Source organism: Corvus moneduloides, chromosome 5 (genome assembly GCF_009650955.1).
Source record: "Corvus moneduloides isolate bCorMon1 chromosome 5, bCorMon1.pri, whole genome shotgun sequence".
Lineage (NCBI taxonomy): Eukaryota > Metazoa > Chordata > Aves > Passeriformes > Corvidae > Corvus > Corvus moneduloides.
In genome coordinates, this window is record NC_045480.1 from 58,337,649 (window position 1) to 58,481,827 (window position 144,179).

At 38.2% G+C, this 144,179-nt stretch overlaps 1 protein-coding gene across 1 annotated transcript; it reads left to right on the forward strand.

Moving 5' to 3' along the window:
• Positions 1 to 43,231: 43,231 nt before the first annotated feature.
• HHIP (hedgehog interacting protein) lies at positions 43,232 to 118,687 on the forward strand. Its single transcript, XM_032109191.1, has 13 exons — positions 43,232 to 43,522; positions 50,411 to 50,606; positions 57,701 to 57,857; positions 58,674 to 58,875; positions 92,582 to 92,733; positions 93,172 to 93,345; positions 94,224 to 94,367; positions 95,259 to 95,380; positions 97,432 to 97,555; positions 97,923 to 98,053; positions 98,648 to 98,729; positions 108,938 to 109,086; positions 111,433 to 118,687. The coding sequence occupies exons 1-13, from the start codon at positions 43,256 to 43,258 to the stop codon at positions 111,624 to 111,626; spliced, it is 2,094 nt and encodes a 697-aa protein (XP_031965082.1). The 5' UTR covers positions 43,232 to 43,255; the 3' UTR covers positions 111,627 to 118,687.
• The last annotated feature ends 25,492 nt before the right edge of the window (positions 118,688 to 144,179 follow it).

Genomic DNA, 144,179 nt, shown 5'->3' on the forward strand with positions numbered 1-144,179 from the left:
GAGACAGTGAAAAGAAGCTAAAATTACAATGCAGCAGACTCAAATTCCAATCCTAACTTTATACCTGATTTGCTAGATGGTCCTTGTTTCTTGGCTCCCTCTTTCACTACTTGTTTAGAGTTCTGTACCATGCCTTAAACAAAGAACATCAATTCAACTAGCTTTTCATCTTTTCTACTGTGCCCAAGGACTGCATCCCAAGTCACATAGTGTAAACAGGCCACAGAAATGAGTGGTACAAGCTACAAAGTGAGGCAGCAGTCCCTGGAGGAGATTGGTACTGCCACAATTGATCTATTGCCTGAAGGCAAGGAAATTTCTCAAAGGGAAGCTGCTAGAGGAAGAACCATCAAGGTGAGGTAATTCCATAGGACTGATTAAGCCAGTGGAAAGAGTGCTGCACTCAATGTATTTCTCCATATATTCATCAAATTCCACAAACATAGACTTCTCCGGGTTAGGTAATGTCTATTCAAGCCAATGGTTCTCAGCCATTTCAGATGTGCAACATACTTCAAATAAGCTTAAAATGCTAAGGCATCGTTACCCTAATTTAACAGTCTTCTATCAGAAAGAATCTTATGTAAAAGCAATGTCCTCTCTAGTTTTCAGAAAGACTGTAGAAAAAAGCTACAAAACCACACATGAAGTTAATGGCTTTATGTCTGACGATCTTCTCCATCTGAAAGATTATTTTCATAGTAGTGACTCAGAAACATTCCCAAAAAATCCGCAGTTTCTTCTGCATGAAGATCTCCCAGCAGCTTCTGCTATTTGTTTCTCAGCATTTTAGTAACTTCTTTTCTTGATTATATTTTTCCAGTTAAAATCAGTATTGACACTAGAAGTGTGAAGATGAACATTTTAATGTTTCCAGAGACAACGTTCTTCATTAAGTATTATTTAATTTCTCTCTTAAATACTCTCCTGAAAAAAAGATTTAACTAAACAAAATTTGAAGATAGGTAATGATCTGTTGATGTAAGTGCACAAAGAAAGACAAAGAAATTTTGTATTTCAATTGCTGTTGTCCTCATGAAGGAGAAAATATTGGTCCTACAATCCATTAGGAGGTTTCAGAAAAGCTGAATGTTAGGAGGCCTTTTAAATTATTGTTTAATTCCACAGTGATAAAATAAGCAATTTTTAAATGTGAGAGAAGTTTTAGGGGGAAAAAAAAAGATAAATTCAACAATTACCTCTACATGCTGCTCCTGTAAATGTCTATAGTTTTAATAAATTTCGATTGACAAAAATTTTCATTATACCAACCACAATAAGAGTATTTTTGGAAGAACTTCAATGGCCTCACAGAAGCTGAAGTCGGGGTGGAGGTGATGCTAGGTGTTTGGGAGGGAAAAACAAGATTCCATTGCACTTGAGCATGACCTAGTGGTGGGTTCGTTGAGTGGCATTTATGGTAGAAACAGAAAAGGCAACTTGTCTGCTCAGGGCAATTAATGTGTGTGCAGCAGCTCATTGAGGATTGGATAAAGGGAAAAAAGAGTGGCCAGGAATGAGGTATGTAGATGAAAAGACCCACACTACCACACAAATGGGCCAGTTGGGACCCATGTGCCTGGTACTTGGACCAACCAAATGCACTTGCTCAAGCAGATTTGCACGGAGGATCAAAATCTGTAAACTTTCTCATTCTTTCCAAAGTATTTAGTATAAAGCCTATTTAAACTATATAAAAGCTTAATGGGATAGAAAAATAGAATTAGTAGCTCACAGTTAATATCATCATTAAACCAGAGGTTGATATTTTTATTATTCTGTATTTAAATTTGGATTCCAGTTAGACAGCAAGTGAAAACTTTGCTAGTAAAATAAATGGTAAAAGAGCATATAATCTCTATTGTTTACATGTTCAAATCATATCTATAGTTTGTCCAGGAACACTGTATACTTGTTCTTTATACTTACAAAATAGTTTCCTCAAAGTCAGCCAAAGAGTTATTTAACTTGAGTATCCTGGCTAAAATATCTGGTAAATGAAGCAACTGACATCTGTGCCTATTCAAGAGTTATTGATGCTACTTATATAATAAAAATTTAATGTGATTGCCTTCAACTTGAAAAATACTAGTTTGCCTTAGCCATGAAATATCCCACCATAATATACTCTACACATTCAAGGCAATAAAATGCAAAGCTGTTTGACCTATACCAGTCAAACCAAAATGGTAAATGAAATTATGTATTATGTTTTCATTACCAATTTTTAGCTAAATCCCTTGAAATGTAAAACAAACTCATGTTACTGAAGCTGAAACAACTTTAATACTGCTGTGTCAACAGAATCTGAATGCTTGTTGATGATGACTGACAGATAAAGATAAATATATATAAAATGTTGTAACCCCCATCCTCTTTATCCATGTCCTATGACATCAAACAGGCTTTTGCACCTCTCCCTGTTAGTGGTCAAAACACTTATGGCTTCCAATCATTAAAAAAATTACTTACATGTGCATTACTTTGAGCTACTTAATCACTCTTGCTACTCCTTGACAGTCATTCAACCACAAAACATTCACCTTGCTATCCAGATCTGATCCACACTGAAGATGAAAGTCTTGGCTCTGATCTACACTTTCATTCATTCTGCTGTCTTCTCCCTTAATAAATCAAGAGGACTCAAAAAAAAAGGTACAAATTTAACAGTTCAGTTACACTTGTCTATGTTTCAGCAAGATACAGCTTGCCCTCATGCTGACCCTTAGTTTGGAAACTCAAAAGCAAAGGGACGAGGTGTGCAATTCTGCTTGTAAATCATTAAAGCCAGGACCTATTACTTAGACTGTGAGATCAGATTTTAGTCTCAAAATTTTCTTTCAGGCTGCCAAAAAACACTTCACATGAAAGCAGAAAATATACAATTTTAGTGATTGGTATATTCCTTTCTGAGTAAACGTGTCACTTTAAGAAGAACAGAACACATTGGGAGTGAGTAAATGTATTCCAAAAAGAATTAAAATAACATTGTCTTTGGTCCTGATTCCTGAATGGGACATATTGAAAAGTCCAGTGGAAAAAAGTCAGGGACTATGTCATCTCCTGTTTAACTAATGAAAAATTATTCTTAGTTGAGATAATTCTTCATAACACCACCCTACAGAGTTCATAAGTCAAATTTATATGCAGCCTTTTTGGATGAGCAAACTGCACAAGGCTACTTACTGTACACAGGCTGCAAATAACGTCAACCAAGGGAAAGGCAAGCCTACTGCACAAAGCCACATAGGAAAGAGGAGAAGCCTCCACAACTTCCTGTTGTGGAGCTGCCTGTGGGGTGGAAAGCACATGGAACTAAGCCTCTTGCCACCCACACACTCAAATTTTACTGGAACCAGGTACAGTATCTTGTATGATTTCCTTCTGTGTCAGTGCTTCAGTAACTTTCCTGCACAGGCCTGCATGCATAAAGGACCTACTCTGTTAATTTGCTTAGGGGAGGAAGAGAAAGAGAGGAACGTTTTGTGGTAAGGAATAATGCCTTCCTTTCCCTTACCTCCCTCCCTCCTTCCCCAGCTATCATTTTGTTTTAGTTGGATTTGTTATAATGAAATGGCCAATATTCTCCTGCACAGAACATCCACAGCTATGTAATTGTCAGGCGTCTTCAGGTTTCATGTGAACAGAACTAGGTAGAACCACTAAATCCATCTCAGAAAAGTAACCCCTGGATCACTGTAGTGACAGACCAATATTTTCATAATCCAAATGATATCTAGTCATTACATAACAGTTTCTAAGAGGGAGACACCTACACCTGTGTTACTCATATAGCCCTCCAAATTTTTGCACAGCACCTCCAGATTTTAAAGCACACATTCACTTGGTCTTCGATCCCACACGTAATTTGCAGCTGGTGGCAGGAATTAAAGCCCACACTGTGCTTTTGCTTGTGCTGGACCGCCCACATCTGCAGCAAGGCCCAGCCTTTCAACACCTTTTCCACATTTCTTACTAGAAGACAGACAAGTTCTTCTGCAGTAGAACTAAATAACAGCAAAAGAACCCCAGTGTCCACACAAAATTGAAGAGTTGTCTGCACTACACAAATAAGAAGAGCACATCAAACCCAGCTGACTTGTTCTGTAGAACCCTCACCGCTGAGACTCGAGCAAGTGCTTAGCTAGGCAACTGTGGATGGATTTTTGCTGCAAAAGGACAGTAGGCAAGGAAAGAGGATGAGAAGAAAGCAACCACAAATGGGCAAAGAACTCTGAATCATGAATGAGAAAACACTGATCTTGGCAGTCTTACAAAAGTAATATTTTCACTAGAATGAACTGTTCTCAAACAATTTCTCCAATATGTTAGATACAAACAAGTTCTACTTCAGAATTAGGCATGCATGTCTTCCTTTCCACCTCTTTTTTTTTAGTTCCAAACCCAAATTTATTGTGACCAAAAGTTCTCAAAAAAAACACCCGTCTCTGTTTGCATTCTGTGTTTCTCTCTCATGGTATACCACAGCAGTGATGCAGTATGAGATCTCATTCCAGAACAGTATTTCCCTTTCTCTATCCTTCTCTTTCAATAGTCCCTTGCCATAGAGAAACTACCAGCATTTAGTGAGTTTCTATGGCAGTAGGACTCAGTTTTGGAAATGAATGAGTTTTTCTTCGTCTCTCACAGATACTAGTAAGTCAAATACTAATGCTTTGACAAACTCATAGTAACCAATAACACGTTATGGATTAGTTAAACCACAAGTGAAACCTAACTGCCTGTGGGAGGAAATGTGGCAATTGTTAAACAGCGTCTGGCTTCAGACACACTTTAAGTTTAGACAAGCAGCAAAGTAAAGAACCAAAATTAACTGAAACTTGAAAGGGGATGCAGAGAGGCAAATCAAACCTGGAGCTTGGTCACAATTAACCCCCCTGCTTTTTTAGGTACAATTTAATAGCTGCATATGATGAACATCACTACTTGGCAGGCTGATGAAATCCAAATCAGCGGTTTTCTAAAGGGATGAAGTTGAACACATTTTCACAGGGAAACCGAAAATGGCCTTCTAATTCCAAAAGCACTGCATTAGGGGACTTACTTTGGCGTTGATTCAGATGAGACGCCTGAAACTAGAACTTGTGCTTGTGAGGGCATCCTGGAGAGATAGATTTTGTGTTTGAAAATTATGTACTATTTCTTCATTGCCTTGGGAAGACAGTGGCATTAGCAGAAAACAGCTTCCTGTTGGATGTCATCAGTGTGGATTCTCATTACGTCTTGGGGTACGGGCAGGACTTCCCCATCTGCTTTGGCTACATTTAACTGGAGTTGCATTAAGTTTGAAACTGTAAACCGTAAAATGTAAAAATCCTTACTATGTGTAAGCTTTCTACAATGTTTTTAAAATGGTTTAAATCCTGTACCTGAAAAGACTCTAAATATCAGCATTATCTCATTGAAAACTTGCACCCTTCTGAGATCACACAGAATCATCTGAATTAGTTTCCTGATTTAGAGATTTCTGAGCTTCTATTGTCTTCTTCTTCCATAAAGATCTTTTCCTGAAAATTAAATTGATAATGTCCTAAAAAGTATGACAAGAAATTGACTATGCCCCATTATAGTAAACTGGCTGCCAAAAGCCTCTTTTCAGTGGATATATCCTATTTATTACTTGAAAAAAGTAGAAATTAGAGAAAAGTCTTAAAACATCTGTTGAAAGAAGACAATATTTCTAGAAATATTTTAGCACAGTGTTGTGAACTCTTGGTTTTTATTGCAACTTCAGTTCAGCTCTCCCCCTATCTATCTCCATATCAATATTATTTTTCACATGACATAAAAACTTGTGTGTGATGTTTTTGCAAGAAAAGGACATGTCTCAGATGTGGGAAGTTCATAGATTTAAGCCCCAATCATGTAAATGATCTGGATCAAGAAAATTTACTCCAAAATATTCTGTGAAGTAATGATGAGACTTCGCGTTTTAACAATAGCCTGTCACATCATTGGTGTAAAGTAAATTTTTGAAGTTTTAAGAGATTTGAAGAAAAAAAATTTGGAAATAAATGGCTATTAGAAAATCAGATGAGAATGGGACCAATGAGCTACCATACATACACAATTTGAGTGGGGTTGTTTGGTTTTTTACAGGTGTAAGTCTTTTAAACATATTTATCTGAACACTGTAAGGAAATAAAACCTGGCAGAGGGACGCTTTTGTGGCAGCACTTCAGGACTGTGAGATTAACTACAAGGAGTAAAATGTCAGGGAAAGAAAGGAGTACACAGTATGAAAATAGGACTTTAGATAGAGATACCTACTTGTCTGCGAGAGAATTTCCATTGTCCCTATCACCACATGATTCTCAATTGTGGAAATCTCAGAGGTAAAAACTGACGATGGAAGTCTTGCCTGCTGTGCCTCTGAGATGGTGCTACACCTCCCACAGAACTAACTACCATTTGAGATGATGAGCTCTTTCCATGGACTAATGATGAAATGATTGAATGTCCTAACTGAAAATCACTATTGTCAGATCCACAAAGTATGGGTTCTGAGCATTTTGGCTGGAGTCTCCCGGTGTTGTACGACAGCAATCTACCACATAGTTTCCTGGCTAGGTAATAGCAAAACAAGTGGCAGCGATGTAGCATTTTGCATTGCTGAACAATAAACACGGGATGGAAAGTATGTCCTAAGTTCAGAAAGGAGCTTTGTTGTCTAGCTTCCATAGTAGGTTTAAGACAGCAATCTCACTGGAAATTTTGGAACAATTATAGAGTCAGCATCACTATGTACAAGAAGAGCATGTGAAGAGCGTGAGTAAATTTCATTAACTAGAAAAATTCACACAAAAACCTGCAGACTCAAGAAGATAACTTATTTGTCATGTAAAGCTAATTCATCACTTTCTGACATTTCATATGCAAATTCTCTGACATTACAAGTCCACTCAAGCAGTATCTCTAATTAAAATTATATTTGTCTATGTATGAAGTAAAATACACTGCACAGTGTATTTGTAGTAACAAAAGTGAGCAGATAACACCTAAAGACCATAAGGAAATAAATGTCTCACTGGGTGAGGGAAAGGTCCACCCAGCCCACTGTTCTGTTTTCAACAGTGACAGTGGCTGATGGGATTTTGGGAGAGTAGCCAAGGACCTTGTCTACAGGTACCTATTTTTAAGGCCTTGTTTTAATGACACTGCCAATATTGCATGCTGTTGATACCCATGATAATTTATTAGCTATCAGGAGGTTTGAAAGAAACCATACACCATTATAAAACACAGACTCTTTTGCAATACAAAGCAAAAGGAATTCTTTAGATGATTCCACTGAAAATTAGCGTGAGTAAAAATTAGCCTTCCAAATATAAATACAAAAAACTACACCCAAAATTGATCTGATAACAAATATTTGAAAAGCACCTACGATAAAATACCACAAATAGTTTGATAAATTCTGAGTCATACAGATATATTTAATTTATGAATTAATAAATCAAAATGTTGATTTCAATCAGTATTTGAACACTGTTCATCAGCATTTTAGATGTTGCTTCCATTTTACAAGTGCTGCTAAAATACAATGGAATTTCAGATGCTCTCCACATTGACTTAACTTATCTGTTACGGAAATCAACAGGGAATTCTTCTGAATGTCCCATTTATGAGAGAACAATTTCACCAGCCCATCCTTGTCTCCAAAAGTCAGAGTTCCAATGCAGTAGCTTGCTGTTGTGATTTAAGTATTTCCATAAAACCAAATGTCGTATTTTTCTGACAGTAGAATATGTAGTGAAAATTGAAAACATGTTATAAACAGACTGAATTACTGTATAATTAGGATTTCCAAGAAGGCAGATTGCAGGCTAGTCAGCATTTTAAAGATGCAGAAATAATAAATAATGGGAATGTTCATGTAGTCACTTCCCAATAAATACAAGTCTGCTAACACAGCTCCAACCGACATGGATCCAATATTTAATGACTTTTCTAAATCAATATGTCTTAGTCTGTGATTTCATCCGTTCTATCAAAAACCAGTGAAATATGAAAATAGTCTATCCAGGTGAAGTTTTGAAATACAATTAAATGAACAGAATACTGTGAAGCTCCCACAGTACAGTGTCACAAGTACAGGTGGCTAAGCATGGAGGTATAGAATATTATTCAAAAAATTCTCTTTACATATCAGTATAAACCCTCTGCTTTTATGTTCTACATCAGTAAATGAGGAATTTTCTACATGTTCTACAATCAGTTGCATGAGGAAGTATGCTTACAGCTTTTTACCGGCTAAGCGCATAGTTCAATGCCTTAGAAAGCCTCGAGCAGCCTAGAGAGGTAGCGCAGGCAATCCAGCATTTCAGTAGCTCTAAAAGCAGCAAAATGGTAGTTGCAAATCTAATACCACCAGCAGAAGCAAAGAGGGAGAAATATAGCTCCCGGCTTGCCTAATTCCCGCAATTACAGCTTTGAAAAAGAAACAGACAACAAGAGATGTTCTCAGAAAGAGTTGCAAAGCCAAGGAGGGCGGATCCCCCCTTGGTCCTTTCTTTTATTCGGAGGAGGGGAAAGGGGAGGACTGGGGGTGGACCCGGGGTGACCGGCCAATCAGACACTGCTAAAGAGTTTGAGTTACGTTTGGTTTTGCCCGCACTGGGAACAAAGGGGTTCAGAGCACATGGCCGAGGCAAGTGTCTTGGGGAGGGGAAGGGGAAGCTCAGAACAGGCAGCAACAATTGCATTTTTCCTGGTCTAATCACACAGGTCCAAACTCAGGGAGCTCAGCTGAATTAGAAGCCTGGAGCTGAAACATACTATGTGCTACATGGTGCAATGCACAGAAATGCTTCAGGCTTCCTCAACATTTCTTGGGTTGCACTCTTTCCCCAAGAATCTTTGTCTACCTCAATGACAGTTTTCACTCAGCTGAAGGCGATATTTTAATATTTTCTAGATCTACATCTGACTAGTCTCACTGTCTTTTTTTTGGCAATCAACTAGGATCCTCCTTAAGAAGCTGGTAACAAAAGGATTCATAGAATCATGGAATCATTTAGGCTGGAAAACTCCTCTAAGATCCTTGAGTCCAAATGTTAAAACCATTGAATTAAGTTTTATTTTTAAGTCTACATTTTAATACATTAAAGTTCTAGTGGAACTGTAGGAATGGCTTGTAAACTGACTTCCAGTTTTAGGTGGGGTAGGTAGCAGAGCTTGTCCTCATACCTTAGCTGGGTTTATCTGGACAACAGCCAGTCAGTGCAGTGCAAATAGACAGGAGCTTAACTTATTGCTGATATAAACTACCAAATAATGTTTTGTCACTAGAATAAAAAGTGACATGCAGGGTAGTCCAGGGATGAACTGACTGAAAATTCCAAAAACGAATGACTTGCTTGAAAACGCTCTGAACATAAACCCTGTAACAAATTTTAAATCACTCTAGTATAATTATAACTCTTTTTTCCCAAACATAAGTTTATGCACAAGAATAAATAATTACCAGTTCTCATGCTCTTACACATTAAAAGTAGATAGGAATTATGGTTGTTATTTCATTTTAACTGATGGGGCTGATGTTGTACTTACAAGTAATTTGAACATACCACTATGTGTATCACTTTGCTTTTAAAATACAGAAAGAAATGAAAAGCATGGTTAATAGCTTAATCCTGCTATTTTATTAAGGCCATGAAATATCTCAAAAATTATGACTGCAAGCTGTTGTAACAGTAGGTTGTAAAATGCCTGTCATCTCAGCATACTCTTTACCATGCATCTCAGGAGATGCGTTATTCTCACAATAATAGCAGTACAACCTCCTTATATTACACCTTCCTCCAGAGCAACGTCTGATGGAGTGCAATTGTGATTTCTTTCTGTGAGGTGATTTGGAATTAGGTAGTGCTGTACTTGAATGGGAAGCCACTAGAGTAAACAGGAAGGTTTGCATCAAAATGTTCCTGCACTGAATGTATTAATCAGAGAATTCAAGGGAGTTTTATAATTCAAACTCCTAAACCGGGCCATGTCTGTCTCTTAGGGATGTTGTAAAGCTGGCCACCCCTGTATATCTATTTGTCTCTCACAAGTAAGGACCAACTTGTCACTTTGTAGGCCTAGATCCTTAACAATTACCACTCTTCACACCCAGGACCATTACCATGTTGACCAGGATTGTACCTGTTCCAGCAGCCTGTTCCTAGGACCATTCTTACTGTGTCTGGCACTTCAAGAGGTATTTCATCAAACAATATTTATTATGCAGTTATTTCAGATATGTATGTGGCAACACATAAATACAACTAATTGCCTTTGTTTCTTCCAACTATATTTCTTCTTACTTCTTGAACTACTAAATCCCTTTACTAGTTAATAGGAGTAATCATGTACAGAATCTGGTTTTTACTTGGTGACCATGTGGGAGACAGATCAAAAATGTAAGCAAAAATTGCACTTTGCGAGCAAGCAAATGTGCAGGTGCACATTGGCATTAAAAATAGCTTTGTGCAAAATATGACAAAGAACATAGTGGAAAAACACAGCATCCAGCCAGAGCCAAGAAACACTGAAAGTACTCTGAAATACCTACATTAAGCACTTCTACATGGAACACCATTTAAATATTTCACACGTTTTTGGAAAGGGGTTGGTGGACAAAGGAAAAATACTCGAACTGTGAACAGTCAAATAACAGTAAGAATGCTGTCATGAACTGTGATAGACTTTTGAAAGATGAGCGAGGGAAGGAAGAAGAAACTACAGTAAGTCCACATTGCAAGCTGAAAGCAGCTTAGATGCAGTATTTTCTCTTGCTACTGAGCAACGAAGAACAAGAATTTCTGCATCCTCTGGACCTTTCTGAGGACCAGAACAAGATCCAAGCACCTGAACTGAGAGCTTTTCCTCATTTCCATGCATTCTTTCAAGTTTCCTGCTACATTACTGCTTTGTGAGCAGTAAAGACAAGAGAAAACCTTGTTTCATCTCCTTGACATGACAAAAAACCAATACAAAATGCATATATGAGCAGTTAAAGATATTCAGATCTACCAAATTGTGTTGACACAAGGAAACAAAATGCAAAGTTTCATTTAAAAAAATACTTTCCTATTAACATTCAATGCTTTCACAATTTGCTTCTAGGAACAACAGTATGTAGCAGCAACCAAAGAACCATTATTTCACAGTGATAAACTGATAAAAAAGTTGGAACAATTTATTACGCCTATCTCCAAGATGTTTAGTCAGAGTGATATCATACTTTTAATAACACTTTTCCAATCCCCAATTATTCATTACAAAGGCATCCAACAGAGATTAACATCACACTCCGTATCAACTGATAATCTAAAGATTGCCTGACAGTGATTGGCTCAGATTTCAAAACTCTACTTTATAGAGGACATTAAACATACTGAGATTTTATTTTTTCCCTACAAGATAATTATTCGTAGAGTGTCTCCTTTACCAACACAAGGAAACAGATGAAGAGTGTCATGCATGTTGGTAAATATTAACGTTGGTAAATATTAATGTATTTAAGTTACTAATAGTATTTGTCTCTCCAGAAGTGCTTCATTATGAAAAAATTACTAAAGTTTGGTGTAGTGAAACCCCGCACCTTCTAATACCACGTGCCCTGGCAATTTTTCAGAAATATTTTAAAGTAATTTTCTGTGTCTTCAAAGAATCAGTTGTCACTGATGAATTAATTCAATATGCCAAATTAAGTGTTGGTTTTTAATGTAAAATTTATTTCAACTGTAATCTGGATGTCTTTTTAGCTGCCAAATATATAACAAAGTGATAAATAGAGCGTCCTAAGAGATTTATTTCAATTAAGCTTGGCTTCAGGGTGGTCCTCATTTCAGTCAAAACTAGAAAATTGATCTATGATTTCCAAAGCAAAAGTCACACCAAGTTGCAAAAAAATAATTCATTCTAACATTTTACAGAGTTTCATTGATGTGCGTTCATGGTATGTTCCATATTTTATTAATTGTTTATGTATTTTAGTACTGTATTTCCAACAGCCTATAAAAAACCTTTAAATGTGGCTCTAAGAAATAGGAAAGCTGACATATCCCTTAATTTTTTTTCTGAAATAGATGCTTTCACGGATACCTCTTATAAGTAAATATTAATTTTTTTTTAAAACCCAGCTCTTATAGAATACTATAAAACATTGAAACATTAATGCATTAAATATAATGAGAATAAACCACCAACACCTTTTACAGTTAAGTATCACCAGACAAAGAATAAAAATAGGGACTCAAACTAGAAAATTTAAGACATCAGAATACAGGAAATATGGTTTAATGTTTAAATGAAAATGAAAATCACAAGACTTTTCCTGCTTATCTTAAAATGAAGTGTTACATTTCATTTAAATGCTTTTGAGCAAACGTGATGGGTTTCGCATGTTGTCATGTTTCTAAACATCTTATTTGCTTCATATTTGTCATAGAGACAGATACCGAAAGTTATCCTCTCCCCACTTCCATTACAATATTTACACGTTTGTCGAATGTTTCCTCTCACCAGAGAACATCAATACAATAAAAATTACATTTGATTGGCCTCTCCTTTCACAACCACATTGCAAATATGGTGGTAACAGTCAAGACATCCTAATACTTCTTCTCTACTAACACTTCTTATGTCAAGTAAACATATTTAATAATCTCAGCCACTACATTTGCAAATGAGTGAAATGAGTGTCACTTGTCACCTGAAAACATTTGGTGCAGTAAATCCATCTTAAAATATAAATTTGCCCTTTCTTAGGGACTAGTCAAGTAACTTCTTCCAAAATGGAGAAGAGTAACTGGCCACTGGATTTCTTCCATGTTTTGGTACATATAGCATGTGTTGCTGAAGTCTACTCTTCATTTACTCGGGCAGGTCTCCATACATATTTTATTTCAATATTTGAAGTGTGTAAACTTCAGTTTGAGTTCAGAAGTTGTACGTGCTTTTGGGCCAACTTGTCTAATGTGAATTAAAATTGTTGAGCACCTTCAGAAAACCATTCCCTCATAGACAGCTCCAAAATACCAGCAGATATAAAGAGGATAAGACAATACCATACAAAATTAAAATTCACACAAAGAGCCATTCCTCTGGCTATATAACACCGGTTAATAGAAAATCATAGAAAATACTCAGCAGAGTTGCAAAATTATGTTCAAAGACATACACATGCATATATTGTGTATGTACATACTTATTTTGGACATAAAATATATTTTCTTTTTATTTGCCAAAGAAAGCATCTCTGGCTATTAATTTATATTCAAATCTTTGTCTTTATTATTCTGCTTCCTTTAGATGATTGTATTGTATTTGGACAACTGTATTGTAGAAGGTTTGACAATATAATCGAAGTTAAGGTGATTAAAATCTTTTTCTTTTTATTTTCTCCTTTTTTCAGTGCTTTTAGATTAAACTTGTTGAAGTTAGCACCATGTTGCAAACTGGAAACACCTGGGTACAAATGCTCCTATTTGAACTAAAGACTAAAACTGTATGATCACAATTGGATAATTCCGGTGCTGAATGTCCTCATTTGCAGAAACAACAGATTTAATTCCAACCTGTCGTCCACAAAAGAATACGCTGGATTTCAAAGAAATCATGTGCCTTGTATTTAAATGCCAATGCTTCAGAAACTCAAGTTTTCAGAGACATGACTAAAACAGAATTACAGCATTTACTGATGTCAAAAACATCATACTGTCAGTTTATATCTTGCCACAGTTTGTAGAGCAGTAACCCCATTTGTTTATAGCCAAATAAACATTTATCTTAATTTTTGTCCATAGAAATAGTGTCTCAAACTATATTAAATAGTGTGGTTTGTCACATAATACTCTTTCTGAAAGCAAGTATTAAAAGTTTAATATTCACGCTAAGATAGCATTCCTAGTGAAATGAAGGAAACAGAAATTTTAAGTCATTTTCTCTTACTCCAATTTACCTAAAAAATGTAACATGAAGATTTAGAGTAAATTATTAAAAAATCCTGGATGTTGCAATGCTATTGCCTTAGCAAGTGTCTTACTGAAAATAATCAAGCCTTCTAGTCATGAATAGGGAAACAGGCTTCAAGATGTATTACTTGCTTAAACTGTATTATTACTGTTTGACACGACTATACCTCAAGCTCCTGAAAACTGGAGACACATTGTCCCATCATCTACACTGGTAATTAGTAATTGCATGGCTTTATAAAAAATAATTTCCATCAGTTCAATTTCAGTCAAAGGAAACAAGAATTACTTTTCCAGATAAAAATTAAAACAGTACCAGTGTATCCTATGATGTAAACAGAGAAGCTCCAGGCAAATCCTAAAGAATGGAAGACATTAAATTCATGTTTCAAAACTAATTCCAAAAAAAGTAAGCCCTTTACAGTTCTTAGCTCCCATCTTGGAGCACAGCTTAAAGGGACTGAAATAAATTTTCCTAGTCTATCTGGGAGAACTATCATACCTAAAATAAAACTCAAAAAATTTTTCACACCTTACTCCCAAATAAATCAGATGGGAAATTCTATACATCAGGCAGCAAAAAACCCAAACATACTACAAATAGCTGCAATGGAGGAGAGCAACATTCTTTAGGTACTTTCACTGAGCATGCCACAAACATTGGTCAAGCACGTTACCTTCACTCTACAAGTGTTTCTGTTCCAACTTTTGACAGGGATGAGCTAGTCATGAATAGCAGTAGTGAGCTTTCTTCTTACTTCAGTTCCTACCAGTGTTGCTGCCCTGCGTGTGCTGACATACACAGCTGGCACATTTATAAGGTCACCTCATCCAGCCCTTGTCCATTCGGAAGTGCTTTTTGCCTTTCACTTATCCTCTGTCATGAGTAGATTGAAGCAATAGGATTTCTCCTAATTAGTAAGGAAATTTATTCTATAAGCTCCTCGAAAGCATTTTATTTTTCCCTTGATATGTTCATCTTTCATGTATTCTACTTGTGAGCAGAGCTGTGAACAGTCTCTCTTCTCCCTAGCCTTTCTTTACATCTGTACAATGTACAGTTCCTATGTCCCTCCCTGTCAACCTTTGGTTCCAGCTATTCATTCCCTGTAGTAATTCCATATGAACTGCATGGATTAGATAGTGAGCTCTGAGAGGAAACAACCAGATCTCTGGTGTATATGGCTCATTCTCCTAAGAGGTTTCTTGAAATGGACTTCCAACAAACTCCTAAGAACATCCTCCACACAAAGCACAGATAAGATGACCAAAATTAAGGTCTGTAAAGGAGTGTGTTGAATAGCAATGACAGCAAAATGAGGTTAGTCTCTTCATAGCCAAATAAGCCACTTTTCTGGTTATTCCAGGTCACAAATATCATGTAGGAGAGCCAAATATTTAGGGCCAGATGGTCCAGTTAATTCCACCCTTCATGGCAATCATTAGAAAGGCTGAGGACTTCAAAGGGTGTCACAGGAGCTTATGCTACTTGGCCAAAAGCTACAGGACACAATACTCTGGAAAGGAATAGATAGGAGAGCCTGATTGGAATGAAGTAACTGCCTTGAACCAGAACTTTGCAGCACTGTGTAAAGCCCACTGTGACGACCAGAATTCAGAAATGAGAATCCTCATCCCACAGAATTGAAGCCTGCCTAAGAAAATGATTCAGGATATAGATCTGAGTGTTTCCCATGTTTTATATGCCTTCTCTCAGGTAAGAGCAGAAATATCTGTAAAACAAAATAGGTGTAGGTAACCACAAAGTTTGGCCTATGTTATATAATCCAAACACATTTAGGTTAACAAATCACGACAGCTTCCTCAGCATGACCATTGTGTCTTCCCATTCTTCTCCAGAAAATAGGTGTTTAGCAGCTTACTGTAAGTCATAGAATCTTGGGTTGGGTTACAAGGGACATAATCACAGAATCAGTCAGATTGGAAAAGACCTCTGAGAACATCAGGTTCATCAAGTGCTGTGAACAATAGTCTTGGTGGATGATATTTTCACATGTTTAGGATAAGCCACAGAAGTTGTTGTCTAGTAAAATGTGCCTAAGAAATAATACTGCTATTCATAACATACTTTTGCTACTTGAGAGCAGATAAATAGAGTAGCAGAATAGGCAGAAATGTCTACTGCCTGGAGAGCACAAAAAAAGATGTCAGCTATTAGAGAACTGTCCTTGTCTCAAGCATATCTCGAGGCTGGGCTGGAACAGATTCTACACAGATCCCAGAAACTTGACCCAGGTATGCAAAATAGAGGTTGGTATTACAGATGGTAATTATATTCATACCATATGTCCACTGTCATCTGGTGAAAGCACAGCTGGGATTAATGGAGTTTTCTAATATTTATTCAAGTTCTGCTACTTGTCGGTACCATCCCCAAAACATTGCCTTTCCTCAAAATTCTTGTGTGGTCAGTTTTCAGTTTTTCAAATCCCCAAGGCACTTGATTTGTTCCTCTTATTATTTGCTAGCCTTTTTAATTCTCCAAGTATCCTACAGGCCATGAATTGGTCAATGGACTATTAGGCTGCGCAGTTAAAGAATCCAGTGGACCAAGGGCAACACTCATCAAAGACTTGGATGGAGGTGGCCAAAGGCATCACAGAACTGAGGGTGGGCCTGTTCCACAACTAAGCCTTGCATAGCCTCAGTCTGCTTAGTAATTCTTTTTAATTCATGCCTCCCCCATGGGGTGAGAAAGCTGGAGTAGGTGGCCTGCTGGTCCTCTGCCAAGCTTGTTTCCCCAGCTCCTACAAATGCCCAGACTTAACTAAGGGAAAACATACTGGCCAACTTACCAAGCCCTCTTTCCCCTGCACAGTTCACCCACTGACGCTTCCTGTCCCATAAGCTCTAACATCAGTTTACTGCTCTTGTGTACAGTCTCACATCAGTCTCACTACCCCACTTGCCCCTTGCATCGTCCCCCGCATGTCCCTGATAAATCTGCTGCTATTTCCCAGTGTATCCCCTCTCTCCTAACACATGCCTTCTGTGCCTCTGCTCCAACTGTCTGCTAACCCAAAGGCCTGGATGAGCATGAGGGAATAATGGCTTTTATACTATAAAGTGGGCAAGCCTTGTTCCCAGTTTCAGAGCCATGGTTCTGATCTTCTTGGGTGGGCTAGTCATGACCCTGTCTTGACAAGAATTAAGGACTTTCCACATGGGTTGGGCAATATTTAGGCACACGGCATGAGGGAAATGAATCAAAACAGGGATGGGTGGAGGACAGAAGGCTAAGTTGGCAGGGGAGAGTCATATGAATGTGAGAAAAGCAACTTAGAAGGCCAGAGGACTTTGTGAATCTAATTCTGGAAGGCTATCTGAATTAGATGAATACTGCATCCTTGGGAAGTGGGATTAAGGTCAAGAGGAGAAAAAAAGTCAGATGATTTGGACAGCAAGGCTTAGCTACTGGCCTTCACCTAACTAGCTAAATGAAAGAGAGGATCCTAATATTAATGTCAATAATCTTTTCCAGGAAAACAAATTACTCACCCAGCTATACTGAAAATACAGTATTGAAAAAAAAATACATACCTTATTTTTTCAAACATTGCTGTAGCCTCGTCTCTTTACTGCCCTCTCCAAGGTTCCTGGAAATTTGATGGTTAGAAGCAAGTTGCAATTTTCTGGGATAAATAAATACTATAATCTCCTTATATCCATGAAGCTATATTCAATGTAGAAATTAACTATCTGTGATACCGTTTATATTGCATTCATCTCAACAAGTACTTCTATTATGACCAAGGAACTAACTTTAAAGCAAGTATCAATGAAAAACAAAATTAAGCATTTGCATCAGAAATCAGATTTTAAGAGAATTACAGCATGTATTTGACCAGGACACAGTAGTAACACTGCATAATTTTTGTGATCATTAGTAACCAAACAAAATAAACTTTTAAATATTTTTTTTTCAAACAGCAAGCCATGCTACATTCCAAATTAATGAGATGTTTTCTTAATACATTAAGTTTCAAATAACTATATTTAATAATTTCACTGGTCTGTGGATATTCAGTGAAGATTTTTCTTCCTTGGTAAGCTTGTCACTACTATTTTTCTTTCAGCCATTCAAGTTGACTCATGTTCAAACAGAAAATTGAGCCATCTTACATTAAAAACATCATAGTTTTTCTATGGACTCAGAACAGGGACTAGGCCCACAGAGGAGAAATATTCCCTCCTCACTCCATGATGCAGTGTATAAACTTCAAAATGGAGTTTTCGGCTTCCTACAACACTTCCACTGATTATGCCATACCCATTTACAACTTGTTAGTTCATTTTTTATTTCTCCATCCTCTGTAGACCATGCTGTTGATCACAACTCAAGCACAGTTTCACAGCTAGTTTCTTTCACAATCCACGGCCACGTTGCCACCAAAAGGGAAAGTTCTCCCAATTTCATTAAGCCCTGGGCTCCTCTTTTGTGCCAGCACTGGATTGCTTGGATCAGATGGATTGACTCTATTCAGCTGAAGACTATAAAAATTAATTAATTAGTTTTCAGGCAGATCAGCTTTTTGATCTAAGCAATTACACAGCTGCATGAATGTTGGTGCCACCAGAAGAAAGGCATTATAACCCATTGCCTGGAGTGGAAAAGTGGTGGGACAGTAGCAGAATAGACTTAAACTGGTTTACACCAACTGTGAAACTGCAGCCCCGAACTCACACAGAACTTTGCTGAACATACTGATTGCCATCTTCAACAGCACAGCACTTTGAATATTAATAATCAATTAAATAGTTGTTGATGTGACACTGTTAATATGTACAAACAAGAAATTAACATATCACATTATCAAGCACTGAATCACCTGTTTATTAAAATGCATACTATTCTACATTATCTTTGCCTTGGGATCTTACTGAAAAAGGGAACTTTTAGATAAATTTTTGTCCCTCATCTACTTCTTTCTGCTTCATAAACATTAACATTTATAACTTGCTATTAAACCTTATCTAACAAAAATGCCTGCATTGCCATTTCATCACACAATGAAAACGTTAAATTAATTTTATCCTCATTTTATGTCAAGTCCCTTAAAAGTATTTGCTACTGTTACTATACACATACCATTACATCTTTTTGAAAAAAATTGAGATATATAGTTTTGATCAGTCCAGCAATAATTAATATATTAACGTACAAGTTTCAACTACTTCCTCACTGTTCATATGCTTTGTTTTATTTGTTTCTGTAAATTTTAGCCCCATTGAAGGTCCTGACAGGTGAATCTAAATGGGTATTGCATCTGTGGAACAAGAGAGACATATCAAGTAATGTAACTGCCTAGGACACATAGCACTGATTTTCTAGAAATGTACTATTCATATCTGTTGAAACAATTTTGTTTCTAAAAGAAAAAAAGTAGGTACCAACTCCCTTCTTTATCCCTTTCTTCTTAACTATATGATGCTCAACATCGGATTGCACCAGTTTGAGGCAGTCAATAATTTTAAGTCAGCCTTGCAAAATGCTGTTGCAGAGCTCTGCTGAAAAATCAGTGTAAGTTTTCTCAAGGAATTATAAAGACTATTTTCAGATATTATAAGCTTCTTGGGAGAAGTTTGTCCCAATATACTGATGAGATTTAGAAATCACCAGCTTCTTCCCTCAAATATCACATTCCTAGCCATTCCAGCAAGAACTTCATCTTGCTTGTTTCTCCCATGGACCCTCTAGACTAAACTACCTAAAAATAACTAAAATCACAGAATACTTTACTACAACTGATATACTTCTACTCTACCTAGTTTTTGAACAAACCCCTAGAACCCACACTGTTACCAACATACTGCAATCAGAAATTTAAAAAAAAGCCAAGCAATAAACCCCCCAAAAACAACCAGAAAATAGTCAGAAACATCAGGTTTTCTGGCTGTAGTTTTTCCATTTCACCTTTAAATGCCAGAAGTCATTTGTCACTTCTACTGGATTACCTCATAGATGTTCAAAGCCCGCCAAGTGCTTTTCACTATTATTTCCATCAACCTTTCAGTGTGATGACTAATCTGCTGCAGAACCACATGATGTAACACAATGGTTAAAAATAGCAAGGAATATATTTGCTTTCTTTTATTGCCAGTCATTTCCGGAGTTCTTCATGCATTCATGTAACTTTCTGTCCTTATAAAACAAAAATTTAAGCAGCTTTCTGTCCTTCAGTAACACTTCCACATCAGTCTGTTTGCTCACACTATATTTTATATATATATGTACACATACATTTATTAATGCATATGTGTAATTATACACATCAAAAATGTATATATTGAGACTATGACTTTAAGCAATGAAAATCTAGAAAACACTGGAGTAAGTGTTGTTGGTAAAACCCCACTTAAAAAGCTAAGAGTGACAGAGGCCTTACAAAAATCTCAGAAAAAAATGAATAATTCTACCTTTGAATGAGTATTTGAAATGTCTGTAATAAGTAGGGCTTGGGGCCATGCATGATAAGGGCAAAGCAATGTATTTAATAGCTGCTCATTAAGTGCATCCTGCGTGAGGTAGGAATTCTGTGGAAAAATAGTGTAATCTCATAATTAAATGTAAACACATGAGGAGGGACCAAGTTTACTCCATCAAAACCTCCCAGGCTTTTTCTCGTTCCTTATCCCTTACTGAAGTTCTGTTATCCCCACTGTCCACGCCTCTCTTGTTCTTGTCCCAATTGCTTCCGTTGATTTATATATGTTTGCCTTTTCCCGGCCTACATTCCACCAAGGCAACTCCTCCTCTGTGTTTCCATGGGGGTACAAAGCAGCAAAAAGAAAAAGAGACTGCCTGATTTGTTTCAAAGACTGGACCTAGATCCAGTCCAGTTTCAAACGGTGCAGGAATACACGTGTACAAAGCAAGAGTTCAAGGTTGTTATATCTAAAGAAGAACACAGCTGACAACTTGATTTTGACATAGATGGAACTCTGGAACTCCAGTAATGTGCAATCCCATGAGTCTGCCCATGGCAGCAAAGTCATGCCTTAGGATGTGTTTGTCTCTTCCAAGCATTGTTGAACAAAAAGTTGGAGGTCGTGTAATTAAACATGGTGAATATACAAAAGCTCAAATCAAGCTGCACAGGTCATGCTAATATATTAAGTCCTATGATTTGACTTCTGGACTTGAGAAGTCCAACAGTGTTCTTTTAATACAGCTTGTGTGTGTATGTGTCTGTGTTTGTACACAATTTATTTTACAATAAAATAAAATTTGATCAATGCTCTTGATCTAGAGGAGCTGTGATTCACTTTTCACACTGCTTTACACTACTTTGATTTCAGCATAGTTATTTCTGATGCATATTAATCTGCCAGTAAAGTATTAGTTCTTTTCATACCTGTGAGTACCCCGACACATAAATCAAGTTTTATACATGCAGTCATGTAGGTACAGGTACCTGCACACTCAAACATTAAAACAAAGAGAGTGTACAAAGCAATTTATGTCTTCTACATTATGTGTATGGCCATGTCTGACTGCATTTGTTCTACTGTGTTTTCGGGAAGATTATCTTACTAAGCTCCTGTTCAAGCTTGCTGCCAGAAAATTTCAGTTTAGCACTAAACTGAAAGCTAAAATAAGGCAATAAACTAAACTTACCCCTTACTCCCAGAGGGGGTCCAACAAAAAAAGAACATAAAAGCTGCTTGTTCATCTGTGGCAGTCCTCTTTTAAAGCTATTGTATGACTGCCTCTATTTCAATGACACATGCTGCTTGTCAGAAGGTGATAGTCTCTGTCATATTTATTAAAAGGCGTTTTGGTACTAAGCAGTCTTAAGTAGCCAACTAAAGACTGTGACATAAATCATGTATGGCATTATAAGACACAAAAAATGGTTCTCAAAGTAGTTAGCAATGAGTGACCCTACTACACAATATTTTTAGCAATACAAAATGATCAGAAACATATTGTCTTACAGGGCTTACAGAAGCTTCAAAACTTTTGAATGTCAAAAGCCATCATTCTCAGCAGTTGAATTCGATTTTGCCTCTCTCTGGTAACTGAAAAGGTATAGAATCCTGCAAGCTAGAAGCTTTCTGATAGGTATACCTTTTCAGAGACTCATGAGAATTGTTTTATCTAACAGTTTCTGCATCTCATTAACTCTGTTTTTTAAAGTGTTCCTGATTGCTGATCAAAATATGCAATAAATCATACTTTTAGCAGTAGTTACTTACTATACCTTTTCTGAACGTAATCTTCTAATGCATCATTTTTTACACAGCAATAGCATAACATTTAAGGGTGGTATGCCACTGCTAATTTACATTACAGAAAGGACTGTACAAAAGACTGGAGTGCAGAGATGTCCAAGCTCACTTTAAGCCACCTACAAGAAGACATCCTGCTGCTTGGCCATGGCCAAACATATCATCTTATTTAACCTGGAAAACCTGCATGTTTCCCCAGCAAGATTTCTGCCAGTGGTTAAACTTGCTTATTTATACAGGTATTTGGGTACTTCTACATTGTGCTAGATGTGCAGGTTTCATTTTTGCATCTCTGGTCCTGCCTGAATTTAACAAGACTTCTTGACTTGGCAGCACTTGCCATGTTGCTGCTACTATAAACTTGAAAAGTGTATTTATATTTCCCTCGGAGACAGCTAGTATGAAATCCTGATATCACCCTAGCATGTGATCCTGATCACATACACAATTAAGGTTTATAAACACACTAAGCACTACCTTTCCCTTACTATACCTAACACCAGTGCATTATTGGGTTATTGCCAATAAAATTGGGGCAGGTATCACAATACTTTGCCTTTGGACAGTAAAATACAAGGAAATACAAAATTTCAAGGAATAAAATACAATTCAAATATTTTATGAGGCAAAGTATTAAATGTGATTGTCTTTATAAGAAAGGTGAACAATTGCTTTGTAAAGAAAGGAAAAGTTGGGTTTGGCTGGGTAAGAAAATGGCAGGAGAAGAAGAGACCCTGTAGAAGTTACTGCAGGCCTTGAAATTAAGATAAACCACCAGAATCAAATGGCTGTGAGATCAGTGCTGCTTGTTTCTCTCTACAAGGAGATAGACAGAAATGCTCAACACATATTCAGGTACAGAGATATCAGGTCTCCAAATTCCACAGAGAGAAAATTGATGGGTCTAAGGGAAAAAAAGACATGAAAGTCTAATGTACTGGCTGTACTACCTAACAGTTTTCATGTTAAATTCCATTTCTTATTCCTAAGGACTCCATTACCATTAAACTAAATAGCTCAATTTCTGCAAAGCAATGAGAAGCACCATCCTATCAATAACCTATTTTGTGGGTAAGAACTTGGAATTCAAACCTGGATGAGAAATTACTTTGAATGATTGCTGCTGACAATTGTTTTGCTTCATGCTATTTCTTGACATTGTATCTGGGTGGTAAATAGTTCCTTTCCTCTGAAATTCTGAAATCTCAAAAATATTTCTTCCCCACATTAGAATTAACCCCAGAAGTTTCTAAGTTTTCCCACATAAAAGCAGGGAAGACAGAGTCCAGAACAGCCAAAAGGTGTCAGTTTTCAGAGTCTTTATTTTCATGTCAGAGCAGGGACTTGAAACTCAGCTTTCTGGAACCCAATCCCAGTGCTCCCTTTATTTTTCGTATTTTTCATTCATTTTTTTCTTTCTTCTTCATTCCTAGTTAAAGTGTTCATGAAGTAGCATTTTCAGGGAAAAAAAATACATTACCCCTCCTTAACAGCTTTTGTAGAAGGAGAGAGGAAAAATAGCCAGGCATTTTTCTCACTCTTACTGCAAAAAGCAAAGCCAGGTATGTGAAGGAACACAATAATTTGCTCGATGAAAATATATTTGTTTATAGCAAATTGAGAATATTAATCTAGTCAGTTATAAGGTGTAAGGATGCAAACCATTCTGTTGAATAAAATATTAAAATAAATCAACATACTATTAACAACTATTCCAAATATTCCAGATTAAATTGGAAGTGAAGAGATCAGGCTAACATTATTAGCCAAAGAATTTTCACCACTCACATGAATTTAAATTATTTAAGCCAGTTTCAACATTTGAAGAACTTTCCTGCTCTCAAGGGAGATATTAAACATATACGTCAGTAATTCACAGATTGCTGCTGCTGCTAGTCACCAGAATCTGGCTTTAATTCCATCCAGTTAAAATCTCTCTTCAAATTAAGAGTGTTTAATTCACTAAAAACATATCAAAATCGAACAGAAACTAAATAAACTTACTAATGATAGACAATTTTAAATGATACTTTTCCTTTAGGACCTGAGAAAGGGAGGTGCCTGATTATCTGAATTATCTGGAGAGTGAGCTGTGATCTAATTTACATGGCAGTAATGAGCACACAGCTTTCTAATTACTTCCTGAACCGTTTGCACACTGAGCTGACTGAACCTGGAGTCCAGAGAGCAAAGAATATGACACTATAGGGAAAAGGAATAGTCCAAGCCAAAGGAGGTTACAATAAATATCTGGATGCAATTTGCATGGGTGTGAGGAAAAAAACCTGGGTCATACTGTGGCAAAGAGTTCAGTAGTTTTTGTTTCCCACCCTTCATACATTTTAGGGCTACTATTCCCAGAAGAAACAGAGGATAAGGTAGTGATCTTGACAATTCAGCCTGCCTTAGGCAGGGCTCTTGTTTGTTGCCTCTTCTTGAATGACAGTATGGTTTCAGAACGGCCAGCAGAAGATGTTAGATTGTTAATTTGTCCTTTCATTCTTCCCAGCCATTAATCAGATAGGCAGGGGCTTGCTCTTCTGTTCCTGTACCATTCCTCAACAAACCTGGCTTTCAAAGATAGCTTTCAGAGCAGTCACCAGCCTGGGAAGGCATTAACAAATCATTTAAGTGCTACCTGGCTACTTGAGGAAAGAGGGGCTTTATACTCAAGATCTAACACATTCTCCGCAGATACTGAAGCTGACCACACTATGAATTGCCAAAGAGTTTTCAAGGAATTCAAAGTGGTTGCATTGCTATGTTAGAATTCATTTACAGTTGTATTTATTGAACAGCAGGGTAAGTCATTCCTTTTTGATTTCTTCCCTAAAATGAGACCAAGTGTCAGCTAGGCTTTAGCTTGTCTGACAACTTTTATTTCATGCAGACTGTCAGATACACATGTTAAAAACTCCCAGTGACAACTCTGATTCCCCCAAAAAGGTTGGGATTTTTTCTAGGAAGTCCTGTTCTACAGGTGAATGTGAAACTTTCTGTGATGTTAGGCAAATAATGCTGTCTCTAGGAGTCTTCTAAACCTGTGTGTGGTTACATACTTCAATTTAATGGATTTAACCCCATTTCTCTAAAAGACCCAATAAAGTAGCTCCATTAGACACTTCTGCCTGTGTTAAAAAATTCTTACAGCTGCTTCACTGAGGTCAATCATCCTTCTTTGAAGAAAGGACTTAAAATTTGGCAGGATCCTTTTCGCTGTCACTATGCAGTCTCACCCTGTGCAGACATGTTCTAAACTTCTGAGAAAAATCAGGAGTTTGCACATGCTCGATGAAAGCTTGCTAGAGGGTATCAAGCAACATTCTTTACAGAGCCTGTTTTCACATTTTGTCTTCCAGACTGAACAGAGCTTTTCCTTGCAACAGCTCCTTATGGCTGCCAGAAACAATTATGGCACTGGGCACTGGAACAGAAAAGAGGCAAACAGTCTTCCTGTGTTCTCAATGTTCTTCTTGTTATACACACAGCTCAGAAAAAGAATCACTTGGGTTGGAAGACAGAGTGCTCATAAAAAAGTGAGTGAAAAGTGTATGGGGAGACTTGACAGGAGAAAAGAAGAAGGGGCAAACTGCTGGGAAAAGTGTGGAAAAATATTAATTAGTACTTCTAATTCCAGCTTCGTACTACTAAGTACAACTACTTCCCACAAGAACCTGGAACAGGACACACAGTTCTCAATTTTTAAGATTCCGCTGCTGTAGGTATCCTGTTGGATAAGTCACTGCTGAACTGTATGAGTCTTCTCCACGCTGTGGTCAACCCACAAAGGAGATGACAGCTTATGGCTGCTGCCAAATACTTCATTTGAAGACACGCAAAAGCCTCTGCTACAGGTCAGTAAAATCTCCATTTAATATGAAGATTTCAGCCTGTGTAGCTCCACCCAAGAACAATTCTGTTTTTCAGGAAGGTCTTATTTCCTTTACTACATTCCACCTTGTCAGATAGGATGGTACATTAAAATCTAGATTAAATATAACACATGCTACAAAGTCTTATTCAAAGTTTAAAAAAAATCAGCATTAAGTTGACCTGTACAATCTTTAAATGCTTCCTGTGTGCATAAGGATTCTACTTTTTTTTTTAACACGAATATATTTGGGATCCCTGCTTCATTCAATAGTCAGGAAGTACAGTGTTTAGGCAACAATTAAGGCCTAGGCTTTGAATAAGGACATTGTCATTAGACTTCTGCCTCATTTCCTCCAAAAGGTAGACAATACCCTGGAATGAAGCAAAATCAAAGATTGGTCTTCTCTTCTGACTGTCTCTGTTAAAGTCTCTGTTGAGATGAATAAGAGGAGATCCTGAGGGAAGGAACAGCACTCTAGTCCTTCAGGGAGCAGACTATGTCAGGAGAAAGGTGAGGGAAGAGAGAGCAAGGTCTCACTCATGCAGTGGAAGACTGCTCTGTTGGAACTGTTCTGCCTCTGAAGTCTGCCAGAAGACCTCAATTCTTACAACAGTGACATAAGTCAAGAAGATCTCTGCTTTTCACACTTCAAGCTCTATAAGCATCTCAAAACGATATGAGCAATCGGGCCTAAGGTCTCCTGCATTCTGAGGAACAGACATTCTTGACAAAAGAGGATTTGGTCTCAGTCTTTCAGGTACACAGCTATTTCTGTGGTGTCATAGAAAGGAGCTCATTTCACAAAATAAACTATTTCTTGCTTGCAGGAAAATCATTCAGTGTAGGAGCAATTGCATAGAAAATCTCACATGGAAATTAGTTACTCAAAGCAGGGTTTGGCTAGAGGTCACTAACAAAGCAAAAGGGGAAAACATTGATTATGCAACCACAAAGCTATGCTGTGTTGTCAGCTCAACTGAGATATTTAACTGGAGCAACACAGCTCCATAGACAGATAGACAGGCTTGCCTGAACGACAGACACTGTGCCCTCTGGGACAAAACACCCTACTGGCTAGTAACATAAAGGATTCCTGCATTAATTAAAATAAACTTGTTACCCAGAATTTGCTGATGTTCCTGTAAATAACAGGTGCATGCTAGGAACTAGGATGTAGGGCTACAGGAACCCAAAAGGGTTGAAACATCCCCAGCTTCCAAGTCAGTTCAGAAGTAGCCAGGAGAAGAGTATGTTTAGTCGGGAAGCAGATGAATCCTTAACTCTTTACCCTCCATGATAATCTGTTGCACCAGAACATAAAACTACGTTTTATTTACACCTTGAATAACTGTGGAGATATAGAATGGATTTCAACTCTGTCTCTTTCAGACAGCTGCAATTACATGTCATTTCCTCACAGAATTTAACCTGAAAAACACAACCAGCAACTGATTTAGTAACCTACATGACTCAGACAGGAGAAAATACTGTAAAGAGTCCTGAATTCCCAGAATATTAAACTTATGAAGGACTGTCTTCATGTCTGAGGATCAGATTCTTAAGGTCCAGTCTGCGTAAATGTTGCTTACATAGGTCTTGACTCAACAGAGGGACCACAAACGTTGTATACCATGGAGCCACTCAACATAATCTGGAGAATATTTCCTTCAGTGTAGCTGCAAAATACCATAAATAGGCATTCCCTCTGCTTCCTTACAAAGAGCAAAATCTCAGACTTGGCTCAGTAAGACATCTGCTTCACTTGGAGGAGAGAATCCCCTTCATTTCTTTCCTACAACCATGACTATGTAACAGAACCAATACTTTAAAAAAAAGACGAGTCTACATTGTACTCATTTTCTCTGACTTCATTATCTGCAAAAAAAGATTACAACAGTATGAGGGAGTAAATTTCACTTCCTATATGCCCTCAAGGAAAAGTTAATGCACAGCAAGGAAGGGGACAGAATAACATGGAAATCAGAGGGCTGTTAAAACCACTCTTGGCCCTACTTGACCCCAACGATTCATGGCTTAGAAGCTAAGGAAAGTTTTTTCCTTTTCTATCAAGTGGCTATCGACTTGAATAGGTCAACTTGTCTTGAAAATTGTTTAGGTATATGCATTATAGTAATAAGGGATATACATGCATGGTTCACTCTGATACTGAGAAAATTGATTGCCCACTGCAATTGGTAAGACTGGAGATTGAGTGCCCACAGCTACTCAAAGTACAGTGTTGCCTGTTACTGTCTCTAAATAGCTATAAAAATTAATAATTCACATGTCAAAATAACACTCCTGTAACAAACCTGGACTGTGCAATCTAGTCTCAGATAAAATGTTCCTTTGGTTTTTAATAAAGAAAACATTTTCATCTATTTTATTTTTCTCTTCCTTCAGGCAACAGTTGAAAACAACTAGCATATAAAACATTTCTTGCTCTTCGTTCTTTATGTGCACACACCATGGACACAGTGAAGATATTAACCAGTATTGGTGCCAGTAGAGACCCTTGAGAGACACCACTCATTGCTGGTGCCCATTTGGACACCGAGCCATTGACTGACTCTTATCTGCCTAATAGTCCTTCCATCAAATCAGTGTCTCTCACAATTTAGAGGCAAGAATGTTGCAAAAGTCCAGAGAGATGACACCAAAAGCTCTTCCCTTGTTCACTGATGCAGTTAATCCACCCTTGAAGGCTGCAGGATCAGTCATGCACAATAGGCCCTTGGTGAATATTTGACCTTGGTGAAGCCATGCTGGCCATCCCTAATCTAATTTCTGTAAAATGTTGCACACCTTCTTGATGTTTTAGTTAAGGATATGCTTCTGTCATTTTGATTTAACAAAACTCATGGTACTCAGATGTGTGATACCATTTTCTAGCATAAGACTTCCAGGAAATGTGGCTTTTAAGCAGAAAAATATCCCAGCAACAAAGGTTATGCTATCTAATTGTTTACTGTGAATAATGTGAGCAACTACAAAGGATTCATTGGTTTTCAGCAAGCAGCAGACTGTTATAACACACACCACCCAATCATAATCTTTGGGAGCCAATGAGGGGTGACTAGGATTTTGGAAATGCTGAAAAAGCTACTAAAATGATCTTTTATTTTGGAAATTGAGTCCTTGCACATATTGCAATTGAAAAGCTTGTGATTCTTTTACAGGACTGTTACTCCAGCAATGCCAGTGACTGACTATATTCTGCCTGTGGTTGTGATTTCATTAAATCAGGGTAACAACGCTGAGAATAAATTTCTGTTAGAAAACATGAATACAAATAGAAAAATCTAGACCAAAACTTTGTATCACAGTGTGATGCAAAAATTTTGACAAACCACTCTTCAATGGGTAACTATGACCTAAATTCCTCTAGTTGAATACTTTCTGCAAGCCAAACAAGGAAGAATTTACCAGTATGAAATATATCCCTTTTCAAACCCATTGGCTTCCTAGGACTTCATTGTCTTATCCATAAAGTTCTGCACCCTCTTGAAATTGCTTTAATTAATAGTGTGTGTCTGGTACCTAGTAAACTGGTTCTGCTGCCATTTCCACTGCTCCTGTTTCTTCCATCGTATGTAAAAGAATTATCACTGCTTGTTCTTGGTTCTGTGCTACTTTTTCTGGTTTTCAACCATCTCCAAATACTTGTTGCAAGTCTTTATTGCCTCTGGTTCACTGTCTTTTCATACATCATGTGTAGTTTCCACATCTTATTTAGGTATTTATTTCTTTCACTAGCCTCTCTTATTCTCCAGTGCCTTATCCTCCATTTCTTTCTCTATGAACTAAAGACATGAACCCTGCAACTGTTCACTAAATATACTTAATAACTATAACTATGTTTTGCCTCACTTAAACTTTATCTCATTTTAAGTATGCTGTTACATAGTCTTCTACAATATGTCTGACTGTAACCCTCAAGTAAAATTCAGTTTCACTAATGAATAGTTACCCATAAGTAACGAGGGGTTTTGTTGCTGTTCCTGTCAGATGCTTCAATTCAGTTATTTATTTTCTCTGAAAGTTGGCATATGTCTAAATTATGTCTTCAGCTATTGTCTTCCCTTCCACTTTTCTGTCATCATCAGTCATCTCCCAAACGAAAGACAACATTAGGGAAGGCAAAGGAAAACCAAGAGGGGTGTAGGATAGTGCAGTAAAGTGAACAGGGCAGAAACAGATGGGAAACATCAGACTGAAAGATATGGGAAGAAAATTGAGGCAGATGTGAAGACTAAAGGAAGACAGAGTGAATCCGTGTGAAAAAGAGAGCTGAGCATGAAAGGAGAAAAGAAGGCAAAGGAAAGAAAGACTTGGGGAAAACAGTATAGCCATAGATAGCATAAAGATTAGACAATAAGAAAGAACAGGCAAAGAGACAGAAAACAAAGGAGATTAATCAAGACCAAAAAAAAAAGGCCCCGGGGAGATGATCTGTATCAGAAATAAGGGGTGTTTTAACCAAAATTGGAGATGCCTGGTATAATGGAGAACACTACAGACCAGAGTAGGACAATAAACAGAATAAATATTTTAGAATAAATGAGCACAGAGTGACTAGAGCAGTTGTGCTGCTGTACATTCTAAACAAGGAAGAGGTAAGAACATTAATCTGGTGTTTCTCTGCAATTGAAAAGGAAAGCAGGATGCTGAAAGGAATTAGTATAAAGCTAAGATTGGATATTATAGTGGGTTTTTTGCTATATGCTCTTGATACTGCTATGTGCTACAGTATATTGAAAAAGGATAATAAAACCACAGAGCTCTGCTGTCATCACACAACGATACATGGTAACAGTAAATGTACATTTTACATTGGGGTATATTGCTCCTGATTGCTTATTTCAGCCTTTTGCAAAGCTGTATTCTTCCCCATTCTTGCTCAACATTTTAAATATTTTTAATGGAGATGGAATACACATCAAAAGATGTGATATTATTGTTTTATGAGGCACTGGTTAGACCTCATGCTTAGTTGGGCTCATTTTGCTACAAAAAGGCTGTTATTGTACAACATAATGGAGTACATGGGATCAGTTCAGCTTTTGAGATAATTTCTTATGAGAAATTGCATGTTGGCAGATGCACTGATTTCAAGTGAGGCACCCATCTGCATCTGAAGGTACAGGATACTCCAACAAAAAGAAACCTGCAAAGTAACCAAATGAAATCCTTTAAAATGATATTGTCAATTTGACAAAATATTCTTGGTTCTTAGGGTGTTTTCAATGCACAGTGCTTGGTTATTGCCATCATGCTCATCTTGCCTAAGGAAAAAAGACAGAGTGACTTGACAGAGGGCACTTGGCAGATGCAAGGCCTGAAATAATACCATGAATTGGTAACATCAGCTTTGCTGAAGTGGATATTAAAAATTTAACTAGCTGCTACTGTGCCAGGCCTTAAGCACAGTTTTCCTGTCAGTTTGTCTATTAATTTATCAATCTAACAAGGCAAAATTACAGTGGCCTAGTTCTTTTAGAGACAGGTGGTAGCTCCCACTTGTAGCATCCTCTTCGAAGACTGTTTTGAAAGGACAACTAGCCGCTCTAGACAAGTGGCTGTGCTGGGGAAAAGGAATGTCTAGTGCCAATCTCCTTTTCTGGGTGGACATGGCACAACAGTTGGGCTTCAAGCATGGTTACATATCTGAGCAATAGGTAACGTGTGCTTGTGAGGGCAGTGCATGCCCTTACAGGCATTTTCTAGCTCCTCCTTGGCAAATGCAGCAGGCCAGATGGAACTGTTCCTTGGGCTGCCAGTCGGACCACCCTTGTTTGTACCAAACAGGATTTTAAAAAACCCAAGGGGATGGAAAAAGTCTGAAAATTAGCAACTAAAAATAAACAGGAAATGAAGGCAGAACTGTTTCACTTGAAGTGCCATAAGTAAATGAAACAGAGTTCTCCAGCTGGAATTATCAAAATTATGAATTTAAGTAAAAACACTGTGAATAGTGAAAATAATGCCAGGACAGAAAGGAAAGGAGAGCTATATTTGAACAAAAATACTAAACAAACACAGCTACAACAATGCTATCACCAGAACCACACCTGGATATCTTCAATGTGAGGTAAAGGAATGTGTGCAGAAGTATGGCATTTTGAAGGTCTGAAACATGTTAACTTTAGCAAGTTTCCTGTAACCTCCTTTGGAATTCCTTGTTTGTCACAGCATATTCTGTTGCTTGAAATTTTTTTTCCTTTAAGTAAGAGCTTTGAAATATTAACATTCAGGCCAAGTACATAATGGAAGCTTATATTCTATGACTTGTAAGCATGAGCAATTAGATAGGAGAAAGTTACTGCATAATAACAACACGAATACTACAGCAGCTATCCAGCATCAGCTAAGATTTAACACAGATTTTTTTCCAGATGAAGGCTAGACACTGTCAGTCTGTGCAGACACATCACATTAGACATTATTTAATGGAAATATAATGCCAAATAGAAATAGCACCACCTACAATTTGATAGTACTGTTTGAAGCTCAACAAATCAGAAGACTCTCTCAAAAAATACAAGGCACAGTCCTCTGTTGCCAAGATAAAACCTAGATGATCTACACATGACCTTCTCCTTCTGTAGGTTTTGGTACTGCAAAGAGCTATGAAATTGCTTTCTGACTATTCTATTTAACAGTCACACCAACAAAACACAACACAGAAAGCAAAACATAAACAGGTATTATTTACACAATAATGTGTAAATAATCTATGCCAATATTGAGATACTGAGTAAAATACTTCAATATGCAAATCCTTTTGGTATTTCAATCATCTGAGACCTTAAGACACTAAAGGCTGTGGTTTATAATTTTGGAGTTTTACACAAATGCAGGCACTGGAGCACTTTCATCATCTAAACAGTTCCCCCAGAAATTTAAACACAGTGAAGGACAATCAAGCCTTATCAGATAGCTTATTAAGTAGGGCTTGCTGGGATACTTGAACTGTTAACCAAAACAACACAAGCACCCTGTGTTTGTGCAGCAGGCGAGGAGCCTTGAAAAGTCTTGCTCTTCTGCAAGGTGAATTCCACTGAGTAACACTCAGTTCTGGGGGGAGACAGGGAGCTGGGGAGGGAAACAACATCAAAACAACAACAAAAAAGAGATGCTCCTTTCCTGCAGGACACAGGGAATGCAAAGCATGCAGAACATCAAACCATAGAAGAATCACTTCAGAATTCTTTGGATTTGGAGCACTCTCCCTACAGTTAAGGCCAGCTACACAGTCAGAATCTCAGGTGTTTCCATACCATCTCTAAGTCAGCACTTTTCAAGGTGGCTGTCTCTGAAGCGTCACCAAAGGAAGGACCTCTTGGTGGTTGTGCTTGTCTACCAAACCTCTTAAGCTAACAGGTGAAACAGAATGAGGTTTCTTTGTTATTATTCTTTTTTTTATTGGTACAAGTGTAATTTGAAAAGGATACTGTGTTTTTCTGGTTCACTCTGCCTTATGAGCACCAACAGTATTTCTACATTTGGAATTTAAAGTAATAGGTAGAAGACTAATTCAGTACAACAGAGGCTGGCTAACAAAGAGTACATCAAAAGACCATTTAAGAGGGTGGAAGGAAATTGCATCCTGCTTTAGTTGGCAGGTCACCTTCCTTTCTTTTGCTACCAAACTGCCACTACACTTTAATATCCTAAAGTGATAATGCACAAGATGAAGCACAAAACATTTTATTTCTGTTTTCTGGGTATATTTTTTTGCACCTCAAAGAAAATAACATGGAAGGGTCTTTACATAAAGACCCTGGGGCAGATTTGAAGTTAGAAATTATTCAAACTGAAATCAACAGAGACATGATAGTTACAAACAGCTGATGGGCCTCCTCTTCTCTGTTACAGCTGGGACTTGAACGTGGCTATAAAAGGATCATAGAAAGTCCCAGCACAGAATTTCCATGCCTCAGACATCAAAGACAAAAATCTGACTCTGCTACAGGTTTTAATGAAGCTTTTTCTTCTTTAATTCTTAGAGCACGGACACTTCAAAAGCTAAGAATTTTTTGAATTTTCAGTAACTTAGGAATTTTCAATCTCATAGAGAGTAATGGCCTATGTTTTCCTTTCAAAAATTTAAGATTTACATTAAGACCTAAACAACTAATAAGTAAATGAATCAATCTATTAATTTAACATTTTCTTAAAAAAAGAATTAAATCTTTATTAATATATTTAGAACTATTCATAAGACAAAACCAGGAAATCACCATTTAGAATATTATCTATAGCTCAGAGTTCACACCAGAGTTCAGCAAGTCTCAATTACTGCCCAGAGATGTTTAATTTAATAATAGAAGGAAGCGTGCATTTTTTCCATATACAATAGTACCCTAATAAATGTTCCTTCTACAATCTCCATATTTCCTTGGTTTACTTAAAATTTACTCTAATGTTACTCTACAGACTACTATAATATGAATTAAATGGCAAAATCAAATGCAGATTGCAACATGCAGGGCAACATACAAATACATTTAAAATACAAAGGGAAAATTAATTTCCAACAGGCTTAAACAGAAGACCAGAGTTATATTGAACTAACTTACATAATAAAGATTTTTAAAATAATTTTTTGAGCTTTCTGTTTCAGTATGTGTCTTATTCCTGTACTATCAATGAAGTACATAAATTTCCAAAGGCAGGTGATTCAGACACTGTTTCACCTGTGACACCATGTGAAAATAAAACTAATTTTGATGCACATTGTACCAAAATGTCAATATAGGTCCTGCAAATAGTGTTCTGTAGCAATACTCACATTTTTCAGTGTCAGCTAAAGTGTTTAATGAAAACTAATTACCCATTCTCAGTATGAAGCATCGATGGAGTTGGCGGTGGAATCACACTTGGGTTGCAGCACTCCTCACCATCTCAGCCAAAATCCACACAGCCAAGGGTGTTGGCTACCTGCAAAGCAGTGATTTCATCATTTCCAATTGTCTCCTTTCTACAGATATGTAAACAAATCAGAGCATCAACCAATACGGCTCTTTGGAAACGTGCATTTCTACAAACAAAGCAAATTGAAGAAATTGCATCTTCACAGTATTTTACATTTTATTTTGAAAATGTAAAACTGTAACCACGAAAAAGAAGGAATCTTTATCATTCATTTGAACAGGAATGTTTGAATCTTCATGTGCTTCTGACATATATTGATAAAACAGATCCTTAGTTCTTTTCCATCAGGACAATAATAAATATTCCAAAATGCTTATAAATATGCAGACACATAAAGCATTAAACCTGTATGACAAAGCACAAGATCTCTCAATTTTGGTTGCTGTATGTTGAAACAGTTTCTCAAAGCCCTTGATACCAATGAAAAATGCATGTTTATCACGTGTAATAATCTAATAACACAAACTGCAGTGTTCTCTTCTATTTTGTGGGTTGCCATACACAACGACTGTATCTTACATGCCAAATGAGGCAATTAAACATTATTCTCATTTAAACTCTACAGAAAGTTACAGAGCAGCCTGGCTAAATAATTTTCTGGGAAGAGCTTAGGTTTGGGAGTGGAAGAAAAATTTCCTATTGTAAACAGTACTTAGCACTTAAGAGGTGCTTTGCATTTCCACAAGGCTCCTCAAACAAGTATGTAAGGACTGTGAGCATTGTACAAGTAAGGTCACTGAAATGGGCATCTTTCTCTAAAAAAGATTATAAAATAAATGTTTTCTCAAGTAAGAATCAGAATACACTGCAATGGTTTCTGTTTCAGAGGTAACCAAAACCCATGGCTTCCTCAATTGCTCAAAGGTTAAGTGGTACATGAAGCACTTTTATTGTCCTATCAATGCATGACTGCAAATATTCCATATTAATGTAACATTAATGAATATAAAAATCAACATAAGTATGTTAGTAAACAAATACTGTATAGGTAGCTAGCTAACATCTATGTACTCACAAGAAATAAAGTATCAGCTGAAGTTCATGTCCAGGAGAGAAGGATCTCCACATAAGGGAAGAATCAAGAGAGGACAAGGGATAATGACTTTAAACTGACAGAGGATAGGTTTAGGTTGGATATGTGATAGAAATTCTTTACTGTGAGGGTGGTGAGGCACTGGAACAGGTTGGTTAGAGAAGCTGTGAATGCCCCATCCCTGGAAGTGCTCAAGGCCAGGTTGGACAGGGCTCTGAGCAATCTGGTCTGGTGGGAGGTGTCCCTGCCTATGGCAGGGAGTTTGGAACTAGATGATCTTCAATTCTCTCCCAACCCAAACTATTCCATGATTCTGTGATATGAAAATCAGGGGAACATATTGAATGGGCTCTGGATCAAGCCACAATGGAGAGGATAAAGCATATGTGAAGGAACCTTGATTTCATTACTCACTTTTCCTTCTCTATTTTCTCACTAATTGTTGTTCTTCTTTTTCTTTCATATTTTTCAGTCCTAGTCTCATTTTATTATTATTCATAAATCTCAATGTTCTTCAAATAAAAGATATTTACCTAATTCTACCCATCAGTGAGTGAATTGCTGCCTGCTTTGAGAAAGGATATAAAAAAACCTCATAAACCCATTTAAATCATACACCTTTTCAGAATTCTCTCATGCTACTGGGTGGATCTCAAGATACAGTGTGGAATCCTATTCCAGAAATCTCTAAATCAAGGATCAGTAAGAAAGAAGCACAAGACTGCATCCCCATCAAGTTATTTTTCTAGAGGTGTCCTATTTATGTCCTACATGACTCCCTCCTTGTAGGAAAGCAGAAAGATAAATGACTCATAATTACTATGTTATCTGCTTGAAATTACATTTTTAACATCTTGTTAAAATCAGTATTAAAACTTTAAAACTCTGTCTCCTATCCAAAAATACTGGAAAATTCAGAATTATTACTTGTCCACTCAGCTCTGTCAAAGCAATTTGATTGTGCAGACTTCCAGACTAGTTCACTGATTTCTTGGTACAACAGCACTCTCAGGGAACATACAGCTGTCACTTAGATGTGTTTCCCAAAGTTTTATCTATACAGATTACCTCCTCCTGAGACATGCAAGTGCCCCTGGTGTTAAAGTTCAAACCCTTTGGAAAGCCATGCTTGGTGGAGCGATACACAAGCCTCCCAGAAGAACTGAACGTTTGGTGTGAGGTTCTATAAAAAAAACACAGGTCCACAGAGAACAACCCACACAATCCCTCTGCTCCTTCAAGCTGCCAGAGGCACAGCAATCGAATGTCCTCAGAGCCTTCCTCCCTTACATATATTCAGATAAGTTTATCATAAACAGTTCCACAGAAGTAAAGTGCTACCATCTCAGACTCTGTATTAGAAAAAAAAAAAAAAATGACTGCTGGAACAAATAATTCCCTCATGAACATCCAGCTGACCCCTCAGTTTCCAAAAAATGTTGAGTGGCAGTAGAAACTCATCTGAGTCCCACTGATACTTGACTGATTTGCCAGCAAAATTCAACAACTCGTCCAAGACATAGATATTGTCCCGCAAACAATGTATTTCCATATTAAAAATGACTAAGTATCATTATTCCACTGGATGGGTCTCAAAAAACTGATCCCTCATGAAAGTCAACACTTAATATCTGAGTGGTGACCTATACCTACTAATCTTGTCCCAAACATAGAAAGTAGTCTGTAACTTTGCATCGTCCCTGGAATGCTATGATTCTGTTTTATAATTTAGGCCCTATTATAAAAAGTTATATGGGGAGCAGGAAAAGTGAAAAAGCTGGAATAGTGACCACTTTAAATCATGTTTTTGCCCAAATTAAAACCGAATCTCTACAGTAAGGGTTAAGTGCAGTCTGTTTACCTCATTCAGACAACATGTAGTCTGCAGTGACCATTCCTTGGGAAATTAGGGATTCCCTCACATCTGTAACAAATTACATGGAGCAGTACAGCTCATCCTTAAAGTTCATTTGATAGTGATTGTAATACATGCCTTAAGGTTAGGATGGAGTGCTTAACTCAATCACTTGATTATATGCAGAATTTCAAATGCTGCAGAAGCCAGGCTGCATATGGAAGTTCTGGGATTGAGGACAACTCACCTGGAAATCAAGGCTGTTATTGTTCATATCCTACCACAGGCAGACCACATTCATAGGGAGAATACTACTTTCTAATGGAGAAAGAAACATGCAATAGACTAGAAGGAGTTTTCTATTAGAGCTGTCCAGGAACAGATGGTTCCAGCATCTGCTATTGTGTCTCCTTATCCTGAGTAATTTATTTGTTTTTAAAAATATGGTTTGGCCTTAAGTTCAGTCAAAGTTCATCTGGCATCCACATCAGTTTACATCTTTATCCAAGGATCTTCTTTCTTCATGCATCTTACAGTCAAATGAAAGAAATTATTCACACACTGCCACCTGTGTGTGAACCCACCACCTACTTAGATGTGTTTCTCACCAAAGTTAATGGACTCTTCATCTCAAGGTTTGGAAGAATTTACACAGTCCAATCTGTCTTTGAAGACCACATTCCTGGCAGAATAGTCTCAGGCTGAAGAACGAGGCAGTCCCAAAATCTGATGGTTTGACAGTACTCTGTGTGGATGAAGCAGCTTTATGGCCACATCCTAAGTTACTGGCCAAGCGAGTGCCGACATTCCATTTTAATTACTATGAACCTGAGCATGGTTTTTTTAGTTAAAGGTTCACTATTGTACATAATCTAAGACCCATATGCTTGAAATTTGCTGTGCATCACAGGAGTATGAGAGGGGCAAGCAGGCCAAACTGAGTGAGGCACAGCAATCGAATCGAAACTGAGTGACTTCCCAAAGAACACCCTCTGTAAGCATTAGCTTTTCACAAAATCACCTGCTTCTTCCAGCTTTTTCTTTACCTAACTGGGACTCAGGCTACAGCTTTAATCCTCTCCCGACTGATCTCATCCGGTCAGGATTTAGGCTGGTAACACAATGTTCCCAATGCCCCTTCAGGGAAACAAGATGAAAAAAGTAAAGAAAAGAGAGGTTAAAATTTGTAACCACAGATCAGTGGAGGCTGGACAGTCACTTGTAAAAGATGGCCTGATGTAGGTATGACACTGCACAGAAGTGGACACAAGCCTGCAGAGCTCATGTGTGATGCCAGAAATGTGAGGCAGCGTCCAGCACCACTCGGAATCGTTTAACACGGCAGAACAGCTGATTTGGGGCAGGCTGTTGCACGGGGCTGAGGATGAGTGTCAGGTACACCACTGCTTTCCCCCATGCACCAGGGCCCTGAGTAGCTGTGAGAACAATGTAAGAAAGAGCAATTGTAATAGAGCTGAACTCCCTACTTTCCAAAAGATAAATTACGGTACTGAACTAGAGACATCTTTCTGAAAGCTGCATCACACATATGAATTGGACACGTGCTGTTCCAGAAAAACATGTGACAGTGGTTGCTGACTCCACTGTTATTTTCCACCTGTGAGAGGAAAGTTTTTTTACCATTTGCAAAGTAGCCTCAAGCTAATGTAGCATATATGCCCGACATGCAGCAATGCTGTACACAGTGCCTTAGCGTGTATTATACAAAGCTTCTATGAAGAATTTCCCCAAGCTTCCATATCATATAGGAATTGACTCACAATGATCTATGGAACAAAGAGAAATGCACATGCACCGCATCAACACAGGGAAAACCTGTGGAATCCTGTCTGACATCCCAGTCACTGGGCAGCTCAGAGCAGAGTCTCATGACCATTTACTTTTAACACTGTCAGGGTAAAATCTCCATCCCCACACTCAGCAGGCTACAAAGAATACTAGGCACAAATATTTAAGTCCATTATTTAGTTCTGGCATGTACAATATCACTTATTCAGAAAGACCTTTATTCCTTTGGTAAGTATTACAAGCATTTCAGAGTTCCCCTGTTGACATATTATGCAGATTGTTCCTACAGCACGTTATGGATACTTCAAACACTGGAGCAAGGCACAGCATACACGTGGCTTGTAAACTGCAGTACAGAGTGGGATTACCACAGTCCCTGGCAGGAAAGAAAGATTTTTCCCACAGCAGCTTCCTTTGTCTCTTTGTAACACACATAAATAGAGACCCGCTGTTGAGGTGAATTACAGCAGGTAGTGAAAGTATGCAGACTATAGGCAAGAGGGCCTCTTGAGTCTTCATTCCCTCACAAAATGGTTTGCTTTATCTGCCTCCTAGTTAGACCAGCCCTCATGGCAAAACTGAACACATGTAATTGAAGGTTTGTGTTAGCAGCTGACATGATGTGCTAAAACAATCTGCAGGTCTTAATCCCTGATGAGCCAATCAAGTGGAGTTAACATCAGTCCAATACTGCTTTTGTACACAGACGGGAATCAGGGTTTTTTGAAGTCTTGTGTAGAGAGGAGACGCATTAGTTTACAGACTCAAATGGTCCAGGTGGCTTCAGCTGGGTTAGAAGATTTCTAAGAGCCATGGGGAAATCTGCGGTAAAGGCATACCCTAAAAATCTTTCTGTGACTGTCTGGGCACCTATTATAGCCTAACTGTCTGGGCACCTTGTTATATCCTAACAAGTCCTGTTCATTCAACCTTCTTCAAGTCTTGCTTATACATCTTTACATCACCCCATCACAATAGAGCTTGAAGTTTTGAGCACTTTATATTATATACAAGGTCAACAGGACATTCCACAGAATCTCTGGGAAATGTCTCCATCATAGATCCATGTAAAATTTCTGTGTAAGAGGCAGATCTTCACAAACTGTCAGTTCTTTCTTAGTTTGGCAGGTTGATCTAAAGCCCATTTCGGGACATTTTTCTCTATCTAATTAATACACCTCTGTCATAGGTTAGCAACCAAACCACAACACTCAAACTCATCTCCTCTGAGAACTGATACAGGTATTTATGCCAACACAGGGGAAGAGACATACAGACCTCCTAATCTGTCCTTAGGCCACTACAGTTCTGCCAGTGTAACCCCCTGTGAGAGGTCTGCTTGGGAATAAAAGAGACTTTATTCTGATACTGTGATTCTGCTGTATACCAGAATCACTTTTATTTCAGAATAATCTGCACAATACCACAGAGTAATGAAAAGGGCATAGCTGTCGTCGTAGAGCTGCACTGCCACAGTTCTGCTGTGTCAGGTTGCTCATGGAACAAGTTTGTGTATTGCAAAGCAGTACTCTTCTCTAAAACTACAAAGCAACGATGCTGTATCTCAGGAACACACCTTTATTTCACTCACCAACATGAGTGATGAGGCCCAAGCTGTACCACAGGCCTTCCTTATTCATGTGGATGTGGCTCGAGCCTTGGCTGGGAAAATCTTCAGTCAAATGAGTGAGTGGCAAGACAACGGGTAGTCTTGAGTTAAGGAACAACTTGCCTTCAAAAATACACTTGAAGGGAGAGGGAATAATCTTTGTGTCTACTCAATAATTCATCTGATGTGCTATTTATTGATGCCAAACTCCAATTTAGTTCAGTGTGGCTGTTTAAGAGGTCACGTGTAAATATGAAGAGACTCACTTTGCTTGGTGAAAAATGGGAACAGGGCCTAGTTGGTCCAGCGACACCAGTGCACATGAGGAACTTAATGCAATACTTTCCCTTTCTCCCTCCTAAAAATGGTCTTTGGGTACCAGCCAATTTTCCCTCTATTTCTGCGATGAGCAGCCAGTGCCTGGTAAACACACCTCTGACTTTACTTATCCAGCTGTCCTTTGCCTCCAAGTTGGTGGCTGTAGCTGCACCCACACCTCAGCCACCTCTGAGGGCTTACCCTGGGCTAGGATTCTCTGGGCTTCCACCTTTTTTCTCCATTTCACCCCTGTTGGCCTTTCCCTTTCTGGATGGCTCCTGGCCTCACAGGTGCTTTCTTGCCACCAGGTACTTGGATCTTCCTGCTCCTCCCAACACAGGTCTCCCGTTCTCGGCACACCAGGAGGATGTTCATCCCTCCACATGCCGCTCCCTCACACCTTTAGGAATGGCCGCCGCGCCACCATCGCCAACAGGTTGTACTTTGGTCATCGCGCTCACACACACCAAGGGTCTGCCAGCCCGCGGCACCTTCGGGGTCAGCCACGGTGCCGAAGTCCCGCTGGAAAAAGCCACCGCGAGCTGAGGGCAGCTCCCACCGTCGACGCCCGCCCCGCGCTTGGCCCCACACCTCTGGAGCCTTCCGTGGCGCTTGGGGATGAGCTGTGGGAGCAATGGGCGGACACGGGCGAGCAGACTCCGAGCCGAATGCTGAGGGAGCCCTTCCTCGGACGCCTCGGCCGTCGGGGTCGCAGGACCCACCTACGGCGCTCGCCGCGATCCCACCGGCTCCCGCCGAGACAGGGGAGGGGGAAGGCGCCCGCCCCCTCCCTCTCTCCCTCCCTCTCTCCGTCGGCCCTCCGGGAGGCCTGGCTCCCGCTCCCCAGGGGGGAAGGGGGCAGCCGGACCCCCTGGCGGGGGATCTCCTCGGGGCGGGGCGCGCCGCCGGCCCCGCCGCCGCTCCCTCCCGCCGGGCGCGGCCCCCGCGCCGCTCCCGCTTCCCGGCGGGCCCCCGCGGGCGGCACGCGCGGCCGGTGGATGCCGCCGGGTGACGTGCAGGGCGCGCGGTGGCAGCACCTCCCCGCGCGCCGCTTAAAAAGAAGAAGAAAAGAGGGAGCGAAACATGAGAGCCCGGGCGAGCCGCAGCCGCCGCCGGCAGCAGCAGCGGAGGGGGCATTGCCCGGCCCGGCCGCGGCCGCAGTCCCGCCGCGGGGACACCCTTCCTATGGGACGACAAGTGAAGGGCTGCTGCCGACGCCCGCTGCCCGGCCCGCCCCGAGCCTCGGCGCCTCGGCGCGGCAGCGGCAGCTGCTAAAACCTGTGCCGCTCGCACAACTTCGCCGGCTTCGAGCATCCTCCCGCCGGGGCTCGGGGGCTCGGTGCCCCCGTTCCTGCCTCTTCGCGTCCGTCTTTCTGGAAGAAGCGGGGGTGGCCGAAGTGCTGTTCCTCCGTCGGCTCTTTAACCGCTACTGTTATTATTCTCCTCCAGACTTTCCCCTTTTGGGGGAGGGAGGTGGTTTCCTGATCTGAAGTGCAAAGAAAAGTCAGTGGGATTCCCCTCCTTCCTTCTCCCCCCACCCACCCCCCCACCCCCGATTTGGGTGCATTCACACGCTCCCTCAGGCATGATGCTCAAGATGCTGCCGTTTAAGCTGCTGCTGGTGGCCGTGGTTCTGTGCTTCTTCGAGGGGGATGCCAAGTTTGGGGAGAGCGGCGCCCGGAGGAGAAGGTGCCTCAACGGGACCCCGCCGCGGCGGCTGAAGAAGCGGGACCGGCGGGTGCTGTCCCCGGAGGCCCCGGGCGGCGGGGAGGCGATGTGCCGCGGCCTCTACCCCCGCCTGTCCTGCTGCTCCCGCTCCGAGGTGCAGGGGCTGCCGCACGCCGAGGCCAAGGTAGGCACCACCTGGGGCTGCGCCGGGATTTGGGGGAGGTTTTTGGTGGTGTGGGTTTTTTTTTTTTATTTTTGCGCCGAGCAGCGCACCGGCCGCGAACCTGCCGCGTTCCCACGCGGGTGGGGGCGATGCCGCGGCGGGGGGCGGCGGCTCCTGCCCGGGGGGCGAGGGCGCGGCGGGAGCGCGATCCTGGTGCGGGTCTGGCGCTGCCTCGGGAGGCGCGGGGAGCCGGCGCAGGTCCGCGCCCGGAGGGGACGCGGGCGCCCCGCGGGGGGAGCGCTGTGCCGGCTCTACCGCAGGCTCTGCCTCCGAGTTACTTTTTGTCCACAGCGCCCGAGTTTCTGGCGGCGGCCCCGGCGCCGGTCCCCTCCCGGTGCAGCGAGGCCGGGCCGCCCGCAGGTACCGCTGCTGCCCGGGCGCGGCTGCGGGGAAGGGCGGAGGAGCCGGGCGGGCTCCGGGCAGCGGCAGCGGAGGGGCTGTGCGCTCGCCCGGCGGTGCCATCCGGGTTGGGTTTTTCCTGGGATGAAAAATCGTGTCCACATTGCTCCACACGCGTACTTCGGGAGGAGGTTTGGGTAGTGACTGATGCCGGTGTACCAACATTCCGTGATCTCCGGCCGCCTCGGGGCCCGTGTGCTACTCACGGTTCCGTGTATCAGCGCCGAAAGACCCCCCGAAGTGTCCGCTGTGGGACCCCGGTCTCCCGGCTCTCGCCCAGGGCCGGTGTCTCACCAGGTGCCGTGAGATACTCTGCCTTTTCACATTACCTGGCAGCCTCTCTGCCCAATTTCAAGCTGCGGTCATGTGAAGGGAAGCACCTCCTCTGATCAGTGATTTCTTAAAATTGTCAAGTTCTCGGCATCCTTTAGCGAGTTAAATTCTGCTTATCAGCCTGTTGCTTAGACTTTCAAACGCATGGGTACCTAACCAGGCAGGACCGTGTTTGATAAGCTGTGCTCTGCTGGCCAGTGCTGCATCCGGGGGTAAGCACAAGGAGGGAAGTTGCTGAATAATGTCTTTAAGAATCGCTGCACATGAAATAAACAATCAGGTGTCTTTTTAAAAAAATTATTATTACTTTTCCTTTTCTTTATTGGTTTTTTTGTTGTTGTTGTTGTTATTGGGTTTTTTGTTTGTTTGTTTGTTTTTTTACATTTAATCCTCGTTTAGGTTTAATTAAGAATTCCTCAGTTACAACTCTCTAGTTGTCAAGGTCTGAGAGACTCTTGGAAAACTTGTGTTTCAGTCTTGCTGGCCCAAGCATAATAAAAAAAAAATACCCAGCCTGAATCGAATTTTTATGCTCAGTTCACGGTAGATTTCACTCCATTCTCATGTAAACAGCTTCTACGAATCAACATATGTGTCTGGGTGGTATCTCTCACTTTGTTTTGTAACAAAAAGCCATATTGCATCATTTAATTTGCTCAAGTCATGCAAATAGGAAAAAATCAATAGGACAAAAAGGGGTCGACTTATCCTCCTCCCCACTAAACTGCTGCCCACACACAGAGTCCTGTTGCTTATGGCAAAAGAATAACAACAACACCATTGTGTTTGTTAGTTGGTTCACTAATGGGTGAAACTGGAGAACATCATTCTCCTTCAGTCCCCAGCTCTGTCCAAATGTTCATGCCTTTTGAGGGAGCATTTGTCCTACCCCCTCTATTCCCAGATGAGTGAGAACTGTCTTACTGCAGGTTTTCAGCTGCAGATCTCTTTTTATTCATACCATATGCAGCAGCAGTTTGAGATTCAAGGCAGATATATTTCTTCATGTTGTCTAGAGACAGTGTCATTAAGCTCCTGTGTGATAATTGAATTAAACTATAACCACACACAGATAACCTGAAAGATCTAGCTGGAGAAAAAAGAAGGGAAAAAAAAGGAAAAAAATAATAAGGACTGGAAAATATGTCCTTAATTCACCCTGTTTGCAATGTCTCGGTGGCATATATGCTACTGAGATTATTCAGTGCTTGGAGACCCTTGTGGTAATTGGTTGAATGCAATAAACTGGAAGTTCAATTTTGGTTAATTTTCCATCCCCAGGCAGTTGAAGTGTTTATTCTCTTCTTACTATTACTTAAAAAAAAAATCTTTTAATTCCTTTTCAATGTTTTTGTTTCTTACTGACAGTACTAAAAACCTGATGTAAATGTGAGGAAGTGACCATATATGCCACAGTACCTATTTCTGAGCTGTTGAACCTGTTTTGTATTTTCTTTAAAATATAAATTACCTTTTTTAAGGTATGTTATTATACAGGGTTGTAAAATCAGACTTTTTTTCACCAAATATTAATTTTTATGAAACTCACAAATCCGCTTAATCATAGCTAACAAACATATATGTTTAAAAAAAATGTCAAAATATATGTCGTTTATACTTGACAGAATGAGGTGGTCATTCTGTAAAAGACATGGCAAAGTATTACAATATACATTTGAATGTAACTTTTCTAAAAGCACATTTTTTTAAACTGTGTTCTACTACAGTTCCAAAACCAGCTTTTTCAAACTCTGTCACATACCTACACGATGGAGTGGCCATGCCATTAACAGAAATCTGAGAGCTGCCATCTTTAAAAAAAAAAAAAAAAATTGAGCATGCTCAATAGACATACTAATAAGAGCTTCTTGGTTAAGATGCTGGGTCTATGAGAATTTTTGACCAAATCATTGAACTGTGCTTATAAATGAAAACACCACCTGCAGTTTTGGGAACAGTAATGGAGCTACCTAAAGAGCAGATACAATATTGCGCTGGCACAAGTAAAATATTTGCGTCCTGTTGTTGACATTTACCTCTTTTACTTTTCTGGGAATATCCCCTTGTTTATGAAGGGCTACTGACAGGCAAAGAAGTCCTCTCTACCTTGGATGGTTTCACAGCCAAGGCTGTCAAGGAATGGGTGAAAAGTAATTGTTTTCAAGTGTGCCCTTTTACAATCATTTGTTTGCTCTGGCTCTTTCATGAACAAAGGCTATTGTTGAACACATCCAACTAAACAAATAACTCATCTTGGGGTCCCTTTAACAGCTGCCTTAGTACAATGATCTATTTAAATATTACCCTAAAATTGAAACTGAACTCTTTAATGACATAATCCAGCACTATAATACAGAAGAGGCATATGTTCAACTCAACAGCTGAACAATCTCGTCAGCACATGATTTTTAGACATAAATGCTTGTATATCAAATATGGCTTAATGCAATGACTTATTTCACTGGTTTTTTTCTTCTGTTAGTATCAAAATTCTACTGCCTTTCTCAACTAGATGTGACAGAGTACACAGAACAGATGACAGTATTAATTGTAAAGAATTTCTGTCCATTGTGTCATCTTCTGTTTCTTCTTTGCACTCTTCTTTCTGTTGATAAACCAATTTAGTATGCTGTGCTTTCCTGTGCATTCCAGGATTTATCTTACCTTTCGTCTACCCATTTTACTTTCATGTGGCTAGAGATTAAAGGATGATCTTACAGATGTTGTAAATTAGTCAGCAGCAGGCATAATCATTATTAGGCATGTTGCAATAAATGTTTGGAAGTTTTACATATTTTCCAGAGCGCAGTTAGTTTAAACCACTGCAGTTTGACGGTTTCACATACGACTTTAAAAATTGAAGCAGGAAATTAGTTTACATTTCTTCAAAAGACCAAAGCCATTGTCAACCTTAAGGTCATTTTCAAAGCAGACATCCAACAGAAAAAGCTTCATTAAAATAAGTATTTCAGAATCTGCTTAGAACTGGTTTAGTATACTCCAGGATAAATACATTATCGATTTACTGAAATTCAGAATAGAGACTTGTCCTATCTCCAAACCAGTATAGAGTTACACATCAGACCTCACACAGAGCAAATGTTACCACCCTATTTTGCTTGAGCATTCTAAAAGTTAAGTAACATTGTACTTGATATTCAAATAATTGATTGACTCTCATTCCTTAATCTTCTGATTAGCTATTATATGACCAAGATTCATTCCAGAAATGACATGAGGGGGTGAATTCCTGTGGTTAATTCCTGGATAGCAGCTGCTCAGGGGGATTAGGATCCTTTTGTCTTAACTTTGAGGACTGAAATGTTGGCAAGCCTGTATCACCAGGCAACGTCAATTACGTTTTCCACAAGAAACAGTAAATTAGCTTTGCTATCCTGTAATTTATTTCCCCTCCCCCCCACCTCCACAATGGGTTCTGGAGTCTTCCAGCAGAAGTACAGTTTTCTATCTGCATCTCTGTGGAGTTAATTCAATAAACACACTATTTACCTAGTAACACCTTGTGTTTACTTGTACTTCTAAACACACCATCACACTGTTACCACAAGAAAGCCCGAGATGAACTCCCTGATGAAGACTTCTGAGACTTCTGCAAACCAGGTGATACTACTGCATGTAGGCAAGTACTTTGAAGGGTCTGTACTCACAGTCCTTTGGTGGAAACACCAAAATGGGTCACTTCATCCTTACTTCAAGAGACAAGTGACATGATGTTCTTAAAAAGTAGCATTTATGGATAGTGTTTTTGCTCATCCTTCAGACTTTGTCCTGTTCGGCAAACAATGACCTGATTGAATTATACAGGCCCCTTCCCATCAGAATCACAGCATCCCTTAGGAAAGTCCAGCTAATGCAGAATATTGCCTCAGCAGCATGGATTGCTGCAAGCATGTCAAGTCTCTTCTCTACTACCTGGACTGCAATCCTAGGCAGAATCAGTCAAGTTCAAAGTTATAGTTGTTATGTATTTTGGTTATAGTTTAGAGTAGTAATCATTATATTTTTAGTTCTTGTCTTCAAGATTTACCATATCTAGAACATCTGAAACTCAAGGAAGAAGTCTAAGGTTAACAGTTCTGCTGCTGTGGCCCAAATGAGCAACCTAGCAAAAAGAATATAAACTTTTTCAGGGAAGAAGAGCCTGTGGTTCTGGAAAAAATTCCCCAGAGAATTCAGGACTTTTGCCATAAATGCAATTGATTACTGTTTCAAAGCTTTAAAAAAACCCCAAACAAATAAGGACAAACCCTTTACAAAATATGTGAGACAATTGTATTCTCAAGAAAGGTTTGAAGAGGGATAATAAACTATATACAGCAGATGTTAATCACATTACTGACCTGCAGGTGATTTGAAGCTGAGGGTATTTTGACAGCAGATAGTCTAAAGAACAGAACATTTAATGCATTTAGTGTTCCTGGCAAATCTGGAGGAATTCTTTTTGAAGCCAATGGCAGCACATCCAGAATAAGGGTGGAAGCCAAAGGGTGTTCTAATCAGTGGTCCAACTTCCAACACTAAACTTTAGCGTGCATTTCAGATGGTCTTCTGACAATATATGTATGGTAAGACAAAATTTTCCTGGATAGAGTTTGCCATATATTGGGTAATATTTTGAGTACGTATCTGCTTTAAACAATGGAAAGTGCATTTCTCTCAAGCGTTTGAGGTCTATGTAATTATGACCCGTAAATAAAAAGCTGCGTTCAGACCTGTGTTATCAAAGTACAGCATCCCAGAAGAGAGCTGACCTGTGAGACAGCAGACTCAAGCGTATCAGGAGTGCTCCTGCCCTGAATAACTTGTTTTATCAACAGTAACTTAGATAATTCCCTCTAATGTTACGTGGCAAGGGAATGACATTGGAAAGTCCTTCTGCAAATCAGCTCACAGATACGAACTACAGAAAAACTAGCAATATTTTCAAATGTGTGTTCTGCAAATATTTCCAAATTTTACAGAATACAAATATTTACCACATCAATATTTCTTAACATAAGTGTGTTACAGTCTTTGTTTATAACTGCGTATAGAAACAGCAGAAAGAACCTGAGCTTTGTTTTTGCACTGGATCAGATTCAGTCCCTCTCAACGGAGAGAACACATTTCCCACTGCCCACCATTGGGATGAATGATCAAAAAAACAATCCATGTGGTTAACAATAGATTAACAAAGTGCACTGCATTCAAAAGCTAATAAAGACAACTACGCTGTTTTCCATTATTTTTCACGATTTGATGACATTGCACTCCTTAGCCTCCTGTGTTTACTTAAACACATCATTAGTTGTGGTTTCATGCCTCTTTAAGTGCTATGCATACATAATATATGCTTTTTTTTAAGGACAAAGTTACAGTTTCCATATTGACACAAACAAGATGTTACAAATTCTACTTTTTCACTTATAATAGAAAGATATGTCTGAAAACATACAGGGTTTCCCACCTCCAAATAGTGTGCTTTAGAGAGAGCAAAGAGCAGAGCAGCATTTAAAACATGAAAAATCCATGGCACCTGCTGAATTCCACAGCAGTCATTTCAGCAGCCAGGCTGTGGTGTCGTTCAAGATACACCTATTTTACAAATACCTACACATGGTTTTCCTGTTGTGTTTTTATGGTACAATTTTAATTTCTAGTCTCTAAACTCGAGCAGACTACCTTACAAGTTAGGTTTTTCAGTATTTTTTGTAAGAGAAGTGGGTAGAAGGCCTGCTGCTGTAACTCCTTCTTATATAAATGATCCTTCTAGTTCAGAGATTGCCTATGTGATGGCAGGCATGGGTCCTTAAAAGAACTTAAGTACTGTTATTCTTATTTGAGAAGCAAGGTCAGATAAGAAATCTTATAGAAGATTCTGTAAGAATCTTTTGTAAGAAACCAGAGAAATTAAAATCTCACTGTACCAGTGGCATATTGCACATTTCATAGTAATAACTTTTGCACCTCCAGAACGGTGTCATCAGACGCGATGCATTGATAATAACTGTATTGGTTCCACTAGTATTATTTATGGCATTAGGCCATGCAATCTTTCTGCATGTAAGATGGGGACACAGGTCACACATTTACTTGTCTCTGGTTTGTGGCTTGCAGGTCCTTTCCGTTACCAACAACACAGAATGTGCGAAGCTACTGGAGGAAATCAAGTGTGCACACTGCTCACCTCACGCTCAGAACCTATTCCACTCACCTGAGAAAGGGGAAACTCCTGAAAAAGAACTAACGCTTCCCTACCTGTGCAAAGACTATTGTAAAGAATTCTATTATACCTGCAGAGGTCACATACCAGGTAAAACTCATAACAAAATACGGGGCTAAAGGGTGTCCTGATATGTTGTTATTGCCTGAGCGGTCATAGATCCAGCTTTTAACCAGGAAAAATCCCCATTGACATCCAGGGGAATTTGCCCAAGCAGAGACAGAATGTCTTCATAGCAGATCTTGTGTAGGGAGGTAAATATTTTGAGTGCTTTCTTGCCACCCTCCTATTAAACTCGCCATGAAACACGCATGGTTTGATTGTTGTCAAAGGCACCTGAAGCTACTACCTTTGCTGAAATATTAGTGTGTTAATTCTAATCATGCAAACAAGCAGCTGGCCATCCAAAAGGCTATTCTAAACGATAGATTGCTTTAAAACGCAAAAAAAATAAAAGGTCCTGGCTGGTTGCTGTAGCCTCTAAAAGCTGATGAGTAAAGTGTTTTTTCTGGTTTTGTTACCCTAGAAACTGATGTTTTTTCCACAGGGTTTAAAGCCCATGGAAATCAAAGGACCCTATTTGATAGACTTCTGTGATCTTTGAATCACTTCCAGTGTGCTGTTAACAACCAAATTCTTAACTTACCTAACACTTCCTCACTGTAGTCAGTAGAGTTAGCTGGACATAACCAAAAGAAGAGTTTGCCTTGTGTTGTCTGAGGCAGTCACCAAATGTGTGCTATCACTTGTAACTATATCAACAAAATAACCGCAGAAGATGGCTCTTTTCGAAACACTGTCTTAAGACACTATTATGTTAAATAACATCATTGGTATTCCCAATAGTAAATTATTTATATGTCTAAGACTGTCATTTTTAAACTATGCTTTTTTCCCTGTCCAAACACTTCCTATAAACAATGCCACACAGGAGAAAATAATTAAATTGGTTAAGATTTCTTTTTTTTTTTTTTTAAACTAGCAACACAGACTGGTATAAAGGACTTAAAAATGAGATGAAGAATGAATTTGTGAATAGTCACTTTTAACATATGAACACAGCTTTGTAATATAATATAAACATGTTTGAGTAAAGGGGATAGTTTAAGTGGATGGGATTTGGAGGACGGTTTCTTAATTGCATGTGTACAGTGTGTACTTGTTTTCTCTGAAATCCCAAGGGTGCAGGGATTTTTTTGCAGTGTTCTTTTATTGATTTGAGAAAACATTTTGAATTCACTTTTTCCCTTTACTGTGCTTTAACATGTATCTCAACCCATTCAAATATGAAAATATTATTATTGTCTTTATAAACTAAGAGATGTTTCTAAGGCTTTCTTAAACCAGCTGTTTCTTGCTCTTTATCACATTCCCCAAAGCAAAGCAGAATAGATCATAGTTGCCAAGACTGCCTGCTGAACAGCGATAACAGATTAGATATTCTAAATGTTTGGCCCATATAAGAAGTCAGCACAAAGACATTTTTGACATGAGTTTGTAGCTAGCACAAATGATTTTCATATTTTGCAGAGCGAGACCCTCAGAGTTGTTTTGTGAAATTCTGTGTTTATGAGGAAACAATTTGTTTAATTGAAAAAAGTGAAAGAGGGAAAAGGGGGAAAGAAGGAGGAGGTGGAGGGAGGGAGAATGAGAAAAGTCCGAGCAGCACAGGAGCTACAGCCACAGGAACCTTGCTCCTCAGATCAACATATGTGGTGACGAATGACAAATTTATTTTTCTACAAAGTTTGTGTATATGTAAAACTGCTGAAGTGCATCAAGATGTCAAGTGCTTTTTGTGACCACCCAGGTTGCCTTGAAAGATAACCAGATGAAAGCATAACTTTAGCACTGGGCAGAGCACTGTGCTTTGCAGGAAAAGAACTTACATACTTTAGCATCAGTTAAAATAAGACTTTTCCTACATCAATCAGATGCTAATAATCATTCTAAATACTTGTCCTGAAAGTATGTTGTACTAACAAAAACTTGTTGCATGCTTACATCTACCAGCAGGATTAATTTGGTGAGTTGACTGGTACTCATGGTCGTTGATACCTATTCTAGGATTTCCCAAAGGTATTAATTAAGATTCAGGTCCCTCTTTTTGAGGAGATGGCCTATAGAATTTTAATATAGTTTCAGAGTCCTGTACATTCTGAAATATAAGTAATTAAAATAACTTATTTGGGGGTTCTGTTTTCCTTGTGAGATGTGTATATCCATAATAATATTTATTGCAAAAGAAAGAAAAAAATAGAAAATGTGGAAGCTGTGTTTTCAGCTTAGTCTGGAGGATTTAACAAAGAGTTGAAAATTAACAGGCCCCCAAACCCAAGGTCTCTGGCAATGATTCACTGTGCATTTGTTAAAATGTCGAATAATTACTCTTCCTCCATTAGGGAGTGCTAATTGTTTTTGAACACCAATACAGCAGAGTTTAAGGAAATTGCTGACTACAAAAATAATTTTATCTCTTAAGTCCTGCACAAATGAGAAATATTATCAACAGTTTAAGATAGCAAGCATCTTTTCTGGGATTGAAATTTTAGGAGTACATATTAACCAAGAAGGCTGAGAAATTATGCATCAGTTTTTTTCATGAGTTAGCTTCAAAAATTCCTTTATTGTTCTGTCTCCTGCAAAGATGAAAACTCTAGCAGATCCTTGGTTATCTAATTTGAAGACAGCAGTTTGCCCACCAGTTATGACTGTATCAGAATTTCCATTGATTTCTTTAGGAATATTGAGAGAAGAAGTGGACCCTATTCCTTATTCAAGCAGAATAATATCAGTAGCTGTTAGGATTGTATGGATATGCAGGAGGGTGTAATGTTTCACAAAGAGCATGAGATTAGAGCTTCCCTCCTTCATTCCAGATAACTGTTCTGATTATTTCTCATCTGATCTTTACTGCAAGCCTCAGTTTAAGTGATTATTGATAAGGACACTCAAGTTAAGTGATTTAATGAAGTGTCTTCAATCAATATGAATTTTAAGTTTTCCAAGGTCATAAGGGAAGACCGTCAACATTTATTACTAATATAGCTAGTAAAGAAAAGCACAGCTGATTTTGCCTTTAGACATAAGCAGAAACTTGATCCATGCCATTGGAAGTGGCATATTTTAAGGAACAAACCTGTGCCACAGTCACGGTGCCATCCAAGGACATGGGAGAGATTTTGAACTATCTGGCCTCCATTATCTTCATTTGAAGAAATGGATTCCAGATGATTGTGGGTGAATTCAGATCCAGGCCCAGATCTGAATCCAGGCATTACCAGAACAGATGCTTGATAGGACTTTTCAAGCACCAAACAGGGTGTTCCAAAATGTTGGAATTCTAGCCCAAAACACTGTAATTCTAAGAAATTCTACAATTCACAGAGCACTTACAGAAGTTCTAACATGGCTGATTAATAGTCACAGTCAATTTGGTCAACCTGCAGAAAAACAGTGGCTGGTAAATTTGCTGCTGGTAAATTTGCTACTGGTAACAAGAGCATGAAGGGGATTAACCCTTGCCCTGCCTGTGTGCAGGAACCTGCAGTGTCTGAGCAGGAGAAAAAGGTCACCAGTCACTTGCAAACCAGTTGGAAATTATGTGAGCTACCAGTGGACTCAGTACATTTTGAAACAATCAGTCTGAAATCACGTCTTTGATTTGGTTTTCACTGGCAGTTGAGAAGAGAAGAGAATGGGAGGGGTTTTGTGAACAAATTCACATCTAGGTGCAAATCAGAAAAAAAACCCCAAAACAGGTAAAGACTTCTTTGACACAATATTGAACTGTATTCTGTCACAGCAGAAATAAAGCAGGTGAGCCTGACTTCCAGATGCCCTCAGAGGCAGTATAGGTCTACTCCTGTGTGCAGTGCAAACGGGAGGGAGTGAGTAGGAACTTGGTGCAAAGACTGAGACACGTGCTACCACGGCACTGGAGCTGTGTGTCAAAGAGAAGAGGCAAGGGAATGGGTAATCAGGGAATCCAGCAAAGTGGAATTTGGTGAAGGTAGGATAGGAAGGGAGATACAGTGTGAGGAACAACTGACTGCAAATACAAGTGGAGAGAGGAGGTGGGGATCAGCTGGGAGCAGTTTTCCTTTGAAAAGGCTTTTAATCTTGCAATTTATTCCCACAGTGTTTTATAAAGGCGAACACAGAAAGCCTTCACTGTAGCTGCCTTAACTGAAAAGCCTGTCGTTGGATTCTTGTTTGCAAGACAGAAAGTTTAGCATAGAAATGCAAGCCTGTGCAAAATCTGACACTTAAACATGATGTTTAATCTTCCTTTGTGATTTCAATTTTCTTTGTTAACAGAGGCACTGCTCTGTCAACACGTACACAGCTGGTAGGAAATTTGTAATAATATGTATGAGTCTTTTAAAATAAATTAGTAAGTAGAGAAATTCACACAGGACGGAGGGTTGCAGTCCCTATTACTTTTTTTTTTTCTTTTCTCCAAACAATTCTAGTGCTTAGGGGCACTTGTCAGGGACCATTCTTCTGGACACTGTACAAACCGAACAAAATGGCAAACTGTACACTAAAGACCTTACAGTCTAAGCATAAGAAAGAAGACAATAAATGGCTACAAGCAGATAGGAGAGCAGAGGCAAATGTTCCTCTAAATGTCCTCAGTGAAGCTGTTAATATGTTAAATGGAGCATATATAACACATGGAGATTGTTTTTTTCTAAATTACTATGGTTTTTATAGAAAAAATAGCAAAATTCCACCCTTAATGCACAGGTGAAACTGTATTTACAGAGGTTACATTCCTTCCAGTAATGCAGCATTTTTCATAGTTTAATTCTAACTCCACTTTTTTACAAGCATTTCTAATGAAAATAGTCCATAAGCCTTATCCTTTCTTGAAACCTGCTGATGGCTTTGCTAAACAGCAAAAGGCAACTGCAGTGCACCATGCACTTTAGTGCATGATAAAATATCTCATGAGGTAAGGAGATTAGTCTTACATACGAGAAAAGGCATTGCACTGGTCAAGTGAGTTTGCATCTGATTGTTATTTGAAATGGACATGTACCGAGTGAACAATGTGATCACAACATGATCTGGGTTGTCCTGACTAAAGATAACACTCAAGACAAGAGAAGTTTATCTTTAGTAAATGGTAAATGGTATACTTGGAAAATTCTAGACATTCTCAGTAATCGTACACCTCTAATTTGCTATTGCATTTTTTTTAATGACCCACTGTGCCTAGAAAAATAAATTATTAAAGACAAACCCCTGTATTCTTAAGTCAAATAATTCAACAGCAAGATTTTAGATTACCTTTGATTTTGGCATTATATCTACAAGCCTTGGAATACTACTCTGTGATTATATCAGAGTTCCTCTTCAGTTGTTCCACTTGAAATTACATCTCCCATTTTTTCCAAATAACTACTATAAATTAAAAGCAGCTCCTCAGAGATGAAATTTACTGAAGCTCCAAATCACGGTAATTAAACTTTTACAGCACAACACTCTACCATGTGTTTCCAGATATTATTTTATGGAAATCAAAGGCAGGCTTTGTCGTGTCATTTTTCCAATATTTTTAAAGGAAGATGTATATGAAAAGAAGTATAGTTGGGTGGGAAAGGCTTTTCACTCCACAAAAATTCTGGGATCTAAAAAAATTTTCCTATTCCACATAAGGAAGAAATTGAACTCTTTCGAAATTTTCCATGAAGAAAGCCACAGAGAGACCACCCCAGGATAGCTAATAAAGTCGTTGTTAGGACATTTACTTGGGAAATGGGAGACTTAGGGTCAAACTCTTGCCTGACAGATGAGGGGCATTGACCTGAATATTCCTCTTCCTAATGAAACACCCTAATTACAAGACATTGGAGTGTAGTGATACAAGGTTTGCTGTCTGGTTCTGTCTTTTTCATTTAGACCAGAAGTTTGAGCTTGGACCAGAATCATCATGTTAAGTAAAATTTTGTCAAAACTGATAATGTTTCTGAAAAAGCTTTGCTTGTAAGAAATTGGCATTCTCCAATGAAACACAGCTGTCCCTGATCAGTTCTTATTGTACATTGTAAGCCAGAGGTTTTATTGCCAAGATCTAGGCATTACTGCATTATTCACAAGTGGTAAAGCCATGCATAAATTAGCCCTCTAATTCCAATTGAGTGCTAATTCCGTGTATCCTATGAGTTATGTCCTGGACCATAGTACATCCTAAAACAGTTGCCAGTAATGCAAAAAGGAATGAAGGTAACTTAAGACATTATCTTAACAATGTTCTGGTAAAATAGTACATGTATAACTAGCCAGAATCTGTCTTCTTAGATTTAATACTCCTGATTAAAACCTGGATAGAAATGACTAGAAATAGGTTTGTGAACAGAAATAGATATTTTTTCAATGTCCTTAAACATAATACAAGAAAGTAATAGCGATAGTGGCAGGGTTTTTCCTCAAAGGCTCTCATTTTATCAACTTTGTGTTTCTCTGGGTCTTTGAACTCCTTCCCATTTTAACCTAAAACCTAAGCACCACCTTTCCTCCAAAGCAGCAGGAGACATATCCCCCTTTTCAGAGGATGGGGCTGAGGAGCCATGGGACACTGCTCAGCTACTTTAATGCTGGGAGTCAACCAAGTCAACCGGAGGCCAACTGGATGTCAACACGGTGCAGTTTTCAGCAGTACTTCCCACTTTTTACCTCTCCAACCAATGTCCTTTGCTGGCAGCATTCCACAAAATTTTTACTGCATTTTCTGCACTTTTACCAAAGTCTTTACTGAGATTTTGACTAGAACTAATCACTTGAAGCAAAACCAGAAGCTGCTCAAGCTATTTTACGGCTGATACTACACTTGATTGATAGGGTCAAAATTAGGCAGAAGTGTGTCACAGCCTCAACTCTGAACTTTGCCTCTTAATTTTTTAGTGAGGGAACTGTTGTGTCATTTTGAATGAAACTTAAGCACAGTGAAAATGAGGTTTAATACAAATACTGATGAATAAACTGTAAAAGGCAATACTCAGTTTGTGTTTATACATTTGTGTTTACTCAGAGCAGGCTTTTTTTTTTTTGCAGACAGTCCTTTGTTTAAAATGACCTCTTTTTCCACTATAATCTATTTAAAGATGAGTTTGGTGACACAAAACTGCAGACATGACAACACACTAAATATTTGTATGCTCTTTTGCATTTTTAAGGTTTCCTCCAAACTACTGCTGATGAGTTTTGCTATTACTATGCAAGAAAAGATGGTGGTGTGTGCTTTCCAGATTTTCCAAGGAAACAAGTGCGAGGGCCAGCTTCTAACTCCCTGGACCACATGGAAGAATATGACAAAGAGGAAGAGATCAGCAGGTTCATAAAGATAAATGCTGTTTAATCTGAAAAAAAAACCTCTAGGAAAGCCTGTGGTTTTCCCAGTGAAACAGCTCAGTGTGTGCTTATGCTGAGCAGCTGTGTTTTCCAGATGTGACTTTCTTTTGCTGCTGCTAGTGTACGTCAAAAGAGAAAGTTACATGAGCTTCAGGATTTCAGTACCATTTGGTATTTGCCTTGCTGAAAAGGTGTTAGAATCCTGCTCTGATCCACCCTGTGGATCTTGGTTATCGTCCAGCCCGTGGATTATACATAGTTCTGGGAAGTAATTTGTACCTGAATTTAGTATTACTAAACAACTACAATAAGTTTATTAGTAAAATATTTATGTTGTGATCTTCAATTTATTTCATTTATGTATTTTTTGGTGAAAATAATTAAATTAGATGATTCCATCGTAAGTCATTATTTTAAAATGGATTTTAGAAGCCAAATTTTATCAAAGTGATGAAATTTACTGTGTTTATTTTATAGTAGAAATTCTGTATTTCTAAATTATTCTCTTCTTTCACCAAATTTTTGCCGTCCCATTGTATTTTGGATCTAAATTTAGTTAATGTTCTCTTTCTTGTATACAGACCAAATTTTGCTCAAGTGAAGCTCCAACTGATTTTCTATATTATGTGCTTGCATACATTCAAGGAAATAATTTACATACATTAATAAATAAATTTTTTTTAAATATAAGCCTGTTTTTAATATCATTGCAGAGCGATAATTTTATCTTTTAGGAACATGTTGTGTCATGGTTACGAGAAAGCAGAAAAGTCTCACTATTTCTTTAAATTTCTTTAGAAAACACAAGCACAACTGCTTCTGTATTCAGGAGGTGGTGAGTGGACTAAGGCAGCCTGTTGGAGCAGTACATTGTGGGGATGGATCCCATCGCCTCTTTATTCTTGAGAAAGAAGGATATGTGAAGATTTTCACTCCCGAAGGAGACATACTCAAGGAACCTTTTTTGGATATACACAAGCTTGTTCAAAGTGGAATAAAGGTTAGATTTTATACTTATCGCTACCTTTTTATATTTTAGCATGAATATGGGGAAAATGGGAAGAGTATTTTTTTAGATATTATTTTAATTTAAATAACAAAAATGAGTAATGACAACAGACACCACAGCTCTTTCTGGCAAAGAAGTGAAAACATGTAGTGGGGAGGGAAAACACAGCATCTTGTAACTCTTGCCAAACTTTGTCCTTTCCCTTAATTTTTTCCTCACTTTAAATTCAAATGAAACTATTCAACACCAGCATTCCACAGCATTATCTTTGTATTTTCATCCTTTGGGCTCATTTCCATCCCATTGAATTCAGATGAGTTTTGCTGTGGTGCCAATGGGAGCAAGTTTGGCATAGGGCCCCCCTGCCCTCCGGGTGCTCAGTGATACCCAGGGAGCTGGACAAGAAGAGAGGCCTGGGAATGCTCAGGGATGCCCTGGAGAGGAGTAGGGGTGCTCATTCCCTCTTGACTCGACCCCAAATGTAGCACAAGCTGCCCTGGATGGGAGGCTGCTTTAAAACTGCATGTATTGGAGGGGTACATAAAAGTGACTGACCCTCTAAATTCAGACACAAGGGAGGGCTGGTGCTACAGCTTCCATCCTGTTTACTGGGAACACTTTCATGGTCGGGGGAATGAGTGGTGAATGGGCATTGATGGGAATATGTTGGAAGGTGGAGGTGAGAAATTACATCTAGTTATGGGGTAAGTACCAAGGGAAAACTCTTAAGTCTGCTGGGGCATATTTTAATTTGGGAATGTTGTCAAGTGTTGTTCCATGTTGATTTCTTGTCACAATTCAGGGTGCTAATGTAAGTAAAATCCAGATATATAAAGAAGTTTTAAACTGTAATCAGGTTATGCCTAGAACAGTCAGGACTATGTATGAAAAAGCCTTCACGGATGAAAGTTATATTGTCAACACTTGACAGAGTGATCCTAAATAATAATTGGGATGAACTAAATCGATTTAAAATGCATAGCACACGTTAACTGATAATTTTGTTTCAGCTATAAGAGCAAGAGGCCAGTTAAGATAGACTTTTCTGAGATCAAATCTCAGAGTTTTTAGTGTGTGTTGAAAAAGAGAGCAATGAAACATAATTGCACCTTTTTCAGGAGAAAAACCAGTTTCTATTATTCTGTGTTTTGCTGAATGCTTCCATTTCTGCCCCTGTAAGTAACCATTATGTTCAAGATATCCAAACAGAAGGGACTTACCTGTGGTGTTATTGAACAACCATCTAAGGCTGTTCCGTATTTCTTAACCAAAAGTCCTGATCACTTGTACTTGTGAAAAACTGACAGTGAAATTTCCACAGAACTGTTATTGGTCCCAATGAAACCTTTCTCAAGGAAACTTTTACAGCTGCAACTTAGACGCAAGGCTAAATGGAAAACTGATTTTCCATGCTTCTGAACAGGCACTAACCTGCTTGATACAACTCTCAACAGGTACCCTCAGGACCAGATTTAACTTTTAGTTCTGTTTTAAATCAGTGACCTGATCTTTTTAATCTTTACTGTTCTAACCATCATATAATGCTCTACACTGGATCTGTTTCAACTATAACATTTTGTGTAAATAATTTGATGTTTCTAATCTGGAAAGTCTAATTCAATTCCCTGAGATAACAGTCCAGTGACTGGGGATAATTGTATTGCAATGTTTAATGCAGGCTGGCAAGAACAGAGGCTTTATGTACTTTGCAGGTAAGGAGAAAGGGAATGTGCCTAGGAGCAAGACTCCAGCTCTTAAACAGAAAGAGTAAAGAATTTCTGGAATAAGTACATTACATAAAATAATAAATAAATCAAAAAACCCAAACCCCATGTAACCAAAATGGTAGTTTTAAAACAAAGGTTCTTAAACATCTTTATGTGTATCCTCTGTGGTCTGATTCCCGTGATCACTGTCCATGGTCCCTTACCTACAACAATGGGAGATCACTGTGGCAATGGTAGCATTGTCACTACTTGATAGAGTATTTGGTTTTACTTACCTGTTACACACTTCAATACTAGAAATCAGTAATGGAGAATACTCTGTGGATAGATGATTTTCCAGCAGGCAGTGCAGAACAGTCGGCAATTAAAAAAACCTCAACAAACATCGGTCTAAAACATTGCATCCACTTGCACAGTGCAAACATCATGGAATGTGTCCTCTGTGCTCACTCAGGAAACATGTGTCAGGAAACAGAATCTGGATGTACACACTTTGAAGAAAACAAAAACTGCTCACCTCTTTTCCAGCCTTGGAGCAGTGATAGCAAGAAAAAACAAACAGTATTTTTTCCCTAAAAAGAAGTGTAAATATTTTCTCTCTTATACTCAAGTGCCTGAAAAAAGCAGTTTCTGCTATTTTCTTTCTGTACCTGAATACAAATGTTTAGTTCTAGTGACAGTAAAAACAGCAAAAATACTTTTTCAAACTTTTAGAGACATATGTTGTACCCAGTAAATAATTAGAATAATGATAATGACCATGCTAATAATAGTAATGCAACTGTGATTGAAGCAAAGGTAATTTAAATTGATGCCTCAAAAGAATTTCGGACAGCTATCCCACTAAGATATTTTTAATGCCGATAGATGGAATAAAATAGTGGTGGTTAATTTTGTCTTTTTTTTCTAATGTCAAGAGGAAATTTAGCAGTGATAAAATCATTATATTGTCACAAAGTAGCAGATCTGTTCCAAAGGACTTAAAACTATCTTGAGGCTGATATAACCAAGAAACTGAAGTGATGTATGTTTTTCATAAAAATAATCCTGGAGGTTAGTTCTGATCTCACTAACATATTTCACTTATCACAGCACTGGCAGTCAGATAAGGGGAAAATAATATACAAAAACAGAGGAAGAGAGGTCACTGCATTGTATAAGTCATGTTTCCCTCCTAAAAAAGATGCCTTTTTGTTTCTCTAATGGATCAACTGGTCCCTGTGTTGATGAAATTCATTTGGAGCCCCTAACATTGACTGTGAGCAAGTTTGCAGGGCTTCTTCATGGGCCCTGCTGCCCTAAGCACATCAGTAGATTGTCTGGACTTGCTTCTTGTCCATCACTCCTGGGAAGGTTTGTGGATATAAACAGAAAGTAAGTAAGAAGAAGGGTACAACTGTTTGCCTAAGTTTTATTGGTCCATTGGCTTTTAATGTTCATTGAAGTCACTGAGGTTCTCTGCTTGAAAACTGCTGCTACAGTAAAATTACTGACAATTACATGATTTAATTTTAAGGAGTTCAAATGAAAAAGAAGCAGCAATAGTTTTATCTGCTGCCAGTATCTCAGAAGGAATTAGCAAAGTGTGGAGAAGTGTTTCACAACAGAGATAGATTCCATGAATGGATGATGGTGACTTGTGCTTCTTGGTGGCCCTACTCAAGAGAAAATTAGAGGCAGGATTCCTGAAGATTAAAAAAAAAAAAAAGCTTAAGAACCAATTTTTCTTTGCACATCTCCCAATTTCTAAATCTCTTTGACAGCACAGTTAGCAGGAATGCCTTCCTGATCTTCTATTTTTTAACTTAGTTGTTGGAAGCCGTGAATGGATATTAATCAAGAATTGCTAATTCAACATCTGTGGCCTTCCCCAATGCATTTTATGTCACACTGGCTACATAAGAATTGTAGTAGTATGTGTGCATGGACTGGGCATTTGGCCAGCCCCCTCCCATTACCTCCTTCCCTATGTCAGGAATGTGGTGACAAGAAGAAGCCGTGTACCTCGGTCTTGCCTCAGAGCTGAGCAAGGACGAGTGAGACATGCACCTGTAACTCAAATCTAGGCCATGCACCTGGGCTCTTTTAGTGATATTTAGGGATATTTAGGGATATCTAGCCCAGTGTAGTGGAGAAAATACTGATTCCATCTCCTAATATATTAGCATTCCCATTAATATTGCAAACTATCCTGAGTATATTCAGAAGAAAGAATCTTTTACCAAAAAAAACCCCAAACCCACCCAAACGAAAAGTCTGCTTCCCCGTTTTGGTGATTTACTGCTCCATTATTTTGTGCAGCTGTTAGTTGCAGAGCAACATTTTACAGTACTTCCTTCAAAGTTATGTAGCAAAGACCATTTTTTAATGAAAATATTAAAACCCTTTTTTCTCTCAGACTGAATTTCACTACTGTTACTTTCTTTCTGTTTTAAACTATTGCCAAGTAGAGAAGAGGCAGAAAGTTGAAATGAGAAGCTATTGATTTAAGTAGCATTTAAGGAGACCTTAATTACTTATCTAGAACTGATGTGTCTGAATCTATTCTCAAATAGATATTTCTCAAAATTTAGGCAAAATAATTAAAGGGTCCAAAAGTATCATGCTAGTCTGATTTTATCCCATAATGCAGTCAGCAGGGGAAAAAAAAGTGTCAAAATGTTCTAAATACTTGGATTTAATGATTTCTTGAGATGCAACAATGCTGAATATGCTCTTATTACAAGATTAGTCCAGTCACCTTGTACTCAAGATTGTATCTAACTTACCAAAAAAGGGTCAATGCTGTAGCAGTTCTCCAACTTTTCATACTCCTGTGACTGTATTTTATCTTATTAATTGTATTATTTTCTGAGATTTGGAAATCTTTAGGTTAGTAGCAGTCACCATAAAATGTAGCACAACCTATTACATCAATTTTCACTTACTTTCTTCTCTCCTGAGCCCAAAAACCTGTATTGGTCTAAAATATATTGGTCTAAAATATATTGTTCAGAAGGGAAGACATCAAGGTACGGTTTGGCACCAACAAAAAAATTAGGAGCTTACCCCTTCTCTTGGGAATTAAATGCTATAATCACCTTTCAGAATACTTTCTGAAACGCTAAGTAGCTCTAGGGCTGCAACTGTTAGTCCTTAAATCATTTTTGTGGTCCTTCCCTATAATCATTCAACTTCCCCAAATCCTTTTAAAACTAAGGACCTTAGAACTATACAAAGTAGCCAAGTTTATGTCTTACTGCTGCCAATGGTAAAATCAAGTCCCTGTAGTTAGAAGGTCATTTTCTACTTATAAATCCACCAACTGAACGAGCTCTTTAGGTACGGAATTGCAGCAGGGCTTCATGTTCAGTTGCTTGTCATCTCTGATCCTTAAGTTATTTTCAGTTTATTCCTTCTTTTTTTGTTCTGTTTTGTTTTCTTTTTGATTGTGACTAAGCTCTGGTGCAGCTCTGGTGTGTATCTGCTGGATACAGGGTCATAAATTCTGCAGCCAGCAAGAACGGCTGCACTCTGCTGCACTTTGCCTCATGCAGTGCTGAGAGCAGAAACCCCTGCAAAATGGGTGTCCTTAATTTTGCCATTATGCAATTACCACTTGCACTTGTGTAGAGATTCAGATATTTATTTTTTTTTTAACTAGCAATAAAATATTTCTCATGTATCTCATGGGAATACCATGATAAAGGGCAAAGTCTCTGAGGAAGGAAAGGGCAGGGCAGAGGAGGGAAGGGAAAAGGGACAGAAAGTCTCAGTTAAAGAGTGTCAGAGATCACGGTTGAGAACATATGAGTTAAACTCGACCTCTGTCACCTTCTCTGCTTTAAGACTATGGTTTTCCTTGTCAGAAACACTTAAACAGAAACTTCCCCTAAATATTAAGCCATAGTCACCTTTTTAGTTCATTTTGCTTTCAAATTAATATTAGCAAGACTACTTTATGTAAGTTTTTAATTCCCCAAGTTTTTTAAATGCTAGATTCCTATATAATTCCTTATAAATATTGTAACAGCCAGTTCTCTTTGCAGGGAAAAAACTCCATAGAAATATCTGACAATTATTTTAAGTGTATGCTCAGCAAATTTCCAAGGAATAGCCTTTAGATGAGTTAAAAGTTAGATATATCTCTTGCTGTGTTTTGGTAGGTTTTGTATCAGAGCACAAGTGCTTTCAGTCCTGCAGAATCTTATTAATGAGTGATCCAGTGATTCAGGTAGGAATTTTCTGTGATACCATGAAGAGTGCTGTGGAACACAGTAATTCATCATTCAGTATAAGACTATGGGAGTAGACTTTCAGGTATTAAATATGTTAACTGTGCTGCTATGAGCCAATTATTCCAAAGTTTCTCAGGATCAAATGAGCATCTGGTCACCACAGGCATCTTTTTTGCTGGAATGCATTAGTAGTGAAACATCTACTGTGCCTTCATGTTTGTGTCAAGATATTGGAATAGTAATGAGTATTGTGGACCAAACCACTATACTAAATTGGTGTTTCTGCCCGATTAACAAACCCAACCCGCTACAACTGCCCAGGGAAGTGGTGGAATCACCACCCCTGGAAGTGTTCAAAAGGCAGGTGGATGTGGCACTTGGGGACGTGGTTTAGTGGTGAACATGGTGGTGCTGGGTTAATGGTTGCATTTAATGATCACAGAGGTCTTTGCCAAAGCTAATGATTCCATGATTCTGTAACATTTAATCACATGAATATGTATTACTCAGGTCATTCAATATATAATCAAATAAAAAACTTTTAAAAAATTGCCACTACCTCCAGCACTGGAAAAGCCTGCTCCAATAAGCTTACAATAGGTTGTGCTGTCTTCGCAGTAAGGAGTGACTACAGAAAACTACAATAAAGCAGGGATAAAATCTATTTAAAACTTAGTGTGAGAATAGAATCAGATTGTTTGTGTTATTTGCTGAATTGCTCAGTTCTGTCACCGATAGAACTTCTCACATATTCGTCTTGACTGGATGTGTACATTTGGTTTTGCATCATGCTGATGCACAGACAGATCTAAGTTAACACCTACACTGTCCATTGATATCCACAGGATTTATATTACTGACAGCACACCCACAATTCACATAATTCATGCTACTCCTTCCATTCAAGTCCAGCAATTTCAATTTATTTTCCTCTGAACACTTGGATGAGGGTGAAATCAATGAACCTTTCTTGAACTTTTTGCCCTGACATCACAGCAAGCTGTGCTTTCTTCCACTAAGCACTAGCTTGTACTCTCTACAAAGGTTATTTGCTCTCTGCTCTCTAGAAAGCCAAACTTACAGTAGCTACTAAATTTGTGACCAATTAGTCCCAAAAGGGATTCTTTTGATGCATGGAGAGAAAGGGGAGCAGTGGAAGGTTGTATTTCTCTCCAGGCTTTAGGACTGGAAGGACAATTGAGAGATCCTATTTAAATTTCTTCCTTCTTCAACCCAATGGGCCTGCAATTCTCCAGTTATTCAGAAACAAACTCCATGAAAACTCTGGAAAGTAAATCCTCATTGTTCTACCAGACCAGGCTCTCATCTCTATATGAAGAATAGGGATAGTCCTCTAAAACAACGATGTTGAGGTACAGAACATAAGTATGACATATATCCTATGATGGACAGAGCAGGATTTCATTTTAATTTCATTCTACAATTAATTCTACCAGTGCTGAGTGCAAACTCTATTTGCTGTCTTTCCCCTGTATTTCTATGACTAATCAAATGGTAAATCCATGTAAGATATGTGCATAGGCCCAGGCAGGGGGGCAAGGTGAATAAACTCATTGGTGTATAACAGTGATACCTTTTTGAGGTACTCTTGGGTGTCCTGGGACTCCTCATTCAGTGTATGAAAAGGGAGATTCTAGGATGTCTTTGTTGAGAAACTGAAATGCTACATTGCCTGTGTTGTTGCAAAAATGACAAGGCAACCAATACAGAGCTCGGATTTCCCCTGGAGACTGCAGAGGGAAGTGATGAAGACTATTTTTCAGCACAGGACTTGCAGGTGAAGTGATGTCAGGTCACAGGACATGGGGGTTTCTCACTCATCCAAAAAGTCAGAAGAGCAGCAGTCAGACCTGTGGCACATCATTTTTGAGGCCACACCTCACCTGGGACCTGCCCACTAGGCACCAGAGTTAATTGCTTATAAATGTCTTAACATAATTGGAGGAGAAACTCAGAAATAATAGTTAAGGTGTGCAAATGGCCAAATGTGAAAAAATCAGGACATTTTAAAGATAAACCACATAGAATATCCCTGGTTATAGAGACCTTAAAAAGAAACAAAACAGACACAATGCACACAGCAGAACAGTCTGCATGAGAATTCAGCCTTCTTCATGAGAAGGAAGATTTTTTTCCTTTATCAGTGATAAGTTCTTTGTAATTTTTTAGAGGGTGATAATACTGTTGTGAGGACTTAATATACTTCAACTGCATTCAGAAACTGTAAAATACTGTGTTTTAACCAAAGCCTATATAATGACAGTGAAATGTGCCTGGATTTCTCATTAACTGTTTGCAGATTTTGGTTCTAATCCTAATAGGGGCACAACAGGCCTTTGAAAGAGGCGGTATCTTAGCACCATATAGCTCTGTTGAAAATGAAGTTTCTTACCATTCTGAAAAGCATGTGCCAAAAAGCTCTAGAGACCTCTATTTTTGTGTGAGAGACTGCACTAGATAACCATACTCGAGCTAGCAATTGTGGAACACTGCAGTGGCTCTCAGGTTGTAAGCTGACCAGATGAAGAATTGCCAGTTTATTCTAAGGAAATTTGAATCAACAAAACATAATCGTTTCTGTTGATTTTGGGTAGCGTGGCTCAGATTTGAGGAGCTGAGAGGGGAAAGAAGATAATACTTTATCATTTTACATGCACATGTGTAGATTTTAATGTTCTGTGTTTCCTTGAGAGGAATCCCATGGTGCCAATTAACCTAACTTATTCCAAAACAATTCTCTGTTTGGAAAGAATAATTTTCATTGTGGGTGTTCCATGAAATTGTATGCCTCATACCCTGTTATTACTGAGATGTGTGCAGTGCAATTGAGAATGCCAGTTTCTTTTCCATGCACTGTATAGATTATAGCTGTATCCCACACACAGTGCTAGATAATCCCTACTTTAATTTTGTTATGTGTACAAATCCTTTTTGAACATTTAGCGGTTTAAAAAATGTAAAAATCCATCATCTTCTGAAACTACATTTGTTAAAACCAAAAGCTGAATTTAGAAGTGATCAAAACCAATGAATAACATGCCAATTATCTAATTAAAAGGAAATTGTTGCGTTTACTGAAATGTAACAGGCAGATCATGATAGCCAACACAAAATGGCAAAGAAGGAATAAAGTTACGCAGAAAATTCCATGGTTTTTAGCCAACACAGTTTCAACCACATGTTTTTCTTTAAGGGGAGGAGGTTTAACAGTCCACTAAGGCTCCAGGATTCATCATCCCTTTAAGCTCTTGGACACCCCAAAATCTGTAATGAGTTCCTAAGAATCCTTCAGGGAAGCCATGACGTACTGGAGCTCTCAAAACCAGTCCTGTGTCCTTGGGACTTCTTCTGTGCTTTCCTGTCCATCAGAGCTATGGTTTCCTTTTGTTACATCCCTTCTACTGTGCCACATGGAAAATGGGTCCTGTGTTTGTCTTGAAAGAGGTGAAAAACTGAGTAACACATTTATGTTCATAGTTAATACAGCTCAACTGCTATTCCTATATATATTTCCCCCAGACACCACAGAACAATTTTCCTTTATATCCTCTTACACACATTTTCTCACAAGCTCTTAAGTCCTATTCCTTAGACAGGATCAGCAAGTTGGATTGAGGGAGGAACACTTCCTCCAATGGAGCACTGGTATATTATCATGTTTTCCACCCATTTTATCCCCTCTGCAGTAAAAGTTGGACAAATGATCTGCCCCTAATTAATGGTTTATATATAATTTTAGCTTTAAAAAGCAGTCAGAACTAATTTTTCTCATTACCAGAAAAATAAAAAGCTCCCGAAGATGAAACCACTTAGTAGCTGACATTTCTCTTCATTGTCAGTGTCTGCCTACATTCTCATATTGCTGGAATTTTTAAAGAAATTATTCCATAAATCTCAATGAAGTAATATTCTCTCAGATTTAATTTGGAAAATTGAATATACAATCTGTGGGAGAGAGGTCTGCAAAATACTTTCAACCATTTGTTTTTAATTTACAGCAGATACTTTTTAAAACCTTGATCTATCTTCACTGGCATTGGACCGCAATCCCTACAGCCGAATTGCAACAACTTTATGTAATAATCATTATTTTTATGCTAACTGAATGCCTTGAAAAGAAATACAAGAGGGAGTAAATCACCAAAAAGCTTTCATATTTTTGGCATTCTTAAAAAATTTGGTGAATCCCCATCAGCTGGATTTTCAATCACTGTAACAGCCTGGAGACAACACACAAGTGGCAGTAGATGAAGGGATCTGCGTGATGCTGTAGTGTAAATGAGAAGAGGTTTTTATAGTATCAAACTACATAAGAAAAATACTTACTTGAGCTCTTCCTAGAAGAAAATACATACCTCTCCATAACAAATGGAATGCTTAATTGTTAGTAATGAATGTAAAATGATATTGTACACCTCACAGAGGCCTAGTTGAAGATGTGACCAAGCACTATTGACTCTCTTTATCAAGTAGCAGACCATGTTTAGGTCTGCTAAAACCTTGAGCACTTTGATGATCTCAACAAATTAACAGCAATGTGAAATGGTGGCAGCTTCCATTGCTGCTCTTTTCCTTCCCCATAATGGCCTTACAAGATATGACAGGACAATATTATCGGGACAGGATTGCTCCAGTGACTTTTTGAGGAAAAGAGCAAGAAGTCAGCACTCTTATGTAACAGGCAGGTGTGTGCCTGTGTGAATAAGTCAGAAGATCAAACAAACCTTAACAAACCACCTACGAGATTACTCCAGTTTGCCTTCACAGTGACTTACAGATCACAGCCCTGCCAAATGCTGGGTAGTTCCAAACATCATGTCCAAAGTTTGAAGCAGCAGAAAAATCCAAAAGTAGGTAATATTAGGGAACTGCCTCACAGAAACCAGCCCCTGTGGAGCTTTACCCCTCTGCTAGTTCCCCCTCACTGGGACAAATCAAAACGATTTCACAGACAGGATCCATGTTTCTCCAAAGGCCTGTGGGGCTGGGAAGGCCGCAGGTAAAATTGGATCAAACCCTTTATTTACAAATGTTTGGTAAAGAAATGTGTAATGGATTACTTAATTTAAAAGTAGTGTCATTTTGGAAGCAGAAGCATTCAAAACTGTGGTTTTGCTGTAGTTTAGTGAGTCAGCATTTTGTAGCTTGCAGCATTTTACACTTCTTGTAGAGATACTTTCTCCTTAAAACCTATATTGTCCATTATAAACTTCTGCTTTTAAAATAGGATATTAAACATACATGATACAAATAAAAAGCCAAAAGGAATATAGTTCTATACAATCCCCATAATCTTTTATTTTGTATAGGATGCATATAAATTTCATCAATGTGTATAAATTTTATTTTATTTTACTATCTGCATAAATATTTCAGCTTCCAAGAGTTAGTATTCTAAGGAAAAAAAGGTAGCAAATGACTAAGGGAAGTGAACTTCATTTGCTCCTTACTAACCTAGTAACTTCTCTAATCACTTTATATGAATGGTCAAAAAAAAACCCAAGCAAAATGCATTAAAGAAAATCACTCTCAATTTGAGCAGAACTCAAATTATTTTTAATAAAGCCTGAGAATTCCTTTATTCAATAAAACAAAAATGTACCTTCAACAACCTGTGAAAATTTAGGTGAATTGAAACATAATGAACTAGAATCTCTGGTACTGAATTTTATTTATTTGATATCCTTAAGTGTTGTAGTTCATCAAGATAGATATTACAGATGATTTCATAATAAGTAAAGAGAATGTCTTACCCATGCATTAGATGATCTAAATACGCAGTGAAGGAGAGGTGTTGGGGGAAAAAAAAACAGCTTCAAAACTGAAGCACTGGGTTTTAAAACAGAGTCTGCAAGGTGCTGATTTGCTTAGCAAATTGTGTATGGCCACTCAGGAGTAAGCAGTGATAAAATAGAAAGTGCAAAGGGTATTGCTGTGTTATAGTATCACTCTGTCTGGAGTATTCAGAGAATCTCCCAAGGCTGGACTGCACAAAACTTGCACTTCTTCCATTATGTTTCCTTGTTTTCTGTGTGAATTCTGCCATTTACAAAAAGGTAGAATAGTGTTTTCCTAATACTGTCCTCAAGCACACAATTCTTCATTTGATCAAAAACTAGAGGAATTAGGATTTGTGTTCAACTGATTAAAGGTCTGGGTCCATGATACTTTGTTTCAGCTCTAGCTGTTTGAAACTTTATCGCCTTAATTTTGAGACTGAACATACACTGTGTTGTTCTAATTGCACTGGCTTTTTGCAAAGAACTTTGTACTGTATTCAGCCAAGTTACAGGGTTTCCAAGATCATGGTCTTGGCTCAGGATAAATGGAGCCAATGAGCTAAACAAATTCCTGCTTTCTTGGTTCTTATAGTACGAGAAAAATGGAAAGAGCAGGATACTTTTACTGCTTTGTACTAGTGAAACAATCCTGGAAACTGCAAAAATATAAGTTAGCTGTGTTTATGTCAGAAAGACACACTATTTTAGAAATTATTTTTAGCTTTCTTTTGAAATGTGAACCACAAATTATAACATTAATGAAACAAACATTTCTCTCTGGGCAAATTTAAGGAAAGTTCGATTTAAGAGAATCAGTTTGGGATTTAAAATAATAAAGAAATTGAGTCTAGTACAGACAAATATTGTGTTCTCATAACATGTAATAGTCATAGCTCTGTGTTGAACGAGGATACACGTCTATATTTGTTTCAACTTCTGTTATTGAGAATGCTTTACCAATGAAATAGATTTTAAAACTGGGGTTGAAATAAATGAGTAATTGAAAAAAAAAAGAAGAGAAGGGACTTCTAATCAGGAAAACAGTGTACATTCTTTCAAAGTTATGTTTATAAGTTCAGAGAAGCAGTGGATCCAGTTCAAAGACAAACCATATTTCAATCTGCTTTTCTGAACTACCATATAGCTCACTACTAAAGTTTGCTTTCAGCTGAATCTTAGCCCAGCAACAACTGATGACTTGAGACACATTACTGGGCATCATCATGGGCTTTCACTTGTAAGGTATCACAATTTCTATGGAATACTGAAAGGGCAAATCCAGTCTTGATGCAGATCTTGAGCAAAACACGAGTTGATACAGGAAGTTAACGTGGTTGAGCCACTAAATAAAAGCAACCATAATATAATTAAGCTCAACATCCTCCCGTGGGAACCCACCATAAGGTAATAATATTACAGTACTTTTCAAAAAAGGAAGATTTTTATATTGAGGAAGTTAGAAATAGCCTGAAGGGGAAAGTTAGGAAATTAAAATCCATAGAAGCAGCATGGAGGTTCTTTAAAAGTACCTTATTAGACTCAGGGAAAATATGTATATACTGGAACAATCAGGAATGAAGAAGGTGAGAAATATTACAAGGTACAAGGGAAAGTTCAGGCCCCCAAAAAATAATAATCCTATAATAAAATGGAAATCCAACTCAAGTGACACTAATAGAGCAGAATATAAATTCAGAACACCAGAGTAAGGGTTATATCCTGCCATTGTTTCTCTGACAGAGTAAGTAGGAGTTTTCCATAAATATTCATGGTAGAACAACATTCTGAGGTTTGAGAGGAAATTTAAAGGACAAATAGGGAAAATACAGAGAAATTTTAAAGACATCATGATAAAAGAACTTTCTCAGACTAGATGATGATCTTTGTCGGCGGCTGGTTAGGTGGACCAACAGAGCATAAAAGCAAAAGATACAACTTGATTTCTTTCCATAAGAGATACTGAGAAAAGCACATCCTATAGCTGGTGTTTAACATTTGCTGCTTCTCCACCTGTAGGATGAGAAGGGGAAAAAAAAAAAAACAGGGAGAAGAGAAATCATGGAAAGCACCAGCATAAATTACCTTGAAAATAAGTGCTCTAAAGCAATTGAAAATTTCAGTAGCTAAGATAATGAAGCTGTACTATTCGTTTTTACAAAACTTCTTCTCTGAGTTTGGCTGTAAAAGGGCCCTGAAGGTCATCCTTCAAATAACAGAGAAAGGAGAAGCCACAAAAATCCTAGATGAGAAATTAGGAGAATTGTGAAATTAGGTCAAAAAAGCATCTTGTTTATACTTTAATTTCTTGCCACAAACAGAATGCCGTCAAAGAATCTGTGAGATAATGAAGAAAAAGTAGTTTATATGTCTAGAAGTTTTTATTTGGTGTTTCTGAAGAAAGTGGTATGAGAGATTGCTGCTCATAAAATAAAAACACCCTGTTATGGTTCTGACTGCACTCAGGCAAGAACTGCTCTATACCAACCCCTCTGGACATATCTCTAGTACACTTCTAAATTAGGAGTGAAAAACAAATAGAAGAAATAAATAATCCATATCTTTAAAATAATTTTAAAATGTGTAGTCTTGTATTGCTTCCAGAAAATCAGCTGTTACTTTGAAAAGTTCATAACTAAGTGTGAGAATTTGCTGGTGATACAAGATTGAGTGTGCTGGGAAGAAGTCTAGAGAATTTTTTTACATATAAGTAATGAAATGGCACAGAAATTCAATATAACGTAAAGAATCTTAAACACAAAAAGAGCTCTCTCACCTTATTCTGTTCTATCCTGGAAAAAATATAAGAAGTGTCAGTGATAACTCCAAAAGTCTAACCAACTATAAAAAGCAGACATTGAGCAGTATCTAAGAGAGGGTTTGAAGTATTTGGGTAATGAACACTGTCACTATTTAATTCACCAGCATCCTCAGCAGTACAGCAAGATACAATTGAATAAAGTAGTGTTGAAAAGGGGTTTTGTTTGATGGAACCTAAAAATATATTTAACTTGGAAAAAATAAGATCTAGAAGAAATAGGTGAAGTAATACATTTCAGAGAAGGCAACATTGCCTTTTCATTCTGTTTTTTCTTTGATGAAAAAGTTTAACAAATTGAATTGTCACACTTAAGAGGAATGACATTTGAGCAACATAATCACTTGTCTGTTACACGCTGCTGCCTTGATGGTTTCGATTCAGCACCAATTAATGAAGTATTCACCTGTAGCTTTTCTACTACTATAATTTATTAGCCAATTGTTTGCAAAAAATACAGCAGCCATGTAGCTTTCCTGGGTCACCTGTCAATAAAACTGGGTGCAGGTAGGTCCTGTGTCTGCTGGCATGGTCGCCTATACAACAATCACCTTTAATATTTTCTTCAGATTCCTTGTCCAGAAATAACGTAGTGTTAGTGTTTGTTTTCTGTGTGGGACAGAACCAAGCATCTCAAAGTTAGCTTTTCTGTGAAACTTGAGGTATGCTGCAAAGCTTGGTAACTTGCTAACTCATTTACTCTATCAGACTCACATATGTGGCTGTTTTGTATCAGGCATGGATGCAATAGAAAGCATTTCCAAGAGTAACTAGGAATTGTCAAGATACACTTCCGGGGATGCTTATAAAACTCTAAAATATTGGACACAATATATAATAAGACAATTAAATTCAGAGAGGCCGCTTCAAAGGCACATATAAAGTCAGTAGTCCTTGCTCACAGAGACCTGCTGTGCTGCTGCATGAAATTAATATCGTTTGGTAAAAGGACCCATCATTGCTCTGTATAGATCAAGGAAATCATCCAGGATATGCAGGTTACAGATTGTAGTCCCTGTCATGAATCAAGTGCAGAATTCCTCTCCTGATTTTTAGGAAGGTTCTTTGGAAACCTTCTCAGGTCAAGACTAGAAATTCTAGTAAAAACAGAAAAAGAAAAGGAGACAAAGTCCATAACAACATAGCCAGTAGCTTGATAGGTTAGATCTTTAGACTGGATGTGTGAACTGGGGTTTTTTTACTGGTTAGGGTTTTCCAACAATACCTGCCACAGAAATGCTTTCCCAAAAATCCTAGACTAGCATAAGGGTCACAGACTCCTGCAGAGGACAGTTACAATGGGGATGTCATTCTCTAATTTCACTGCCACACTTAACTACCCCACTTGCAGCACAAGGTCCCGAATTCTTCTATTCTCTGGGCTGAACAAGCCCCACTCTGGCAGCCTCTCTGCAGAGGGCAAATGCTCCAGTCCCCAGCCCCCCTTCACTGGACTCCCTGTGGTGTAGTGACACCACTCTGGTACTGAGGGGCTGTAGAACCAGGTGCTGTATCCTCTCTGCAGCCTCCTGAGTGCAGAGAGAAGGGAGGATGATGGGTTTCTCTGCTGCCTGTGCTCTTGTTAAACAGCCCAGTCTGCGGCTGGTTTTCTCCGCTGCCAGGGCACTCTGCTGGCTCATGTTCAATTTGCTGTCTGCTGAGACCCCACACTCCCTTTCAGCAGAGCTGTCCCCAGCCAGTCAGTTCCCTGCCTGCATTGTTGCAAATGTAATGGGGTTTGGAAAAGAAAAAGTCGGCAGGAATTTGTATCTGTAGTTCTGATTCATTCATTCTGGCTGGGCTACCCAGAGGTAGTTCTTCTCCAACTCAACGAAGATTGAGGTTTCTGTTTAAAAACTAGAATCTAGAGATGGCCCTCCCCAAGTTATCTTTCTTATCCTTTTCTCCCTCTTCCCACCATGAAACCCATCCAGCTGCTTTAAACACTGTCAGGTTTAGAACTTCCTATCAAGCTGGCTCCTCTCTGTCTTAAGATTTGCTTTAATTCCTCAAAAAGCAGTATTCAGATGAGATTTGCCAAGTGTATGGATGTGCATCAGAGTTCAGAAATAGCAGATGCTGTGATGCTGTTGACTTAATGGCTGTGAACTGCACATGCACACAGAAGGGTGTGAAAGAAGCCTCACTGCTCACACTATTTCCACTGAAGACTGTCCTTTAAGGGGTTGATTTTCAGAACTCTTAATCACTGCTGTAACCAGATACTTAGACTTGAATATTTATTATATACGTAAGGCATTAAATACTTATTGTGATTTATAGCTTGGGTTAGGATGTTATTTTTGAATAAGCCATGTAAAGTACCTTCAATCCTGTCCATTCACACACGCATGAGGCAGACTCCAAAATCATGAAATTGGCTTAAGAGCCACGTGGTTAAAAAAAATCCATTTGAAAACAGGGGGAGTGGAAATTCACTGCCTCCTTACTTTCTAGTTTGATTTGTGTTCTCAGACTTCTTCCTGCAATCAAGAAGTCTGAAGGTTTCAAATTAAAAAGCTGAAAACCTACTTGCAACCCTTTATTCTACTAATTTCAGCTTTCAATACACCTCTTATACTTTGCAAAGCTTGTAATTTAATTGCAAGCATTGGCTACATGACTTACTAAGATGTGCACACACAGCTATGTAGCTGAAAATTCCACAACATAATGAAAAATTAGTTGTAATTAACAAGAGGCTGGATTGCTGAGGTTCTGTGGCATGCCTGCAAATGTTTGAGCCCACATTCCTTCCATACAGTCAGCTCTGATGAGGTTCATAAGTCCCTCATGCAGTGAGACTGTGGGAAGAGCCCATATGGACAGAGAGCAGGGGAACCTGCTGGTGTTCTGGAGAGTATCTGCTTTGTTTCAATCTTCATAGCAGAAAGGGCAGTTTTCATATTACACTTATTACATTTTGTGTGTCCCTGGGAGATTTTCCTCTATCAGTTCCAAGAACAATTGCAAGGAAATCTTTCTGAGTTTATGAATTTGTAGAGGAAGCAAATTTACCGCTTTTAAATACGTTTAAGCAGTAACATTTTTATTCCTCAGATACAGCAAACTGTGTATAGCCTGTCATTTTTCAGAAGTTATTGTTCTTTTTCTCCTAAGGGAATATGGTTTCTGTAGCTTTAGTGAGGCTCTACTAATTATTACATACCTCATATTTCTAAAGAAGAAATTATGTTTATGTTAGCTATTTTTTTTTCAGAAATTGTTCCATTCAGTACTTAAGTATAGATTGCAAATGTGTGAATTTCCTATTCCTTTCTGGGGGGAAGGGAGGGTAATAGAAAATGCTGGCATTTATCAAAGAATAATATATCAGTGTATTACAATATTCTGACAACTCTAGTAATTTCTTCTACTTTGAATTTGAATAACTGTCACATTTAGCTAATGTCCATTCGAATGCAAAAGTCACCATGTGTAAATAATGACATCATTTAAAACAGATGCCCAAGTCTTCCAACAACAACAAAATCAGGAATAAAGAATAATACTTACTTAAATTTCAAGTTTATAATAAGTAATGCTATGTACTATTTGGAAAAGTTGTCAGGGGTCTTTGGATTAAATTGGTCCACATCATTTGTGTACTGCATATCGTTGAAAGATGACTTGAAAGATATAATTCCAGTTGATAATTCAAATTAAATTACAAATTAACTCAACAAGGATGCTGATGAGCCAGTCATGATGAAGCAACAAAAAATGAGTCCATGACTCCTCCAAAACATTTTTTAAGTTTGATTCCAAGAAGCCTTTGCAGACCAACTGTGATAAATGTGCATTTGTCACGTGGAAGGGAAAATTGCTTCCTATGTGAAACAATTATGATGATGCTTACTTATTTTGAAGAGAGCAACACTGAAAAGCATGGTTCCTCTTTTCATGTAAGCCCTCAGACTTGGGACTGAAACTTTGGTTCTTACAGACAATCACATTTTTGACAAATTGCTACTGCTGTACTCCTATCATTCCTGGACTGTTTGGGGCTTGGATTTATTTTGTTTCAAACAAGTTACAAAGATGGCTTAACTTCAGAGAGATTTTCTTAATGAAATCCATTCCACCCAGAAGGTGTTCTCTCTAACAAATGGGAAACATCACTAAATTTAACCCAAAGTCTGAGCATATGGAAAGCTATATAGATGATGTCAGACATTACAAATATTATTTGTACTTGCTAGTTTACTTCAAGGGAAATTATGAGAATGACATCATAATGATGACTGACTAATTTTTATTAGTGTTTTCTCTCTGAAACTCTAGCCTTAGAGTTATAAAGAAAAACAGCTTTTAAAATGCCGTATCTGTTATTCTTTTCTAACACTTTGTGATTTTCTTATTTATAAAAGATATTCATATTTTAAAATACCATAGATACTATCAGCTCTTATTCTACGCCTTTGTCAAAAAAAAAAAAGTTATTATTTAATGTTCATAAAAGATAGGAAATGATCACATCTTCTTTTAAATTAATTGCTGCTTGGGTTGGCCTACGAACCTATAAACTCTGCTGGAACAGTTGTAGCTAATTTCTTTACAACAGTTTCTTACTATGGAAATGAATTATGCTGATGAAGGGGTGATGACCAGTTTAGGAATAGCGATATGTTTCTGCAGTCAGCAAAGACAAATCACAGGGTGCCACAACTTTGAAAACATCCAAAATCCACAGAACCTGTAGAGCTCTATTTTACAGCAAGAAATGTGGTAATCCAGGGTTGCATAAGTACTTTTTACAAAGGTCCATTGGGTAATTTTGCTGAGGACCTCTTACAGGATCAGCTCCAGCTCTGCAGGACAGCCCAGGTGCTCTGTGTTACCTTCAGGGCCGGAGACAGCAGCAGCCAAGGACACCAATAAAACAGTGTCTCCCACGGCAAGGCAAGAAACATTTTTCAGGCCCAGAAAAATGGCATCCTGACACGAATACTGTGAGAGTCATCAAGGGACAAGATACGATGAGTTGAGTCAGTAGAGACTCCACAACTAAAATCTGGTGGGTGGCACAGCAAGTCAAAGAATTGTGGAGAATTCCCCTCCCTATTTTTAGGAACTTAGCACCACCAAACTGCATTCCTAGGCTCTTTACTGAGGACAACATTAGGCCACAACACCCCTAATCTCCATGACCATATTAGTATCTTTCTCCAGACGCTATTGCCCCATTCAGCACAGTGTTTATGGCTGACCTCAAAGGCAATGGTCCTATCAACGTGTTTATGGTTGAGCATGCTCATAGATGTAATGTGTATTAGGACCTTTGTTTATCCGTGAAGACTGTTTTCACGAGAAATTAATATTTATGGTGTCAAAGTGCTTACACACTTTAGGGTACTTAAATGCTGTGCCCCAATGGAGCCTTCGTATTCATGAATTAATTTAATATGCAAAATTCAGGGATGAATTTTGCATCAATTATCCGTGCCAGACCTGCATATATGGCTCTGACTTCTGGCATAAAGTGATGCATTCTCAGTCTCAACTCCCACATAAATATATTTACATTAGGTGTGCAAAGGCAAGGTTCACAATGTGACTTCTGTGGCTGAGTTCAAGTCCTACTGGGAAAGCTTTTGAGAAATTGCCCTCTCTCAGTCTTTGCCACCCTCTTGCCTCAGCAATGCTGAGTAAATGCCTAACTGCTCTCATTTCATTCCAGTGCAAAGCAAATAAAGTTCAGCAAATAACTTAAGGCTTGGTACCATCACACAGTGTTACAAATTTTTACTTCCAGTAAATCCAGCAACATCGTCCATAAATGATGTCTATTTGAGTTCAAAGATATCCCAAAACAAGATGTCTAGGTCATATCAATTCATCTCAACACAGAGGGAAAGTTAATTCTGAGACTGGTTTGCAGAGCAATTCTAAAGAGAGCTACATCACCATGTAATGGGGCTGTGCTCCAAGGAATGCTCCCCTAACCAGCCCCATTTGCAAATGATTTTCAGGGTAAAAATGAGCAAGTGATCTGTAATAGATAATAAACAGCTAATCATTACATCACACATACCACATCAATTAATATTGATACATTTATTAAACCTCTTTTATATATGACTTACATTAAAGCATTCTATTTTATCAAGGATTCAAAGGGATTAGAGTTTAATTTGTTATTGTAGTATACTATACCTTTAAATTGTTGACATATAAGTTGTATAAATAGAAACACCATAAATCTCTTAAAAAATGTACCATAAATTTTTTATGTATGACCTTTAAGTAACAGCAGTCTGTTGCATAACTCTGCAGGGGAAGTCACATGGTGGAAACCTCATATTTCCTTAAATTTATGGTTGTTTCTTGGTGGTCTAAAAGACTTCTTTTTTTTTTTTCTCTTTTATTTTTTCTAAAGTTGTAATCTTAGTAAATTGTTTAATGTTTGGTCTAATGCAGGTCAATGTAAGTTCTTATTTAGATTTATAATAGGAAATATATAATGTCAGATACCAATGAAGCCTGGCTAATAAAGTCAAGGATACCAGTGTTATGTTTCATTATAATGATGTGAAGATAATGCCTTTAGCTGCATAACCATCACGTTAGCTACAGACCATAAAATAATCTTTATGAAATCTTGGGGTAAGATTAATTAAGAGAAAAAATACTCGATTTTTTCCAGCATTTTTTTCCCTCCTCAATCAGAAGCATTTTTGATTGATAAATCCCCTCATCACCATTGTATCAGATCTCATTTACTGACACCAAAAATCAAGTAAACGCTGAAGTGGAGAGAATTGGCTGCCTCATGTTCTCCTGTTTTGTACTACAAAAAAAAAAATCAGTGGAGTTTGGGCATGTGCCTAAATGCTTGCTGAATTAGGGCCTTACGAAACAAAATTTTATATTAAGGTGATGATCATTGCCATTACTTTGAGGAAATTTTTCTCTTTCCAACTCCAAAAGAGTTTGGTTTACACTCAGAACAGTGTTATCAGCATTAACAGAAAAGGTCTGTCTCAAGTTAAAACATGCAAGTGAATATAAGTTGCATGAACAAGAAGAAATTATTAGTGGTTTTCCACCTCCACTGAAATCCTCAGAATCCAAAACAGGAATTTACAACACTTGGCAGAATAAAAATTAGACCCCACTCAGAAATGTCAATATTTAACATACGTAGTACAACCATAATTTAATGAGTTCTTTAAAAATACACAGGCACATACATCAAGTGCACAATTTTCAAAACCCTTTTTCCCCAACAGTGGAATTGAATGTTGGAGGCATAACAACATCAGTTTATTCTTTCCTATAAAATAAATTCTTCTAGATAGTCTCAACTCCCACGTAAATATATTTACATTAGGTGTGCAAAGGCAAGGTTCACAATGTAACTTCTGAGGCCGATTTCAAGACCTACTGGTAAAGCTTTTGAGAAATTGCCCCCTCTCAGTCTTTGCCACCCTCTTGTCTCAGCAATTTATGGTACATAAAAGACCATTTATTTAAGCCTTAAGATATGCAAATCAAGCATGTGTGCACTGTTTATACCCACTCATGTTCCACTTTTGGGGCTACAAAAACAATTACATTTGATGAGAATTTAATCTACAAGGCCAAGGAAAACTGCCTTCACCTTAATGCTGGATGCAAGTGTATGTAGTGAGTATGTGTCCATAACACCTAAGCATAAACAGCTTGGAAAATCCAAGCTCTGCACAGTTATAAATCCTCCCCTGAGAGGCAGATGTGCAAGGCAGATGAGCACGTTCCACAGGAGATGCAAGTGAAAGCAGTGCTTTGTGTGTGCAGCCTAGCAAAGGACGAGGGCAGCTTTAGATTGGATATTAGGAAGAAAATCTTTACCATGAGAGTGATGAGGCACTGGCACAGGCTGGCCAGAGAAGCTGTGGATGCCCCATCCCTGGAAGTGTTCAAGGCCAGGCTGGATGGGGCTCTGAGCAATCTGGTCTAGCGGGAGATGTCTCTGAGAATAGCAGGGGGGTTGGGACGAGATCTTTGAGGTCCCTTCCAACCCAAACCATTTTAGGATTCTATGAACTAATATAACACAATTCTATAATGAAGCTGAAAGGGGTACTAATGATTCATTTTCAAGGAACAAGGGATGGATTTACCATCAGGTCATACATCCATAGGCTACTAACTAACAAGCAGAGAACTCAGCCCTGCTGATCTGCTCGTGCTTGCAGTTGCAGTGGGCTCTGTAAAAGGCTGCTGTTCATGCCTCCAGCCTCACTGCTTCTCCATTCAGCCCATGTCAACCTGAATGTAACCCATCAATCAAAGATACCCAAAAGTGTGCCTTTAGTGTCTTAACAACATTTGATTCAAGAGATTTTGGTCAGCTTGTCCAGAGCTCTCAGGTGCTAGGTAGGTTCAATGTATACTAAATAAGAATGGAAAATACAAGAATGATTTTTTTTTTTTTGCATTCTGATTTCTGGATAAGCACTAAAACAATTAATACATGCTAAATAAATATCTCCAGGAGGGTTTAACAGTGAGAAATCAGATGTGTCAAAAATCTGCTGAAAACCAAATGAAGACCAAGATAAAATAACAGCCACTTTACTGTCATCGTATGAGCATCGCTCAGTTAAGGAACAGATAATTTGTATAATGAGTGTGTTTGAGCCTGGAACAGGGTTAATCCAGAATCTTGACAGACATGAAAGACCAGCAAACCTTTAATTTTCTCAATAATTTCCTTTCAAAAGAGCATTTAGAGCCTGAACTTAGGGGAAGGATGATACTACTCAAGGCTAGTCTGGAGAAGAAGGAAAATGTGCACCAAAAAGAGAGCCTGGAACTTTTTCCTATGCATGCAAGGCATTCATTATCCTCACAAATAACAGAAAAATCAGCACTGCTGAGGCTTTCACAAGTAGATGAGGGTGTCAAGGGAGAGGCAAAAATCCATCCCGCAGGCAGCGAGTCTTAAGAACCTCAGAATGCTGGCAATGGCTTCGTTAAAAACCAGAGAGCCTTCCAATGCCAAGAACAGACACTAAAATCTCAGACAGTTAATGCAAGAACAGGATAGAGAGAAGTGAGAATATTCTGAGATTTTGAAAACAAACTCTCACCAAGTGTGGACTGAAAGGTTCTCAGAAAGGGTCAAATGAAATATTTCATTTCAGTGTTGACATTCTTTTAACTAAAACTAATTTCTAAACTGAAAACAACCCACTGAAATAATCAAAGTTCCCACTTTTACACGTATTAAAACTGGATGTTTCAAGAATTTCAAAACTATTTCACTTTCTGCCCCCCAAATACAACATGTGTCACAAGCAAACCTCCTTTTCCATCAGGGAAAGCAGGGGCTTGGACAAATCAGCATTTTCCAATGCTGTCCTTATCCAGAGATCTTCCAGCCATTTGTACTGAAGACATTTTTCATAGTAATTTACTGGTTGTCTTAGGACAAATGAGTTCTGAAGTTCCATGTCTGCATCAGCTATTGACGCACACAAACATATTCCTCCAATTATTCTATATGCATGCAGTGCCTCACCCTATTTCATTTTTATAACTGTGCATGCTTAACACATTCCTTCTTTGCAATGTCCAAAACTATCTTTGCATTCTCAACAAGAAACATATTTCTCATTCACACATCTTGGGCCAAACCCAGATGGTATTAGTTTCCTACAAGGGTATTTCCTGTATGTCTGAATTGTCAACACGGCTGTGGATTGCCATCATTCTCCTCTTATATACAGATTCTAGTCATGGAGAGCAAACCGTATATCCTCCACCACCCTGGTTTTTCCACTTGGCACATTTCATAAAAATATTCACATCTCTCTCCAAAATACTAATATTTTTCTCACTATTTTAGTTGAGAGGTAAAGACAAGACCTATATGAGGGATCCGCAAAAAACGCCTGATTATTTTAGCTTCCTCTGTCATGCGCAAAATGTCTGTGGAAAAAATCTGAATATCTCTGGATTTGTTTACTCCTCGTTTTCAGGTAGCTGGCACATTACATATATTTTTTAGATTTATTGAAAGAACTAAAATAATTGCTTAAGTCAGTATTTAAAGCCAAGCTTAAGTGCAGTAGTGCAGGCAAGTCACTTGCTGGCCTTTCTGCCCTCGGCCTGCACAGCTCCTGGGGCACCAGGAGGCTGATGGGATTGGCAGAGAACCAGTGAGAAAAATCCTTGGGCAGTATCAGAGAATTCAAATGCTTTTTTTCTTCTCTGCTCCCATTCAGTGCCTTTTCAGAAATGTGGAAGTTCAGTGCTTAAATGTGTTTCTGACCCAGGTACAAACACAGTGCACATGCATGAGTTTTGTTGAAAAAATGCAATCATAGCCTTTTTTGAATTTTTTTCTAGCTGCATTTGTATCAGGACTCCAAAAAGTGCAGTCTTTATATTTCAAGGAGTTTGATTTCAGATAACAAATACAGTTCCAATGCTCACACTCACATGTGGAAGCTTAAAACTCAGTAGCAGATGCTGGACATTCAAATGGGTTTTCTGTTTGCATTTGTGCCAATAAGACAAGACTGTTTACTTCTTGGAACCGCTGAATGGCCAAAGAACACAATTTCAATACTGGTATACACAGTTTCAATACTGGAGTAAGAAGACATAACAGAGTGGGCTAGCCTTCATCCAGTAGTGCTGTTGTATGTCTACTGGTAAAATGTTGAAGAACACTTAACAGAGCTTCTAAATACAAAGTCTGACTTTGCTTATTACTGAGAAAACCAGCAACACATGCAACCAGCATTTGCTTTGAAAATATGACATTATTATCAAAACTATGCTGAATGCTGATGCTAAATATAGGCTGAAATATGCCTCTCCATGCATGCAGATTTCAGAGTCCAAAAGTTCTTCGGATATTAGAGAGCAGAATAGCATTTGCTTTATCACTAGGATTTGCACACACATTTTTTGGCAGCTGAAAAATAGTGACATGTTCCCATCTTTTGGGGCTTGCAGGAAAAGCCTCATGTTCTACATGGGGTCTCTGCCCTCAGGAGAGAATCTCAGACAAGATCATAGGAGGAATATAAGCATCAATTGCAGTTAATGTTTTATATCCTTCCCATCTCTCTCCTGTGTTTTTATGCTACTTGAACTTCTAGCCTTCAAATTTTCTCCCACGCTCCTAGTAAAAACCATTCAGATAATGCAATTTTCTAGTTTCTTACAATAAGAAGAAAAGGAGATTTGAAATGTCTTGCAGAAATTGCTTTAGAGCCTTTGATAAGTACCTTCAGAGCCTTAGTGACCAAAGCCAGAAATTTGCTTAAGAAATAACCTTCAATGAAGAAGATTACTTTTATATTTTACAGTGAAGATGAGCATCATTTTGATAAGCCATGGAACTCACTCTTCTCTCAAAACAGTGACAGAGCTCATAAAGGCCACAGTTTAATCCAGGTTATGTTGCAAACATGAATGATTATCATAGTAATACTTGGCAAAGAAACACAAATGGTGTGGACTGAATAAAGTTCCTCTAGCCCTTTATTACCCTCTGGCAAAATATATCCTGTTGAAGGGGTGATTTAAAATTCTTTTTTAACCATTTCTTTTGCAAGATGCAGACTGTTAGTAACTTTTGTCACTTGCTGAGCAAGTTTTAATACCCATTAGCGTGCAGACAACAGTAAGGACATGGAGACCAATCTAAAGGGAAATCCATAGCTTTTTTCCTTCAAGCTGGCTGTGGTTTTCTGTTTTCTCCCCCAGCCCCACAATATTTAAATACATAGGTCATGTGAATGTACCATTCCTTTTGCAACCAGAAAAAGCAAGTATCTGCTCTAATAGGTGACAATTTAGCACTGAAAGCCAAGGGAGAAAGGCAGAATTGTTTGTAAGAGGAATGTCATCATGGCATCTTTCCATTTGCATCCCTCTTTTTTGAAACTAGTTATTTTTTAATGCCTACAATTAGACAGATCAACATTTCTGGTTTTAATTTAATGCAGAGAGTATGATAATTGCTGTTATTCTGTTCTGAATTATATCCCTAAATTTCCATATAAAGTGGTCACGGTAAAACAGCATGAATTTGTTTTCGATTATCGGAGTATAGAATTTGTTGTAGGTTCGTTCATTTTACATAAGCACTGTCAAATTTGCTTTGTGTCACCATTCATCCTCTTTTTTTCCCCTCTCTCAGCAGAAAAGAAAATAAGTCTTACAGCACATTTTAAAGTGCTGTAGACTTTTTTGTCAACATTTATTAAAATTAGGAGCTCAAGAAGATCTTTGTATGATAGTAGGATTTTTTGTATTTCCATAGCATATTTTTATCCTTAGGAAGGACAAAAGTGACAGCAGTGATTGGCTGAAATGTCAGGCCATAAAAAAAGCAACTTCTGTATTGAATTATAATTCTTAGAGTCTTTTGACAACTCTCTGCCATTAATCCGTATTTTAAGCAAAATGAAAAATTCTATTGAACATCCTACTGAAAAGTAAAGATAAGTTTTAGATACCTACTGAAGGAATGAGAGCATGAGAAAACTAGAGCAGATGGCTGAAAGGACTATAGTCATATTAGAGCATTGGTACAACAGCAAATCACTAATAAGATTAATTTGTATCATTTGTGTCTTTACAGAAAAATAAAGTCAGATAGCATCAAAATAGGATGTAAGTTTAAAAAAGTCATTCTTGATTAGAAGAGGTAAAGCCACAGTTTTGGTGACTGGGAAAAAGGATTATTAGTGTCTTGTCATCATGTCATGTGTTTGCAAATGTTAATTGGAACGTAGTCTTTTCTCTGCGGGGTATCATCTGAGCCAATTTTATCGGACTGCCCACTGAAAACGAGTTGTAAAATTTGCCTTTATCACAGAAGTGGCATGGAAAGGTGGGTAAAGCTTCAGAGCTACAGAAAGGAGGAGAAAAAATACAAAAGGTCATCAGGTCTATTCTCCCCTATTAATGAAGGATTTTCATGGTCAGTAAATTTCTGAACAATTACTGCATTCTCATTCACTGGAAGGAAGCTTTCTGGCTGTCCTGGAAGGCTAATTCTGCAACACAATAGACCTCAAACCAATGCAGCAGAAAACCTGTCAGGGAAAGACAGTCTGTAGTGGAAGAATGCTGAAGAGGAAAAGTGCAGGAGAGCAGATATGCCAAATAAATAAATAAAAGACCAGAAAGTGGAGGTGTGCCAGGGAACTGAGACGGAGCATGCTTATTTTTTACCTTCCCATAGTGGCCTCCGCTGGTGAACCACTCACTGAGTTGCTGGTGGAATGTAAAGCTTCCTTGAAAATAAATCCAGCTGGGGACAGAGGTGGAATCACCACCTGTGTTCCCAAAGGATAAATGCTGCTTACAGCTCAAGAGGCCTCTGTGGTGCAGGAAAGTGTGTAATTCACACCTTCCTGAGCCAGCTTTACTGAATGCAATAATCATCTGGTCTTTATTTGAATCTCCCTCTTCCGGGACTGATTTCCACTGTCTTCTGTTATTCCAATTCTCCTAAAGCAGTGCAGTACATAAAGTTTCTCAGTCCAGATGCAGACCTCACATGGGCTCATGGCCACCTCCTTGCAAGCACACTCACAGCCGTATGTCACTCTGCCCAGAACTGCTCAATTATTGGCTGGCTCTGGGCAGTCTCAAAGCTTTCAGCTGCTCCCAGCCAATTAACTGGGAGAGTCGCAAAAGCAGGATTTCTGTTGTACCAGAAGAGTGTGAAGGAGGCAAGCTGTGGGTTTGTGTTGGGTTGGCATCTGCATTTATAAGTTTCATGTACTTTCTTTAGGAGGATGGGAAGAAAGAATTGTATTATCAGGGGACGAGGACTGTCATTTGGATTAAACTAAAGACTTGCCCAGCAGAACAGCAAAATCTGGAGTTGAGGAATTAAAAAAAATAAGTACAGAGGACTAGGACTAGAAGTGAAAGGTCCTGCATTTAGTGACTGGTATCTTCAAAGGACTGTGAAGGTAAGGAAAAGAAAAAAAATGATCCCCCCATGTCAAAATTTTGTCTTTGCTGCAACAGAAGTAAGAAGAAAAAAGAATCAGGGTTTAAGTTCTATTGCTATCAAACATCAGAACAGAAAACATTGTGATGGATGCACTTTGGCCTTTTTCAGCTAAATCCTGCCCTGCACCTAAATGAATAAAAAGCATCTCTAACTTCAGTAGGTTTTGTGCTTAAATTCCAAGTCAGAGTACAGTCCTTTAAGTATTTCTCATGTATAAATTTAATTGTCAAGCATTCTTGTACCTAAAGTTATTTTAAAGTTAAGTATTAAAATAGTGCATTTGTTGAAATCAGTAAAAAATAATGAAAATGTTTTAAAAAAATCCTTAGATAACTGCAAAGCCCTTTACAAACAAGGAAAAAAGTGAAGCTCTGCAACACAAGAGGAAAAAGGAAATGCTTTGGAGATAGGGTCTAGTATGTAGACCATACTGAGCCATGACATCAGTGTAATTATTTTCCCCTAAGGTAAATGTCTTAGGTTACAAATGCTTCCCTTGCCAGAGGCCTCAGGCCCCACAGATAGCAAAGTACTTGAGTCCTCAACACCCGAGAGGTCTAGTAGGAGCTCTGCTCCTGCAGCCTGCCTGCAGCCCAGACAACTTCTGTTCTTTTCATTCTATATTTGCTGTATTTCCACCAGGCAGGGGCAATTCCCTGTTGTGGAGCTCAGAATAGGTGGTGCAGCTTGAAGGGCAGGGTGTACCCCTGCAGCAGACCTTGGCAGGCTTCTGCTTCTGCTGGAGTCACATTTCTATCCTGTGCTGGGGCCAAATTTCCAAAACATGGCGATTAAGCAACGACTTCCTACAGAGAATACCTGACACTGATCTTCAGCCCTCCTGAATCTCTTTCTGAAGAGTTCAGACGGTGCTGCCTGATAAGAGATTTTACACCCTTCACCCATGTTTTTTACAAATAAAACTCCTTAAGATCAAACACTTGGTAAGGCATACTGATTATGCTATTTATTACATAGGAAATAAACTAAAGGTGACTATATTACTTCAACAACTTACCCAGCATTTGCACTATAATAATAGATGAAAACAAATGGTACAAAGATATCAGAGTTAAAATATTAAGTCAGTGTTGAATTTGCATAATTTAAGCACTACCCCTTTTAAAAAAGGTTGTTACTCCATTCCAACACGAATGGGTTTGTCTAGACACAAGAGTTAAGTATAAATACCATTCTATAACAAATATATATATACCATAATAGTACTGGTAAGTATAAATACCATTATTTTATAAGTATCATATAAAGAGTGCATTTTGAAATCAATTTTAAAGGAAAACTTGGAATATGCTACCTACATTGTTTACTATTAAGCCACACAGAGTAATGGAAATAAATGGTCATGTCTGGTTTTGCTTACTAGCATTAATTACTACTAAGGATATGTAATTAAGGGTCATACATACAATATGATTTATTTTAAATTAAATAGTTTAAAATACCAGTTAAAGCATTCCTTTTTATATTTCTCTGTATTTACTCTATGTAATAACACATATATTGACATAATTAAATGGCAACATGTCTTAAAAATAAGGGCAGCATATGTTTCTGTATCATAGAAAAAGTGTAATACCTTAATAATATTATAAAACTTCTGTCTATAATATCAGAGATATACCAGAGTACATTTGAAAGCACACAAATTGGAAGCAGAGCCCACTTCTAAGGAATGGTTACACGAAAATAGCACCATTCTATAAAAATCCAGTATTCACGTGCTTCACATGCAGCATTCACAATGCAAGTGACTTCTCTTAGTGTGAGTCAAAATACAAAGCGGATCATGTTGTGCACTTATTTAACATTTTTACAAGTGTAAATATATTATGTCAGAAATTACAGTGCAAAAAGAAACAGCCACTTAAAAATGAAAAATACAGAAACACTTTGTTTTAAAGTTTACTTAGCTTTGTACTGACTTTATAGAATTCTGATTAAATGACTTTCATGGCTATGGTCTTAAACTAGGTCAAACTGAGGTTTAAAGGTACAAGGTTCCTGGTCCAAGGAAATCAGTTTTGGAAGAAGTGTAGTATTGGTGCAGAAGGTGTCACTGCCATGAACAGGAGAGGGGAATGTTCAAGCTACAGAGCAGCGCAGGCAGACATAGAAAGTGGGAGCTGCCAGATTTAGTTACAACACCAATTTCACATTGGCCCCAGTCCACAGTATGTTTAAGTAATTAATACTCATTTCAGCCAACCATCATTCTTTGTCTTCAACAGACATCCCAATGGAATACAAAGATTTGCCTCATTCTTCTTGCCGTTCCTTATACAACTGACAAACATTATTGGTTATTCCATCAAATAGTGCAGTGCAGAATCTCATACAAGCTGCTTTATCATCTACAGTTTGTTGGTGCTGGTTTCATCTAAAGGGAAACTTTCAAAAAAAAGGATGTCAATAACTTATTAACCTGCCAAGAAAAAGATCCAGATGTTTGACACATGGTCTCCCCAGGAAAGACTGAACAGCCTGGGATGCTGGTTTCACATCAAAAGTCCATTGATAAAAAACGTAAAAGTGAGGAATATTCTATAGAGAAAGTCTGAAATTTTGTACATAATTATTTGGTTTGATAGTACTAAAATGCCTGCTCCTAAGGGATTTTGCTGGATATCTCTCAATTTACCACACAGCATATGAGACAACACTACAGCAAACTATATACTTTCTGGCACATAGAGGGCATTTCAAAAGCTATGGAAGTTGTGGCAGTGATTTGGTTGGAAAGAACAGGTTTGCCAGTTAATGATAAAGCTGAAAATACACATGAACAATCAGTTTCTAAAACCAGGAAAACTAAATATGGAAAAACTCATCTGGATTTCTAGTTGAACGCAAGCCAACTAATGGCTTGATGCTGCACTGATTTCAGTATCTTGGAGGGATATTCAGAAAGTTTTTATTAACTGCATGAATAAATAGACTTTTTAGAACAAAATGTCTATCCGACTTTGAAAAACAGCAGTGCGACTTTTCAAGAAGCAATAGAAACAATGTACAAAGAGATATATTGCAGTCTAACAGAATCATGCAAGACAGCAGTGAGTGAAAGTCCTATGAATGCAACTTGCCATAGTTACTACCTTGCAGGTCCCATGTTTCATCCATTTTTCAAATTCTTGCTTCATGTGTACTTCATTAAAAGCTCTTAATTTAATTTTCACCTGTTTATGCTTTCAGCAACTTTGCTTTCACACTGAGACAGCTGCCATGGCATCAAGCACTAAATAAAATCTTCAGCTTAGTAACAAAAAGATCTCTTCTTACTAATACTTTCAATAATTCACCTTGCATGGCAGACCTGGTGTGACTCATTGACATTCCTGGGCCCTTAAATGAGTTGAACTCATCTCTCATGAGAAGAAATAGGATTGTCTTTGTCTGGGCACAACAGATAGAATCATTCATCAGGAATCTTTGAAATATGCCTTCCTGTTCCCAAAGCAACTGATTTGCCTCCCTTTGCTTCAGACTTTATCAGAGCAACTTGGTCAAAACTCTTAGAAACTCAAACAATAATATCTACAATCAGTTCAGACTCAGCTGCAGAATTATTTTTGGCTCATAAGGGAGAAAGAGCTGGATTGCCAGTGCCTTCATCCATGATGACTGCAACTGATTTGGCAGCTCTAACTAGACTTTCAAAACTAACCTCTCTGATAACCCCCTGAAACTAAATTTTTCTAGCAAACAAACTAGGAAATTTTGCCTGCCTCTAAATTAGCAGGATCCAGATTTCATTGTACAAATCTGTTTGTATGGAAATCTCGTGACCTATTTACATCCCCATTTCAGATTCAGGTTTCTCTTTGGTGGTTGTGATTAAAAAGGAAGTACAGCAATCATGTTGAATTAAAATAAATTAAAGCTGTGCACTTTCCCAGTTAGGCCCTTTGTGGGATGACTTTCAACAGGAAGACAGGCCCATCCATCACTCTGAAGTGCAAATACATTTTAAAAGGTTCATTCTCTCTTATAATTTAAAATTTCATAATTAGTTATCTTGGGTGTGGTTAGAGTTGCAAAACGTTGTTTCCTTACGGGTGCAGAACTGGAGCACTTGAATCTGCAACAGTCACTGGTTCTAGTTTTGAAGGGCTGGCAAGCCCTGGGTTAAACTCCAAAACAACTATCAGCTTGTGAATAATCACATATATGAATTGAATTTGAATTGTTTTCTGTGTGCTGTGTTTATTTCTGTGCCTCAGCTTCGTTCCCTGTATTGCCTCAAGAGCAACAAATGAATCTAAGTTTTGTTCTTCATTTATACAAATTCAGTTTTAGGCATAGTAAGGGTACATACATTTTTAGAAGCTTTTTAGAAGCCGAAAAGAAAATTGCCTTCTATTTAAGTGCACAGGGTATTTGCATTGTCACAGTACATTACATAGATTGGATGCTTAACATATAACTGTACTAATCTTCATGGCAAACATAATAACAAAAGAAAGTTGTTCCGAGATTTTTCTATTTTTACTTTAAAAAATAACAAAAAACCTTTCCAGTGAGGGACCACATGTAAAAACTATGGTTTCTCTGCACACAGACCAAGGCTGCTTATTACCTACAGTACACCAGCTATGATGAACAGACCACCATAGTTGTGACAACTGATGTTGCTGCCTCCAGGGTAAAACAAAGGTTTACATATTACACAAGCAATTTAACTGTTTTCTAAACATATTGCCAAGACAGTGGGAGTTGGCAGCCAGCACTATGTTTTAGGTTTTGGATACTTGGATTAGAGGTGACTGCTGATTATAGACCTTTTTATTCGTCTTCTACGAATTACAAGCAACCTAGTAACCCAGCAAAGAATCCTTCACAGCACTTAAACTTGTCTTCATGGCTTCCCAAAGATTACAAACACAAATCACTCCACACAAGTGGCGTAACAGACTTGTGCATAGATAACTACATAAGGCAATTGTCTTGTTCTAACTCTTAAAGACTTCCCCAAAGTGAAATGTTTTATAATCCTTTTTGTGCAGTAGTCAGGAAAGAAATAAAAGAGTTTGGGCAAAGATTATCCACAAGAAAGAAACTTTTTTTTTTGGGTTCCAGCTGAAACACAATAAAGAACATAATTAACTTCACAATTCTTTGTGTTTTTCATTTGACTGCAGGGAGGAGATGAAAGAGGACTGTTAAGCCTTGCATTCCATCCCAATTACAAGAAAAATGGAAAGCTGTATGTGTCTTATACCACCAACCAAGAACGGTGGGCTATTGGGCCTCATGACCACATCCTGAGGGTCGTAGAGTACACAGTATCCAGGTATCAGTAGAACTCTAAAATTCACAAACTCTTTATTTCTCAGCAACCTCTGCATTTTAGTATTTCTGATTTCTAAAATGAACACAAGGTTTACAATGTATAAACTTAGGCACCTGCAGAAAAACTAGTGTGGATTTTATTTCAAACTTCGGTTTTGGGATGACAGGAAGTACACTGTTTTTTATTTTTAAGACTTTTTTTCAGTTATTTGGTCATGTTTTAATTATAATTACTTCCTACTTATTGTGTATAGGCTGAAAAATAATTGTTTGTGAATGGTAGAAGATTGAAATTTCTCAGAAATAACTGTTAGGCATTTTTCCATCAAGTTACAACATCCACATCTCAAAGTATCATTTGAATGAGTCAAGTGTATTTTTAGAAAGAAGAACAATAATAGTGAAATGTGAGAACTGTGTTCGTATCTTTAACTTCCAGGAAAAATCCACACCAAGTTGACATGAGGACAGCAAGAGTGTTTTTAGAAGTAGCAGAACTACATCGAAAACATCTAGGAGGACAGCTGCTCTTTGGCCCAGATGGTTTCCTATACATTTTTCTTGGAGATGGCATGATCACTCTAGATGACATGGAGGAGATGGATGGCTTAAGGTACAAAAACTACCAGTGGATAGACTGCTATTATTGTGCTTAAAGGCTTCTGTGGCTCAGCAGAATTGCAGGTGATCCTGCAGTTTTTAAGTATTTTTTAAGTATAAGGATATACTTAAAACCCAGGCCAGAGGGCAATTGTAATACTGGGTTTTAAATTAATGTAAAACAACGGGAGACTGAAACAGATTAATGATGAAGAAAGAAAGGAATGAATTTAAACATCACATCTTTTCATGTTTATAAAAAGAGTTTAGGCGCTCTTCTTCTACTTCTTCTTTCCTCCATCACAATCATAAATGGAAGTTAAAACATTTTAGTTTCTCTTGTTTCACATAACAAGAAAATTCTGAATCCTTACAAAAAAGTATCAACATCTCCATTCAAATAATAGAATTTTTTTCTCACTTGCTTTCTATATATTTAGTCTTTGGATTGTACTGTGACTAGAAATCATTGAATTCAAGAGTAGGATCCAAAGTGTGAGCAAAAAGCATTATGTAATTGCAATGTGATAAATAATATCCATAGTTACTCTAGATGACACAGAGTATAAAAGAGTTAGTAGCCTTATATTTGAAGCCATAAATAATTTTGATGTTTGGAAAGTTGTTCTTATAGATCAAGTTGATTCCCAACAACATGGTCAGAGGCGTTTTAGTCTGCACATAACAAGGCAAGGTATTTGCCAAACTGAGACTTGCATAGGCTCTGTTACAAAGAAGTTTGGACTTGCATCCACCACAAAATCAATCTCTACGTGTTTAATCAGTAAAGTGGGTCATTTATTTTGCTGGTTCACTCTAGTATTATATGGATTAAATCTACCAGTAAAATACTTTTAAAAATGCAATTCTTTTACCCTCCAACTCTCTCAGTGATTTTACAGGTTCTGTATTGCGCCTCGACGTCAATACTGACCTGTGCAATGTCCCTTATTCCATCCCACGGAGCAACCCACACTTCAATAGCACAAACCAGCCTCCGGAGATTTTTGCACATGGACTCCACAATCCAGGCCGGTAAGTAAGTTTCAATTAAACTGAAATTACTCTAGAGCAGACACTGTTTTCAACCAGACCTTTTTTTATACACTCAGGCAGCAATATTTCAATAATAAAAGCACTCATGAACTTCTTGAATCTTCCACTCCTCCACCTCCATACATATGTCACTGTTAGAAACAAATGTACATTGGCAAAGGGGAAAGAGAAGAGCATGCACAACTACTACAAGTCAAGACCCAAATGACAGAAACAAAGTACAGCATTTTTAGTTTTAATAAATAATAAAATTACTACCTTTGTGAACCCAAAGAGCTTGAAGCAGAGAGTTGGTAAAGTACAGCTGAGATGGGAATCTTGACTGGGAAAAAAAGGCACATGGAAAACAAATGAGAACATCTGGTGATATCTAAACAATAGCAAGGAGGAGAACAATGCTTTAACTAAACAACACATAATTCAGCAAATTAGGTGGGTGGTAGTACTGAAGTGACATTTAAAGTCATGGTTTGAAAAAAATCAGAAAGTCAAGTTGCTCAGATAAGGAGTTGATTCTTGGACTTTTTAACAGTCCAAAATTCCTACACCATGTAAGTTCATTTAGCTTGGTTAAGGCTCTATTCCTTTCAGGTACTATAGAGCAGACTACATTTTATCACTAGGGAAAAACTGTTTTACTTCACATTACATAGACGTGGTGTAGGAATGGGAAAGTTGAATTATCTCTTGTGTATAAATCTTACCACATTTCTCAGGTATTTTGGCTCAGCATGAAATAGGTCCCTCAAATGAGTAGGTACCACAAAGAAAGAATAATACTTTAAAATGTAATGCTTCATATTGATAATTATATATTATGAACTCACCTTTCTCATGGATTTTCTCTTTTTTTCTCTTGTTGTTTTACAGTTGTGCTGTGGACCGGCACCCAACAGATGTGAACATCAATTTAACTATACTTTGTTCAGATTCAAATGGAAAGAACAGATCTTCAGCAAGAATCTTACAAATAATAAAGGGTAAAGACTATGGTAAGTTCTATCCAGGGTAAAGCTGCTGGCAACAGTCAGTTTCTATGTCTATGGAATAATAAATAGAAAGCAGAAGAGAATACATAAAGGACTGTATAGCCATGATAGGAAACTTACAGCATACATAGGATAAATAACTTATCAGACATAGAAGTGAAAAGTTCAATCTTTTCAAGAGAAAACTTCAATGTAGAAGCAGATAAAAGCTTCAGGACAAAACCAAATTGAAATTACTCAACTTTGTTCTTGTTGGTTTAGAATACCATGTAAGTAAGATTTAACAAATTTGACAGTTGCTAGTCTGTCAAAGATCTCACTGTTGCTGTATATTTTGGCTCATAAAGAGAATATTTTGGAATATCAGGAAATTATGAAAACGTATTCTCAGTCTTTCACAAATAACCTTTTAAGACAGAGAATGGAAACCTCATGTAATGTGCCTCTTATAATGGAAAAAGTGAGATAGACAACAACAGACCACAACCAAACAGGGAAATAACTGAGCTCTGTTTAAATGTTACTAAAAATAAAAAAGTTAGAGAGAGGCACTATGCTACTACTTCATAATAAATGACTAGTTTAGATTAGATTACAAAAAGATAAATATACTCAGGGACTTTAATATATTAAAAGGTTGCATGTTCTCTCTGAATCAGTATGATTGTCAGTCACGATTTCAGTTTGATATTTAACTCTGGTGCTCACCAAGATCGCTTGCTAGTTCAGGCAAGCCAGGTGACCCTTCCTCTGAGCTATCACCTGCCTTGACTGCCGATTTAGCAGCTTGTAAATTCCTGATGGTAACATGTGATAAATGCCAACGGTGTGTAAAGGCAGTGAGAACTGGCCTGTCTCCTGGAATGTAGCATTTCCCTTTCTAATTCACATCCCTAGGTTCTCCCACCTGCACTTCCCTTAAAAGCAAAGCAGCTGTGCTGGCTGGCACAACAGTACACAATAGCATAATGCAATTGTACTACTTCAGTTATTGCATGTATTTTCTGTGTCTGTTTTATAAAAGCCAAACCAAAGAATAATATTTGGTTAACCACTTCTCCAGTGGAATTTTGACTGCATCCTTATTGCAGAGTGTAAACTAAGCAATATTGTGTCTATCCAGAGCAGCTTGCCAATATTAATACTAGGCTGTGGGTCAATGGCTTCAATAAAAAGAGTTCACCATCCTTTTCTCCCCCATAAAATTTCAGCTCTAACTCATGTAGAACAATCTGGGAAATGCATTTATCAAAGACATGCAGATAGCCCTCTGACTAAAAAAAATTCCTATTAAAAATGCTCTATTGCCTATGGCTTTTTTTAAAATTATGCAGCTAGTATGTCAAATGGAGCCTACTTGTACCCTAAGCAGTATTTGACTGCATGAATAGGAACATGTACACTGAAACTTCCTTGAAGAATTATTTGATAGGACTAAACTCTGTGGTTTTGTGAAATAAAAAAGGGGAAAAAAAAAGTGTATAGGAATTGCAACTACTACAGCAGCATAAAATACATTACCATGAGAAGGTACAGCCAGTAATACCAATGTTTTATGGGATGTAACACACATATCATGCTTAAAACTGTGATTTGGAAAGTTTCTCAAACCATTGAAAGGCTTTCAAACCAAGTTCTACTGAAAATCACTGGAATTTCTGCACTGGACTCTACAATGAATGGGGTTATTTTATTCCTGAAGTTCAGGAGATCCATTCCGCAGACTGGATTGACATGTGGAAATTAATAGCAGTAATTACACCGATTTCAATGGAAGTCCAACCTAATCTTTACGTAGTTTTATTCTCCCTGCTTGCACACATGGAAGAAAACAATTATAGCCTCTTCTTTGGAAATCTCTAATGGATTGTTTCACAACCAGACTTTGCTGTAATTTTCTGATTTTTTTTAACATCTCATTTCTAGCAACACATCTTGAATTCTGAGGAATCTTTAAATGGAACTAATATCTTTTCTTGAAGCAGTAACATTTTCATAAATGTGCATCAATATGAAAAAGCATGTGATCTAATGCTATGGTAGTTCCTTTGCAGAGAGTGAGCCCTCACTTCTAGAATTCAAACCATTTAGCAGTGGATCCCTGGTTGGTGGATTTGTGTATCGGGGCTGCCAGTCGGAGAGGCTCTATGGAAGTTATGTGTTTGGAGACCGCAATGGGTAGGTTTTGTACAACTCACTCTTAAACAAAAATGTGTGTAAAGTGTAAGGTGTATTTAGTCACTCAGCTGCCTGTAGAAAGCAACACCCACAGCCTTGTATATTGTGTCACTTTGCCAGTTTAGCAGCGTGGTAATGCAGATTAGATTCTAGATTTGAGAATAAAATAGCACAGCATTCTGATGAATGGTGACATACAGAACATACCTAATCCTTGGAAAAAAGTACAGAAAATCATAAGACAAGGAACTGCACAAATGTATCTATGAAGCTACTTGCAGCAATTGTTTACTTATTTATCTGGACAATGAAAACTCTCTGTTCAAAATGTAATATAACAGTTTGTTTTATGTGTTTTTGAATATAGAAATTTTTTAACGCTGCAACAGAGTCCTGCAACCAAACAGTGGCAAGAGAAACCCCTCTGTCTTGGCAACACTGGCTCATGTAGAGGTTTCTTTTCAGGCCCTGTCTTGGGATTTGGAGAAGATGAATTAGGTAAATACTAAAAGAATTGTTCTTAAATCATAAGGCTTATCAGTAATTCCTGCTGAAGCATTCATAATTATAGTAAATGTTTAAAAAGAAGGCGATCTGTCCTTTGCCATAGCTGTCTACACTGCTCTCAGCTACACCTCAGCAGCCTTGCAGGAAGAACTGAGAAGAGGATGTGTTATTGCAAAGGGCAAAAGTCCTTACTGTGTCTCACATGCTGTGAACTGTGTCACTCACTATGACACAATGTATAAAACATTTGCTTTTCTTCCCAACATTACAGAATTAAGGGGCAAAGATACTGCACGAGCAGACTGACTCCCCTCTTCTCCCTTCCTCACTGATTTAAATTTTTTAACCGATTCTATACTATATGAAAGAAAAAACTCTCACGATAGCATATTTTTCACATTTTAGCATTGGTTTGGGGAAAGTTCTTATATAAATTTTCAAATAGCAAATGATTCTGTCGTATATTTCAGTGTTTCTTCTGAAGTTTTATTAATTTCATTTGGCAAATACAACTAGATCACAAAAGTCATTTATTTGACATCTTAGGAAAGGAGAACTAATTTATTGCACTGGTTTCCCTTGCAGGTGAGATTTACATATTATCAAGCAGTAAAAGTATGACACAGCCTCACAGTGGAAAACTCTACAAGATTGTTGACCCAAAAAGGTGAGCGCTGCATTTCTCTGTAAGATCAGCCTTTCCTTCAGTAGGTTAAAAACCAGAAGGTAACTGCAGTTCTCTTCATGTGGCTGAATTATGCAATACTGCCAATCAATAATAAGGAAAATTCTCAATGCAGGGGGCTCTCTAAAAGCAAATGTTCCAGCAGCAACAAGCAGAATTGATTCACTGTCTCGGAGGAAGGGAATGTCAAAACAACAGAGCAGTGACCAGCACTAACTTCTGGGAATTTTTACACTTAGACATTGTGCTGAAAGCTGCCTAGTTTCCCACCTAGATGTATATTCTTAATTTGTTTTCATAGAGATGTAGACATACTTAATGTGGAACCACATGGACTGGTAAAAGATGCTCCTGGTAGTTCTGAAGCCAAATGATTTGTAAGTACCACAGAAGTTACACAGCATCAATGGAAGGCAGATGCTGGAATTCTCCCCGTGCTGCTGCTTCCTCACCTGCTACTGTGATGGGACGATGCACAACAGGAGCTGGCTCCAAAGACCAGCACTGTGTGGCAATACCTGTTCTGTGTACTGAAAAGCAACTTGGCAGTCCTAGCCAGTGTCAGTTTCACCATAAGTAAGCTCTAAAGAACTCGTTCAGTCTTTCCCAAACATCTCTTCTGTTGTGCAGGAGATACCACCAATGGAGAATAGTAGAGAGGACTCAGTTCTCAGTAGGTGTGAGTTGTCACTCCTTCCTGGTATTCAACATCCTTCCATACCCCTCCCATTACCTGTCTCTCCCTGGGCAGGCTTGGAGCACCAAGGAGGGAAATCCTGTGTCCTTGGACTCTGTGCCAGAAATAAACGAAATTCTTTAATAGTTCTTAAAGAACTGCTTCCAAAGGGCTTATAAATCCCACTCAAGTGATTTATAAGACATGGAATTAATAGGATTGGTCTAATTATTTTGGCTAATTTACCAGTTGTAAAATGAGGATAAATGAAAATTATCAAACCAAAGTTCCTGAAGGCATGATCTTTGCAGAGCAGCTGGAGCTATGAAAATATTAAGGAATCTAGAAGGACTGCAAAAAGCCAGTTCCCAACATGACCCAGGGCCCCAGCAGCAATAAGAGCTGATGACTAGCAGATACTCACTTTAGCTGAGGGAATACCATTTTCTTCACGATGGATATTGCTGCTCTATCAGACCAACTTCTGACATGTAAAAGTAGCACATCCATCCTGAAAAGTATCAGAAATCAATTCCAAATGAAACAGCCAACAGAAATGAAGTTTGCTGTATAGTTACATTGAGCCCATCATACCCTACAAAAGCAGCTGCCTATTTGTTCAGCACCTATTTCAGCATGTTCCTCTATGAGTATCAGATACAGTTAGACCTCCATTTTTGGCTTTGCTGTTAAGAGAGGAATTTATTTTCTTGTCAAATTCTAAACATTTTTACTGGGATAACAAGTGAATACAACAATAAAATCATGACATTGGATGCATGCTGTACTATAAGTTACAGTAGAGTTTCAGTGGTAGGGGAGTTTCAGTGTTTTATAATTGTACTATCCCAAAACTACAGCAAATAATTTGGAAGCAGATGTTACTGCAGGTTAGTGCAGTCTGTCAGTCAAGGTTATTATGTATGTTTTATTTATGCTTTCTGGTATTGAAAACATTTTTTTAGAACAAAACTTGCCATTCTTCCTGGGATTGTTTAGTCTGTTGGTGTATGGTTTTAAGTGAATTTTACACCCTAAATCCACTATTAGTATCTAATTACATGGGGCTGCCTTGTTTGACCTCAGGTTTTTGTTCTTGTTACCTCTTCCAGTAGGGTGGTCTTCAACTGACATACCTGAAAGGCCAGACCTCCCATTGCTGCACTCACGGTTGGCTGTTTTCATGCACGGAAAAGGGTCAAGACTGTGTTTGGTTACTGGTGAAAGTAACCAGAAAACTATAAAATACTTTTGTAAATTGGCACACAGTTGAAATTAAACAGACTGTGGCAAAGGGATATCGTTTTTGGTAACGCTTCTCAGAAGCATGGGATAATTTTCATTCACACAAAGTTTTGAGTTTTGTTGCTTTTCAGTCTCACACCATTGCGGATTTTAAGGGAAAGATAATGAGTGAGTGACTTCCACAAAGAGCATTGCAGCTCTATTTACCATTCCATGCTAAGTTCATACCACCCCTGTAAACAACTTAAAAATTCCATGGCTTTGGCAAATGTTCATGTAAAGTTTTAGTAACAAAATATTGTTATTTACAAGATAACATTCTTTTCCGTGTTAATATTTTGTTGCTTCTCCTCGTGGTGTGCACCATACCAATACAGCAAATACCCACATAAACCCTACCATGCTAAGCTTTCTAGAACACAAAGTAAAGATGCTGCAGGTGGACTATGAGTAGCAGATAAAAATAAAATCATCTAACTATTGGTCTGTCATGTCTTACAAGTTCATTGATTATTAAAAAAACCCTGTGAGAGGTGGCCCCTGGCAGACCTGTTAATTTGCAAAGAGAATCTTCCATACCTGGGGCAGTGTAAAAAACAAAATTATAATTTCTTGCAGTAGCCCCTTGCTGGAAATCAATAATTCCATGCAAATCCATCCTTCTTCTGCAGATGGTCATTTATACACTGCTGCAAACTTACAAAATTATTCTTTTATTTTAAAGAATGAACATTACATGAAGGTGCAGGATTTGATTTCTTTTGATCTTTTTAGAATCATAGAAACATTAAGGTTGGAAAAGACCTCCAAGATCATCAAGTCCAACCTTTGAGAGATCACCACCTTGTCAACTAAACCATAGCACTGAGTGTCATGTCGAGGTGTTTCTTGAACACCTCCAGGGATGGTGACTCCACCACTTCCCTGGACGCTCCATTCCAATGCTTAAAAACCCTTTCAGTGAAAAAATTCTTCCTGGTGTCCGACCAGAACCTCCCCTGGCACAGCTCGAGGTCATGTCCTCTTGACTTGTAGAAAACTACTGCATAGTCAAAGTTGCTCTCAAACATAACCATGACTCCTATTTTTCTTGTATCAAATGTAGCTTAAGACAGAAATCTATTACTTGGATATAGAAAAAAATCAAATTAAGTGAGCAGGTTAAAACATTAGGAGATCAGAAGATGAGAGTAATCCTGAGAATTCTTTGCATTAGTCTTCAGTACTCAGCAATGAGAAAGTCCCATCCTAAAACAATCCTTCATATGTAACAGAAATGAGGTGTTAAACTGAGGTGATATATGACAAATTGATGAACATGATCAACACGGAGGTTCTGAATCCCACAGTCATCAAAGCAGTTTGAAATACAGCATTCCAGGTACCACAGTAAAACTTTTGTTCAGTTCTTCCAAATACTTCATGTCAATAACTAGACTCCCACTGAAAGCACCGAGTGGAATAATCCTTCTCTTTGTAAAAAGGTTGTTATAATGATAAATTGGTGCCTGAGAGCTCATGGACAATGAAGTGATTAAAAAAAGCCCCAAGTATGTGAAGTGCTGCAAAATGTAGATATACTACATATTACCAAAAATCCCATAAAGAGAAGAGTATAGCCAATAACATATTTAGCTTTGAGGATGGAGGAGTTGTGGGAAACATTAAAATTAAAAGCACATAAAACCAACATTGGGCACATTAGTTAAACTGGCAGTTAAGAGAAGTTCTTAAGGTAAAAGTGTGTCTCTGAAAAATATATCTATCGTTTGATGATTATAAAAAAACCCCATTACCGCTACTTTCCAGGGGTTGGAACTAGTGAGAAAATACTGGGAGAAAGACTTAAGTTCTTCTCAACTAAAAGGTGGGGTCAGTCAGATACCCTGAAGGTCAGTGCAAATACTAGCATTTTATAAATTGTTTTTGTGGCCAAAAACCAAAACCTTTTTATTTTCTAGTTTTCTGCTTTCTGTTTCATAACTTTTCTGTTGTGTTTTCTGTTTCTAAAAATACATACTAATATCAATCACAAAAGTATTGATGAATTCAAAAGAAAAAATAACTAAGTAAACAGTGATGCAGAAAATGTATAGAGGTCCAAAGATTCCAGTTAGTTGATAACAGAGAAAACAGGAGACAAACCCATTAGAAAAGAAAAAGTAATCATTTTTCTAGCATGATGAGAGGAGAAAATCAACTGTGAAAATGAATATTTAAATAAGTATGATTGTTGATAGGTCCATGCAGTCTGTAATTTAAACATTATTACTAGACCAAGAAGTAAGAAAATAAACTTTGGATGGTGGGAGAACAGCCATAAAGTGGCTTTGTAAGTCTTCTTTTAGAGTACTTATAATACAATCACTTTAATTTCTAAGGAAATTACAGATAAAAGGAAAGATATTCAGAGAAGAGTCCTCAAAATGACAGACAATGCAAAAGTTTTCCATTTAAAAGATGTTCTGTATCTCTTGTGAAGTTTTAAGTGTGAAGCTTTAAGAGTTTGCCACCATCGATACGGTGACTCCAAAGGGGATGAGTAATTGTTTTGACCAGGATGGCTCCCTGAAAGCAACAGGTGATTTTTATGAATGAGGGCAGAGCCTGAGTACGTGTTCCTGCACACAGAAGAAGATTTCCTCTTCCTCTCCTTGTAACACCTTATAGATCTGGATTTCAATGTGTTTCATATCAACAGCCGGAATAGCTGCTTCCCGTTGGATTGAAACTTGAACTTGATTCAAACCATCTCACTCCTCTTTCATGCCCCTCCAGAGTATATAATTCCACTTACCATCCTTTCCATCATCACCTTCCAGGATTTCCGCTGTCGGACAGCATTTCCAAACAGACTGATTTCAAACACGAAGGGACAATATCTAGGTCATGCCTCATTTTGACGTTGTTCAGGCTCTTTAGAAAACCATCAGTGATTTGATTTTTTAGTATGAGTCAGGAGTGTTTGGTGGTATTACATAAGAAAAGCATTTATGAAAGTGTAGCCCTGTTTGAGACTTTAATTACTATGGAAATGGAAACACACAGTTTTAGAGTAATCTGCATCAAGATACTCAGTTCTGATGGGTTATAGATAAACTCCAAAGCTCCTACTGGAAACTCTCTGTAGAAGGAGCCAATTTTGTTGGTGAATGCCCTCACCAACCCAGGTGGGCCATATGATTTCTTTCTGTTCAGAAAGTTACTATCCCTTAAGTCATTTGAGGGAATGGAAAGCCAGAATTAATGTCTAATTATGTTTCGTTTAGCCAGAGCATGCAAAATTCTTATCTCATTTACCTACCCACATGCAGTTACTATTCCCACAAGAGACACTAAAGAGAAATTAGAGCTTTTTGCAAATACCAGTCTAGAGAGTTTCACTTTACAGAAGTACTTCACAAAAACTCCTTTGTAACCACGATGGAAAAACCTAAGGATTTTTTTCAATCACATCACAGTTCACTGACTGTAAAAGTTTTTGTTTTGGTTTCGTAGTTTTTTTCCCCTTTTCTTAAAGTCTTTCTAGTGTTGGCTATTAAGGAGTTCTCACTTTTTATCGCTTTATAAGGAAAAAATACAGCTCAGTTTATCTTTCGCTTATTTTCTGGAGCCTGCAGGAAGCCTCTGCCATCCTAAAGAAAGTCACACATAATAGAGCAGCTTTAGCCCAGTAAGCCAGTCTTTCCCAATTCATCAGTCAAAGTGCTATGCAAGTGGCCCCCTAAATTGATAAATTCCCACAGTGCCTGTTGACCCAGCTGCCAAGTGCTCATGCAGCAGGTGTTGTTTTCATGACCACCCTGACAGTAATACAAACTGTTTAGCAGTTGCATTGACCTCTTAGCTATTAACATTGATACAGGCTTCACTAGGGACTAGTTTTCAAACATGACAGAATTTCTTAAGACTAGAGGTCATGAACAAGTATACCATATAAGAATAAATTTGATATGCTGCTGAGTTTAAATCTTAAAAGCCGTGAGTTTTTTCCACATTATTCCCATGTAGTAAATCTGGAGACAAGTAACGAGCTTTTGGCATCTCTCCCAGGACTAAAGGTATACTTTTTAATTTTAGAAGCTGTACCTGAAGAGATGCTATATTTATTCTATGACAAGTAGTAAATTTAGGCTATGACAAGGAGTGAAACAAAATTATTTTTTCTTGACATTTTCCCTTATAAAGGAAAAAACCTCAACAACTAATGCACAAGTGTTGGTGATATACTTAAGCATCATTCTCATATCTAATATCATATGTGCAGGTAATTGAAGCATAACATTCCATATATTTTGTATCAGGATTTCTACAGCACTGTCTCTTGTTTGAATCTGAACATCCAGGAATTTTGTCTGGCTTTTTTTTTTTCTCACTTCAGTGGGAAGTAGAGATTTTTGATACTGTGTCAAAAGCCTGGTGGAGGAATTGTTTTCTGTTCAGTACCATTGTTTTACTGCTGAGTTCGGCCCTCCATTTGCATTGATTTATGCACATCTGAGTTACAGATAGCTCATACAGCAACTAAATCACTCTGTGTGTTTAGTGGAGCTGTGAAGAGATGCACTAAAGAAAGCATGAAGTTCTAAGCTATGCCAGGATGAGTCTTAATCTATTAAAGCATGTTGGACTTTTATATGCTTCTAAACTAACAGTAGAGGCTGCTTTCTTCTACTAGCTATGGTAAGGCAGCAAAAATTATTTCACACATTGCACACTCAAGAATTCCCAGCTCACTGCACACGTCAGCAAAGGGATCCAGCGAGGCCCCAGCCCCCAGTACAACTTTTCCTCCATGTTCCATACATTTAGAGTTGTTATACAGTTTCATGAAGGCCTGTTTTAACAAGCAAGATATACTGTACTGTACTGTATATATGAACAGCTCTTTAAGATAACTAGAATTGTGCAGACCATATAAATAGTCATTATCAGCTACATTTTTGGCTGACTTTCTGCGGACCAAATAGTGCTTACTGTAAGAGTAATCAAGCTGTACCCTTTAGAGTTTTATAGATTGAGGGATACAAGGAAAAAAATTCTCTCCAGCCCAGAGTGTGGCTCCATCCATTCCCCTCCATTTTCCATGTCAGGAGACACAGCGAAGCACTGGTTATATAAACAAAGTCATGGTCCTGTCTAAGTGCAGGAGAGATCGAGTCCCAACAGTCAGTTTCAGGACTTACGTTATCTTTGTGGGATTCACTTCAACTTGCGCTGAGCCTGACCATTTCCACCCCTTTCAAGCCCTAAGAATGCAAAGTGTGAGCACTGTGGGGCAGAGGCTTTCTCTCAATGTGTGTTGGTCCCAGAGCAGCACTTGAATCCTGAGAAAGAAGTGTGGCTTTTCCCAGAGCTCAGCTAAGGGAAAACCAGCGATTCTCACACACGAGGATTCCGCTGCAGCTGCATTTGTATTCCTCTTCTCCTAAGGCATCCTGCCAGCCAGAATTTTTTCCATCTTTGTTTCTACTCCACCTCACCATTAATAAATACTCTCCAAGGCTGATGAGTGCAAGTTATTGATTGATGGTAGAATAAAAGGCAAGGTTATATTCACAAGTACCGAGAGCCGTAGAAAACTTTAAATCATAAAAGTGACCAGCCATGCTCAGCTGGATACAAAAAAAGTGTGACTTCTACCTTCCTAATTAAATACAAAAAGACCCATATATTCTAGCACTATCATAGATAAATACTTCACATCTATTAATAAAATAAGTCATTATCTTCCCAAATAAAATACCTCTGTGACTTACAAGGTCATTCTTTGCTAAAGATATGCCACTTGAGCTCTTTTTCAAGAGATGCTCCAGGAGCCTGAGGTTATGCTTCCTGCTAAACACTGTACTGTTCTTGTGGTTGATTAAGAAAAAGAGAAGCCTTCCATTTAAAGTAACTTGAAATAAATGGGGTTTAACAGTGACAGATAAAGAATGTTGTCTCCTATGCAGTTGGGTATACAGAAATAATTTCAAATGTGGGGCTTTTTTCCATACATAGGAATTAGAAGACAGATCTTTTTACTTTAAATCTGAACAAGTCTCCACTGAAAATCATATTATTTTCTAGAACCATTTCCCAAATAGCATTGGGTGTGATATTTGCATATAATTTTTTAAGTGTAGAAACTTTCTAACCAGTTCATATGTAATACACTCATTACTACAGAACTGGAATTCCTTACAGGTCAAAAAAATAATGCATTATATTTAAAAGACAGCTGTGGAAATATGTAAACAGTCAAACTGAAAGGGTTTCAAATATGCTGCACCAAAGGTGTCAAAACATATTTCAAAGCCCTTAAATAATACAGGACCTTCAGTCTGATTCTCAGAAATGCTTTGGAAATCAGGACTTGGTGCTACGCTAAAGAAACATCTACACATTCTTTCTGTCCTTAACATCTTTGGGGAACCAGTTCTCGTGTGTGGATGCTTAAATAATCATGGCAGTAATTAAGACTGAGCAGAGAAAGTGCTATGCTGAAACAAACCAGTGGGCCTGTACTGTATTACTCTGTTTCAAAGAAAAATGCAAGAAACCCTGTAATGGACCATTAACAAAATGCTTGCCTAAATGGGAGGGGGAAATGTAAGCCCAGTCAGCAAGTGAGGGACTTAGGTATGAATGCTTATTTTTTAAAATATTATTTTTTACCCTATCTAATATTACTTTGAATGGCCCCATTGTGCACAGAAATATCTATTTAAAAACCTAGTGGAACATGTGCTTCAGATATCTTTTGATATCTTAGAAGCCACGAGTTCACCTAGTTAATTTTATTTTCTTTAGCTTAATTTTTTTTCCCTTGATGTTTCTTCTGATGTTGAAATGGGAGATAAACAAGAATGCCCAGTTTTTCTCCACTTTTTCTTCTGTCACAGTTTTCTGCACCTCCGTCATACCTGTTCTTTCTCAGGATCCAAAAACTATCCTTTCCTCCACGCAGGAGTATCACTCTAGGAATTTAATATTTGACAGGGTCCTCAGTGCACGAGCTGCTATTGCAGTTATTTGCATATAACTGGGGTGTAATACTGATGTCAGTATATTGAACAATGTTATTTTCTATTCTATTCTATCTCATACAATTTTGTTTTGGTTTGTTTGAATTCTAGCTGGACACTTAGCCAAGGTTTCTCTAAGCTCTCCACAAAACTCATAGAATCTTTTTCCTGCTCATTTCAACCTTAGTATGTATGGCAGTGGTTCAGGTGATTTCCTTGAAAATGTGTTAACTTAATTAATTAATTAACTTAATTTTCCATGATGCTCCTATTCAATTACTTGATCAGATCATTTGGGAGATCCTGACATTCTTTTCCAAACTTGTACCTGTTTGGTTGTACCTGTGCAACCAAACCTACAGCAGAGACAAAACATGGTACCTCTACTGTGAACCTGTTGCTTTTGGATGATCCTATCATCCCAACCAAAACATCCAGTATCAGAAATATTCTAAGTCAGCTGAACTAGAATTTCCTTCATGCATACGTTCCACAGAATCACTAGATGGTGAATGGCTGAGTTTGGAAGGCACCTCTGGAGGGCACCTGGTCCAACCCCCCTGCTCAAGCAGGGATTCCTACAGCCAATTTCTCAGGACCATGTCCAGACAACTTCCAAGTATCTTCAATGATGGAGACTCCACAACTCTCTGTGCAACCTCTGCAAGTGCTTGGTCACTCTCAGAGTGACAAAATCTATCTTAAGGTTCAGATGCTTAAATAGGCATTCAGAATACACAATCCAGATATCATTCCATGAAAATATGGAAATAAAAAGCCAGCAGTGTAAAACTGAATTTGTAGACAGAGGTAGTACTTCAGCCAAATTATTACACGTCATAATGTGTGACATAAAACTTGTTCAGGTAACTCTTCCCCCTTTCTTAGGGAAAATCTAGATCAGCTAGAAGTGCAAAAAGACCATCAGATGCTGCCTGCGATAAGCTGGCAGCTTTATGAACCCTCAGCAAGATGATTTTGGCAGGTTAATGCTTCAAGAATTCTCAAGGACTATTGCTTAGTCTTGTAGAAGATCTCTGAAGGCAGTTATATGAAATAATAGCAACTTGCACTGTATTTTTCTGTACTCTAACATATCATGTCTATGCTTACTGTTTTTTCGGAGGAAAAAAGAAATCTCATGATTTCTCCCACTGATAATACTACAGCAGAGAACCAGGCCTTTAATAAAAAAATCAAAATTTTTCTCCTTGATCCCACCTTTTAACTCTTTGCTTGGTTTGTATGGTTTTATTCAGGCCTTTAGTCCCTGAAGAATGCAAAAGAACAACTCAGCCTGCACAGATACTGACATCTGAATGCTCAAGGCATTGTCGGAATGGGCACTGCACTCCCACAGGAAAATGCTGCTGTAATCAAGGCTGGGAAGGAGAGTTCTGCAGAACTGGTTTGTATTACAGATTCATAGCAACAAGTGAAAAAAGCAGTGACATGTTGTAATTAGTTTTTAATTATTTGCTCAGAGAAATTTTCAGGTATATGTTGACCAATATATTGGCCTTCAGTTCTAAGACAACATTAAAAATACTGATTTCGTGAGTTGTAGGAGAAAAATAAGTCTTTAGATGAGTAGAACTCTGAAACATCTAATGCACTGTGAGCCAGTGCAGAATGCAATTGATAGCATAAATATGACAACAGGATTCTTTTTTTTTTTTCCACCAAGATTTTAAAATGAAAGGAGATGCAGTCAATACATGTCCTGTGTTTGGACAGTCACCTTCCACTTGCAGTATTATTACTGTCAGTGTCAAACAGATTTGTCAGAAAAGGTGGTAAATCAGAACTGCAGGTCTCCATTGCGTATTTTGCACTTCACTAACTTAATGCAGATTTTTTTAGTTTTGGTACATTCTTGCTTTTGATCTTACAAAATGAAATTGCTCCAGTTTGCTAAAGAGAATTCTATGTACAACTTATCATGAAGCAGCTAATAATCAATGCTATTGTGATCCATTATTACAGTGATTTCATCAAATCCTATCATGTAGCCTTCCATTTTAAAAGTCACTTGAAAAAGTGACTGTGATCAAACCAAGATGATAGGTGTGCCTGCAAAGGGATGAGGTGAATGAGCCTGGAGTGCCACAGCTCTGCCATCACTGTCTCAGAGGCTGTGGTTCTGTCTGAGCTGTGTAATTTTGGCCAGTGCAGATACTCCAGAGCTGACCTGGGTACGAAGAGATGTTATGACAAAGATGTTGTTCCTCAGCATCAGCAGAGTCCTCTGACTGGGCATATTTGGTTGGCGAGTTTGACCAGATGCCCACACAAAGAGATAACGTTAGCATAATGGCAGTAGAACTCAATAGCAGGGACTAAGAGAAAACAAAGACCCCATGGATAGTTCAGGTTGGAAGGGCAGGAGGGCCCTGATGAAGCAGGACCATCTATGAAGTCCTTCAGCGTAAATTTCAGCAACCTCCAGGTTTTTAGTGATGAGTAGGAGTGACTTTGGAATGAAATGAGATTAATTAATCGCTAATAATGTATCTTACTGGCAAAGATTCATGAGCTGGCCTTCTATAACCCAGCAATGAAGGCAAGTTAGAGAAATGGATGAGGTAATCTGGCCAAATAGCTCTACTTCAATTGTCCTCACTTGTCAGTCAGAGCCCTCCCACATATAGAGAATGAGGCCCATTCTACAGCCTTTGTCCAAGTGGAACTTAAAGTAAAAAATGCCTCTAACATGAGCATAAATAGGTCTTGAATAACCTGTTTTGTTTAAAAGATCACAGCTTTATGACAGATAATTTGATGGACACAATGAGCAAGAAAGCCACAGAAAATATGTAGACTAAGGATCTTCCTTCTCTGTATCCCACACAACAATTAATAGGGATGTTCTAAGTTGAACCTCAAGCTACTCTTATAGTTTAAACAAGAAAATTTACCTTACAAAGTATGAGCTTCCTTTTTGTGTAATTAAGAAACTCATGGACAAAATCAAGAAACCTGTATTTCTATAGTGTATTATAAATATCCATAAATCCATATTAAAGCTTATTGCAATAGATAACATTAAACAGCATAACACCTACAGAAAAAGAAAGATGTATTATATATGTATTATATTTATCAAGGTGCTGTGACTACCCCAGAAGACAATACTTCCACAACTAAAGTTATTATTAATTTTGCTAACAATGGCTACAGTTTAAAATAGGAGCTCTCTTTGAGAAACTGAAGCAAGCTGATAACCTAGAACTCTATAGATAAACTGGCATCTTCTAAAGAGAGAGAAAACTTTGAAACTTATATAACTGATAAAAATGGTTGAAAAAATACTCTGGCTCTCTTTTCTGTAAAAACAATTCAATTTTGGTCCCAACATTAAGTGATTCGAGAGCCAAAGGAGTGCATCTGGTCAGGTGTAGTCTGCTTTGCTAAGGCAAAGTAGTGCATAACTCTGAGTATACAAAGGAGTTTGCCTGAGATTCTAAATGAAACCGGAATATGGGAATTGAACATTTTCAAAAAGTCTGTTATTTGAGTTTATCAGTCTTTCCTGGGTGACATCCTCTCAGACATACAAAATTACTTCCTCTCTCTAATATTCTAAAATTTTGAAAAATATGCTTTCAACACTCAATATTTCAACCTATGTTGTTTTTAATTTATATGCTTTATCACGGCAAGGTTAGAAAAGCTCTAAATGAATGTGTACTGTATCTTTTTTGGTTTGTGATGTTCTAAACAAATTGGAAAATCGCTGTTTTTTCTCCCACAGCAAAATGTGACCCAGCCTGTCGACATGGAGGTGTCTGTGTAAGGCCCAATAAATGCTTATGTAAAAAAGGCTATCTCGGCCCCCAGTGTGAACAAGTGGATAGAAACATCCGAAGAGTGACAAGGGCAGGTATTCTTGATCAGATCCTAGACATGACATCCTATTTGCTGGATCTAACCAGCTACATTGTATAGTTTCTGGGACTATTTGGAAACTCCACTTTCAACGGGCATTTGTTTTGAATCCTGTCATTTTTGAAAGACTGTTATCCTGCAACAAACACCGGTGATTTGATTTACTTTATTAATTTAAGTGTAATTTCCGCAAATGTGCAGAAAATCCCTCGTATGTGTGTAAATATTCCTGCGCGTCTCCGCAGACGTCCCGGTATCCAATATGTGCACACATACACACGCAGCCGCTATCACGGCTTTGCAGAGAGTGGAATCTTTTTTAATATTTATTTCTTCATGAGAAATAGTTTACGAAGCAATTCCACTGTAAAACACATTTTCGTCAAAGGACTTTCCTGATGTCTTAATGGCTTCTTTGACATCCCAGAAATCTCATTCCTGCACCTATCTGATTATAGCAGTGAGAAAGCAGTTTCCAAACACTGCTGTATAAACTGCTGGACTTAATAAAATCCAGTTGTAACAGTTTCTAAGGTAAACTGAACTCCATCATGAGACAATATTTCAGAACTGCTTAATGCATTCCTATCTAGGCAATTCATTGTAAGACTGTAACCTTCACTTTCATCAATGTAACTCTATTACAGAATGTTATTTCTTTATCTAGCATAGATGCAAAAATCTGGTTATTGCAGCTTAATATCAAGATTGTTTCAAGTGTTTAATAATTAAATTATATTCGCATATTTCAAAACCAGTCATCCTAGAAGGTCTGCTTTTTATCATATATTTTATTTAACGATGGGCACTGGGTTCATGTTGCATATTTATATTATTTTATTTTATTTTTATAATGTAGACATCACCTAGATGAGACAGCTTTACCATGTCCTGTAAAATACTAAAGTTACATTTTCACCAACTCAATTGGAAAGACGGGGAAAGAGAGAGCAAACACACACACACACTTTAATGTGTTGTGGATCTAATCTAGAAATGTACCCTTGTGTCAACTTGTATTCATTTATGCTGGATGAGGAAAAAAGCAAACATCCACCAACCATAATAAAATTCCAGCATGTGTTAGAAGTGTCCATAAAGTGATTTTCACTGTAGCAGGACAGTGTAAGAGGTTATACACGGGCAGGCTCTGCTGATGCCACACTGAACGGAATGTCCCGGGGCGAGAGCACACACGAGCACGTGCTGACTGTGTGTGGTGTCACTTGTACAACACCTACAGCAGTTCTTGCCAAATGCAGTTCTAAATGTTCCTTGGAGAGCTAACAGAAAGCTGAGTCTTTGTAAATGCATCAATAAATGTGGTGTACATGCTGTAGTCAGGTTTTCTAAGGAATTAATTAATTAGATGTAGGTGCAGAACTGGTGCCCTCTTATCTTCAGCTCTACTGGCAGTTTCTTTGTTCACTACTTACCAACTATCAGGTTTCCTTTGCACTACCTGCAAACTACCTACTGCAGCTTTTATAAAATCTTGCCTGAGAAAAGAAAGCAGAGCAGCCACAGTGTGCACATCCTGTGGTCCTTAGAAGCAGCTGCTCATGCATCAACAATTGACAACACTTTAGCCAAGCAGATCTAAAAGTCTTTTTCGCCATGTAAAATCCAGTAATAAAATCATCTCTCCAGGGCAGCAACATACAGTGAATTTTCTCTGATAGAAATTCGTCAGTCTTCATTTACTGAGTATTCAATTTGAAATTACAGCATAACCAATACTTGCATTTCTGTGTCTCACACATTCCAGCTCTGAGGAACAGATGATTACATTTGCCTTCCATATATGTTTGCCTGGGTTTCGAGTGACCTCATGCCAAATGGAAATTGGTTGAGAAATCTTGGTTAAGTGCTCAGAGAACAATGGTCTGCATTAAAAAGTGCATGCACAATTTTGCACAATGTAGATTCAACTGACAGTCCATTGAGAGACATCTTGGGATTAAATGAGCATGAAGACCAAATTGCCCTCTCACCCCAGAAAAGGGTGGTCCCTTATAGTCACACGAACACTTCATTGGCTAAGCAGTGTGACCAATCTTAAAATGAACCCTGTGGTAGCATCTGTAGGTTAATAGCAGCTCTTTGTCTCCGCTGCTTTCTGCCTTTAGTCTTTTCCCTGAATTCCATCACAAAAAGTTTTACAATTAAAAAATGTCCTGACAACCATTTTTGTAAATTGACCTTAGCATCTAATCTTTCCTTATTCAACGTGGGTGACAAAAATGTGAACTTCTCATGAATGAGCCAGCTGTCTAAATCTGTCACATAGCACGGTTTTATTACACTCTTCATAATCAGCAAAGCAAGAAAGTCGCTGAAGTATTTTAGCAACGTTTAAATATCTGACAGAGATAACATCTTTAACACTTTCTTAGATTAAATATATTTAAAAATAAACCCAACTTTAACTCCACTGTGACATGTTATTTTCAAAAACCAGCTGGGGAGATGTGATAGTTCTTTTCTCACTGCTTAGTTCCTTAAGAAATGCCACAGATGGCACCTACATTGAAGATTCACAATAATATGTATGCCATAGTCATGCAGAGGACAGAAAACAATGATCTTAGAGTTCTGATCTTAATAATAAAGACAGTTAATTTAATAGGGAAATCCGAAAATAAAACTCCAGTAAGAGCTAAGAATTAAATCCAGGCCTCATTCAAATCAATAGCAAAAACTCACATCAACTGTGCTGCACCCAGAAAATCACCTTCCAAATTTAAGCAAAATTCTAGTTTGTTTACTTTTAAAAAAATTTCTGCTCTGAGTCATTCCATAAAAACTTCAAAACTAAGATATAATCTAAGTGAAGGTTAGAGGGAGAGGGGAGATAGCTTGTGAAACTGTTTTGATTCATTTTTAAACTATCTTTTATATTGTGTGAAAGCAGGCATCTGCATTAAGCCCACATGTACATAGGAAGTCCCAGTGGAAAAGAAGTATTCTCATAAAAAAAAAAAGACACAAAAAATCCTAGCTGCTTATTTATCAAAAGAAATTATTCTATTAAAAAGAGTGAGCAAACCCCAGGCCTAGCCACCCAAGATGCTGATATAAAAAGGGCAACTGCAGTAATTGCCCTGAGAATTGGCATAAAAAAAAAAAAAAAAAAAAAAAAGGGTCTGTAGAAAGCCTGTTGCCAGTTAGGTCATTCTGCAGCCATTCTCACACAACCTCCGAGAGTGTCCCAGAATAAAACTGAGCTTATAAATGAAACTAGATAAATGAGGCAATTAGATAAGGGCCTCCAGAAGGGATTTTATGTATGTGTTCACGTTGTCTCTGTCTCTGTGTCTCTCCCTCCTAATCTTTTATTCCATTCATTTCTTCCTTTATTCAAGATACTGCCTCTCTGTTCCCCACACATTGTACATTTCAAGCATTCTTTCAGCCTTTCTGCTGCTAAAGGAGAACAAACGTACCTGTTGCAAGAAACATGACTCTCCCTGATGCCTGCTAGTTTTAAAACCCTGCTTTATTATTTTGGGACAGAAAACTCATCTTTCTCTTTTTGTATGCCACTGATCAGAAAAAGGCATATTACTGGAGTATAAGGAACAACATCTTTACTCCATAGATAAGCAGGGAGACAAAAAGATGTTATGCAAAATCGGCTCCAAATCGTTTCACTCCATTTCAGAAAAACAGTAAACTCATTTTTCTACTGTGCCCAATAAGAAATACTAACTCAAAGCCTCCCCCTCTGGGAATAAATTTCTTTTGTTAACACTCAGGGACACAGATCCAAACCCTTTTTACCTTTAAATCCTCACACGTTGTTCTATTTCATGCAAAAGAAGTGTAAGTTAGGTATAAATAAGAGTATAAATTCTGTATCACTGACATGACACCTCTGTTTATCTCCTTCTTTCATTCACTTGTCCACATTTGGTTTTGCAGCTCCTTCCTTTCTAGACCCACAGTAAACATCAACAATTCCTGGTTGCTGCAGGTGCTTTTTATTTTTGAAACTGCCTCACAGATGTGCGCATCAAAAAAGCTTCCCAGCTGGCTGAGGCCTTTATCTTTTGGTCATTCCACAGAATTTTGTTGTTTTATAGTGACTTCTAGCACTGTGTCTTAGCTGGGCATTTACAGTTCAGGAGTACCAGCCTCACACAGCTCAGGCACAGACAGACTGAAGCTGAAGGAAGGCAGAAATCACTTCAGTCACTGTGTTTATCAGAAAGTTATCCATTGCAAGCCAGGGATCAGATGGCTTAACTGAAAAGCAGAATGATATTCCTGACATGATGAAATGTAGCTTTTCTATACACATTTTCTCTAATTTGGGTTGAGAAACAAGTACCTTTTCCTATAAAATTATGCAAAATGGAGATGCTGAAAATATGAACAAGTAATTTCACAGGTGCAAAGTCGTACTACAGTGAAAATGAGTGTTCATACATGTAATTCTAATTGCATTCATGAAATAGGCATTTATAAGATTAGTTCTATATGGAAAAAGCAAGTCCAACGGCACCCTGTTCTGCTAATTTTTCCTTAATTGTGTATATTCTTTAAAAGAAATTCATGCATTTTAATTTACTATCCTTTAGAGTATCTGTGTATCAGTTTAATTAGGAATTATACCATTTTGATCTTCTATCCAACTTAAAAGCTGTCCTTCATCTTAGAAAAAAAAAACAGAAAAAAGCTAAGTGGTAAATAAAAACTAATTATTTCCATTTTGCAATATTAAAAATTCACTAATATTTTGTCAATTAAAAAAGAAAAAGTAACATTCTCATAAAAAATGCAGCCAACCCTTTAAATTAATTCCAACTCAAATTTGCAGAAAATTTGTACCAAATAATCTGGATTCTGGCTACAAAAAAAGTGATTAATATATATTTCCCTAAGTAGTTTCAGGACAAAATGTTTTGGAAATACTGAAAAAAATTTAAGACTGTTTTGCTGAAAAGATTTTTCTTTTCAACCACAGAGAAATTCAGTGAAATAAGGCACGTACTTTTTGGGGATATAGGTGTGAAACAGCAGCAGCCACCTGAAAGCTTAGTACAGGATTACTTTAATCTTTGAGGCCCTGACTCCAAGTCTATTGATGTCAATTGATAATCTCCTATTGACTTCATTAGCTACAGGATTAAGTCCTTAAAAGATATCCACTTAGCTGGCAGAAGATCTTAACTTCAGACATCAGTGCACACATGACCTCTCCGTGTCTGCATCTGCAGTCATTAGGCCAATGTTTTGTGGAATAAGACTGCAGATCCAGCCCTGCAGAAAGCCCTACAGAGCATATCCACTCCTCCTGGCTTTCCTTATAGGTATTGCCAGCATTTACACAAAATCTGCCTGACTTCTTGATACTTCTTCAAATGTGTCCAGCAATCAGCTGATGTGAAAGCCGAGTGACTCACCTGCTTCCCTGAGCTCTCAGTACTGAAAAGGTATAGTTTAGTGATCATTCCATGCTACAGACATTCACAAACATTTAGTATTCTGGGTTATATGCAAATAATGTGTGTCTTTACCTACTGTTTACAGCACACAGACAGGCTTCCATAAACAAAATTGTCAGGCATTATTGTACAGACAGCAAGCTGCATTACTGGAGAAGAGTTTTATTTCTACCGATAAAAACCAACTTTCCATGTGCTATACATTACCAAGAGGGTCCAGTGTATCATATCTTAAAGTTCCTTTTATGGTTTATAAGATTTTCCTATTTATTTTCCTTTTGCAATGAAATAAAAAAGTAAAAAATATTTTAAATGAAAAACTACTTTAATTCCCAGGAAATTTCAGGAAGGGAGCATCAGCTAAAGCATGTGAATATACACAATGGTGTGCTCCCAGTATTCTTGGAAAGAAGGCAGAGAGAGTTGGCTGGTTTGGAGACAGGGTTTTTTTTATGTAGGATACATTTTCCAGTAGGACAAAAGGGTGTTTTGCATCACAAGGCAGTAACAAACAACCCCATTTTCTGAATGTTCCTAGGAGGAGCTGCTAAAAAGAAAATGTTCTAGGCAGTCAAAATGGGTGTGCAGACTGAACTTAATTCATACCAAGATATGCTGAGAGCAGAAACCATCTGGTATTAAGACACCAGATGTAGCTTGTAGTGGTCTCCATTAGTACCCGAAGCAGTAACCCTACCCTGTGAATTTTCCAGAAATGCTATTAGCTGACCCCCAAAAAATATACTGCAGAATTAAATCTTCAATTCCCCTTTGAGAACAATTAGATTGTAATGGGAGCCAAGCAGCAAAGGAAATAACAAACTTCTGTCACTTGAGAACATTACTGTTGTGACATTCCCCTGTTCAGCAAGTTTTATTTCATAGTAGCTGTCAGGTACTGTATGTACATTTGAAATGTGGGAAAATAGCTTAGAAAATATCACTCAGACTAGGCTTAAGTATCTTCTAGAAACTGAATTATACTAGTAAGCATATACAGGCACCAATCTAGCTGGGAGCACACAAGTAATTTTAAGCATATGAGCCACACTGAAGTCATGTGCTTAACATTATTAATATAATTAAGTGCTTTCTTGCTTCGAGACCTTACAAGTCTTTGCAAGTCTACCTACATAGACTCCATATGCTATATGTGCATTTCGTTTTAGGGAGACAGCAGGACTGAAGTTCACAACAAGAGAATTCAGTCGCTGTCTGTCACAAATTCTATATAACCTGAAATAATTGTGTCTTTGTGCCTCCACTCTCCATCCAAAAATTACTGAAATCAATCTTTGTAAAGCGCTTTGAGCTCTTCAAATGAAAAGTGCTATAAAAACTACAAATTATTATTATATTATTGAACACCATGTATGTATACACACTATTATGTAATATATAATATATGTATAATGCATATAAATTCTAACAAATGTATTTGTGTAATATCTGAGAAATGGAACAGTTGTATCTGGAAGTGATAAATACATAGAGTTGGATTTATTGTTAATCTGTGGATTTAATGATTTTTTTTAGACAAAAGGATGTTTAAGTGTATAATTGCTTTTCTTAATTTAATATATTTATGTAAATGCATGCCTGAAGTTCTGATTAGATAGTTATTCTGTGTCCCTTAAGCTAATAAAATATATTAAACTTTATCTTACTATATAAGGTACACCTGCTGCTTTAAATTTTTTTTGTTTTAATATTTTTTATGACTAAATGCATAATTTAAAGTTCATGAAATTTTAATTTTAATCGGCTCTTTGATCTTTGCAGTAAAAGCAAAACGCCAGCATTTTATATATTCTTTGAAATGTACCCTAGTTTTATTTATATAAATTCTAAGATGCTTTCATAAAATGTGACTGAACACTGCTATTATTTTTGGAATGGGAAGTTTGGAAGGGGGTTTCCTGGACAGAAAATTAAGACATCCATATTGAAAAGATACCTGTTGCATTGCAAGCAGTATGTGTATGGACATGCAGCTGGACCAAGGGGATTTTACGCACAGGCTTTGGAAGTACAGATATCTTGGAGAATTAGTTCAGCAACAGTGGGAGAAACACTGGGGTCATTTATTTGTTTTGTTTATGTCCTATCTTCAGAGAAGCACATCATCGAATCAACATAAGTTAAATTCAGAGGTACCATTTCCAGTGATTTAAATGAGGGCCATAAAAACTGGATGCAGTGCAGAATTCTTTCCTTTTCTCCCCATCCTAAGACACAGGTTCTGTTCCATTGAACTCAACACCTGAGCATACACATGGGAGCAGGGCCAGCTCCATAGATCAACCCACTGTGTTTTATGATACAAAAGAACAATTAATCACTGAAGAACAATTAATCACTGAAATGCAAACTACACTTGCATCTGGGACAGCAAAAACCAGTTGGGACAGGGAGTACTAAAGAGCCAAGGGCTTCTTCACACACTAAGTTTACTTTGGTGGTTTGAAATGCTGTTGAATTAGTCTTACACATTTAACTTACCCAAAGCCTTTAGCCTGTCCTGTGTTTATTTCTTAAACCAAAGAATGAAGCATTACCAACTCTATGATATTGATGCTATCTCTACATTTCAGATCGAAGCCAAAATAATCTTGAAATTTTCACGAAATTGTTTTTCCATTTTTCAGTTAGCTATACCATTAATGATATGGGCTGGTGGCCAGCCAGAGAGCTAAGATCCAAGGAAAATTTGAACTTCACCCAAATTTGAGGATATTTGGAAATTCTATTTTACTTCAGCTTTTCAATGAATAAATATAGCAGTTGCAGCAATGTTCTTTTAAATGCATTTTCCTGAAAATTTTCTTCATTTGAAGAAGCACTCAGAACAAGAAAACAGCTGAAAGATGGCAAATAAATAATAAAGAAATCCATGAGGATTGTTTTGATTTTTTAGTGGGATCTATGTATTCATGAAGAGAGTAAAAAGAATTCTGTGAGTTTTGTACATAATTACAATAAATACAGTGCAGTGTGTAGTTCTGGTGACATCATGAGTCACTGAGTTTGTTCTTGTAATTTATTAAGACATTATGAAAACCCACTGACATATTTATAAGCCTTGGAATTAACAGCTACCTTTCATTCCTTTTACAACACATAAGACATGAATTTTACTTAGAGAATTATATATACTCAGCTGTGTACAGCAGGACTGTAATTCTACCTAGAGCTTCTGATGATATCCTAAACCTGAAGGGAAAAATTTTGAATCTGCTTTTGGATTTACCAAAGGAGGTATCTTTGGCCTCTTGAACAAGGCTTGTGTAGTTTGCCAAAAGCCATCAGAACTTTCAAAAAGAATCCAAAGCCTAAATGCACAATTCAGGAGCATTCCATGTTAGTAATACAGTTAGTACTAATATATTTGATTATATTTGATCACTATTCCCAAAATATATACTTCGAGCAATCTCCTGTCCTTTTATTGCCTTCTCTTTATTTCCACACACAGGTCTGTGTTCCTTAAGTCCTTTGTTCTTTCTTTGTTTTCTTACAGATATGCTGCTTCTCCATCCTATTGCACTAAACTGCATATTTACAATTCACTGCGTATTTACAAGTATTTCATGAGACTGATTATGGCACAAGTGCTTTTTTTCTATTTTACTTTAATGAAAACACTAAGTAATGGATCAGCCCCTGGTTTAACTGTAAATTAAAAATGCACCACAAGTAAGTAGGGTAGAATCTTTAGGATGCCAAAGAATCATTTCGGTCTATGTGGTTGGATTTATTTACTTTGGGGGAAGGGTTGGTTTGAGCTATATTTGATGACATGTCTACGGATGACATACGTCTCTGGGAGAACTGGGCAAAGTGGGACATAGCTTTGGTTTGGAAAACCTCACTCAACAGTGGCTTCCTTGTTTGCTTGGTTCGGGGTGGTTTCTGGGGTTTTTTTAAGTTCTTCTTTTTTGTTTAATTTTTTGTCTTTCAGAGCTGGATTTTGCGTGAATTCCAAAATTTTGGGCTAAAACAGTTGAATGAATGGCTCTTACACTGGTTCAACAGTCAATATTCAAAATTTCAGATATTGTCAATGTTTCAGTCATCTCCAACTGTTGCTCATCTTCCATTAGCACAAAGTCACTGGTATCAGTGTTGCCAGGAGGTGAATCAGGAGAAGCAGTGGCTTTTTCTTTTCGCTCATTTTATATCACCTCAAATACATTTCACTCAGAAGTGTCTGTCACATTGTCCCACAATGAAACTGGTGTCATTATTCTAGCACAGTTTGCTCCAGTTATACACACTGGAGCAACTTCTATGTGTTTCACCTTTCACTCTGCACATTTGATTACTCAGAGGTAGTTGAGGAAGGGAATGTAGGAGTTGCATGCCTGTCCTTCATCAGAACAAGAGGTATGTTCTGCTTTCAGTATTAGAAAATTGGAATTCTGTGATATATATACAAGCTATTTCCACCTCAGGAAAAGGGAACATACATGTGAATCAAATGGCTGCCTTTGGTTCAGGAGGTTTATAAAGAAGAGATCCAAACTCCACAAACTCTCCTGCAGTGGAATTTGTGCTTTCCTGGTTGGATGAATAGAACAGGTGCAGATACAGCTTTTTCAGGCCTCTAAACTACACCAGCCCAAATAAATTACAGCTACGGAGCATGTTTAGCAATTTCAAGCAAGCATTAGAAATGCAATGCCCATGGTGCAGATAAAGTGCTCATGAAAAAGGTGGACGTAACATCTGTACTGGCACAGAATGCCTGACCTAAAGTAATAGCTGCAAAATGCCTCCTATAAAGCATAAGACTGTTAGTACAGCTGCAGCTTTTAATAGCTATTGAATTTCTTGATCAGGGAGGCAGGTCCAGAGCAAGGGAAATGGACAAGTGAAACTATAAACTGCTATTTTACACCTATGAATGTAATATCAAATAAATGTGGCCGAGCCCACTTTTATTTTTTTAAGAAATTCATCCCCAGAGAGCCTCATGCTAGATCTTAGCTAGCAAGCCATCAGAAGGCACTTATGTCAGCCTAACCCTGGTGCTTGCTTGCTTATTATATCTGTAAAGAAACCTGCAGTCACACACCTGCTAATACCTCATGCATCATTTCTGCACTTACTCAAAGCTATTTGGTTCTAGATCAATGCAAATAAGCAGTAATAATAAATAAACAAGAAAACAAGAAAAGGTAAACAATAGGCAGTTTTTAAGATGGTTCTGCCAGAAAAAAAATATAGCGAAGTGGCTGAGTTGCACAGACTTCAGTATGGGCAACAGGATGCAACCAGTAAACTCATTACCATGTTAGATTATTAAAATTATTCTGAAGAATACAGCTGTCTGGCATTTTCTTGGGTTTCTTATTTAAATAGCTTAGTATTAATATGAATTCATGTCTAGGAGGCCCCTGTAAATTACTAGAATCATTTTTACTTTGCATTTATAATTACAGCTTTTTGTTTTGGATGGAACTTCTATGGAATTATCAGATTTTCAGTATGCTGATAAACTGCATTTTAATATTTTCTAAGCTTATTGTCTTGCAAATTCTTCATGTCTTCTATTAGCCTGGAAATGAAATCCCTCACATAATACTCAGGCAGCAGAGGCTGCTGAGACTGCAGATTCACCCGAAATTACCCCAGATGGAACACTCTGAATATTCACAGAATATCCTGAGTTGGACCCATGAGGATCGAGTCCAACTCTTCAGGACAAGGCCCACATGGGGATTGAACCCACAGCCTTGGAGTTGATGTCGTTCAAACACAGATTAGACAGGATTGTTTTGGTTTGTTCTGCTGTGTTTAAGACTACTTTTTCCTTCAAGAAGACAGCAGTTTTCAAGTTACAGGCTTTTGATATCTACCCAAAGTGTGTCCCAGGCCTGTAAACCCTTCTGAGTCCCAAAGAACAATTCCATCTACCCAATATCCAGTACTACTTAAATATCCTGGCACCTGAACTCACTGTGTTTCTTTTAATATGGCTAAATTTTTTTTCTGGCTGGCATATATGCTCAGAAGTACCTGAACAATATGGAGATAGATAATTATCTCCATCTAAAAGCAATGCAGGATAAGATATACAACTGCCAAAGCTTACTTGAGACCTTGGAGAATCCTGAAAAGTTAGTCATAGCCAGCACCTCAATTAACTTCATGGGTGGTGGTGCCAGTTTAATGATAAGAACACCACTACGATTCACAAAGAGGTGGATCTAACTTCTGGTTACTTCCCAAGAAATTGTTTTGACTGCAGTCTTTCTGGTTGAATCCAAGGTAAAGTGAAGCCAGAAGTGATAAAAAGCAGTGGATCAAAAGAAGAGAGGGAAGAGCAGAGTCAGAACCTTCTGGCCTAGAAAGCTTATTTGAAAGTGTAAACTAGCCCACTAAATTAGTCCTGCTAAACAATTTAGATATATACGCTTGAGAAAGCAGGACCGAGTTCCCCAGTGCCTCCTTCCAGGTGAGTCAAACTCCCTTTCCTGCCTCTATGCTCTGCTTTTCCAAGTGGTCTGTTTGCAACAGGCATTACCGACAACACTCCTGCTTCCACACTTCTTCACTTACCCCTCACTGGGGCAGAGCATCTCTGAAATCTCCAAGAGGTTTTGTAAAAGAATTTAGGGACAAAACCCAATGTGTCTGTTTATAGGGAATAATCAGGGATTTTTAAAAATTATTACTCTTTCACAAATTATAAAAGCCCCAGTTCATACCACAGGCAGAGCATCTCCTCAGCTCTGGTGAGACCCCACCTGCAGTGCTGCATCCAGCTGTGGGAAACCCAGCACAAGAAAGACACAGACCTGTCCAGAGGAGGGACACAAACACGATTAGAGGGATGGAGCACCCCCCCTATGAGGAAAGGCTGAGAGAGCTGGGGTTGCTCAGACGGGAAAAGAAAAGGCTCTGGGGAGACCCTACTGTCTTTGAGTACTTTAAGGGGACCTGTAAGAAAGATGGGAACAAACTGTTGAGCAAGGCCTGTTGTGATAGGACAAGGGGCATTAGTTTCAAACTGAAGGAAGGTCAATTCAGATGAGATATAAGGAAGAAGTTTTTTTATAAAGAGGGTGGTGAAACACTGGCACAGATAGCCTGGAGAAGTTGTGAATGCCCTGTCCCTAGAAATATTCAAGGCTGGACAGGGCTCTGAGCAGCCTGATGCAGTTGAAGACATCCCTGCTTGTTGCAGGGTGGTTGGACTGGATGGCCTTTAAAGGTCTCTACCAACCCAGACTATTGTGTGACTGTGATTTACAGAGCAGAGAAAACTAAACAGAAAAAGCACAAACCCATCACACAAACTCCTAAGAAAACAGTGCCAACATAAAAATTACCACCTGAGAGCTACAAATTTTTGGTTTTCAAAACCCACCTGCCAGAAGAAAGTCACAGAGTAGATCCAGATCTGTTGATGTCCACAGGAGCTCTGCCTGTGTTTTCAGTGGTGCCAGCATACCAACCCACCAAGAGATTAAAATCTGATGAAGCTGAACAGACACTTTAGAAAGGCAAGTTCAAACAGCAATGGGCTTCAGTGGAGCATGTGGCTATCACTGTGAGTTTTGAGCTTCAGTCCCCTGACAAGTGAATACCCCTACGAAAAGCTCAAAACAAAAGATTTGCCAGATTATGGTAATGAGACATTAAAACCCCACAGGATTATATGAATCCTTCCATGTATCTTTTGAACAAGTAACAGAAAGTGCTGAAGTGTTTCCTATATCGTAAAAGCAAATGTAAGTGAAGACAAGTCTTTGCCAAAGTTTTGAGTGACTACAGAGTTGAAGAGAGATCTGGGAGACAGCTTTGAGCATGAGCAGTAGTCATCAGGAGTGGCATCAGGAAGTCTAGAGCAGCAAAGAGACATCCCAGGTAAGCCTGTGAAGCTCTGCGTGACTGTTTTAACTGCGACCTGCATCCTGAAGTGCTCACAGACACCTCATTCAGAAATGTATTCTGGCTGCTGCAGTCACTGTTAACTGCAGCACAGGCACAGCAGAAGGCTCATCTTTAGTATCAATACTCACTTAAGGAGAACCTTCCAGAGAGCAGAAAATGATCCCTCAAATTAATAGGGATGAATTAATAATTCATATTAACCTTTTTATAAAGAGCAAAAAGAAGCAAATGAGATTCCATCCTCTGCCTGTTTTGAAAGCTGCCTGCTCAGAGGGAGCTTTCTTTCAATTACCTGTAATGGGATTATTAGCACATTTTCCTCAGTAAATTTCTCCTTAGAAATAGGTAATGCTGACAAAATTTCCACAACTATCAGAGACAAGAAATTTTAAACAAATTAATATTCTCTGCATTGCAAATATTTAGATTACCATAATCAGAGTAATGATCAGCACTCCTATAAAATGACGGTGCAGTATAGGATAATATTTGAAGTAAATAAACTGGATTTTGCCCATGTAAAATATTTTCACTGATTTCAATTAAATCTAAAATTCTCCTGCATCTTCTGCCTATATTTCCTACTATTATAAAACAACTGCTACATTGCATTTTAACCACACAGATAGTTTAGCTATTATTACTTACCTCCTGCTTTTTATGTAGTCACAAAAGCATAAGGTTTGGCCTTCTTTCCATTGATTCTTGGTGACCAAATATTTCAAGTATTATTTTGGCTACAGCACAGTTTTGCACACGCAGCATGTAAGCTGCTTAGCATGAAAGAGAAAAGGGATCTGCAGGCCCAAATCCTGCCACCAAGTGAAAAGAAACGAAGTTTAATCCAAAAAAGCAACAATGTGCTGTATCAGATGTGCACACTTCTGTACACAAGTGTATTTAACTCTTAAAATTTTGCATGCATAAAAATTACACTTATTTGTAAACTAGACAATCCTTAAGCACCAGCTATATATGTACAAAATACACATTTATTAAAATATATCAGAGCGATGCCTCAGAAATGTAGATGGTTCAACATATTTAGCCTGAGAATACATCTGGAGGGGGTAGTCCCTTCTATCAAAAACTAAATAGGTGTGAAAACATCTGGGAATTGCTATTCAAACTGAAAAATTACAAGACACATTGCAGAAGATGCTACGTGCAATGTCCCATTCTCAACATCAACCGGCCACTACTTCACAGATAAGAAATGAAAGAACATGGACCTATTTTACATCCTAAAAAAAGATTAAGGCTCAAACTAACTTTTCCAGCTTGCTTCTATCAAGGAATGACCATAAGAATTTCCAAACAATATGCAGGGGAATATTTGAATAACAGGAACGGAATAAAACTCTGAGAAAAGGAATTAGAACCTGATTTTTAAAGTCCTTTGCATAGAAAAATGATGTCTGAACAACCTTGAAAATCTGGCTTTTATTTCCTGAAAAGTGCCCTACTTGCCAGCTTTAGAAGTGTAAGCCATTGGAATGAGCACAGAGCATCTGCTTATGGATTTTAAAATTTCACATATGTAATATTTTCAGAATCATATCTTGACAATAAAAAGATTCTTTTCATTCCTGGCTTCCTATGATATGACATGAAAATCTCTCCAATGTTCAGGATACTTTAAAGATAGAACTTTAGGAGTTTTTCAGCAGAAATGTGTTTACATTTTTTTAGGCATATCAGTCACTTGCAGTAGCTTTTTCTTTCTCTCTCGATTAGTACATATCCTCATGCCTCAGCAGCCCAAACATGAATGTGAATAGATAAGCTAAAACCTGAGAATTTCAAGAGCAGTGAAGTGCATGCTTTCACCTCTCCCCCTTTTAAAAGTGTCAAATGCTTCCTGACACGCTTGGGTCCATGGAAATGGAACATATTTTCTCATTACGTTAATTAATGGGTCTGCTTGGGTGGTATAATTCAGTATAAATTTCCTTTAGTATTCTGTCATACCTAAAAGGATCTTATTTTTGTGATGTCTTTAAATTTTTATGACTTCTACTCTGTTTAGTCTGTGCGTAATCCTTCTTTTGAAACCTAATGTCCTAGAAAATCTGCAAGTTTCTCTCAAAACTGGCACACTCTGTAGTTTACAGTCATTTCTTTTTCTTGCCTTCTTAGAACTCCCTGCGAGTCCTTAAGGTGCAGTTCACAGCTCAGGGAATTTATGATTACATCTTCAATGCAAACTCAAGCACTGCGATATATTAAACCTGACAAGATGCTGTTCGTTAATCTCTGAAATACGGCCAGGTGTGATGTAATGAAGAGAGGCTTCCAGCTCTGCAGAGAAGCCTAACACAGCTCCCAGCTCAGCTTGATGGTGGCTTCCTTTACCTCATCTGGGAGAAGGACTGCCTGGGTGGGGACTCTCGCTGGAAGCGTAATTCCAGAAAAATGTGGTTTGGGGAAAATGAGACAGGGTAATCCCTTGCCATGCCAGTGTTGCTGAAACAGCTCAGCTTCTGCTTTCCTTTCATTTCCAGGTTAGAACACTAACTTGGTCATGCTGTCATGAACCACAACTTCCCAAGGAAATGGCTTGATGGGCTGGAGGTACATTTTTACGTATAAAAAAAAAGGAGCATTTTAAATATTGGAGTCTCAGCTAGCAGAGAAAGCAACATCAGGCTCAGAACACAGAGCAGCAAGTGCTACAATTTACACACACATTATAACTTGATCAAAAGAAGGCTTTAATTTGGTTGTGACAATTTATTCTTTTTTTTTTTAAATTAATAATTGTATCATTTCAACACAAAAAAGGGTAAAATCAAACCAGACCAAAAATAAGGGAAACTCACCATTTCCACATCATTAATTCAAATCTCAACATAAACTGATAAATGTTATTACTCAATTTTACGTCATTAACAGCATATGTGGAATATATACTGAGCAAAAGTAAGACTTTGAAACTCATCCCTGTTATGGCAACAGAAGAAACTTCGTGAATGAAACTCATATTTGTGCTTATTCCTTTTGTTGAAAAACAAACAAATGGTTTTTAAATATGGAAAGAAAAGATAAAAATAAGTTTTTATACACTCCATGACTGAGCATTTTGCATCCATGAAACACTGAAATCCACATCCTAAAATAAGTTAAGCCACTAGGTAGATTTGCTCTCAATTTGGTTACTGCAACAGTGCAAAACTGGTTGATTTTCACAGATTACTTGATTTTATTGGTTTCATCCAGCTACAAAAGATAAATTTTGAGTACAAAGATAGTTCCTACTACCTCTACCCTGGAAACAAAAGACAGATCTTCTCAGAAAAATAAGTTTGGGCACTTAAAGTTTTTGTACTACGTTTTGAAACTTCTAAGAAAGAATGCAGAGCAAGACTAGCCCTGCATTTTCTTCTGACCATGGAAAAGTTATCAGGAGAAGACTCCTCTTTTTAACTTGTCTTTCTACTTTTTTTTTTAATTGTTGTTATTATTATAGTATTAAATTCTCTTCTGTTCATTTCAGAAGCAATTCTGCCTAGCTCTTCCTGAGCTCCTCATTCATGGACAAAGTGAAAAAGACAGAAAAAGATTGTGAAACTGGAAACAGACAGATCGGATAGTTTGGATTTCTGTCTTAACGTGCATGGCCCCAATCACTGAACACTTAACTTTAGAAGAGAAATTACATCAGTAAATAGATAGGAATACACTGGAATTAGTCTGCACAAGACTATTATACCTAAAATCTTAAATGTCTAATGGATTTACTGCATTTATGCTCAGGTCATTCAAGTAGTTTTTGCAAATATTCTGGCAATTTACTTGCAGGAGTGATTAGGCAGATACTGATGGACATTCCCCAAAAGTGAATCGTGTATTTAACAAGAAAACAGATTTTTAGAATTGTATTCATCCATTAGATTAGAAATTTCACTTTTGGCTAGGTTATCCATCAAGCTAAGTTCAAATATGATGTCAAGTAAGTACTGCACTGATTATTTGGTCGATTATCACAGAACCATAGAATGGTTTGGGTTGAAAGGCACCTTAAGGATCAAGTACTTCTCACCTCCCTGCTGTGGGCACAGACACCTTCCACTAAACCAGGTTGCTCAGAGCCCCATCCAACCTGGCCTTGAACACTTCCAAGGATGGGGCATCCACAACTTCTCTGGGCAACCTGTGCCAGTGCCTCACCATCATCACAGCAAATCATTTGTTCCTATTATCTAGTCTAAGCATTCTGTCTTTCATTTTGAAGCCATTATCCCTTGTCCTACCCGTCCATGCCCTAGTGAAAAGACCCTCTCCAGCTCTTTTGTAGCCCCCCCTTAGGTGTTGGAAACTGTCCTCAGGTCTCTCCAGAGCTTTCTCTTCTCCAGGCTGAATAGCCCTGGACCTTACCATTAATTTAACTATATATCTCTTATTTAACGACATTAATTGAATGAAACATATAAAAATATTAAATAACTTGCTCCAACCACTTGAGAATATCTTAAATCTTCAGAATTACTTTGAACTCACTCACAAAGAGAAAGAAAGGTGATGTATATCAAATTAAATATCCCACAAGAAGAATTAATTTAGCAACGGTCAAGGTATGTTGCAACTTCCTCTGTTAACATTGCATTCCTGCCCTGAGTTAACATTGCATCAATTCTGGATCAATTCCTGCCTTGCAAGATAATTTGACACAAGAGTTCTTGCTTTTGCTAGAGGTGCGCCACCAATGCTTTATCCTGACCTCTCAGCCTTTCCGGACTGCTTCCTATTGCAAGAAAGGCATTCAGCAAAGAAAGAAATGTTTCTTGTTACATAAATATTTAAGAAAGCAATAATTGTGAAACAAAAGTACTGCAAAACTGACACAATATTCACCACATTTGGACCTTTTTTTTTTACCCCAGCAATAGCCGGATTTATCACATTTCAAGACTAGGAACTAAATTTAAATTCTCTTGATGCCTAGCCAACATCTTCACTAAACTACTGAACCCTGTAGGCCTCTTTCTATACTAATGCTACATTCATTAAAAAATTCATTAGACCCAAGCATGATGGTACATCTCTGGTAAATCATTTCAGGTAAAGGTGGACTCAAACCCATCAGTGAATTAGTTACTTAATCCCAGGCTGCGTAAAAACTTGGATCCATCATGAAAATAACTGGTAGAACAAATCAAGAATACGTACTTATACTTCAAGAAAACATTAAGTTGAAAATTCTGTCCACAAGAATGAAAATTACAGAAACTGGCTGCAGCCTTAGTTGCAATAATCAGGAACCAGTTATGGTTTCAAGCTGACAGAGAGAGCAAGTTTAGATTAGATATTATGAAAACATTCTTTACTGTGAGGGTGGTGAGGCACTGGATCAGATTCCCCAGAGAAGTTGTGGATGCCCCTGGAAGAGCTCAAGGCCAGGTTGGATGGGGATCTGAGCAACCTGGTCTAGTGGAAGGTGTCCCTGCCCACGGCAGAGAAGTTGGATCTGGGTGATCTTTAAGGTCCCTTCCAATCCAAGCCATTCAATGATTGATTCTATGATTCCATTCCATTCTGTCCCAAATGATACTGCAGGGATTTGAAAGCTTAGATTCCTTTTAATGTTGTGAAAACATGAAGATTTATATGCTTTTTGGTGCACTTATCAAATTAGTCACAAAAGAAATAATGCAAGAGCTATTCTGAGCCAGGTTTTCCTCTCAAAAGTTCACTGATACATGGAGAATGAAATCTACAACTTGTATTTTGTATTTCCACAGTCTTTATGCTTCCCATGTAGAGAAATGCTGTTCTGAGGATTGTGTATTTAACATCAACTATGTTAAAATAAATAATTAGGCAATAACTCAGAATACAACAGATTATTATAACAATTTAGGCTAGTAGTCAGGAAAGGGATTCACACTTGATGGTCTTGGAGACTGTCAGACATACCCTTCATCACTTAAAAATGCAACTGTTGTTACAGATTCCAGAAGCAAAAAGACAAAACCTCTGTGAATTCCATGTCTCTTGCAAGTGCAAATGAAAAGAGTTCTCAAAATCTTTCCAAAGCTACAGGGCTTGCAGTGTCATTGGCCAACAAACCTAAATCTCAGCTACCAAAGGAAATTAAGATTTAACTAATTACCTTTCAATAGCTACTAGAACAATTGTACAGATGCTTTATTCAGATAAATTAATAGCAAGTCAACACTGCCTCCTGCACATTAAATCTGCTGGTAATGCCAGAAATAAACAATGTTCCCTAGGAGTATTGACATCAAAACTATTCTGTCTCTCTTCTTTTTCTTCTTGGCACTTGGCTTAAAGTTCTGGGCCAAATTTTATGTTCTAAAATTAAATATCAACGCTCAAAATGTATACCTTTATGTCACCTTCTACCCAAAGTTTCAGATAACTTTGTAGGGGCCAATTAATTCTCTAAATACATAATGAATATTAGCTACATCTTACAGAAAAGGAAGCAAAAACGAAGCTGGCACAACAAATCTGAACCTAATTTTTCATGCTGACTAGTCTAAGCTCTGGAAACACACCACTTCTGCTACTGGAAAACTATTAATAGAGATTCTGAATAGCAACCACTACATTTGAAAAATATACACTAAAATGGTGCTCACCAGATGTGGAAAAAACATCACTGGCATTATCCAATGACTGCTTCTTTCTCTGCATTATCTCAATCACCAATGTATCCTCAGTTGTGTATGAACATCCACCCCTTACAAACATATTTTGTGGCACAATCCCCTTTACCTGAAAACAAACCCTGTTCTTTGCAGAAGCCTGTCTTGCTCCACTCTGCAGATTCCCCAGAGCACAAGCACATGACCTACAGAAAAACGTTTGAGATATTTATTCACTTGTGCTGGCACACCTCACCACACTTCTCGGTAAGTTTAATACAAAACCCCAGGTGAAGCAGGCGGCTTTTCTAAACATCTGTGGGAGTCTGTCATACCTGTGTCCATAAACTATTTGCCTGTTGAGATATCCAAAAGCTGTCACGGTCTTTAAAAAGTCAGCCTCTACTGAAACTCAATCCTTCTCTAAACAGAGTGGGAGGTTAACTGATTTCATTCTATCTGCTTCTATTCTTTGATTTTATCTTTTAATATTAATATCCTTGAGACCACCCATCAGCTAGCCTGCTTAACAAAACTTACTGCCCAGTTATCTGATCAACAACTGCAGCGAGGCAGAACTCCCTAAAAAGACACATAAGGTAATTATTTAATTACATTCTTATATCATGGATCATTCTTTTTTTTTTTTTTAAATACAAATATTCAAAACAATATAGTGGATATAGGTTGATATTTAAGATGGTGGGACACTTCAGATTTGATTCAAGAAGATACTTAAAGCCAGGTAGTTCTACTCAGATTAGTTTGCAAATAGTAATCCTCAAATTTCTTACCTTTAGAACTTAGTAAAAAAAAATTCATCCTCTTTAAAATTGGAAAACTTAACTTGATGTGATATAAAAAATAATTCTCATGCAATATACGAGATTTACTGAATTACCTAAAGTTAAAGGACAATGAGAGGACTATTTGTGGTGGACTTGGTAGTGCTAATGCTTGAACTTGATGATCTTAATGGTTGAAGATTAAACCATTTCAATCTAAATGGTTCTATGATTCTATTTTTAAAATCTTTTCCAATCTAAATGGTTCTATGATTCTGTTTTTAAAAACTCTGAGGGGAAAACAAACCAAGAACCATTGTTGTATCTCTTTATTCTATATTGCATAAGCCACTTGTTTCAAACAGATTCCAAATGAAGGAAAGCTAAAATGGAGCATTGCTAAAGTTCTATGAAGCCTCAGAAGATTGCAAGGCAAAGGACGTTTGCATTACAGATATTAAAATAGCTGAGTTCCCATTTGGATAGCATACTACTGTCCAAAGCACATGAACACATTCTGAATGCATGGCTGCTCTGAAAATGCACCTCCACCGCAGGGAAGGAAATATGGGATTAATAACGTTCTCTCTGAGAGCAGAATTTACGACTGGTAAAAGCACACAACACATGCTGTATATTGATTAAAGAAAAAAGGTCCATCCAGTTTCATTGATGTGTTGTCAACACCATGTCACCAAGTCCCCGAAAACGTGCCACCTAGTGGAGCCTATGCCCATGTCCTGCAACCCAGAAACGGCCAGATCTGCTCTGGTGCCTTCTGCTACCTCGCCTGGGAGAACTGCTCTGCATTTCCCATTCCTCTCACTGCAAACCACCCATCCTCCTCTGCCCTCCCTGCAAAACTTGCTCAGCTTACAATTTAACCAAAAGATTTCTAGAATACCTGCTACTCATGACTAAAAACACCTAAATAAGCCCTGCACCAATACCAAAATTAGTTGAGCACAGAAGAATGTACCAACAGGAAAAATCAAATGCAGCACTTTCTCTGTTGTCTGCCTAGGAGTGGAATCTGCATGAGACATTATTCCAGTGTAAGGGACATTATTCCAATATAAGATATTCCTGATTCTTTTCCCCTAACCAGAAGTATAGGACTGAGATGCTGAGAAAAGAATTATTCACTGCTAAACAGGAAGACAGACACACACATAACTCACATGCCTGAGGAAACAGCTGGGAAAATTAATCTGGAGAGTGAAGAAGGCAGATGAGACCAAATAACATCCAGTTTCAGCTATCCAGAAGAGAGTAACTTCTGAGTCTAAATTCTACCTTAATATGCAATTTTCCACAGGATAACTTTATTTTCCAAAGACCCCCAGCATTTCTGAAGTCAGTACTAGCTAATTGTTCTTATAAATTTATAGTAAAAACCCAATCACCTTCACCTTTCACCGAAAACTAATTGATTCTTTTTTCTTGAATTTGAATACCAAAATATATAGGTTCTTTTAATCTTATGTTATAATTAAAAAGTAGACTTTTTTTTTTTAATGAAGCATAATTGTATTAGTTATAGGAATAGGCCAGGACAGAAGGCACTATGGGGAGAAACTTCAAAAAAAAATATGAGTTGTATACGATATTCAGTTAAAAGTATGAAGTTCTCAGTGCTGAATCTCTCTTAGAAGAATAATACAAGACGTGTTCATAGATCCTAAAATGCTCTGAAAGTTGTTCTGTGCCCTTACCTCTTTTCTAATCGCAGAAAAACTCAAGGGTACTAAAATAAAAAATAACTGACAGTGAGGTGTAGTTTCATGGTACACTTTTCTTTGCATTAAATTTTCTGAGTTTAAGGATCTTCACTTCATGTAATGGAAGGAACAGTAGGCAATAAACATAAGAAATTTCAAGAGAAGTAGAAAAAATATCCAGAGAAATATGAAATACAGTTACATACTGAGATTCTCTGACAGCTGCACCAATGTGCATTTCTAACAAGACAAGACCCATATAGACCTCAGAAGAATCACTTACAGACCTTTTCTCCTCTCTCTTCTTCAAAATTAGTTGTAAGTAAATTTAACAGTGAAGAAGAAAAAGGAACATAACCCACCCCCCAGAAAGCACTGCCTGGCACCACTGGGACTCTAGTCCAACACACTGCTATTACAATTATGTCTTCTTGGAAGATGTGTAAGTACAGACATTGTTTTACCAGTTGGAGATTTATGGCAGTGCACAGGTTTCTAACACAGATCCCGTCAGTGCTCTGTTACACTCTCCTTGTTTGTGCTTTGAGAAGGAGCAGTCTGTCCAGAGAAAACAGACTAGGTTTGGTGATAACAGGGGAATGCAGGCATTTCACAAAACATCCATGTGTTACAATCACAGGGATTGATATTAAGCATCTGCTGAGGAAAATGAACATCAGCCAGGTTCTTTTCATGTTGCCCTCTATTGCTGTGGTAGAGCCCAAATGCTCCACTTGAGTAGCAGCTGCTTTATTTGAACAAACAAAAAACCAATCAACCAATGATAAATCCTTGCCATGTATCCAGTCTAAAAGACTCAACTGGACAAAAAGCTACAGAATGCTTTCACGCTCTGAAATAAAAAGAAAACCCCTGGAAAAGAAGGTTGCTTGTCTTAGCTGAGACACAAAGACACACCTCCTCACCCCAAGATACAGCATGTTCTGGGGAACAAAAATAGGCTATATTTGTCATTTCTTGTAAAAAACAAATTCAGGTGGTTATTTTTCTCTCCCTCCTGTCCCCAAAGCCTATACACTTCTGCTGCCAGGACCTTAGCTTGTAGGTTGGAAAGGTAAAATGCTTTCACATTACGCAGGTGCAAAGATTAAAAAATTATACTATAATATCCTGGCAGCTGCTAAATTACCTAACTAGACTCATGAAGATTAATTTCCTTTGCTTCCAGATTGTCAAATGGTGATTTCCTCTTCTTGTAAGAGTATTTGATGTTCTGGTATAAGTATAAGCAGAGCCACAGTATTTCAGAATTTTGTGCAACTCAATTTTCTCTCATGAGAAATTACAAATTCCTCAAATTTGTGTCAGCTGGAAAAAAAAAAATCTAATCTAAAATGAGGAGCCAATTTTAATGAGAAAGAATAAGCAAATTAGTCACCATACCTCTAATGGTTTCCTCATACACATTTTCCCTGAGTTGTCCAGCACTGTCAATGCCCACAGCTAGCCTGTGCTGTGACATACACAGTCCCACGGCAGTGAGCCCGGACCAGAGCATCCATCAATAATTAACGAGGGATGAGAAAAGCGACTGGTAACAGTTAAAGCAAGTGTTCTCAGGCTGCTTTGAATGGGTTGCTCTGCATTCTTTTGCAATGAACAGGGAAAGCTGTGATTTGCTCCATATGACTGGCAAAGGTGATGATAATATGACTTATGAGCAACCTGCCACAAAAAGTATTTATCTTGCGATATATGAGGTGTATACCAGGAAAGATGATCCTCTAGAGGTACATCACACAATAGTTAAACACACAATTTAGTGAGCTGATTATAAAATCACCTCAATACTCATGTAAGCAAAGAATTTTTGTAGCCACAAGGCAATCACAGGTATCAGAACTGTGAAGAAAGTAGTGGATTTTACTCAATTCCTGCTTTTGGGAACAAATCTCTATTAAATAATCTCAGACCTTGCAACCAGCACAACATGCCAAATGAATTACACAGGTATCATACTTAGAGAAAGTGATAGAACTTTCCAAGTCAAAAGGAACAATCGTGTTTGCATCCTGCTGTGTGACACATTACCACAAAGGTCTCCTCTTGGCTCCTTCTGTTCTTTTCCAATCTATTGTAGTCTGGATTCTCTCTTACTCATTGCAATTTTGGTTGTTTCCTCTTTCAACTTAAGTTTCCAGATGTTGCTTACCCAATTTTTCCCTGCCACGCAGCACCCTTTGCCTGAACTTCTCCACCATTCCCTTCTGTGTTTCCCCCCACTATTCAACTCACAATCTAAGTCAAGATTTAGAAACCTGTTGTAAATTACATTAATTGGCAGTTCTTTCCTGCAGCTGTGTGCATTTCTTAAGACCACAGGCTTACAGGGCTTGGGGGGGGAGTGTTTCTTTTTACCTTCTTTGGACAAATTTTATACTAAGCCAAATTGCACCTGGTTCCAACACCATCTGAACAGTCATGCTGGTACCTTTCAGGGGTCCTAGCAGGGACAGGTCTATAATTAGTTTGTTCAGTATTCAAATGGGTGAGAGTTGTACTGGAAATTTATAAGGAAAACTGGATTATGTAGAACATGCTTGAATACTTCATGCTATCATAGGTAGCTCATCAATTTTTTTCCTATGTCCTAAATGCAAAAATACGCTAATGAATAAAGAGCTTTAAAAAATGTGAGTCATGAGGTTGTCTGGTAAAAAAATGAGGCTGCATGAGCACGGGCAAAGAGTTTTATTAGCCCTGCTAATAAGGAAAGTTTCTATTTTTATTTAGAATCAATTTAACCCACATAGTTTAGAAAATAATTATTTAGAGAACAATTTAGGTTACCTTAAAATTACAGTATTAATTTCCAGAGTTCATTTTATAACATGGCCTCATAAATTCAAAACAAAATACTGGAATTATTCAAAGAAAATATGAATAAAATCTACAAATCAGACCACAGCACTGTAGTATGCCAAAATAAAACCCTGAATCTGTCCAATATCTTTGAGTTCTAACAAAATCATTCAAGAGAAGGTACTGTTTCTTTATATATGCACTACAAAATCAGTAAGGAAAAAGCAACTAAAAAGAGAAAATTAGGGGGAAACACTTTTGAGTTTAGATATTATTGTGACTTTTTCATTTAAAACTAGGGAAAAAATCCTAGTTTTGTTGAAAAATGAAAAAGTGCCATCCAAATATTTCATTTATAGATATATCTGAACCAGAAAGCTCAAAACTACGGTGGCAGAATATCTGTAACCAGCAAGGTTGTCTGTAGAAGACACATTTACTCTGACCTCCAACACCTCTTCCCCAGTCTAAAACATAGATTGCAAATCCAAGACACATCTTTAGTCACGCAGGGAAACTAAAACTGCCTCCATCAGACATATCTGAGGCCCCAGTTGTGATGTATCCTCCTGTATGCAGTGATCAGTGATGCAAAGGAAGCCCTGCTCATTCCCAGTTCTGCGTCCCCTGTCCCTGCCGCCCTTTCCTTTGCTCTGTAGTACTCTGGCTCTCTCCTGTACCCTTTCCCCTCTTTCCTTCATCACTTTTTTCTCACCTCTTCCCTGAAATTCTTATTCTCTCAAACATTTTAAGACATTTTTTCAAAGCATTCTTAAAATTTTCTCTCTTACCCCTCACCAACTGGAGATACGTCATATCACCTGTGCCACCTATCTTTAGTAGCTGATTCAACAGCAGCACATGCCACAGCTGGCTTGGTGATACAGATGTTCTACAGTCAGTACATGTTTGTTGACTGATCAATTGCTGGGACAAATAATACAAATGACCATCAAGCTCAAACAAATGATGTTCCTTCAACAAGAGCACTAATGGTGGTCTCCATGCAGTCACTGATTTCCCCAAGGATTGTAGGAACAAGGCATCCCTCAAATCTCTATCTTTCTACCTAACAGATTTTAAATTAGTCAGTGTTTTTAAAATAGTATTGCATGTTAAATTGTGAATATAGTGAAAAATATAATATAGTATAATATATAATATAGTAAGTACAAATGACCGTCTCCATGCACAGAAAAACAAATTTCATATACCTTCTGGCTGCATTTCAATTTCTGTTGGCTTTACTAGACATTGGAGGGTAAAGAGGTTGACAAGTAGCTTTCTTTTCATGTCTAGTAGAAGAATGATGCCACCTACCCTAAATCTTACAGCTCTTTGAGCTGTGAGACTCTATTGGCAACCTTTTCACAACTTTTAAATGACAACATACTGACCAATTTATAGATGAATACTGAAATTCATACAAAATAAAAGCAAGTTAATCTCATTTGTTTTCATCTGTTTTAACAACAGATTTTGCTCACATTTTGCTCACACACAAGAATATACATTATTAAATTAGGCCAACGAATGCACTATCAAAACAAGTACACATGTCACTGATTTAAATTTTCCTACACCCTTTTTCTGTGTCTTGCTGTGCTTCCAGGCTTCTAATACAGAGTTCCTGAAAACAAGGAGCTTGGACAGGGTTTCAATTGATGAATATTTGAATGCAGTGAAGTTCCACTGCGTTAGACCAGCAGCTCTGGTGATGCTGTGCACAAAATACTGTTCTTTAAAAGTAACCCTGTTACAATTAAATTAATATGTAATAATACAGAAATTACATGCATTTTTTAGGATTACATACAAACCCCTGACAAGTGCGATTTATCTGAGGTTTGTCAGAGCCCCAACATGGCTTTACAGTGATTCACCACCCTCCTGGCCAATCTATAATGAATTAAGAGAGCTTCAGCTGCATCCAGGGTTCAAAAACACTTGGGTTCAATTATCATCCAATCAACTAATAAAAAATATAAATATTTTTATTTTTTAAAACTAACTCGCACTATCAATTGGACTGTGTGGTTTAAATCAGCTATGGAATTTGGACAAACAAATAAGAACCATTTTACATAGCCAGCTGCACATCAAAAGTAATTTTGCAACACAAAAATTTTCTGGCCAGACCTGCCTTTCAGACAGTTATAGATCCCAGTGGAGGCATGGGAAGACCAGAGTTCAAATTCAGTTTACTATGGCAGTTCTCCCAGCTCTGAATCTCAGCCATGTGACTGGCAATGCTTACTGTCACCACAGGGGAGTCTTAAAAGGGAAAAGTGGTAGCTCTGACATTCAAAGAAAAAGCAAATACTACCATACAAAACTCGTGTAAGAGTAGAATGTTTCTCAGTAGAAATTTAAGCTATTTCTTAGCACTGTGCTGGTACCTCATTGTTGCTTGAGAATGATTGCAGACATAGAATAAATACTATTAACCTGGAAAAGTGCATTTGTCAGCTTATCTGCCTCACTGAGCACACTGAATAAAGTAGATACACCACGAAAAAAAGGCAAGAGGCACAATAACTACCTCTACATTAGCAAGCAGTGTTACTGAAGTCACTCACCTATTGACAGAGCAGTTACTACACAGACAGCCTCAAGAACCTGACATCCCTGCAAAACTCGCTTCTTCAGACTTCCTGTCCTAGAATTGCTTTAGTTTGGGGCTGTGGATAGAACACCAGTAGAGTCTGGAGTGTGCACTCCTGGAGTACAAATTTCTCTTGAAAGGAATCCAGTTTTTGTCCTCTGGGACTTCACTGTGATACAAACCAAAAATGCAGCAAGTGGAGACTGCTGTGAGGTTGTTTAAAAGCACAATCATGATCTGTAATAAACATGTACCTGAGGTTTAAAAGCATGAAAAAGTGTTCCAGGGGAAACAAACCAGTACCTATTATGATCATCCTCAAGTCACTAATGTTTATCATCACATATCCACACAATGGATTTAACGCTTCTGTGCCTATCTTAACGCCAATACAATATTTGGAATGAATATGTGGCATTTCAAAATTTTTTTGCAAACTTTTCAAGTCCTTTCTTCCCAAATCCAACATTATACCTGCTCTACCAATCACTATTCTTTTGTAGTTTTCACATTAATGGTAATTTAGGGAGAGCTCTTTCACAGAATCACAGATTAGTTGGGGTTGGAAGGGACCTCTGGAGATCGCCCAGTCCAATTCCCCTGCCAAGGCAGGGGCACCTGGAGCAGGTGACACAGGAACGCATCCAGGTGGGGTTGGAAGATCTCCAGAGAGGGAGACTCCACAACCTCCCTGGGCAGCTGTTCCAGTGCTCTGCCACCCTCAATGTAAAAAAGTTCTTCTTCAGGTTTAGGTGGAACTTGATGTGTTTTAGTTTATGGCCATTGCTCCTCGTCCTGTCACTGGGCACCACTGAAAAGTGTCTGGCACCTCTTGGCACCTGCCTTTGTGATATTTATGTGCATTGATGAGATCCCCTTCGGTCTTCTCCAGACTGAACAGGCCCAGCTCCCACAGCCTCTCCTCATAAGAGAGATGCTCCAGACCCCTCATCATCTTCGTGGCCTCCACTGGACACTCTCCAATAGCTCTTTGACTTTCTTGTCCTGAGGAGCCCAGACCTGGACACAGCACTCCAGATGTGACTTCACTAGGGCCAAGAAGAGGGGCAGGATCACCTCCCTCAACCTGCTGGCCGTGCCCTTCCTGATGCACCCCAGGATACCTTTGTCCCTCCTGGCTGCAAAGACACATTGCCAGCTCGTGGTCAACTTATCATCCATCAGGACTCCAAGATCCTTTCCTGCAGAAATGCTCTCTTTTTCTTTTTTTCTTCTTGTTAGCTTCTTCCAGTGAATTATTTATACTGAATTCAGCACCATGAACTTAGACATGCAAACTACATGTTTATACCAATAAAACTTCAGTATTGTTAATCGATCTGGAGTCAAATAAGAAAAGGTAGCCCTGGCATTGTAACTTACCCCTAGAAAACATTTCTTATATCCCTATACACCAAGAAGCTACTGTAACACAAAGGTTGAGAATTTTAAGGGACCAGGTAAAGATGTAGAACCTCTTTGTAACTGGAAAGTATCACAGATGAGGAATGGCAGTAAATCTAAATTCAGGATACTGACATTATTCAAACTGTGCTGGTTGGTTGTGACATCAGCCAGTCTATACTAAATAGAGTGCCTAAATCTGGCACAATAATATCCAAGATGAGTATAAATGCTATTATGATAGAAGCTTGTTGAGAAATCAAAATACAGCATAATAATGCAAACAGGTAGTGCAATTTGTGAGGAAAACCAATGGAATTCTCTAGTTGATTCATATTTCAGTTTTTGAGGGAGCTAAGTATACAGCTTCCTATGCCAAAAACACATCAAATATGAGCAGGTTGACAAAATACTTATTTTGGGGAACCGTCACCAGGACTGACACAAAAAACCTCTTTTTAGATGCCTTGGTTTTACTGATTCATACAACTGGAAGTAATGACCTCTTCTCAGCTTTAGCATAATGGTGATTAAGCATTTAATCCAAACCTCTGGCAAGCTATAAGCATAGCTAATCACAAATTGGTGGAACTGAGGAACAGGCTGACCCTGCAAGAAGGAACATCGTATACTACCTCTTCTGTCACTTATGAAAATCTGTAAACTCATAAATGCAAAGTCATAAACTATAATAGAAGATTACAGTTAGGGAACAAGAAAGATCCTTTCCATCCAACAAATTATTGAGATTCTGTGCAGGTCTTTTCATTGCCAATTTTATCTAGATACTTTAAAAACAAATGGAAATAATGTTGTTATACAGCTGCCAATTTGTACAGTGTACACACAGATTTGAAAAGCTTTCCCTGCAACAATCTTCAGCTTGTATTTTTCAATAATTCAGCATCATTCTCCACCAACAATACAATGTCATTGACATGTCTCCTTGTAAAATGCGTCTCCAATTCTGTATTATGGAGTCAGTGACAGCTATGACTATATGGCTTTGGCATTTAAAGGTGGTTTTGCTATCAAAAATGCACAGCAGAACAAAATGTTTCAAGAGTATCAGACAATATGGGAATTTTTCATCTTTAGGTCACACTTGACCTCCAGTCAGGCCATCCCATAGAATAGATTGGTGTTTTAACAGTATCAGATAATCAACCATATCAATAGAATTATTGCTATAGTGGCCAGCATTTGTGAAAAAGCCAATCAAGAGTTCAAAAACTACATGGGCATTAAAAAACCCACCAGACATTGTATTTTTTCAAGTGACTTTCATAATTTATTTTAAATCTTCACTGCTGACGGCACGACAGCTTAAGGATAGGAACATTTAAACTTGTTTCAACAAGCTAACTCCAGGATGAGAAACAATTCTGTTGAGGTATCAGAAAGCATGGTATTTGGTTAATTACCCTGCCAAAAAGCAGAGTGATTAGCTTAGCTAAGTGCCAAATGCAGGGAACATTGTACAAACGCTGCTACATGTATTGAGCCTGTGCCGTACAATCACCAGATTACAGGGCTGTCAGTCTGCTACGTGCAGAGCTGAACTGGGTTTGTGTGGCAAGGCTTTGGTTACAGGGGGGCTACCGTGGGGGCTTCTGGGAGAAGCTGCTGTGTGATGGAGCCAGTGCCAGCCAGCTCCAGGACAGAGCAGCTGCCGGCCAAGGCAGCCATGGTGGTAACGCCTCTGGGAGAATGTGTTTAAGAAGGGGAAAGAGCTACTGCGCAGAAGCAAATGGCAGCCAGAGAAGAGAGGAGTGAGAATGTGTGAGAGGAGCAGCCCTGCAGACACCCAGGCCAGTGCAGAAGGAGGGCCAGGAGGTGCTCCAGGTGCTGGAGCAGACATTCCCCTGCAGCCCAAGGGGCAGACCATGGTGAGGCAGCTGTGCCCCTGCAGCCCAGGGAGGACCATGGTAGAGCAGAGCACCTGCAGCCCCTGGAGAAGCCCACACTGGAGCAGGTGGATGCCTGAAGGAGGATGTGATTCTGGGGGAAGCCTGCACTGGAGCAGGCTCCTGGCTGGACCTGTGGAGAGAGGAGGCCAGGCTGGAGCAGGTTTGCTGGCAGGACTTGTGACCTCATTGGGGACTCACACTGAAGCGGTTCTTGAAGAACTGCAGTTTGTGGGAAGGGTTCAAGTTGGAGAAGTACATGGAGAAGTGTCCTCCGTGGGAGGGACCCCACACTGAAGCAGAGGAAGACTGTGAGGAGTCCTCCCCCTGAGCAGGAAGGAGTGGCAGAGACAACGTGTGATGAAAAGACTGCAATGCCCCTTCCCTGTCCCTCTGCACCGCTGGATGGAGAGGAAGCTGGGAATCAGGAATTAAGTTAAGCCCAAGAAAAAAGGAAGGTTGGGTGGAAGGTGTTTCTCAGATTTGATTTTACTTATCCTACTCTGATTTGCTGGACAATAAATTGAATGAATCAACCTGAGCCTTGTCTGTTTTGTCTGTGACAGTAGTTGGTGAGCAGATCGATCTCTCCCTGTCCTGATCACCACCCACCAACCTTTTGTTATATTTTCTGTCCCCTGTCCTCCCGAGGAAGGGAGCGATGGAGTAGCTTGGGTGGGCATCTGGCATCCAACCAGGGTCAACCCACCACAAGAGCCTGAATTCATATGCCAAATAGTGGAAAAGCTGGTCTACACAGGATAGGTGCACAGAACAAAATAATGAATTTTGGCAGGACATAATTGTAATTTCTGAGTCAAACCTGTAGTCATACTTTTTAAAACCATCTAAGAGACATATTTCTGATACATAGCTTATAGATAAAATCATAATTAAGCTATTGTTCTCTCTGCATTACTGTCTTTTTTTTTTAAAACAGCAACAAAATTTATTTTCAAAGAGAAAAGCAGTGTGCCATTTTTATCCCTCACATTGGGGAAGTTATGAAAAATATTACAAACGTATCAAATGGTTTCTTTGCATGTTCTTCATCTAAATGATATTTTCAATATACAAAAATTGCAAAAGTTAGAAGGCAGTAGGTTCACTTGAAGGCTTCTTCAAGTGCTTCATAGCTCCAGCTCCTTGGGTTCCATGCAGTACAAATTTTTATCTGTGATGAGATTATATTTCAATGATAAAGCCTGGCAACGTCACTAGAAAAGGCTATAAAGATAAGAATGTATGTCACAAGATTGTTGCCCTCAGAAGGAACAGGACTATTGTTCTACCACAAGTAGACAACTACCAATCTGACTGCAAAATAAAGTATTTCTGTTATTTTGAACTAATCAAAAATGCCCCATTAAGGAAAATACAACTGATATTTTTAAAATTTATTTCC

Coding starts and splice junctions, on each gene's coding strand:
- HHIP (XM_032109191.1), top strand. CDS start 43,256: ATGATGCTCAAGATGCTGCCGTTTAAGCTGCTGCTGGTGGCCGTGGTT. Junction 43,523..50,410: donor TGCCGCACGCCGAGGCCAAG/GTAGGCACCACC, acceptor TGTGGCTTGCAG/GTCCTTTCCGTTACCAACAA. Junction 98,730..108,937: donor AAGATTGTTGACCCAAAAAG/GTGAGCGCTGCA, acceptor GGTTTTATTCAG/GCCTTTAGTCCCTGAAGAAT.